The sequence below is a fragment of the Mirounga angustirostris genome, unplaced genomic scaffold (genome assembly GCF_029215605.1).
Source record: "Mirounga angustirostris isolate CCGP_5_RB_7025 unplaced genomic scaffold, mMirAng1.0.hap1 SCAF_3, whole genome shotgun sequence".
Taxonomy (NCBI): Eukaryota; Metazoa; Chordata; class Mammalia; order Carnivora; family Phocidae; genus Mirounga; species Mirounga angustirostris.
In genome coordinates, this window is record NW_026991711.1 from 71118490 (window position 1) to 71262668 (window position 144179).

The following is a 144179-nucleotide window of genomic DNA, read 5'->3' on the forward strand; positions in this document are numbered from 1 at the left end:
AGCAGCATGGAAAAGATGATTCGAAGAACAGCGGAATATCACATTTATTACGACACAGATGGGCAGAGCCAGACAATATTAGTCAGCTGCTTACTTGTCTATCTATTTGGTAAGGTGCCTGACATTCCACCACTAGCGTTTTATTCCTTTGGATTTTACGGTATCTTCTTTAGTCTCTAGACTGGGACAGGTTACATGGACTACACTGTGGGCATGAGAGAAAGAGACAGAACTCTAGTGCAATAGGGGTAGTTGTTGATGTTCTCTTTACTTACTGCCACCTAGAAACAACCCTACAGGTGAGAGAGAGCAAGAATGAGGTCCAAGAGTGCCTCCTCATATATCATATATGATAAGTGAGAAATTACGTTTTAATATTACCTATTATATACTCTGCATAGCATTGGGCCCATAGATATTCATAGTAAACATCTCTTGAATGCTGAGATTCACTATGCCTGAAAAAGGAGGCTAAGCCGTCAGACATGAGAACTTCATTTAATCCTTATATCTGTGAGGTACATATTGGCCTCTCCATTTTGCAAGACAAGTGAGATTTAGGGAGGTTAAGGAACAGGGCTAAGTCATACACACACACCCTTAACCTGCACAGTTGGGATGGACTCTAACTACAGAGCCTGAGATCTCTTGTCATTGTGCTTTATAGTTTTTCCAAAAATATGTACATACAAGGAAGAAGTGATCTGTGCTTTAAACTAATTCCTTAAGTACCCAAAGCAAGTTTTCTCAATGCGTTTTGGGTCTCATGAGCAAAAATCATCTCTTTCGCACCGCCTACCCCAAACAAAACTTCATTTTATTCCCTCATTTGTTTATTTATTCATTCAGCTGCTATTTTGTGTACATACTCAAACACTGTCCAGTCTCTGCAGAGAATACAAAGTTGAATAGTACCACTTGGCTAGAAGCTTGACGGGTGACTATACAATCCCAATTTGGACCTGAAACTTCTAGAAGAGAAGATTCCTGGCTTTGCTATCCCAGGTTTGTCACTTCCATCCCTAGTTCCTGCAGCCCAGCCTATCAGTTAGAATTCAGTTGGGTGACTAATTGAGGACAGTCTAAATAGTAGTGGCTTACACCAGATGGAACGTTATTTCTCTTTAAGTAAAAAACCAGAGTTAGACTTCAGGACCAGCATGGCAGCTCTTCTGGAATCCAGGCTCCTGTCTTCTTGTTTCACCAACCTTATTCTACACTTTCATGATCTAAGATATGCATTCCAGGTGATAGAGAGAAGAGAAACAGAAAAAGAGCATCCCTTCACCCTTTTTCTTTTTTTTTAAGATTTTATTTATTTATTTGACAGAGAGAGACACAGCGAGAGAGGGAACACAAGCAGGGGGAGTGGGAGAGGGAGAAGCAGGCTTCCCGCTGAGCAGAGAGCCCGATGCGGGGCTCGATCCCAGGACCCTGGGATCATGACCTGAGCCGAAGGCAGACGCTTTACGACTGAGCCACCCAGGCGCCCCATCCCTTCACCCTTTGGGGGGAGGCTTCTTCTTAATCTTATTGGGCAGAATTTAATCCCATGGCTGCACCTTGCTACAAAAGAGAATGGGAAATTTCATCTTTTTCCCATCAGGCTTCTGTTCCAAAAGAGAACATTGAGAGCATGCAACTCTTGATCTCCGGGTCATAAATTCAAGCCCCGTGTTGGGTATAGAGTTCACTTAAAAAATAATAATAAATAGGACAGGGTGCTAGAGTAGGCACCTAACAATCTGCCACCTGTTACACACTGTGCCTAAGGCACTGTCCCATCTAAGCACATTGCCTTCCGATGCAAAGGTAATAATCCACGCCCTCTGGTGATGGAAACAAAAGTCATTAACCTCGAAAGATATTATTCACATCACCAACTTTCTTTCAATTGTGTATATTGCAAAATTCCAATCTCATCTTTTGCACACTTGTTACTGTAAAATAAGAGTAAAATGGATGTCAGTGGACACAACTACTAAAACCTTTCATAGATATTAAGACAAAACCCTTGCAGAGGCAATAACAAAGTCATAAAACACGAAAAGCTATAAAATTAGAACATCTAAGTTTTTTATAAAAAATGAAACAAAACATTAAATTGGTCATATTGACCATGGTATTTTAAATTTCCAATTATCCTGCTAATTGCAATATCTTAGAATAGGACATGGAAAATGGGGAAGTAAATTAATGTTACCCAGAGAACCCTAATTTTTTTAGACCATAAGTTTGAAATAACTCCGTGTCTTTAGTTTTTACACATAAAAGGAAGAAACAGAGCACAGTGAAAAACACTAGCCTGTGTAATACAAAGACAAAGTCCATGGAAGCTTTGATGTTAATATATGACAGTTTTAAAACAGAAGGGGGAGGAGCCAGTTCAGACCTCACCTGCTACTGTTACTCAGTTGGGGATAATTAAACCACCACCAGGTTTCCCAAGCAGAGAAGAAAGGCATTTTCTCATGAGAAGAACGATGCTTCTCTAAATTCTGCTCAAATCATACTCTAAATACACTGAAAGAACGTCTCTTTAAATTGTGATTTATTGGGGCGTCTGGGTGGCTCAGTCCGTTAAGTGTCTGCCTTCAGCTCAGGTCGTGATCCCAGGGTCCTGGGATCGAGCCCGGCATGGGTCTGGGCTCCCTGCTCAGTGGAGAATGTTTTTCCCTCTCCTGCTGCCCCTCCCCCTGCTTGTTCTCTCTCTCTCTTTCTCTCTCTCTCTCTCTCTCTCTCAATCACTCTCTCTCAAATAATAAAATCTAAAAAAGAAAGGTAAATAAATTGTGATTTATTGAAGATTTTAACTGTTTGTAGCCCAAGCTTCATTTGCTTTTGCCCCAATGGTTAATGTCAGATTCCCGCCCAAAGCAAAATCCCCTTCTCTTGTCTCCAAATGTTTCTGAGACTTCATGTGCTCCCTGTGCTTATGGAAGAGCTTAGTTGAATTTCAAAAGGCAACTGTGGTGTTTGTTTTTTTCAGGCTCCCTGGTATCCTGACCCTCCTTTCTCCCAGTAGAATGCCACAGCTATAAGTCAGGGACTGGTGGTCATGTCCATGAGCACTGGGGCTCCCCCTGCACCCTGCTAGCTCTGCTGGTCACTCAAAGGCTCTCCAGCCTCTCACCTCACTGACACAAATCATAGATTCCTGGCCAGTACTACCTACAAAATTAGTAGAAAGCTACGGCATGACTGAAACCCAGCAATGGGATGAGCATACATGGGAGCTGTAATCTTGTGGCAGAGACTCTTGTCTCCCGGTATCCTTTTCCCCCTTTTTCTATAGTATCAGAATCCATAATTTTCACAGGACAAAATAAAAACCATACTTTCTAGCATCTTCTGCATCTATATGTAAGAGCACATGTCTGTGTTCTGGGCAAAGAGATATAAGTGAACATGCAAGAAAGGAATCATGCCCCCTTTTTTTTTACCCTTTTTCCTTTCTGTGGGTGAGAATATAAATGCAATGGCTGGAGCTCCAGCAACAATCTTGAGCCGTGAGATGACCTGGAGAATAGAAACTATATATGAAAAAACAACCAAACAAACAAAAGAAAGTTTAGGTTCTCCTGACACTATGAAGTAAGTCTATCTCAGAAGTAACTGTCTCTGGACTTGCAGAACATAAAAGAAAAGCACTCTATTTTGCTGAAGTCACTGTTACATGTTACTTGCAGCCAAATTTAATCCTAACTATATGCTACAAATAAGAGCTAGCCATACTCAAAATAGCGACTAGGTGGATTGGTTTTTCATCTTCTGAGCCCTCTATTATGATTTTTCTCCCAGAGTCCCCTGTTCTCTGATGCCTTCTGTCTGCCTCTGAATGCCCTCCAATGAAGTGCTCATACTCTGCAATTTTTCCAATCATTCTTTTTCTATCCAGATTTACCTATCCTACATCCCATTCTTTTGGGATCTGACTAGGTAATGTGATAATTAAACTTATACTAACTTATTCATGTGAAATAATGAGTGTTTTAATTCTAATACAGCATTCTAACAGGGGATTGGGTGACTAGACTGGAGGAATAACTAAACATGGATACCCTAGCAGGTAATTATGGTAGGTATTGTCAGGCAGGCAGGCTTTTTGACATTTGATATAAGAAATATGGTTCTGCAAACTGTCAGGCAGCTGCAAGTTTACACAGCATGTCAGATTCAATTAGGGTTCCCAGATACTTATCTCTACTTGCTCCTTATACTGCTTACCCATATAAAGAACCACACCAATGTTGTTCAAAACAAGATACATGGAGCCTAGGTACGATGCATTGTGGAAGTTAACAGTTGGAAAACTTCAAGTTTTCAGAAATGATATTCTTTTGATTTTCCTACCTTGGAAATTAGCAGTGTTTGAAAAACTCCCACATCCAACGCAACAAGGTGTGTTGGGAAGCCTCAGGCTCCTCCCATAATCTCCATCAGCTAGCACTCAACCACCCAATATAAGCATACAATCTAAGTGGAAACACGTGCCATGTGGAAACACCCCTTCTAGACAAATCCAGGCCTTCCAAGAAAACCATGACCCCCCCAACACCCTTCCATTTGGAGAAGACAGGGCTACCACAGATTGATGCAATATTGGTTTTTTTACTGCGTCAAACCATCAAAGCCAAATTTACTAATTACCTGCGACCCAGTAGTGATTTGCAGTTATTACGGTCCTTATATTCACCGGCTTTTCTCTAGCTTCTTATAACTCGAGCTAGCTCACCAGGAACTATATACTGAGGAAATGCAGGAGACCACCTGAGTCATCGAATGCTGACTGAGTAAACACCCACTCTTACTTAGTCTCCACTGGCCTCACTTCCACTAGAACTACAGTAATCTGAGCCCATGTCTTAGACCCCACAGCAACAGCTAATGACCAACATGTAATTGTAAACCAACTTCCTTGAAGATTGCAGTGAAACGTGAGGCCAGCCCTTGGAAAGGAGGGTAGCAAGTAACCTCCCGGTGACCTCTTATCTTTCCTTTCAGCACCCCTTATCTTGCAGCCGTCTTCCTTCTCCCCCTCTTTCATCCCGCTACTGTTTAGGCCAGTGGAGCCCCGGCCTGAAATGAGTTAAAAAAAATCTATCAAAATATCTTGTTACCCACAATAAAAAAAAAAATTGTTTTAGTTACCGTCGCCTCCTCTTATTTTCCATTTTAAGAAATGTCCCCGACTCTATAATTGCTGTTATTTTTTAGGCCCTTACTGCCAGGACCCCCAACCCAGAGTATCGCGCTAGACGCACACCTTTTGACTGACGGGCCCTCCCCTAGGCATTGTGGGGGCATAATGAGTCCTCTGGTCGCCTTGTGGGAGACAAGACAGAATGGATGAAACAATTAGAAAACAATGTCAATTAAAGATAATGAACAATGATGTCACGCTGTAAACGCATCCTTGGAACAATGTACATGTACATGCCTAAAAATAGAGCTCAGGTGAGTCAGGAACGAGGTGGGTGGAGAGGTGTCAGAACGGGAAAGGTCCAGTGAGGGCAATGTGAGCCATGCCAACTTCAGAGAGAGTTTGCAACACTGCTGAAGGCAATTGTTCTGGCCAGAACTTGATCCTGTGAAGGTCTTTGTGCATTTTCAGTTTTCTTTCCTTCTTTTTTTTTTTTTTTTCCAGTAAGTCTAAAGAGAATTTTCAGTTTTGAGGCACTTGGCAGTGGTTAAAAGGAAAAAGATTCTCATGTATGCCCCTTCTCGCTTCTCTACTCGAGGGAAAGCCACTCAGGTGACTGCATGGGAATGACCCTTCATTCTCTTTTGTACCCACCTGCGGGAGAGCTTGCTTTTCCTCTTCAGCGAAATCCTTTGGGATGTGAGGAAGGGAAGGAAAGAGAAACACTTCCACTAAAAAGCTATTAGAGGAAAGTCAGTGAAAATGAAATGAGGTTTTAGTCTTACTTCTAAGCCATATTATGCATATATGTTTAATTCTAATCTTTTTGTAAATGAGCGATAATTTGGATGCACTAAAGTAAATATTTAATTACCCATGAGTTCAACTTAATTTGTCCCTTTGCAAATGTAAAATTCTTGCCATTAGGAAGAAAAATCCAGTTTAAAGTAGATTTTGCTTCTAATTTTAGATTTAAATAACGGTTTCCTTTAAACATGGTTTAAATGATTGAATTCATCAGTTTATGACTCTGTGTTAAATGAGATAGAGAAAAAAATGCCTCGCACATTGGCTGACCGTGGTGTGTGGTGCTCAATAAATGTTTAATTTATTACTTTTTAACAAAACAGCATAAACTATACTCTGCAATAATACATATTTATTGGGTATTCCAAATTTCTCATTAACTCACCTTGTATTTTTCCATTTAGATGAGTTTAAAATGCACAATGGAAAATGTTTGAAAATGTTCATAGTTGTAGATTATACTGGACCCCTGAAACTATTAGCTCGAGATCGTGCCTTAGAACTAATTATTCCTTATACACTTTTGTAACCATGCTCTCTTAGCCAAGAACTCAAAGCTGCAACATATAATTATCTCACCCATCAAACAAGTCTTCATTGACTGACAAAACGATTTTGCTTCTCCAAAGTGGGGACATTTTTGTGGATATGCATGCGGTGGATGTCTGTGGGCCATTCATATTTAAAGAAACTGCTGTAGATCTGTGTAGTAGTTTAACAGCTATTACCTTTCAGACTTTCTTTAGTGAGTGGTTAGCATCTTTGGCCATTTGCCGGACATTGCCGGCTTTACCCAACAGAAGGACTCTTGGTATAAATGAAATGTAGGTAAACCAAACTACTTTAAATGCAATAGAGCTTTCAAACAAATCCTCTGGTTGCACCTTTGCAAAGTGAAGGATTCTCTTACAAACCCAATAATCACTTCCTAATGCATGGGTTTTTGCAAATGTGGAATTTAATCCATTAGATTTACTTAAAACAGGTAGACCCCTTCTTTATTTGCTACTCTGAGAGTTGGTCTTTTGGCTTAATTGTAATTTAAAGAATAAAAGAATCAAGACCACATAGCTCCAATCATGCTGTGGTTTTGGCAGGGTTGATTATTCATGTACAAAGAGTAGTAATTTGGTGTCAATGGAAGGGAACATAAGGTATAGAGGTGGGCTGGTGGGGCGAGGGGGGACTATGACACAGAACTGTAAGGTCAAGGTCCTGGCACAGCCAAAGTTTGAGTATCTTTGATTTTCTTTTTAAATTTATCAGGCTGTTTGGAAAAAATTACACCCTACAAAACAAACATGAACGCAAAACCCAATATTCCGCATAGCTGAAAAAGTGGAGATAAATCTACAGCTGATTCTGTTCATGGAGTAGTAGCAACAAGAGTGGATGAATCCAGCACAAAAAGACATGTAGGCAGAGCAAGGAAATATCTAAGTTGAATGTTGTGAAACAAAACCAGGGAGATGGAAAAGGACAAAATGAGTTGCAGAAGTATGTTTTTCTAACCTGGAGAATAGAAAACCAAAGAGCCAGACCTTCCACCTATTGTGCCCCTCACTCACATGCTTCTGTCTTCTGTTACTGCCCTGCAATCCTCAGGGGAGAAAAAGAATCTTGCTTTGTCCCGGCAAGACCTTCAAAGCAAACGTAGCCGTTTGTTTCAGAGCTCTTTCACCTTCACAAAATGCTGATACAGTTTCTACAAAGCAGAGGAAATCTGATGGTGGGAGTAGGGGCAGGTTTTGCAGAAAAAGAATTTTCCTTCCTGCAACCAAGATAGGATATATTTAAAGTAATCTCCTCTGGGATAAATACTGATTTGTTGGTGGCCTAGACCCTATATGCTTTAAGGATTCCTTTCTGGGACTCTCTGCCAAGCAATGTAGGAATTAGGAAAAAAAAAATCTTTTCCACCTAAATGCCCCTCTCTCTAGCTATCTAAATGTTTCTCAAGATTTTTCACTGAATGTTCTTCAAGGTGATGCATTTTCAAAAGGAAACCTCTAATTCTGACTGCTCAGCTCAATCAACCTCTTTGAACTTCCCTTTTGGGTTCTCTAAATCCTCAGTGTGCTTTACTGCTTGAAATTGAGCAAGAGGGCATTTCAGGGGATCAATCAAAGGTAATAGGAGGGTTCTGAGCTTTTATAGTTGAAAAGAATGCTGTTTTCAGAAATCGTGAATAGGAGCACTATTATGAGCATTTAATTATTCTATGAATATATTACAAACTCTTCCATTACTAGAATATAATAACTAAAAACTGCCTTATAATGAAATTTAAATGAATTTCATTCCATGAAATGAGACTTTAAAATCAGCCCGGCAAACAATGGCATTTTTTTTTTTCCTGTTGGCTCCTCAAAACTGTTGCTCTGTCAACACACAAGAGGAATGTTGTTCCTGTCATGTAAGCGTGCTATTAACATAACTTTCGTCAGAGCTCTGAGACCCTGGTTATGTAATATTTCCAAGGCAACTCCAACTACTGCATGGTTATTGTGAAATCCCTAAAAAAAAAAGAGAGAGGAAAAACTAAATAAAGTTTAATACACATTGAAAAGACAGACAGGTGGCATGAAGGATTTTTGGAGGAAGAAGCATCAATTACCCATGACATGAATGTATTTATTCTACTGTGTACATAGTCAAAATATAAATCTGCTAATTGCTAAGAGTTCAAAGGCCTGGCACCTAAGGATGTTAGACTGAGCTTGAAATAGCAAAAAGTAAGAAAATTAATGAACGTTTGAAATATAGTCAAAGTTCACTGTTTAAGAGTTCATTAGGCAATTTCCGGACCTTTTATTTTTCTTCCTGATTATGCCCGGAACTTAGGCCGTTGTTCCTTAGGATCTCCCCAAGATCCTGGGTTTGGCAAGAGAGAGGATATGAAAGTTCATATGCAGGTAACTGTTCCAGATCAGATAAAAATGTTAGAGGGAAATATAAATATAAAAATGTACATATGTGGTGACATGGCCTTATGACAGAACAATATGCAGTCTTTCACTATAGTATTTACAAAGAGTTATGATACTGACAAAGTGTTTATGGGAGTGAAAACAGGCAAGAGTCCAAATTTCATGAGTATAAGTCCAAACATTTACAAGAAATGGAGAAAACAAAACTGATGGAGGGGGAACAGGGGTAGAGGTGAGGCTTAGGGTGGTGGTGGAACTCGTTTTTCTGACTTTATGTCTTTTCAAATGTTTCTAGTAAGGATATATCACATTTGTGGGATACTTAACAAAGTTGTAAAGGACAAATTCATGTCTGTACCTTTTCTGGACTCAGTCATTCTTAATTAATCCTTTCGTCATTTTTGCAAAGGTTGGAGTTAAAGAAGGTCTTTAGGTACAGATACAAATAGAGATTCCAAAGGACCATTATAGGTATGACCCAGTTTCACAGACAGGGTGGATCAGAAGGCCTTAGGCAGGGTCCATCTAGATGCAGTACATGGTACTGTGTATATATCTGTTAAATGGCTGTCATGATTAATAAGGATTACCTTTTAATGGGTAAACAAAAGATGCTCTTTTTATTCCTTTAGGAAAAACCAGATGGCTTAGAGTCTAGTGAGCAACAGCTTCAAAGGGAATATAGGCAGAGAACAGAGGACGGTTCCAAAAGAGAGACTTGGTGTTTATTTCAATGGAAGCTGGGAATCAGAAGAGAAAACTCTTTTTTTGGGTCAGAGAAGTTTAAGTGGGAGCCCAGCCAAAACTGGGACTGGAATCGAGGGCCCAGCAGAAACCCTGCTTTGGTATTCAGGAAGAACAGCTCGGCCTAGTGTAGGACTGGACAAAGATCCTTTGCTGGAGTCAAGCAGAAGTCAGGATGACGGTGGATGAAGATGGACCTGACTTATGAGGCTGGACAGACTCTCCACATCACGGTTTCTGAGTCACCTGAACCAAACTAGGCTCTATTTTATTACCTAGAACCACCCACCCTTGGACAGATTGCACTCTTGTCAATTATCATCTGGAGGAAAGTTGTTTTCATCACTATGCTCACAAAACCTGACCTGCGTGCGTGGTGCTAGCATGAGGGTGACCTCCCCAGGAGAAAAGTACAGGGAGGCTGGTAGACTTTGAGCCAGAGGGAGGAGGAAGAACTTCAAGCTCTTCAGGAGATAAAAGCAAGGACACAGAGGTCTGTTACTGCATCATGCTCTTGGATTGTCCTGCCACGAGCAGCAACGCTAATTAAATTGACATTCCTTATAGCCACTTCTGTAGTTTGCTGGGGACATTCATATTTTGACATATGAGTTTGTCTCTGTAATACTATCACTGTCTTTTAAAATAATCCTTTTCCTTATATGACCACCTGCCATGGCTGTTAAAGGGGAGTCGTTTGGTCCTATAGACTATAGGTCTTATAGACTCTACCTTAAAACATACTATAGACTCTACCTTAAAACATACCCAGAATCCAACCCCCTGTCCTCCTCTGCTCCTTCCCACCTACGTAGTTCAAGTCATTACCTTATCTTACCCAGATGATGGTAAAAAAACAAAACAAAACAAAAAAAACACTCCAGATGTATGTCCCTGCTTCTTCTCATGCCCCTCTATAATCCTTTCTCTATATAGTAGTCAGAGTGATTTATATAAAACCTAAGCCAAGCGTTGACACTGTTCTGCTGAAATCCTCTGTGGTTTCCCTGTGCATTAACCTCAAGCCACACTCTTTGCTGGGTCTCTAAAAACCTGCATAAACTACTTGTGATGTCATCCTCTGCCATCTCTCCCACACTCTATCAAGCTCCACCTGTCTCCCTATTTCTTGGACTCACCAAGCCCCAAGCCTGTCCCCATCCCAGGGTCTTGCCATTTCCTGATACCTTTGCTTGGAAAACTCTTACCTCTCTCTCTCATTTTTTTAAATTTGCTTTTATCACAGATATATTTTTTTTAAGATTTTATTTTAAGTAATTTCTATACCAAATGTGGGGCTCAAATTCATACCCCAAGATCAAGAGTCCCACTCTCTACCAATTGAGCCAGCCAAGAACTGCCATCACAGATATTTTTTAAGACTAGGTTTTCAGATACAATTATCGTTCAGAAATACTATGTAAAATCATAACATTTTGCTATGTGACCACAGAACTTTGCAACCATGTCCAAGTCGGCCTGAGTGCACAGTAAGGTGGGCGGGGAGGGGGGCTCAGGGCTCTTCACTGGGGAAAAACACACCTGGCTGCTCCCCCGCCCCCCAAGAGGCCTCTATGGTGACATCTCCTTGGTAACTTTACCAAAACCCAGGTTCTGGACTTCAGTTTTCCCTCAATTCTTTACGTGGCTTTTCTTCTCGCCATCACAGATGTCCCTCCTCAGAGAGCGAGGCCTTCTCAGCCACCCAGTTTAAGTTAACCTCCTCCCATCACTTCCTGTCTCCCTGTCATTTTCTTCCTAGCACTTAACACAATCTGAGGTGGTCATACTTACTTAGTTACCGTATTCCTTTTCAAGGGTTGTCATAATAAACTATCACAGACAGGGTGGCTTACACAACAGAAAGGTCTTTCCAGGTTTATTGAAGTATCATTGGCATACAGCGCTGTAGAAGGTTAAGGATACGGCATAATGATTTGACTTACATATATATCACAGACTTATGTGGCCGTTTGGAGACGGCCGCCTTCCTCACGTGGTCACCACATGGTGGATGCATCCCTTCTGTCTTTCTGTGTGCCCTAATCTCCTCGTCTCACAAGGTCACCAGTCAGATGGCAATAGGGCCCCATGCTAACGGCTTCATGTTAAAGTAATCACCTCATTAAAGGCCCTATCGCCAAATCCAGTCACATTCTGAGGTACAGGTTAGGACATCAACATAGGAATTTTGAGAGGAACCCGATTCAGCCCTTAACAATGATTTATTTGCTTTTTCGCTTACCTGTTTACTTTTATCTCCCCTACTAGAGTTTCAACATTGCAAGGGCAGCAGTTTATCTTTCGTTCTCAGCTGCAGCCATGATGCTAACCCCATGTCATTTCATGCGAAGTGCTAAGTGTTTGTACTAAAGCAGTGAACAGTCAGTGGTTTTGCATAATTTTTTATTACCTTTCGCCCCTGTACCCCATTTTTCTGAAAGCTTTTTATCTCCTAAAATGCATTTGTTAAGTTTTTATTAATAGATTTTCCCATGAGATAATCAACGCCATCACGTTCCAGCCCAGACCCAAGAAATCTGACATTTGAGTCCCCCGAGCAGCCTTGTCAGTCATAAATACACAATTCCTATTAGCCTTTTTCAAGTGTTGAAAGTATCTCAAGGATTGCTCCCTCCTCTCTTCCTCATCACCATCTTGTCAGCTCCCTGGCATGAAGAAATCCAAGCCGGAAACCCAGTGGATTAACCCTTCTGGATTTTGCTGCTCTAAATTTCTCTGATTATGGGACAGTAGGTTACATCAATTGACCAAAACCTGAAAATGTCACCCTCTATCAGAACCATGTTTTCCCATGTCTATGGTAGTTAAAGTGAATTCCAGACCTTCTCCCAGTCAGCTTAGCTGAGGTAAAAACAAAGGCTGAAAGGAAATCATCCACTTAGCTTAAGAATCCATGGGGAATCATCCTATAAAAAATGATCCATTTCAAAAACGGTAGGTCCCAGGGGCGCCTGGGTGGCTCAGTTGGTTAAAGCGACTGCCTTCGGCTCAGGTCATGATCCTGGAGTCCCGGGATCGAGTCCCACATCAGGCTCCCAGCTCAGCAGGGAGTCTGCTTCTCCCTCTGACCCTCCTCCCTCTCATGCTCTCTGTCTCTCATTCTCTCTCTCTCAAATAAATAAATAAAATCTTTAAAAAAACAAACAAACAGTAGGTCCCTATTCTTTGAATGCTTTGTCATATCTCGCAGTCAGCAAAAAGTTTTTACAAGAATGAAAATAAACACACCCATGGTGCTATAAATAAAGGGCGAATCGGGAGCCAGCTCAAAGGCATACCAACCCACGAAAGCACGGGGGATCACCAGACAGCTGTGCGGAGAAGCACAGCACACCCCTGGCAATGGAGGTACCGATGGTTTATAAGGAAAGATTTTGATTTTATACTTAGCCTCACAAGAATCATCGCTACTGCACTTTGTTTGTAAACTTGAGACTTCACACATTTGATTGCCACAGGAACGAGGACAAAATAACACACACCCACGTAAAAAGAACACACACATACTCTCATATAATCGGAGTTTACATTTTTTGGGGAAAAAAAAAAAAACAACAACCTCCAGCAACAAAACTCTCTCAACAACAAAAACAAAAATGTGTTATTATAACTGTGATTTGGCATATTCCAAGGGAATAATTTTATTCAGAGTAAACTGGTCTCTTAATTTAGTGACCATACAATATAAGCCCCAAAGAACCACCGGATGAGGGGTAAAGCACATTCAGGCTTCCAACAGAATCATCCTTTGCTTTGTTCAATGTGCAGCCTGGAAGAAAACTTGAATTTGAAATTTGACAAAGACTTCTTTAGCATACTCTAAAAAAACGAGCTTTGGGCCACTTGCTTATGCATCCTAGCAGGATAGTGCTTACCAGAAAAAGAAGGGCAAAAAGTCACAAGATCTGTCCAGGCCTTCAAGCATTTTACAGTGTCAGCAGATGTGTTTAAGCTTGCCATCATTTTATTCTAATAAATGCTAGTGCTGTGATTCGGTTTTAAATAAACGGTGAATGTTTATTTTGATCCCATTTACTGCTTTATAATGCAGAGCTACCTGCAATCCTATTTGTAGAAACACCCTTCCAGGAATAAGACAAACCCGAGAGTAAATGTGATGGATAAATTATATCCTTATAAGAAAGGAAACTCAAAGTCCCTCATTTTATTAAGCCAGTAACTTATTTCCAGGTCCCTAAAGCTACTTATCCGTTTTTGCTGTTTATGGAAGAAAAGTCTATATGCATGAACTAAGGAGAGTGAAGCTTATGTTCTTCTAGGATTTTAGCTATGCTCGGCATTAGTGAGTTAGTGCAAACTGTCACACAGGACCTTTTCTAATTGTAACACACACAAACCACATCTAATTGTTAACGTCTAATTGTTACCTGCTCTTCTCCTTCATCCTGCTCAGAATGAAACAAACCTCCATATGAATCCCAGTGACCCTGACAAAGTTATCTAATTTCTGAGCTCTTTTCTTCATCTGTAAAAAATGGGCAGAGGGATGTGACTTTCCAGGGTTGTCATAAAGATTACAAAAGCTCAGGTTCTTAAAGTCCTAAACAATGCCTGACACACAGAGGTCATGTGGGGAGGGCTGGCGCCAGCAGTCTTTCTCCCGCTGCTCCCTTTTCTCTCGATTCTCCTCTTGTCTTTTCCTTCTCCTGTCCTTGCCTTCTGTATGCTTAAGACAGGCAGAGAAGTGGTAGTAGAATCCAGGAGAGTTTATGAGGGATTATTCCATATTCTTTGCCCATTCTGCTACTTGATTAAAGCCTCATGCAGTATGAAAAATTGCAAGTAAAAGAGCTTCACAAATTCATTCATGTCCATGACTTTGTAATTGGTATGAATCCCCTTGGGCAAGTTAACGAACAGCTCTGGCATAATTTACAGATTTAAGTGTTGAGAGCTAGGAGGAGACGGAGAGGGTCAAGGACACTTGGCCTGGTTCCTCAGGGGAGAAGCAGAACCACTAAAGAGGGTTGCCACCATCCTCTGCCTTCTGCCCAGGGCATTCTGTGCTTGTCGCTCCTGTGTTTCAGTTAACTCACTCTTCTGCAAACTTTATGTCTGGGGGTACAGCTCTGTTTCTTTTATTTTTCTTCTGTTTATATTTGACTTTTTAAAAAAGATTTATGTATTTATTTTAAAGAGAAAGGAGAGAGCGTAGGGGCAGAGAGAGAGGGAGACAAACAGACTCCCTTCTGAGTGCCCACGCCCCCCTCTACCTCCTCACCCCCAGATCTTAGGACCCTGAGATCACGACCTGAGCCGAAATCAGGAGTATCAAGAATCAGTCGCTTAACCAACTGAGCCACTGATGCCCCTATATTTGACTTTTTTATGTAGCACATAGAAGTATTTGGGGCAAAGTGTGCTCTGAGCTCCTTAGGATTTAGGGGAAAAATGACTTTGCTAAAAGATAATGAGTCATGGAGATTCTCAGTAATTAAAACTGCTGGGGTTCACTATTCAGATCTTCAGACTATCCTTGTGTACAATGTGAACATCTTTGTTCAAATTGCAGCAGTGTTCTGAAGTCCTCACAAAATAAAGTATTGTAGGGAAATCCCATGTTAGATTGTCTATCCGTAGGGTATAACCTTTTTCCTCAACCCTGAAGGTGATTTAAAACCCACGCATGTTTTAATTTTCAAGCTTTTTCGGAGTGTTTATGATTTCACTTCTGTTTAAAGATGGCAAGACACAAATTCCACTAAGTAGATTTATGAAATGCTCTTCTGGGGCTCTAACAAATGGACAAAATTACTGTGTTTCTCTTCCATGCGATCCTGATCTCACCGAAGTACTTCTATTCCTACTTTAATGTCACTTGGGGAGAAGATCAGGGATGGAAATGTGACAAAGGAAAAAATAACAGTGGGAAACATACAGAGAAACATTTCATGAAAAACCTACCCACAAAGGCAAAATAGAGAATTCATCTCCAAATCCCCATAGAATTTTGAAACAGTCAGAACTGGCCATACCCTAGAGCCAGAGGCAGCTTAGCTTGCAAGTCCGAAACATCTAATGCCCCACTGACACCTTTTTCTTTGCCTACCCAAGACAATCCAGTGACTCTTGTAAAGCAATATTTTCCCAACAGGGGGGATGCTAGACCTAAGAGATGCAGACCCCAGTTACCTAGACTTCCTAGTTTCTTTGGCTTCACAATCCAACTCATAGAGTTTATTGAGCAACTACTATGTGCCAGATTGTGACAGTATATCAGGTAAAGTTAGGAATTTAGATGTTTCTAATATTTCCTTTAAGTGAGGAATACCTGCCACCTTCTGCCCCCCAGAACTTCACTTGGCTGGTGGTCCCTTCTTTTCATTTAGTTGTCAGATCTTTTCTGAGAATGTCATCTTTTCTAAGGCCTCTGACCATCCAACCTAGAACTGCCCCCGGCCCCCTGCACCTGTCACTCTTCATTTCATTATTTCATTTTGTTTTTATTTTCTTTGAGCATTTATGACCACTTAAAATTATCTTGTATACTCATGTGTTTTACTTTTTGGGTATATTGGCTATCTCCCCAACTAAAATACAAGCCACATAAGAGCTGGGCCTTTTCTGTCCTGTCCACGTACTCACCAGGGGCCTGACACTAGTAGGAAAATGAGGGCAAAAGCAGAGTACAAACCTACTAAGGCAGTATCATTCAAGCGATGCCACTCGGACAAGGTGGTCCCCAGTGTCTTCCCTTTGCTCCTTCTGAGGCCGAAACTATGATTGAGGTTTGGGAAGTGCATGGACTAATTCTAGTGAGACACTGAGTTTCAGAGGATGAGCAGGAGTTAGCTGGGTGACGACAGGGGAAAGATATACCAAAGGAAGAGCTCACACAAGGGTGAGGACCCCTGAAAGAACTTTACAGATTCTCAGATTTACAAGTTTTTGGTGTTTTTTGTTTTTGTTTTTTTTTATTCATTTCAGACACAGAGATACAGAGAGAGAGAGCATGAGCAGGGGGAGAGGCAGAGGGAGAGGGAGAAGCGGGCTCCAGGCTGAGCCAGGAGCCCGATGTGGGGCTCTATCCTAGGACCCCGGGACCATGACCCGAGCCAAAGGCAGACGCTTAACCTACTGAGCCACCCAGGCGCCCCAGATTTACAAGTTTTTTGTGCAACTGTAACAGGCATTGAAGGGTGAAGACAAGTAAAAAATTAATGGGGGGAGAGTGAGGAAAATCAAGAAAGCAGAGGCCAGACACGGAGAGAGACAAGCGAGGGGATTTGGGATGTGATTGAAACATTTTTAAGCAAGGAAGCAAAAAATATAGTGGCAAAGACTAATCAGAGGCTCCTGAGTGAGTCAAACCTGGGTCCAAGCCCCAGTTGCACTGCTTACAGGCCATGTGACCTACTTACTGTCTGTGCCATCTCTAACTCGGAATAAGACTAGAACCCACCTCACACACCTGCTTTGAAGGTTAATGCATGCAAAGTTACTTTGCCTTGTGATAGGCATGTAAAAGTGTGCAATCACTTTACGCTTGGATGATGATTACTGGGGACAACAAAATTGTTTGTACATTTTAGAAAGAGCCCTCTGGAATCAGTGCAGACTAGATGTGATAAGCTTTCAGATCTCATGACCTGAAAAACAGTTCATTTGTTTGTTTCTTTAAAACTTTATTGAAGTATAGTTGGTGCACAACAAATTGCACATTTTAAGTATATTATTTGACAAAACACTTTAAGAGTATTTGGAGACCAAACAAGAAAGTTAATTTATAAAAAAATATGTAACAATGATGACCTACTTTTGACCATTTCAAAAGAAATTGTTTTAACGCCAAAGAAAAGTTAGTAGAATATTCTCTACAAACAAAGGGCAAATGTTTAAACTGGAATATATTACTTTATGGAAAAACTTACTGCATTATTTTCAACAGTTTCCCACAGATCAATGAAAACTTTATCCTGCATTGGTGTTTGCAACCTCTGACATTCAGACTTTATTAGAGGGTGTGAGCCTGGATGCAGGAAGGCAATCTGGGGGGCAGTTGGTCCCAGGAAGAACTTGTGAAGAAATGGACCAAGATTATGGGAATGGGCATGGAGACGGGGGTGACAGATTCGAGAAATACTTAGAGGACAGAATCAGTAGGAGTTGGATATTGGAGGTGAATGATAGAAAAAGTCAAGGATGGACTATGGGAAGGAGGTGTAACTCAGGAGGAGGAGGAGGTTTGGTGGAGAAGCATGTGATGCTTTTTGGTTTGTAACGTGTTAACTTGTGAGTTTCTGTGGGCTATCCTAGTAGCCAGGTCTAGCAGGCAGTAGGGATGCATGGATCTGGAGCCCAGGAGAGCAGTCAATACTTGAGAAACAAAGTTGGATGCCATCAGGTTCAGGGAGGTCTTTGAAACCACTGGAGTAAGGGTGTGCAGAAGGGGGAGGGAAGAGCAGGGTAAGAAGAACCAGTGGTATTTTCTTAAGCTCCCCTGACCCAGGGAATTTTAATAAGCAGTCAGGAGAGAAAAGCACCATAAAAAGAAGCAGGTGAGATATTAAACTTTGATAGGAACACCTCATATTTGTAGAGGGATTTAAAGTTTATAAAATTCTTCTGCATATATTGTCCTATTGAATTTTTGCAATCATACTCTGAGGTGAGAAGTACACCCACCCAGGTAAGGAAACAAAGACCAAAATCAGTATTTAAGGATCAGATATGGCAGAGAAATTGGGCAAGAAGATGGAGAAGGAGCAAAGTAGTAGTTGGAAAACCCGGGAAGGGTGGTATTGTTGCAAACTGCGTGTCAATTTTTAAAAGATAATGATAGTGAACGTTTCTAGAGTGCCTTTTTATCTCTCAGACATTGTGCTAAGTGCTTCACAAACGATTTCATCTGGCCCCGAGAACAACCCTCTGAAGAAGATACCATTATTAACCATATTTTACAGTTGAAATGCTCACATTTGGCTCAGATTAAGTAAACTTGTTCACAATTCTATGAGGGGTAGAGTTGAAATCCAGTCCCGCCAGGTCTGGCGCCAGACCCATCCAAGAGCGAGGGAGCAGCCAGTTATGTTAAGGACTCAGAGAACTGGTCAAGGATGACCAGGCCTGAAATGTGTCCAAGGTATTTGGCAGTTCAATATCTTAGCTCCAGAGTCTGGGGGAAGTGGGAAGGAAAGCAAAAAGAACAAATGCCACACTGATGTGGATAGGGTTGCCATATGTGGTCTTGAAAAATGTGTGTCACCTCCATTACAAGAAGTGTCACTCCTCTGGGGTTGTGACAGCCCCTTGCAGCAGCCCTGAGTGAGGGTTAGACAGAGTAGACAAGACATACCCCTGTATACTTTAGAGAAGCTGATGTTAAGGGAGAAACAAGAGACGGTAGGAGTTAGAAAGATTACTGAGCCTCTTTTTTGTTTTTTAAGATGGGAGAGATGTAAGCATATTACCACGGTAAAGAAGAGTTGCCTGGGATAGTCCCAGCCTCCCCGTAAAATTGTCAACCATGCCCCCTTTCCTCTAGCTTTTCCTGGTTAGGACAACATATTATATGGTCATCCTACGTAGCAGAAACTTGAGAGGGAGAAGCAGAAGAGAGAAGCGTTGCTTATTGGAACGAGGTTCTGGAGACAGAGGGAATGGCTCTGGGCAAGTAGGAGGCCATAGGAAGGAGGGCCATAGGGCCCCCCCGCCCTCCCCCAGCAGCAGGAGAGCGATGAGGTATGAGTAAGTGTGGATGCTAATGGGTCAGGGGCTGGATATAAATTTGTGAGATTTCTTGCTTGCCTTTTTTCTCTGTGAAGTGAGCGGCCAAGGGGTCACAGTTTAGTGTTCACATTCATGTTCAATTTGCTTTTCAGTCTGTTCGCTGTGAAGCCCATCTTTTCCCATAGGTATTTCCAATGGTCTCCATAACAAAAGGCAGACAGTGTGGATATATCCGAGCTGAGCATGAACCACTAGCTGAAAACACATGCCCTAAGAGAAGGCGATTTAGTCGTGCTACTATGGCCCATGAAAATGTTAGCACAGCAGCATAATACCGTGAGACAAATCTACACCATGAATGCTTAAAAGCATCTATCCTATTTCATTGTCATTACAACAGCAGCTTATTATTGAAAGCTTATTATGTGCTAGGAAGAGTTCTATTCTAAATCTATATTTTCATGTAATATTATAAATGTATGCACTTTTCTATTTTTTATGATTCCCCCATTTTTTAATTGATGAGAAAATCCAGTAACTCACCCAAGTTCACTCACCTCGTCAATGGCAGAACCAATATTTAAATTCAGGGCTCACACTCATAATATGTTACCTTCCCCCTGCTCTCTCTCATTATAATCTGTTGATTTACGTTCATTTCAGGTCTTCTCCTTTATCTGTGGCATTAACCAAAGGTTGGCATTATGATACAAATGACCACTGACTCCCCCCAAAAGAGATGAAACAGTAATCTGACGTGAAGCCTGCTGGCACGCAGGACTAGATCCCCTGTTAAAGAGGGAATCCGTTCCTTGATGGTTGCTAGCCCTTTGAGACGGTCAGGCCCTGGCTACTCTGCAAAGTCTGATCGGCATGCTGGAAGAAGCGTACGCTAACTGGATTAGTCAGTTTAGGAAACACGGTCGTGAAATCCAGCCATGTGGGCAGTTGCCCAAGAAGGCCTGACTTAAAAACTGAATCAGCGATGACAGAGGCCACTCTCTGGCTCCAGTCGTTCTCCAACTGTGGTGAGCTCCCTGTCAATGTGACGCGCGCTGGAAGCGTGCAAGAGCAAACATGAGGCTTTGGAGAAATGTCTTTGATTCGTTATTCTGCTCTCTTAAATATTAATATAATATGCAACATATTTGTTAATAGACAGTGTCACTGTCTCCCTTGGTGAATAGGAAAGCAATTTGAACAGTGTGGGATAATTATGGATCAATCACTCTAGTGCCCAAAATGACTAACGGTAGAGGTTACCGGGGTAAAAAAGGAATTGAATTTACAGTTCATGCCATAAGATTAGTGGTAAGGAGAGTTCTCTTGCCTACACTGATGGGAATATAATGTTGATTTAAGATTTTAGGTTTTTTTTCTTTTAAGATTTTATTTATTTATTTGAGAGAGCACAAGAGGGAGAGAGAGAGGGAGAAGCAACTCCTCACTGAACAGGGACTCCAATACTGGATTCCATCCCAGGACCCTGGGATCATGACCCTAGTCAAAGGAAGATGCTTAATGGACTGAGCCACCCAGACACCCTAGGATTTTTTTTAATTGGATGGAGTTTTACTACTTTTGTCATTAAAAATTTTTTTTTCGTTGAATAACCCTATGATGGTGGGCTGATTTGTATGACAATGAAAACGAAGAATAATGTTGTGCTTTTTGATACCAATTCAATAATACATCTTATACTTATTTGGTGTGTTTGTCATAACCTAACTCAAAATTATAAAACAATTCAACAATTACATAATGTCTCTAGGAACCATTTCATCTCTTTGTTTCTTGGAACATCTTGGAGGAAACTCATTCTTATGCATATTTGAAAATTATAGAGAAAATGTGGCTGCTTCTCAAGAGGGTTCTATTTCTTCATTTGTTAAAAAAGATGGAGATGATATCATCTCTAGGTCCCTTTCAGCTTTAGCACTGGATGCCTCAATCATGTGAGCAAAAGTAGGGTCAGGTCAGGAAGGAAGGCACTGTGGGACATCAGTAGGAGGCGAAACACAAGCACTACTTTTCTGGTGGCTTATGAATTCTTAGACTGCCCAATTCATATTGTTGTATGTTAGCAAGCAAGCAAGCAAGAAAGAGCTAGAAACATGCTACTGTTAGAAAATACAACTTTTGTTTTTTGTCAGAAGTGAACTCCAGCCTTCACACAGAAATTGTCTTCTTTTCTGTTGGCATATACTCTTAGTCATGGAGAGCAACTGAGCTAAGCCTTGAGTATCATTTCTGTGTGAATGAGACACACTTCCAGGTCTGAAGATAATATAAGGTCATCCCTCATTTAACAGAAATCACAGAGTAGGAAAAGAATTCTAAAAATTCATCTCTTCAGTGTAAGTACGGACAAGTTTTTTGGGGTGCTATAACTCACTGTTAGGCTCTGGGGGATACAAAGATGAGTACAACCCAGCTCTGGCCCTTCAGAAGTTGGTAGCTGGAGTAGATAGAGACCCATGGCACACACAGATGGAAAGGTGGATGTAGCCTATGAGATAAATAACCAAGCTGCCGATCTGTAGCAAAGCTTGGCGCCACCTCCTCCATCCCTGCTGCAGTGGCCCAGAGGCTGTGTTATGTCAGTACATTTTTGTAAATAAGAACATAACTTCAGAATTTTATCCATTGGTATTTGTTCTAAAATGACCCCTCAGGGTTGAGACAGGGAGTCTACAGTCCAGAAGCAAGCTCCCAAATGAGTGGTCTTCTGGGGAACTAACAGGTGAACCGGAAGTCCTGCCGCTGTCCTTGTGCTGCATCCCGCATCTCTCTCCCAGGTCCTGCGGGATGGAGAGGGTACCCATCGCATCCCACACCGGGGGCGGGTGGGGGGACGCCCAGCTGTGAGGCAGGCCTTCCGGGCTTAGACCCACACCCGCCGCAGACATCACTGCATTTGCTGCACTGTTTCTGCTTTCTTAAGGTCAGTCCCTCAAAAATGTTTATTTCTGGGCGCCTGGGTGGCTCAGTTGGTTAAGCGACTGCCTTCGGCTCAGGTCATGATCCTGGAGTCCCGGGATCGAGTCCCGCATCGGGCTCCCTGCTCGGCACGGAGTCTGCTTCTCCCTCTGACCTTCCTCCCTCTCATGCTCTCTGTCTCTCATTCTCTCTCTCAAATAAATAAATAAAATCTTTAAAAAAAAATGTTTATTTCTTAGGCACAAAAAAAAGATCGAAATCCTCAAAATGCAAAATGAACAACCACAAAGCACAGGGTTTTTTGTTTTTTTTGTTGTTGTTGTGTGTGTGTGTGTTTTAGCTTAATAAACTAGCATACATAGGCAGGGCCAGCTCCCCAATGTCTAAATATGATGGGTTTTCTATCTGGTTGGAGTGGGTGTGGGTGTGTGTGTGTGAAACTGTGTTTGCTATGCAATTTATAGTGTATTTTTGCTTTATTTGGAGCGTATCTTTTTAACTTGGAGTATCTTTCCTTGGAGTGGGGAGGAACTGATGAGGTTATCCAAGAGGGGCTCACAACTCTCCCTGCTACCATTGTGCACTGCGGCTGTGAAGGGAATATGTATGTATCAGAAACACGTAGATACAGCTATAGATACATGTAAGGGCTGGAGATGCTAACATGGTCAGTATTCTCATTCATAGGTAGCTTTCTGAGCAGGAAAAGAACTTGGCTCTGAAGTTCAAGAACGAGAGGAACGCTCACAGACTTTGACTCAGTAATAAGTTTCTGGACTCTCGCCTGAACAAGTAATTCAAAATGTGGAAAGATTTATATGCACAGAAACCAAACAATTGGGAGCAAATCTTTAAGTCCTCCAAAAAGAAAATGATTTCCTAAACTGTAGCACACTGATGCAACAGAATAGCATGGAGTATTTAAAAGTGAGGAATAGGAAGGTTAGGTAGCCATTTGTAAACATGCACATTTTTTTTATGTTTAAGAAATGAATTTTCATTTAATATTTACAAGAAAAATTTATGTTTACATAAATATATGAAGTCACATACACACACACAAAAAAAAACCTGGAAGGAAATACATAAAAAGTGAAAATAGTGGGGGGCCTGGGTGGCTCAGTCATTGAGCATCTGCCTTTGGTTCAGGTCATGGTCCCAGGGTCCTGGGATCAAGCCCCGTGTTGGGCTCCTTGCTCGGCAGGAAGCCTGCTTCTCCCTCTCCCACTCCCTGTGCTTGTGTTCCCTCTCTTGCTGTGTCTCTCTCTGTCAAATAAATAAAATCTTTTAAAAAAAATGTGAAAATAGTTTTTCTAATTTCCTATATTTCTATAATATTGATATTACTCTTTATTTTAGAAATAGTAGACAACCTGATGGTTTATGTAGAAAGTCATAAGGAATTAAAACAAATAAACAAACATGACTAGAACTAAAACGTAAGTTTAGCAAGGTCTCAGAATACAAGGTCAACATATAAAACACTAATTGTATTTCTACATATGGGCAGTAAATAATTGGGAAAAATTTTAATTCATTTCCAATAGTGTCTATAATAAATAAAATTCTCAAGAATAACTTTCATAAAAGACATGTAGAGTGTCTATGTTGAGAACTATCAAACATGACTGAGAGGAATTAAAGAAGACCTAAACAAATGGAGAGGAATATCACATTCATGGAGCAGAAACTCAATAGTGTTAAGATGTAACTTCTTCCCAAATTGACTTATAGAACCCATGGAACCTCAATACCAGCAGGCTGCTTTTTAAAAATAGAAATTGATAAGTCTACTCTGAAATTTATATGGAAATGCTAGGCATCTAGAATGCCAAAACAATCTTAGACGAGAAGAACAGATCTAGAGGACATACACTGCCTGACTTCAAGACTTGGATAGACAAAGAGATCAATGGATAGACCAATGCAGCCGAGTCCAGGAATGGACCTATTCTCATAGAGTCTGCTGATTTTAAGAAACGATGCCACATAAATTCAATGGAAAAAGAAAAGTCAATTCACCAAATGGTGCTGGAACAACTATAAAAATATATAATAATATAAATATAAGAGCTGAAACAAAGTAGAAAACAAGATAATTTCATGACCTAGAGGTAAGCAGGGAGACAGAATATTATTGAAGAAAAATACTGGTAACTAAGACTTCATCAAACTGAAACAATTATGCTTACCAAAAGATATTGTTAAGAAAATGAGAAGGCAACCTACAAACTGGGGAATATATTTGCAAAGCACTTAGCTCTAAAATACCTACAATGGAATAAAAGAAAGTGTCAAGAGGAAGACAAATACTGTATGATCTCACATATATGGAATCTTTAAAAAAAAAAAAAAAAGGCAGAGAGAAAATACATCCTGGACTGAAAGAATTTGTTTTTGTGGAACTTTGTTGGCAGGACAGGGAGTAGTCGAACAAGCACTGTTTAAGGAGTTGGTTCTGGTCTCCCATGAAACTAGTGCCTTCCTGATCTGTGAAATGAAGAGCTGGGGGTTGGACAAGCTCCAACAGCCCTTAAGAGTTTTTAAATTATGTGGATCCAAGTGGACACACAACAGGACAGTAACCCAAAACATACAGACAAAAGGCACCATTAGACTTTTTTCTCTATCTCTTACCGGACTCTGAGCAAAGGAGAGAAATGTCTTGGGAGAGAGTGACTTGGGCTATATCAGGAAGATGAGGTCAATGCTCTGGTTGCTAAATGAGTACAATGGGGTGGGCGTGGGGTGTGGGAGAGAGAAGTGTGAAAGATTATTCCTTAAACCACTATGGCTGTGGCCAAAGGCCACCTGGACAAATCACCGTATCTTCAGGTTATCAGTCCTATAAAGGAAACTTGATGGGGGAAAAGGAGGGAAGTTGGACTTGAAGGTTTTTAGCTTACATAGTGTCTCTACCGTGGTTGTACATGAGAATTATGTGGGGGAGCTTTGAAAAATACCAGGTCCAGGTCCAGCCCTGGAAAGTCTGTCTTAGTTGTGCTGGGGTAGGGCTCAGGCATCTGTCTTTTTAAATGGCTCCTTGTGACTCTTAAGAGGACCATATTAAGAATCTCTGGTTAGGGAAGTGTAGTGTTAAAAGGGCAGGCCATATTTGCAGTGGGGGGGGGGGGGGGGGCGGGGTGCTCCTGGGAGTAAAATTAAGTCAGCCAGAGTGTCCCATCTATTTCCTTGATTTACACAATTTAATTCTGTTCTTCAGATCCCAAACTCCTTCAGATCACAATTCTCAAACCAGAGGAACACATACATTCATTCTGCTCCGGAAAGAATAAAGACTAAAGTGGGGAAAGCCCATTACTAAATCAGTAAGCAAATTATCTCTACTTTGGGAGAAAAGACCTTGAACAGTTGTGGCAGGGAATTAACATTTCTTGAGACCCCTTCTATGTTGGGGGTCTTTATATGGGTATTAGGGGGCTTCCTGTAGATTTTCTCAAGAGAAAGAAATGTCTAATCTTACAAAATTAACCTTTGAAATGATTCTTCCACTGGAACTAAGGAGGACCAGGACAGCCTTGGGCAAAGTCGGACAGAGGTCGCAAAGGTTGTCTTCAATGCTCTTGCTTCCACTTTCGGCAATGCTGTTGGATCCGTACCCCCTTGCCCCCAACCCCTTTCCCCCAGGCATTGTTGCAGACCTTTCTCTGTCTCTTGTGGCATTATCCTAGTCCCAGATCTTTAATAACTGAGACTGGATGGAATAATGAGATAATCAACCCAAGTAATACTTGATTAAAGGTTACTGGTCTCACAGAAAGTAATACTTCTGTCTAGTTAAAATTCATGAGTTTCCTTGAGAAGGCCCTTAAGGAATGATCCTTAGATAGAAATCATTTCAGACCCCTTACATGGCAGATGGGGGAGATATAGTTTTACCGGCTTCATTGAGATACAATTTACATATCATAAAATTCACCCATTTTGCAAATAGCGGAGAGGCGGAAGCGACTCACATGTCCATCAATGGACGGATGGAAAAACAAAATACGGTACATACGTACAATGGAATATTTATTCAGTTTTGAAAAGGAAGGAAATTCTGACACATGCTATAACATGGATGAACCTTGAAGACATTATGTTAAACAAAATAAACCATTTACGAAAGGACAATTACTGTATGATTCTGCTTATATGAGGTACCAAGAGGAGCCAAATTAATAGAGACAAGAAGTAGAGTGGCTGGACAGAGGAGCAAGTGGGGAGTTGCTCAGTGGGGATGGAGCTTCAATTTTGCAAGATGAAGAGTTCTGTGCATGGATAGTGGTGATGGCCGTACCACAGAGGAAATGTATAGAGTGCCACTTAATTGTGTACCTAAAAAAGGTTAAGATGGTCAATATTATGTGTCTTTTACCATAATTATAAAATAAAAAAAATAAACTCACCAACTTAAAGTGTACAACTTAATGGTTTTCAGTATACACACAGAGTTGTGCAACCATCTCAATCATCTAATTTTAAAACATTTTCATCATCTGCCCCTCGTCCCCCCAAAACCTTCCGCATACCCATGAGCAATCACTTGGGGAAGATATTTTTAACACGCCATAGGTGTCACTCAACACTCATAGACTCTTAGAATACTCTTAGAACCTGAGAGATTTAGTCCTACCTCCTCAGATGAAAAAGTTGAGGGTTAGATAGGCAAAGTGTCCTGGCAAAGGTCACATGACAATTCATGACAGAGCCAGGTCTTTTGGTTTTCTGGGAAGTTCTTTGTCCTGCTACAAAAATGCTGTCCCTCCCTTTCTTTAAATTGGTGCTTATGGTAGATGAATAGTATCAGGAGATATTACTGCTCCCCGCTGAGGACAACGGGGCTCTTTCCTCAGCCTCCCTTTGCATCTGCCCGAGTTAGAAAACAGAGAGTAAAAACAGTATAGTGGAAAAACTCGAAACTGTGTTCAATAATGCTCCCTAATGCTTTAATTCTGTTAGGGAAGAGTTATAACGAGTTTTATAATGAGAATCATGTCTCAGCCTCTCTTAGAAGAATGATTGGAAACACAGGTAGGTGCAGTGATTTTACTTTTGAAGGATGTGCCTTTTGTAGCGGTGGCTGGGCTAACTGGCAACAAATAGCAATGTCATGTGTCAGCAATGCCAAGGTCTTGGGCTGGCTATGGTGGTCACGACGCCCCTTGCTGTCTGGCTTTTGGGAGAGTTGCAGAGGAAGTGGGAGCTGGAGTTTCTCTAAGTCCTGTCCTCTTCTGCTTCCAGTAGCATGTAGACCCAGCACAGGCTTGGCCAGGGCAGTCATTGGATAAAAGTTGGGGTTAGGGGAGTGGTAGATAACTAATTTTGTCAGTGAAAGCCTTCCAAATGTGTTCCAATATTCCTTCTGAACTCATTGGTCAATTCAAGCATTTTCAACTGCCCTTATTTCCAGGAGGGCTGGTGGGGAGGGCTCTATGGATGCTAACGATGGAGAATGAGCACCCAAGTACCAGAGGCCATGGAAAATCATGTTGTTGTAGATTTGGAAATTTCTAGACCAAGTCCTGAGCCTAATTGTGAGATATGGGCCTTTCTCTCTCTCTCTCTCTCTCTCTCTCTTTTCTTCTGTCCTCTTGTTTCTCTGTAAATTTGAGCTATCCTCCTCCTTCCTGGTTATCACCCTAACTCACTACAGGCTGATGTAGATCACTAGGAGTGCTTGGAATGTCTTCATCCAGGCTACTCAAGAGGCAAATACTCTAAACGTCCTGTGAGTTTCCATCCTAATGAGACAAACCTGACTGGAGAGACTGCTCTGGGGAATGACATAGGTTTCTAGACAATGAGTTCCCTGAGGACAGTGTCTGGATTATTCATTTTTAAGCTCCTGGTGCCTAGCAGAGTGCCTGGATCATGTGTTTGCTGAATGAATGAGTATTTCCTATCAGGTGATGCATTATTATTTACAAAGTGATTTATTTCCCATACATTAACTCATCCTTGCAACTGCTCCTACCTTACCCCTGGAAGGTAGGCAAGACTGTTTTACAGATGAGGTCACAAAGCTGTAGGTTGGTCTTCAGATTCTAAATCCGTTGGCATTCTCATACAGGTGTCTTATTGAGACTGCCCTAGCTAAAATATTCTGCCAAAGCCCTGAGAGATCTGAATATGGATTCAGATAGACATTGGTGGTTTCTGAATTTTGTTCCTAAATTTGGAATAGACATATTCTTCATCTAAGTCTAGTCTCACCCATAGGATGATTTTGTGCTATTTGCTAATCACTGTGGGTGTGTAGGTTTTTTATTACATTTTGAGTTAAATAGAATTTAGGGGCTAGCCTGGTAAACTGGTGAATCCCAGTGTAGTTTGTAGCAGCTATTTCCTGATATAGATTTGGCATGATATACTATTGTACCTAATACAGTTTTTGGTAATTTCAATCAACTAGATTGTAGCTTTATGGCCCTAGGTCTTCAAGAAACACATGTTCAAACATTCTCCCTGCTTAATGAGATCCTTGTTCCTGTTGAACTTCTACAACCTTATTGGAAATCAATGATTGCTTCTGATCTTCCAAATGTAATGTTGAAAAGACCTAGATGAAATCACTATATAAAGTGCTTTGAGATTGCAGGATGTGGAGAGCGTGCTGTCATTAAAATGAATGATTCTGCTTGGAGGTAAACCGTATTTTCAGTCTGTATGTGTATTGTGCATGAGGGAATTTCTCTGTCCAGAATTATTTTCTCCAAATAATTCGCACGCTCACAGCACTCCTGGTAGCGGGTATCACCTAACTCCTGGGCGGCAGGTTGGCTAAAGCGAGCAGTTCTTTCCTAGCAACTGTTGCTAAGAGGGGCGTGGCTAGGGAGTCCAGCGAGGACGCGTTAGGCCGCCCCCCCCCCACGGCGTAGACTACACTTCCCATGATGCTCGAGGGTGGTCTCCGTAGTGACGCACCGGGGGTTCGCGGAGGGGGAGGGGAGGCGGGGAGGCGGGGGCGGTGGCGGCGGCTGCGAGGAGGGGCAGTGTTCTCCCCATGTCCCCGACTTGCGCTCAGGAAGCAGCCGCCGCCGCCGCCGCCATGTTGGCTTGAGAGGCGATGACAGGAGGCGGCTGCGGCGTTTGGGACTGAAAAGTGGAGGAGGAGGAGAGACAAAGCTCCGAGAGGAAGCCATTCCCTGGCTGAGGAGAGGGAGGACCCGGCCTCTTCCGGGGACCAGCCGGAGTCGGCGTCGAAGGGGAGGGGAAGGTGGCGACGCGGGGAGGCGGAGGCAGGAGAGGAGCGCCGAGAAGCCGGAGACGATGCGCCCCGAGAGCCGCCGCTGCCCGGAGGCGCCCGCGGCCTGAGCCCCGAGGGGCCGTGGGGTCTCCCGCCCGGCCCGAGCGCCCCGCGCCCCCCGCTCGCCGCCCCGGCCTTTCGCTTCGGCTCCCAACTAGTTAAATGCCCTTGAGCGCGGGTTTCCGCGGCCCGGCCGCCAGCCCCGGCAGCGCGAGTTGAGCCGTTTGCCCCGCGCCGTCCGCCGGCGCCGGCCCCATCGCGGCCGCCACTCACTGCTCACGCGCCCATGTGTAGCCACATAGTTATCTGTGTACATCCACGCCGGGGCATTTTCCTCCTGCTTAATGAGGACTTGACTCGGGAGCAAGTGTGAATCACTGCCGGGCTGGGAAAGGAGGAAGGCGATTTAACCCCCTCCCACCCCGCTCCATGTCCGTGTGTCACTCGGCTCGGTCTACCTGGCGCGGCCGGTCCTGAGGCTGCTGCTGCCGCCGCTCTCGCTGACGACGACGGGGGCTGCTGCTGCTGCCATCCCGGGAGTTCTCTCCGGCTCGGGCCACACAGCTCCTGGGGATTGTCTCTTCGCTCGGAACCTCGGCCAGCTCGGCACTTTGGCTCTGAAATAACTTATCTTTTGGAAAGCACATCACGAACCAGTCAAGATCGTTAAGGCTGATTGCTGTACCTTGAAAACTTCTGCTCTTTTTTGTTTGTTGTTGTATTTTTTCCCCCCGGTAAATATCTGGGTGTGTATCGAACGGCAAGATGTCCAGTAATGTTCCGGCAGATATGGTAAGTGAAGGATAAGTTACGACATTCTTTGATTTAATTGTGGTTTCCAATCTTATTTAATCAGGATGCAGGCGTGGGGTGACGGTTTGCAGGGGACTGTTGAAAAGCCACGGTGCTGGGAGATTTGGAGAAGTTGGAGGTTCTGGTTCCCCCTCTTAGGAAGTACCGCTTTTAATATGGCTTTTCGCATTTGGTTGTGTTTTCTAAATCATTAAAGACAGTGGAGAAGTAGGGGAAATGTGGCAGTGTAGCTCGAAGTGGAGAAAATATCTCCCTCTTTGCCAGAAACGTTTGAACATTTGTATCTTAAAGCTTCTGAAAACGTCAATGACAGTAGGCAGAGCTGAGGACGGGTGTCCCTACTACATACAGAGGTAGACGGGGAAACCGGAATCTTGTTCTTCGATACTGACGAGATCATTAATGCAGTAGATACAAACTTGGTATTTTCAAGAGAAGGGACGTGTATGTCTTCAAGAAAAAGTCTACTAGAATTTGCCGTGAGCTTTTTGAAATGTCTGGGTGAACAACTGTGGCAACAGAAATATTAAGATGTTTTGGAATTTTCACAAATCTAGACTGACCGTATATTGGTACTACTTACGAATTTCCAGGACTTTTTGTACCAGACATTTAGTAGTACTACATCATTGGACTTTTAAAAGCTAATAAAACACAGTATTGAGCCTTGATCTTTGAATGTTGAGAATTTGAAACAAAAAGTACTCTTGTTTATTGATGCTTTTCTTCTGTTTCTAAAGGTTAATGTTTGTTAAAATGAGTCTGTTGACTAACAGGAATCCTGTAGGCTTAGAGTGCCGGGAGGTGGTGGGGTTTGTGTGAGTTGAAATTACACTTGGCAGTCCTAGGGACAAACATAATGCAATTAACAGGAAGATTAAAGATGTTGTTTATGAAAGAATTGAAGTTAACATAACATCAGGATTTGAGTGTTCGTGTATTCCAGTGAAAAAACAAAATTGAACTTTGCTGATTAAATTTTAAAATATCAGATGTTTCTGTAGGAGCGAACCTCACTTACAGGCTTAAAGACAAACCTAAATAGCTGCAAATGGCATATTTTGACCTTGGTTTAAAGACATTTTGCTTATGTTTGATTTGCCATTTGATGTACTATTTTAATGTATAGGAACCACAATATTCAGTCTGTTGTGTGGCCACACAGCAGTTTACACTCTCCTTCCTGAGTCTTAAAAAACTCTTGCATTGTTCCTTTAGTTTTCCTTTCCCTCCTGGTGTGCCCACGGGAGAATAGTCTCCTGCCCGTTTAAGGATAAGCTGGACATGGTTTCCTCTACCCTACTTTTGAAGTTGCCTGGAAAGGTGTCTGGACTGAGTTGGAAAATGCTATTTCCCCTGTCTGATGAGTATTTTTTTTGGGCTCATCGCTTCCAGCAAAGATTTGTTCTCTAAAGTCTCCCTTTTTTTATCGTCATGCACGGTGCAAGATATGTTCACTCTATTCTGTCATAGAAATTGTAACGAAATAGATTTGTGTCATTAAAACAGTGCCACTACTTTCTTTAGGCCCAGTGTTGAAGAAAAGCTGGAATGTGCGTAGCACCAGTTACAAATTGAAATGATTTGGGGAATACCATTTCCAAGTCAAAAGAAGGTTCGGCAGCTAATGTTAGGATCGGGGAAACGGGAAGTAGTGGCAAGGTTTTATTAAGAGGTGCAATTATAAAATATAACTATTTCTGTTTTAGACTGTATTTTAAGGCCTTGATTCGGCGGTGCTTTGAGATCCCTTGATTAAAGGTGATATGCAAGGGCAAAGCAGTATTATGTAATAAACATATAATGCCCTGATGATGCTGTTTCAGAGTATGTCTAATCTACAGCTCAGATTAGATTGTTCTCAGTATTTTTTATGTCTCATTTTCTAACTGCTCAACTTCTTGGAAGTCTTGAGGTTTTTTTCCCAATGTCACAACCTCTTAAACCTTCATTTGCTATTACTTATATTGCATTTTTGCTTTAAAAGTGCCTTTATTTGATAAGTGCCTACAATTCTCAACTTTTTGAAATTAACATGATAAATATGGTTAGAAGTTGTTGATTAAATGCTTTGTATTTGTTAAACTCTTAATATCAATAATTGACAGTTTGCATTTACATTCATGACTTAAAGTGAGAACAGTTTCACCACTTTGAATCTTGAACAACCTTAGCTTCCCTACCCGCCATCTCCTTCCACAAGCTGACATTTCTTTTGCAACATAACTTCTAATTGATTAGGATATGTACTCTCCGAATATGAATACATACATTTTTGCAAGGTGTAGTAAAATGTTTAAGTTTCTTAGTGGTGTCAGCTAGTCTGTGCTATGTAGAAACAAATGTTACCCTCTTTTACATGTTAATGGTGCTTGTCCTTGTATAGGAAAATCATACTTGGGAGATAAGGTGGGGCAGTGAAATTATAACCTCTGTCATTTTTTCATTAGAGATAATTCATTGTTGAGCTACAGTAATTGCTAGATCAGTTGATGTTTTTGGTAAAGTCTTCTTATGGCAATGATTGTGACTGACTTTAAAACCGATTTTTTAGCATCTTTTTTTGTTTTGTAAATATAACTCACATTTCAAATTTATTTCTAAACATTCAGTAAATTTCTGTGTTTACCATAAGGAGTCTCTTTTTTATAATCTGAATTTAGCAAGTTGATCTGTTTGGAGGGGGAGTGGCACCCCTAGTGAATGGATTTGCTGTACTCTTTAAAAAAATTTACAGTTGGTACTTTAGTAATTAACATTCTGTAAATATGTCCTATATATAAGTGTATTTACATAAAATATTGGTTTTCTTTTGCTAAAAGTGATTGAGTTTGAACTAAGAGATATACTGACATTCCAGTGTAATAACTTGTGAAAAAAAACCTAAAAATATCTGAACAGAATATCATTGTAATACATTGTATTTAAATGATTCATTTCCTTTTTTTTTTCCCCCAGCCCAAATCATAATTCATGATGGGGCAGTATTTATTGTTAATAATTGTAGGATGAATTATGTTAATGACTGTAGGTTTTCTGAAAGAAAATGTTTACTCTTTCTGTTAATCGTAAGGCCTAACTAAGGCTGGATAGATAAGGTGGTAATTTTGTTTTCTGGACTGGGAAAATTATCAAGAAATAAATTATTTATATGAGTATTATAGAAAACATTTGAGCTACTATTTAGAGCTTTGGACTAAAATTATATTTTATGATATCTATAAAATTGAAAGCCCTACCTAGGAAAGAAATTGACAGTGTGAGAAAAATAGCAAAGCAATTTTGGTATTTGAAACATTTTATCTTTTTAAGCTATTAATGTAGAAATTGTAATAGATATAATAATTTTTAGTCTGGGGTTAAAGAAGATAATGATAATTTGAGTTTTTTCAGTGCTTAATGATTATTTTTATTGTAATGTTAGATCTCTTTTATTTGTGGAGAAATATGGGAGCCCTCTGGTGGACAGGAAATTACTAAAACGAATTTCCTTTCAAAGTGAACTTTTATCACTTTTCCAAGTTAAAGTAAAATGACGGATGTAACGTATACCAGGGGAAGATGTCATGCTAGAAAAAGGTACAGACAAAAGAAAGTTTTTAACTCTGAAGAAAGAGTTTATTAAGATCTAGTGCCCCAAATGCTCTGTTTACTTACAGCTTCTTTTAATTTTTCTTTATTTTGCTGGAGCTCTTATTTCAAGTATAAGTGGGGAAGTTTTATGAAGCTAAAGGGTAGATAAGTACGTTTACATATATAAGTACGTGACAGTGAACAGTTTAATAAATAATATATCTCAAATGGCATGTTCTTCTAAATTGTTTTTACTTGAATATGTCTTACATTTGGTGTTCTGAATTAGACATTTTTCATTAAGAAAGCAAAAGACGGGGGCGCCTGGGTGGCTTAGTCGTTCAGTGTCTGCCTTCGGCTCAGGTCGTGATTCCAGGGTCCTGGGATCGAGCCCCGCATTAGGCTCCCTGCTCAGAGGGAAGCCTGCTTCTCCCTCTCCCCCTGCTGCTCCCCTTGTTTGTGCTCTCTATGTCAAATATATAAATAAAATCTTAAAAAAAAACATTTAAAATTAAAACAAACAAACAAACAAAAACAAAAAGACAATTTACCTCAGCTTTGAATGCCTTTTCCTATCTGGCTCTAAATCCTACTCCAGCTCATGTCCCTCTCCTGTGAAAACCGCTTTTAGTTCATTTCTAGCGCTCAAGTGTGAACCATTTTCTGTCAGTGTGTTTGAGATTCTTCTTATACAGTGTCAAATTTATATGGTTATGTGTCTTATATTACATCTCCCATGATTTTTAAAACACATTTAAAAGCCAGTGAGTGATTTTCTTGACTCATAGAGCACTATTCTATTACTTATAGAAAAGTAAATATTGTTCCATACTACTACTACTGATTAGGTTGTTAAATATGAAGTATATGATGTCTGCTTCTGTTACTACTTTGAATATGAAAAATGTATTTTTAATATTAAGGCTTGAAATTCTTTTAAATTGGTGATTGGTTAATGATGGCTCTTAATTTTCTTAATATGGAACAGTAAATATATTGTAGGAAACTGAAGTATATGCTTCTTAACTCTATTCTTTAAGAATTCCTCTCATTCTGGGGGAAAAACCTGAAAGTGACTGTAGAATTCATGGTAACTGGGATCCCTGAGGAATATCATTCTGAAACAGTAAATTTTCTGAATACATGAAGTTATTTTGGAAATACCCCAGTCTAACAAGTTGGACTACTGTCCTATTGAGTGTGATATACTGCACATAATTTAACTTCTTTTTGATGACCTAGAGCCATACTTTGAATAATATTGATTCAGTTCAATGTATGTTCTTCCTTGAGTACTTCTCTGTGTAAACATGTCATTATTCTATAAGCTACAACTTCAAACCCTGAGCACCTAATATAGATTGTGAAGCTTTATGCCCCTTCACTAGGTCAGTAATTTACAAAGTGACATGAGGCAAGTCAGTTGAGATGTGAGAATGAAAATATTAGAATTTCTATTTATTTATTTTATGCTCCAAAAAGTGGGAGCTTTTGTATTAATATATGGATTGGCTCTGAGGCTTTTCTAGGTCCACATTCAGATGGTTACAATGAGTGTGGTTTGCTGAGGGAACTTGTGGGCGTTCTGTAATGTGGAGGCCAACAACAGCACCTTGACTTTCTCAAAGTTTTTGTAGTTTTTCTGTTACAGTATATTATATAGTTACTTTAAAAAATGCTTTTTAAAAGAATCTGTGATACTTTGAATTGAGAAGGGGAGCAGAGGTTCACTGTCAGTATTTAAAAGAGTTGTTAAAAAAAAAAGGAGTTGTAGAACTCAAAGCTGAATTACACATTTTTATTTCTCAAAAGAGGAATATTATAGATGCTGATATTTTCCATGATGACAAGAAGCTATCAGTATTATGCTACCTAGCAGATATTTTTGAGAAAACAAACACTAAGTTGTCTCTACAAGGCAAAATTGAAATTTTAATCAATAAGTGAGAAAGTATCTGCTTTTCAGAAGAAACTAATGTTATGGAGAGAACATTTTGAAAACATGTTTAGACATTTCCAGTCCGTTGAAAAATCTTACAGAGAATTTCAGTGGACTTTGGACCCATTTGTTAGAAACCTAAAAACAACACATTCTACTGAGCTTGCAAAAATATCTGACAGCAGGAAAAATAAAATTTTCATAACGCTGACATCTGGTAACTGACTTTTAACAAACACTTGTGCAAAGTTGGTGATAGAATAGAAAAGTGATATGATTTAGTAAACCAGTAAGTGACATAGTCTTCCATAAAGATCTGTGCATCTTTGTGAACTAAGTTTTTCAGTTATGACTTAACAACATGTCTTAAAATGTCAAAATACATTGAACTTCACAAATTAGGAAAGCAAGATTTTAAAAAATAGACATATTGAATAACAGTGCTGTCACTTAAAATGTTAATAGTAATAGCATTTTTAGTGATTGCAAGATTAAAACAAATTAATATTTAACATAGTTAATAGTTAAAACTATTGTAATCTTTTAATTTGTGTTTTAGTATTTGTTTTACAGTACACGTAAAATATGATTTACAAATGAATATGCATATATTGGAGGTATATGCTCAAGTGTTTTATAGTTGGGATGTTCAGTCAAAAAAATTTAGGAGTGTTTGGGTGGCTCAATCAGTTAAGTGTCCCACTCTTGATTTCAGCTCAGGTCATGATCTCAGGGTTCTCAGGTCAAAACCGTGTGGAGCTCTCCACTCAGCCAGGTGTCTGCTTAAGAGTCTCTCTTTCCCTCTCACTCTCCCTTTGCTCTCCCACCCCCACATGTGTGCTTCTCTCTCTCTAAAATAAACAATTAAGTCTTAAAAAAAAATAATAAAAAAAATTTGAAAGTCACTGTATAAGACGACTTCAGATTTCTGAGCATTTTAAGTTCTTGTGCTTGATGCGTAGTTTCAATGTTTCCTGCTTTGTTGAACAGTTATAGTTTTCTGTGGTCAGTATGCCTACCTGTCCCTCGCTAGCAATTTACAGTTGCTAATTCTAATTTGCTGTGGGTGTGGAAACCAGATTTTTAAAGTTTATTGAAGTATGTTAAAATACCAAATGGTGTCCACATAGGATTTTCAGGAGTTGCCCTATAGTAAAGTGCATAATCTTTGTTTCATGGACTTCATCATGTCTGTTTTGGCTGCTTAGAGTTCTCTTTACTTGAAGGGCTTATTTTCTGGCTCTTAAGTGTGTTTTGCACAGATGGAGATTTTTGATAGTGAAGAACTAGGTAGATGATTTTAAAAATAAAATTACATGTATAGCTTTATTTTGAGTGCATAGGAGAGAGAAGGTAATATTTGTTGTGCACTTGTTATACCAAGCAGCTGCTTGGCATTTTACATGATAATACTTGATTTAATCCTCACAGTGACCCTGAATAAATATAGTTGGTATATAGGTAAAGAAGCTGCTACTACCTACCAGGAGGAGACCACCAGGAATGCATCTGTAGTGAAACAAATTAGGTCATTGACTTGCTCTAGCAAGGAAGAGCACATGCCTGAGGAACCATGCTTAGCCTCAGTAACAGGAAATGCGAGAAGTTTGGGGTAGGGTTTGGGTTATGCTGAATGATTCTAATGAGAAACCAGAAGTGAAGACTAGCTCTGGATTGTATACTACGGGCCATGAAGTGGAGGTGGGTTTAGTAATTGGATCTGTCAGTAGTCTTTGTTTAGGAGGCAGGAGAAATGAAGGGGACTGGGGTAGATGTTAGTCATTTTGGAACTCTGGTGTGGCTGTGGGAGAAATTTTGTTGCCTGTTGGTCTTCTGTTGGCCTTGTCTGTGTCTTAGAGACATCACAGTGTGATTATCAGCACAGCTGAGTTTTACTTTCTCACAGTCTAGGTTCAGAGAGGATAAGGAGGTCATAGAGCTAGTAAAAGGTAGAGCCAGGATAGGAATTTGGTAGTGATAAACATGCTAAGCCCTTTCCCCCTACCATACCTGAGCAAACATTGCTAAATCCCTGAGGCAGAATACCTTAGATTCCTTACCAACCCCTTGCTCCAGGCATTCACCACTGATTGGTCTGAGCTAGCATAGCAGAGATGACACCTGTTTTATATATCTTTGCAAAATACTATGTAACCTCTGGGTTGGAATGATTTTAATTAGCATGGATTATCTTATTAATTGCTAGAATTAAAGGGCGTTTTCTTTAAACTTGTTGGAACTTTGAGTCTTCTTATGTATATACAATATAATACAGTACAATAGAATTTTTCCTATAAACTTATCACTTGAATGTAGAAACTATTATTGCTTTATATATATAACACGGATTTTTAATGGATTCAGGGCTTTCAGAGTATTTTGTTTTTATTTTTATACTCTAGCTACTTATGTATGGTGCAGATTTTCTATTGATTGATTCAAATCCAGTAGCATTTTTTTATGGTCTAAATAAAATATATATGTGGGCAACTTTCTATGACTAGATTTTGAGAAGAAAATGTTCTTTCTGCTGATGAAAATGGTCTAAGTTAGGCATTATATCTTTTGTTTATGAACTTAAATTAAGATGGCAATTCATTGTGTCTAGACAAAATGTTCTCATGATATATGAGAATTTTTTACTTTTTCTTTACTTTCAGTTTTCTTTACTTTCATATAAAATTGGTGTCTTTGCCTTAGAAATATTCCTGCTTTTGTATGCTCCTTTTTTCATTTAGTTGTATATCATGAACAGCTATCCATACAAATAAGTATAGAACCATATTATAATTTTGAACTGATTCTGATAGATGTACATAAATTGTTTAGCTAATTCCATACCCATGGGCATTTAAAAGCTATTATAAATGACATAATGAATATTTAAAAACATATTTCTATGCTTTGCCTGATTTTTTTTTTTTAAGATTTATTTATTTGAGAGGAAGAGAGGGAGAGCGTTTGAGCTTGTGCCCAGCTGGGGGGGGGGGAGGGGCAGAGGGAGAGGGAGAGAATCCCAAGCAGACTCCCCACTGAGCATGGAGCCAGAGGAGCGGGCAGTTTTGGCAGTTCCACTGGATCTTGCAACCCTGAGATCATGACCTGAGCAAAAATCAAGAGTCCGACACTTAACCGACTAAGCCACCCAGGCACCCCTGTCTGATTATTTTCTTAGGATAAAATCTTAGGAATGTAGTTGCTCGGTGTTGGATATGTGTTAAAATTTGGGGATGATGTCGTATCAACTAAGTTTAAAGCATCCTTGAATTTCTGGATAACCTTAACTTGTTTTTTATGCGTTATCCTGTTAATATGCTATATTATATTTCATTTACAATGTTTGCATTTTTGTTCATGAAAAAGATTGACTAGTAAAGATTTAGTTATCAAGCTTATGATGTCTTCATAAAATGGGCTGGGAAATGTTTTTTATTCTTTGGAATAAAAGATTATGAAGATTAATTTTATTTCATCCATAAATGTTTGGAAGAATTCACTGGTGAAGCCATTTGAAGTTTTCGATTGCTGAAACTATTTCTTACATACATATATATAGGACTATTCACATTTTCTATTTTGTGTCAATTTTGACAAGTTTTGCTTTTCAAGAGATTTGTCCATTTTATCTAAATTTTCCAATTTGGTTTATAATTCTACACGCTATCTTTTTTATTCATTTATTTTGATGTTCATAGTATCTAGTGATACCTGCTTTTTAAATCTGCTTACTGGTAATTTGTGCTTCCTCTTTATCTTGATCAGTTTTCAGAGAGCCAATTTTCAGATTAAAAATATTCTTTATTTTCTAATTGGTTCTGCTTTTAGCTTTATTTATTTCCTTCTAGTTCTTTTTTTAAATTTAATTTGCTGTTCTTTTTCAAGTTTCTTGAGATGGATACTCAAATCATTAACTATCAGTCTTCTTTTTTTAATGTATGCATTTAAGTCTATGAAATTTCCCTGTAAATGCAACTTAGCTGGATCTCATAAGTTTGATATGTCCTATTTTTATTTATCACTCAATTCAAAATATTTTAGAATTTCCTTTGTGGTTTCTTCTTTGATCCATGGATTATCTAGAAATATATTACATAATATCTAAACATTTGGGGATTTTCTAGCTATATTTTTGTTGTTGATACCCACTTTAATACAACTGTGGTCTAGGATTATTCTGTGATTTTATTTGTGGGCAATTCATTGACACTTGCTTCCTAAAAGGTCAAGTTTTAGAAAATTTGAAAAAAACAAAAAAAAGAGAAAATTTGAGTGTGCTGTGCTTAATGTCACTTAAGTCAAACTTATTAATCATGTTCAAATCTGCTATATTGCTACTGACTTTTTTCTTATTTTCACTCAGTTGAGAGAAGTGTATTAAAATCTCCAAATGTGTTCTTTTAGTTCTCTCAAATTTTGCCTTATATATTTTGAGGCTAAGTTATTGGCTGCAAATAAATGTACAATTATATCTTCCTGTTGGATTGATCCTTTTATTGTCATTCTCTAGTAATCTTTGTTTTAAAGCTTATTTTTTTGGATGTAGTATACTTTTCTTTTGGCTTCTTTTTCCATCTTTTTTTCTTAAAACCTTTGTCCTTAGAGATGAAGATGAATCTCTTCAAGTATCATATAGTTGGGTTTTGTTTTTTACTAAACCTGATACTCTGTGTTGTTTTACATTTAATTGCTTTAGTACATTTTTGGGGTTTAGATTGGCCATTTTACAATTTGTTTTCTACTTGTACTGTCATTCCTTTATAACATCCCCCCTCATTTCTTGCTTTCTTTTGGATTAATCCAATTTTTTTCCCCCTCATATTTCCCCTCTTAGCTTATTTGTTATAAATTCTTTTATTATCTCCTTACGGGTAACCTTAAGATTACAATATACATCTTTGACTTGAGTCTGCCATAAGTTACTTCCTTTACCGCTTCCAGGAAAATGGAAAGGCCTTAAATACTTGAATCCCAGTTCTCTCTTTCATGTTATGTTTTATTTTAAACCTCCAAAGACATCAGTATTGTTGCTGTTGAGATAATAATAACAGTAGTAGTAGTAATAATAATAATGTTGTTATTAAAATCGCCCTTATTCATTTCGCTTTATCCTTACACTTACCCTTTCTGGAAGCCTTCATTTCTTACTCTTTCACTGCATTTACCTCTGGGTCATTTTTCTTTGATACAAGGAACTCCCTTTAGTATTACTTTTAGTGCAGGTCTTCTGGTCATAAATTCTGTCTTCATATGCCCTAAAAATGTATTTGTTTTACCTTCATATTTAAGGGGTCTCTTCTTTCCACACCTTCAAGTTATTTTATGACTTCTGGCTCCCACTGTTTCTGTTAAGTCAGCTTTTGGTTTTACTGTTGCTTCTTTGAAGTTAATGTGTTTTCCTTTGATGGTGTTTAAGATTTTATCTTTGTCTTTGGTTTTCAGCAATTTTACTGCTGTGTGCTTATATATGACTTTTATTGTAATTATTCTTTGTAAGGTTTGTAGAGCATCTTGAGTCTATGGCTTGTTATCTTTTGTTTCTTTGGGAATTTTCTTAGCTGATATTCTTTAAATACTGCTTCTATCCCGTTCTCTCCTTTCCTTCTGAGACTATAGTTATATGTATGTTAGGTCATTTCATAGTTTCTACTCCCACCCCACTGTGTATTAGTTTGGATATTTTTTTTTTACTGATTTCAGGTTCACTTACCATATCTTCTCTGTCCAGTGTCCAGTTATACCCAATTTTTGAGTTCTAAATTTCAGTTTTGTATTTTGTATTTCAGGCCCCAAATTTACAAAGGTTCAAGTTCTCACAACGTTTTCATCAATTTTCTTGAGTATCTTAATCATTGTAGTGTTCCTGTTTGATAACTCTGATACCTAGATTACCTGTGAGCCTATTTCTGTTGCCTGGTTTTCGATCATTTGATCCTTTTTTCTAGGACAACTGGTAGTGTTTTATTAAGATTGTGATGAAAAATTATAGAGAATCTGAATGTTGTTATCTTTCTCCAGGTAGGCTTTAATATTCTCTGGCAGGCAGTTAGAAAAACATTGGTCACTTTGATTCATCAGTGACTGATATGACATGAGGCTGAATTCTGGGCTATCAGGAAATTCAAATAGCCTCACTCCTAGTGCATAGCCCTTCTATGGTCTCATTTGAAAGTTTGGAGTAATTACCAAGATGCTTCTTTTTTGGCAAGCCTTGGCAATTTTAATTACAGTTGACCCTTGAATAATACAGGTTTGAGCTGCACAGGTCCACATACACATTTTTACAGTACAGTACTATAAATACATTTTTTTCTTCCTTGTGATTTTCTTAATAACATTTTCTTTTTTCTAGCTCACTTTATTGTTAGAATACATATATAATACAAATAACTTACAAATTATTGGTAAGGCTTCTGGTCAACAGTAGGCTATTAGTAAAGTTTTTGGGGAGTCAAAAGTTATATACAGATTTTTGACTGTACAGGGATCAGCACCCCTAAACCCCATGTTGTTCAAGGGTCACCTGTATTGTGAGGCTGATGAAAGCCCTGTTGGCTTTTTAGTCTCTTTGCAACATCTTTTTGCTGAGTTTTCCTGCATTTCAGTCCATGTTGTTTATGATTCAGCACATTTCTGGAGGGCAAAAACTGAGCAGAATGTTGGGCTCATTCTTTGAAATTCCTCTTTATCTGAGATCCTCAATTCCTGGCTACTTGGTAGTACAGAATTTCAATTTTTGTCTTCCCAGTCCAGTGAGACTGATACGAACTCCAGGATGCTGCTTTCCACTTGGCCTTTATGCCCTGTACTGGTAGTTGGCAAATAACTCAAGGGGAAAAAGTGGTGATATCAATGTGTTTTCCTTCTCTGTGGGCTCTTGGTTCCTAACGTCCTAGCTCTCTTGGTTGCTCTCTCTATGCCTTCAAATAGCTGGGTTTGTTTGTTTGTTTTGTATTTTACTCACTTTTATAGTTTTCAGAGGGAAATATGGTTGATACTGCTGTTCTCGCATAGCTTGAGTAATTGCTCTTTTTTTTTTGTAATTTTGGCTATACACTCACCACTTCTCTCTCTCTTTTATTCTACAAGTGGCTAAGAATAGCTACAATTAATTAAATACTTAACTATGTTACTTACCATGCCACCATCAGCCAAGCAATTGCTTAAGTCAGACATCTAGGAATCATCTTTGAATCCTCCCTTCCCCTCACCCCCAGATCTAGTCCATTACAAAATATATCTGGAATCCATCAACTCCTCTTCATCTCCATACCGCCACTCTGGTTCTGCAAGCATCATCTCTCTCTCCTGGAGTACTGCATTAGTCTTAGAGTTCATTTTTCCACTTCCATTCACATCCCCCTAAATACTTTTCCAAAAATAGCTTGAGTGATGTTTATAAGACATAAATTGCATTATCTTTCCCTCTGCAAAACAGAAAACTTAAAGCAGCTTTCCATTGAAGAATAAATTCCCATAGAATAAAGTCACGAAACCTTGCCATGGTCGTTCAGAGTCATCATCTGGCTCCTGCCTGTCCCTGAGATCTTCTCTCATTTGACTTATGAGGCTTCAGTAATACTGGATTCCTCTCAGAAGCCATAAGCTCTTTTCCACAGGTAGGCTGAGTCTTTGCACATTTCAGTCCCTGTGCTTAAAACAGTGCCCTCTGTATATGGCTAATGCCTTCTTATTTTTTCTGTCCCCAGAGATACTTCCTGACCATATCTAAAGTTGAATTCCCTTGCTCTCTTGGTTTATGCCTCTGGACTCATAGCTTCCTCCATAGAACTTGTCACACTTGTATTCATTTGTCTGTCTTTCCCAGTTTTCCCAGTAGACCATAGATAGAGTCTATGAGTAGTAGATATATATCTTTCATTTGTCACTATAGCTAGTATCTAGTATGGTGCCTTTTGTATAGTCAGTTCTTTGTGAATAGTTGTGGATTAAAGGAATAAATGACTGTTACAGGCACTGTACCAAGCTTATCACTTGAGAGATTTAATCTTCCAAGAAAACTCTCAGAACAAGCCTGTCAGGTAGGTAGGTTCTAGTTTTAGCTGTATTTAATTCATAAGGAAAGTGAGATTTAAGATGTTTGGTAATTTTCCTGAAGTATCAGCTAGGTGGGCTTTTTTGTGTTCTTGGATCGTTTTTTACTTCTCTAACTTTTGGACCATTATTACCTTGCTTATAGCATATCCTCTTCACTATGTCTTAAAGCTAATTGCTGTGATTATACAAATATTCAGGTATTTTTAACTTAAGCTTTTTGCCTTTGCTTAACATTTAATAATCGCCAAAATTAGAAAAGAAATTAGTAATTTATAATGGAAGTTGAGAAAATGTTAATAGGACTTAAATACTTGAAGTGGTGGATTTTCAGTGTGGCTATCAAGTATGGTGAGTGATTTTTCAAGCTATAAAATCTCTCACTTTATGATTGTAAATAGAAAGACTGTTACAATTAATTACATATATTTGAATATATTATATATTAAATACAACTTTAAAGAAAATATTTTGTCTTTTATACTTAAAGGACTATTCAGTTATACAGATTTTTTTAACACTCAAAATAATAATAAAATTTCCATGTTAGATATCATTTTATATCTATACTTATTAGTCTGATATAATAACCCTGCTCTTTTTATTTCCTTGCATTATTCATTCAGTTAATCAAGTATTTGTTGAGCATATGCTATATGCCAGGCACTGTTTTAGGCTTTGGTGTACAGTGTGAATGAAACAAAGTTCCTCCCCTAATGGAGCTTACATTTAGGTAGTAGGGAGACAGACATTAAACAAGTAAGTAATAAAAAGTAGAGTATAGAGTACAGTAGGTGTTGGTAAGTACTACAGAGAAAAATAAAGCAGGAAAGAGGGTTAGAGAACGCTAAGACAGTATGCTTGTGTTGGTCGGCTTTAAATATTGTGTTCAGGGAGAGGTCACTAGGATAATGACATTTTTATATGGATCTGAAGTAGATGGGGAACAAGCCATCCAGATATCTTAAGGATTCACATTCCAGGCTGTAGGAATACTGCCTCATTTTATTTCTTTGTTATTTTTTTGTTTGTCTCACTATTTCTTCTGCCGGTCCTTACCTTAAATTTTTGTTTCTCATGATTTTTGTTTTCTTTCCTTCTGTGTGAACTAAGTGATTATTACCTTCCCGCAATTTTTTTGCAACATTTATTGGACTCCATTGTGCCAGATAGATTCTGTCAATAGTTAGAGCCAAGCAGTTTTCTCTAGTGTCTCTCAAGTCAATTTCCTCTTCTTTATCTTCCGTTACCTTCAACTAGGTCTTCATCCAGACATTGGTCTCCTTTATCCACTGCTATCCACCTTTCTTCACCCAGGTTTGTCTTTTGAAAATACAGATCTCATCCTTTGACTATTCTTCTTAATAGTCTATCACTTAGATGGCTATCACTGACAGGCCAATCCAGGCCAAGCTCCCTAGGTGGTGGCATTAAGGCTCTTAGCAGTTGGCTTCGATCCATCCTCATGAATTGTGATGAACCGCCTGCTTGCCACACATCTTTCTGTTAACTTTTATGCTTCTCTCTTTTAACCTTGCGTGGGCTTCTCTTTCTGTATAGAATGCACTGTTCCTCTCCCTTCTTGCTCCATTTGTACCTGAGACTTGTTCTCAATTGCAGTGCTAATTCTTTGGTAATATCTTATAACTTTGTTAGGCACTCAGTCACCATAAGTATAGCACATGCTGGAGGCTCCAAACCAAGTGACAGTTGAGGCAAAGCTGCCTTCTAGGAGGGACTAGGGAAAATAGCCAGAGTGGCAGGATGGATTTTTTCCGTCAAGGGTTGGCAGCAGTGTAAAGTGCCAAGTCCAGAGAGATGGGGCTTAAATGCTTTTTAGGGCTTAGCATCTCTGGTTCTGAGTCCAGAGATTTCTAGGTCGTGGCGAGTCTCAGCATTTCTTGCTGTACCATCATTACACCAGATGAACAAGGCCAAGTCTATAGAAAAGCTAGGTAAAAGGATTGGAATCCTAGTTAATTGGGCTGGAATAAATCTTATTACCTCTACTCTAGTACTTATAAATATTTTTATCTGTTTCCTCCACTAGACAAGACAATCTGCTTTTTGAGGGCAGAGAGGAGCCTTATCTTACTCATCTTTCTATACTTCTCTACCTAGCACAGTGCCTATTATGTAGAGAATACTCAGTGAATGTTGACTTAGCACTGCAGCTTTGTCCAATAGAACTTTCTGCATTGATCAAAATGTTCTTATCTGTGCTGTCCAGTAAGGTAGCCGCTGGCTGCATGCATGTGGCTTTTGAGCACTTGCAAAGTGGCTAGTGTGACTGAAGAACTAAATTTTAAAATTTTATTTTAATTAACTTAAATGTAAATAGCTATGTGTGGCTAATGGGTACTGTATTGGGCATTGCAGTTATATACAGTTTACATAATTAATTCAGTGGGTTAAAAAGATCTCAGGTTTTTTTCCTTTTTTTTTTTTTCTTTTTTTTTGGCTTGTCTTCCAAATGGTCCCAAATTACTGAGCATTTGGTTTTACTATTTGTGATTTTTCTGTTCTCTCAGTGTCAGCATTCATTTTTTGCTATTACCATTATGCATACTGTCATCAGCCTTTCTTTTAGTTTTTTGGATTTTAGTCTAAGTGGCATAGAAAGACATGTAATCAGGCTTATAGCATTCTTTAAAAAGAGCAAATAGTGTAGGAACCTAGGAGTCATCTTTGACCTCTCTTTAACCCCAGTAAGAATGTGAAATTAGCCCCTAGGAAAGAAGAGCGGGCTAAAAATATAAATTAGTGTGCACATTCAATTGAAGGAAAAAATCCTATCAATATGACATACATGAATTCACCAGGGGGGAGGTGGGACAGCCCAAAAATACAATGCCTCTATTTAGAGATAGGAGAATTTAAAAAGTGAGAACAGGAACAGAGTTAAAGGAAGTTTTGTTTAAGTTTGATTATTATGAAAGCCATGCAAGGAAAAACTCAGAGAGGAACAGTGGTGGGCAACAGCAGGTATTGCAGGGAGGTGAAGAATAAGGACTAATTAAAGTCCATTTGGGGAAATGTATTGAAGGTTAAATGGATCTTAACTCATTGTCAAGTATTTCAATGTGGTTAAAACTGTATTTTCCTTGTAAGTCTTCCATATTGAAGTGCTAGGGATGGAAGGATTCAAAATGGTCACTCTTTTTGAAGTCATTACTATTTTTTAGTTTCTGTGTCCACATCTACCTTTTCTCAACCCTTTCTATCTGTCAAAATGTTTTGCTTTGCTACTATATAATCTGGACAGGCATTAATAGTACTTTTTGCTCTAAAATTGATTCTTTCCTAATCCTGTACAGGTGAATTTCTCTGTTACCTAATAGTAGGGCTGTTGTTTCAGTAGTGATCATTCAGTTCATGCTTTGACGCAGGGTTTACTAATAGATATTGTTTCTTGTTAAATTCTCCATACCCAGAGAAAGACAGTTTTGCTAAAAATTGGGGCATCTTGCCTCTTAGAGGTGCTGTCGGATTCCAGCTGATGTAGGAAGCAAGCAAATGGCTCTTTCATTTCCCAGAGTTTTGTCTACCTTACTCTTCTGTGACTTAGGACAGGCAACCAAGGGAAAAACAATGGGGAAAATATTTTTCCTAAATATCTTTATTCTGAAGTAGAGATGGATTCATTCTTAGGTTGTGCATAGTGCAGATGTAAGCTTATTGTATTTTTATTTTCAAATTATGCCAACACATGAGTAATTTTTGAAATCTTTGTTTCTGAATTAGAACCACTACCTATACAGCTGAAGTCTTCCTAGAATAGTTCAAGTAGCCATCCCTGTTGGATGCAAAGGAGAGCAGTCTGTCCTGAAATTGTAAAACCTTTTTGTTTCCCAAGTGACTTGAATAACTTATGTAAGTTACAGTTACCTGAGAAATGCACCAGAGGTAATTACAAGTACAAAAGGGAGATGTCTGAGAACAGGTACATCAGATAGTAAAATGGCAAGAAGAGTACTGCCTACCACTTCCATTCTGTTTGAAAACAGCACATATTTTAGCTAAAGAATGACTTTCCTAATTTGACCACCCTTGTTTTGTTAGTCTTAGCATCTATTTTTTTTAAATAAACTATTTAGAAGGAAAGGTAATCATAATTATGCATTATCAAGTAGGTTAATGAGCTTGTCCCTCAGCAATAAATGAATATAACATCTTACATAGTAAAATGAAATGGTATTTATCCTTTCTGTGATCTCTTTTTCTAGAATATTTATTTATTTATTTTAGAGAGAGAAAGTGTGTGCATGTACACATGGAGCAGAAGTAGAGGGACAGGCCTGGGGGGGGAGGGGGGAGAGAGAATCCCAAGCAGACTCCCTGCTGAGGGCACAGAGCACAACTCAGAGCCCAGTGTGGAGCTCAATCCCAGGACCCTGAGAATGTGACCTGAGCCGAAATCAAGAGTCTGACACTTAACTGAGCCACTCAGGCGCCCCCTTTCTGTGATCTCTTGATTTACCTGACCAGTGGTTTCTAGGTGTTATTTGGTTTGTCTTATTTTGCCATTTTTTGGACATAATCTATTTATTTTATGTATTTGCATTTATAAATCTGAATTTCATTGTTTTATTCTAATTTTATACCTGGTTAGAAAAGCAATAAAATTATCGTAAAAACTTGTAAAATAGAAAACATTTTAAACATTAACAAACATGTTAATTCTTTAACAAACAAAATTTTAAAGAAAATAATGCATTTATAAACCATTATTTAGTACAGATGCTTAATGTTTTTGCTTTCTACCCTCTAGACTTTTTGTGTGTGGGGTGTGTGTGTGTGCGTGTATACAGTTGATGATTCATTTTAGAATGTTCTGATTTAGGGAGGTCTTAAAGATAAATTTAACTATGTGTAGGCAGTTTACATTGACTCGTAAGAAAACCTTTCAGTCTTTGAGTTTGTCCAAAGAATAAGGTAAGCTTTTTAACACATCATATCTGTACCATTACTTTTTTTTTAAGATGCAGTCTTTCTGGGCATTCTATAGAGTCTAGTATAAATGTGCCCAGAAACATTTTGCTGATTTTAATTCAGTAATTTCCCTGAAGTCAAATCAAAGCAAAAATTCACCTAAACCAAAGTACTTTATTTTAGTAGAATCAAAAGGAGGAGGAGTTCGAGTTTATTTATATTTGAGATTTGCAGAAACGCTTTTGTAAGGCTTTCTGATCTCACCAAGGGACAAAGGGACTCACCTTTTTTTTTTTTTTTTTAAAGCTTTTACGCCCTCCAGTTAGTATTTTGCTTTATCCTATTTTTTTTTTTTTTTAAGATTTTATTTATTTATTTGACAGAGAGAGACACAGCGGGAGAGGGAACACAAACAGGGGGAGTGGGAGAAGGAGAAGCAGGCTTCCTGCGGAGCAGGGAGCCTGATGCGATGTGGGGCTCTATCCCAGGACCCTGGGATCATGACCTGAGCCGAAGGCAGTCGCTTAACGACTGAGCCACCCAGGCTCCCGCTTTATCCTATTTCTAGTTTGGAAATACATATACAGTATATGATGAGATCTATATACATCTTTATAGTACACAAGATTTTTTTTTAAAACAATCTTATACTTTGAATTTTGTTATAGTTTATTTACTCCCCACTTGTCAAAAATAAAGTGAAAACAAATTTCTAAAGGTATGATTTACAAAATTTATACATTGTGTTTACTTTTTAGAAATCAATTTGCATAAAGGTCATTGACTTACCGAGTTTAGTTCCTGCCAGTATATGAACTGCTTTGCTTGCCAGATATATTCATCCAAAGCAGTCTATTCCAGTGGTGGTATTGTTAATTATAGCAAGATCAATAACATCAGAACTGTTTCTCAATAGTCCTGAAGTGAGAGATTTCTACATCTTCTAATTGAAGTAACTTAACAAACGGCTTTAAAAAGACCAGTTGCAGTCACCTGGTGACTACTTATAAAATACTTTTGGTTACATCTAAATTCCTTAGCATGTTTGTTAATGATTCTGTTTTGGAAATTTATGTGCAATCAGGTAATCCAGATTATGTATTTCTTTATCACGTCAGTACAATACCATTAACCAAAAGCAAGTTTAAAGAAAGTTCAAGTTTTTATATGGCCTTGTACTAAAGAAATATTAAGCAAGTAAAATTGGCATAGTAAACCTTGCTATCTGTGGAATATATATTCAGTAAATAAAGGATACATTCAGTAATTAAAGAATGAACAAGGAAGATGGTAGAAAATTCAGCCAAAGAAGTTAACATGTTCTTTTGAAAAGGACAGGGTCTTCAAGTTCCAGGTGAAATTTAAGATCTGCAAAGTAGTAGTAGCACAATATTTATTTGAAAGGTTTTAAAGTTAGGCCTATCAATAAACTTTTGCAGAATGGCTTTCTAAGCAATTTGATTAGTTACCCAAAAACTGATTACTATGAAATGGCATAGTAGAGCTGTAAAGAGTAAACATAAACTCAGTCCTGATATGTGTACAGCTTTGCTATGTCACAAGGAAAGTATTTTCTTTTTCTCTGTGATGAGTTTAGTGTAGTAAATCAGATACGTAATCTACAAATAATAGGTTTAAAAAGCACACAGGCCTCAGATATATTGAAACATTGCTCAGATTTCAGTCTTTTGGAGGCTAAGTCAGTCAATAAGCCTTCTTGTCTGGTTTGTCTTATTTTCAATATGTAAGTACAATTTATTTCTTTATTTTTTTTTAAAGATTTTATTTATTTATTTGACAGAGAGATAGAGAGAGAGCACAAGTAGGCAGAGAAGCAGGCAGATGGAGAGGGAGAAGCAGGCTCCCCGCAGAGCAGGGAGCCTGATGCAGGACTTGATCCCAGGACCCTGGGATCATGACCTGAGCAGAAGGCAGCCGCTTAACTGACTGAGCCACCCAGGCGCCCATGTAAGTACAATTTAGATTAGCATGTATTGAGTGGCCAGGTGGGCACTGTTCTAAATGCATCACATGTTAATTCAATAAAATTTCCCTAACAGTGCCATGAGCTAGGTATTGCTGTTATCCTCATTTTAAAGATAAGGAAACTGAAACATGGAGAAATTAAGCAGTTTGCTTATATCTGGTGGAGTCAGGATTCAAACCCAGTGCTTCTTTTTCTAGAGCCTATTATGTGACAATGTAACATCTCTGGATTTCTGGGAAGTTGTGCTGTATTATTAAATACTACATATATTAGAAATGAAGCAGTTCATTTTATGTATGCATGTGGTAATATTACAGAACAATATGGCAACATTGATTCAACAAATAATAGCAAAAAAGCTAAAGGGTTGACTTTAATATTTTTAGTATACAATTAAATTTACAAAGCTAAAGGGCTAACTATTATCTTTAGCATGCAGTTTACTGTTTAGATCATGGTTGTAACCTAACATGTTGATTTGAGCAATGTCCATAGTTGATTTTTTAGATTGGAAGAACAAAAGTAGGGTGGAAGATAACTCAAGGGGGAAAAAAAAACCCTTTAATATAATGTTTTAAAATGTCTAATACCATTTCAAATATAGGAACCATGAATGTAAAATAAACTCCAGGATTGCAAGGAATCTGGGAGTAGCCTAAATCTAGAATTCATTTTATGTTACTATAAAAAGTCTGAGGACCTCTCAGTGAGATGCAACTCATCTCTGGTACCTCTTTTTTGCAGAGTCCCTACACTAACATTAGGGTCTTCATTAGGAAGCTTCTTTCCAGAAATAAATAAAATGCCATGTGTTAGAAGTATTATAAGTTAAGAGACATTGTTAGGCTTATCCAAACACCATAAATCATTCTATTAAGTTTAGTCATCAGATCTTTTATATTTCCAAAGTGGTTGATATTCATTCTTGCAGTTGTCTATAGAAAAATCTAGGGGGAGGGGGGAGGGGAAAGGGATCATTGTCCTTCCCTGTAATGGAAGTGTCTGGTCTTTTAATTAGCCTTTGACATTAATGAATGTTACTCATTCTTTTGAGGGGTTTGTATTCTTTCTAAATTGTTTCTCTCTAAATTGCTAATACAATTCTCTTTTAACTCTCTTTTTCCTTTTTTTTTTTAAATGGTATCTGTTCTGGTGGGAAGAAGAGCACATTTTACTTTAGAAAACTCATAAAAAAGAAATCTACTTAATTTGCAGTGCCCTAGTATTTTAATTTATTATTATAAGTAAGCGGTATTATTCAGGATTGGTTATCGAAAATGTAACTGCTTTATTATATCAGGTCTTCTAATTCTATGAATAGGTGGGTTAATTTTTTCCAAATTTGTAGTCCTATTAAAAATATCTCCTTAGTTTATGGACTTGGCAGAATCTTGTGTTCCCAGGTGGCTGTATTTCTTTTGAACTCTATAACCCTGTTTCTTTATTCCAGGACTTCTGGAATGGATACATACTGCAACAATATAGTTGGCCTTGCTTGGCCTTTCTCTTCAATCTTACAGTGACTGCACATTTTCTGTCCCAAAGCTAAGTGATCAGCCATACGGTTTGACGCAACTCGTTAAGACTGTAATATTGAGAGAAATGTAGAGAGTAGTATGATAAAACCACATGTATCCCATGTCCCAGCTTCAACAGTTAGCAACTCATGGTCAGTAATGTATTATCTGTAAACCTGCTCTACTTGCTCCTCCTGGATTATTTGGAAACAAATCCCAAATATTATGTGGGATATTTGATATATATATATATATATATATATATGAGATATAGGATAATGACTCTTTAAAAACTACCACAATACTCATCACAGCTTCAGAATTAGCAATAATTACCTAATATTACCAAACATTACAGATATAAAACATATAAAGACAAATTTTAATGCTACCTTTTAGCAATTTGAACTGAAAGCACTGAAAAATTAACATTTCAAAATGTGTTTAGCATTAAAGTGGTTTGTGTCTTATGAACACTGAGAAATAGAAAATACATAGGAAAGTTCTTTTTTAATCCCACTTTAGACACTATTCTTAGAGTTCTCAGTTTTTCTATCTTACATCAGAAAGAAGTAAAAAAAAGTATTTTAGACTTTGCTGTCAGAATATATACATTGGCCACTAATGTTATGCACATACAAACTTGTGACATATGTGTTTTGTAAAGTAGGATTTTTTTTTTAAGTAACAAACTTTTTGAAAGGCTAAAAAAACTGCCTCAATATTTAGAAATAGTTCTTGAACAGAGAAATTTCTTTCTGATGATTGATTGGCTTTAATTTGGGAAATCATTAGGTTGCTGTCTTCCTTTTTTATTGAGGAGGAAAAGAAAGAAAATAAATAGTATTTTTACCTCTGGTCAAGTGACCTAAATAGTTTGTTCTCTTTTTTCCTTTGCTCTCTAACAGATTAGTATTTATTTAAATAATTGATGTTAAGTGTCCCTGAATTCCTGTGGTTTGAAGGCTTTCCAGATACTATTAACTTTCTCTTCCTGACTGAAAAGGATGTGCATGATAGTATCTTTTTTACTTTTAGTCAGTCTAAATTTAGACTTCTTGATCATGAATTAAAAAGCCTGTGAATGTATGTGAAGTAGAGGTAAAATATGTCTGTATTCTTATTTCTTTGCTTTTTCTGCTTCTTAACTTCCTTTTTTCACTCCTGATGCAGCTAAGGGTGAATGGAGAGCTAAATATAAACGTTTGCAAACAGCTCAAGTTAGAAGTTGTTTTTTGTATAACTTTAAACTGAATAAAAGCAAGTGTTTAAAAAATTCTCTGCATCAAATTTAATTTGCAATTCTTGGCTTATAGAGAAAGCAGTTCTTTATGTCTGGTTGCCATTTACCAGGCTCCTGCTTTCCCATCTCTCAAAACCTTGACCCATTTCTGGACTGGAGTAGGGATTGGCCGCATATACATGTGAATTTAACAAAATTGATCTTCCATTGAGTAGAGATAATTTTTTTCTATGATTACTTTCTGCTTTTAGAGTTGAATCACTCATTGACATTTACAAAATTAAAAACCTTTAGAAACCTTGTCCTAATACATTTGAACTATTTTGTTTATGGCTTGCTCCTTCTTGTGCCTCCCTTGACCCTGTTCTCTCATTCCCATCACTGCTACTAGCCTTTTCATCATAACCCTGTATCTTCCACCCCCAAAAGTGGGCAAGGGACTAAAGCAATGACTAAAATATGAGAACAAGCCTAAAATGGCTTAAATCATATTTTTAAAAAGTCAGGGTTTCTGCTACCTCTACATGCCTGCCACACAGGAGGCAAAGTAAACAGGGACACTAAAATTTAATTATTACAATTTATATTTTCATTCTAAGCATTTAGTATACTACTGTAGTAACCAGTAGTCTTTCCTCATATTGACTTTCAAAATCTAAACTAGAAAATACTTTTGTTCCTTTATTCCAGAATGCATGCAGTATAGCAGACAGATTAAATTTATATTTTCACCTTCTACTCATGATTTTAAAGATGGAAATGGTTTAGCATTTGGCACTGTAGCTTGGAATTGAACAGTCCTCAGCACAAAATGTCCAGGGATAAAGAGGACACAGCATAGCAGCATTACCACAGGCTTTGTCTTGCTCCTGAGGATGTTGCATGCCGTCTACATAACTTGTGTTCCGTATCTTGAATCAAGAAATGATGCAACATAGGATAGATGATCCCTAATTTGCCTCGTGGTTATCTCTATAGCAATCTCTGCTACCTACAGCTTAGTCAAGACCAAGAAAAGAGCAGGAAAGGTCTCCAAATAGCAAAAAAATCACACCAGTTCTTGTAACCAAGTTGATAAAGTTTATTACTGGAAGATTTCAGAGTTCAACATTGATGGCATAGTTGCTCTCATTTTAGACACAGTTTAAAACTGATTATCTCAGCCCATAGCAAGAGATGCCCTCTCTAGGTAAGACAGCCATGCTGCACAACAGGCATCTTCTGTGAGAAAACTCCTTACTATTATTCATTGGTTCCAGCAGTAAATTCCCTAAATTCTGTGATTATATTCCGTAATCTAGTCAGTTTCTTCAGTACCACATTGCTTTAGCTGAGGGGAAGAAGGGACCTTATACAAAATAACATAATAACAGTAACATTAATACTATTAAGTAATACCAATAAAATTGTAGTATATTTACAGAGTGTTTTACAGTTTACAAAATGCTTTCATTCATACTGTCTTATTTAAAAATAGATTATTTCTTCTAAGTCTGACTGAAAAAAGAAATCCTAGAAAGTGGCAGAATTCCTAGCATAGCATCACTGCAAGTTTAGGAAAAATATCCCTGAACACCTACCTAAAGGCATCATTGTATGGTAAATATTTACAATGGCTATGCAGACTGATTATTTGATAGATATTGAAGGATGCTAAGCTTATCTGCATTAGAAATGTATAGATTATGCAACTGTTCACAATTTGAGTTGACTTCAGAAGATAAAGCTGAGATAGGAATGTATGGGTTCTTTTCTTCATTGCATTAAAGGATTTCTTCAGACATCTTCCACTGAGTGCTTTTCTGTCTGGATTGGAATCCATTTGATCAACCTGTGAATGATAAAGTCAGTTGTTTGGCCATGCATCGAACTCATCTTGTAACTTAGAGATAGATCTCAGTGTGGTTTGGGAAGCACAACTGAGAATTTCCACAATATCCCAGTAACGTTGCCTGAAATCTTTTTTTTTTTTTTTTTTTTTTGAGAGTGTGCATGCACACAAGGGGGTGGGAAGGGGCAGAGGGAGAGAGAGAATCTTAAGCAGACTCCACACCCAGCACGGAGCCCAAGATCTCAAGACCCTGAGCTCCTGACTTGAGCCGAAATGAAGAATTGGACATTAAACCAACTGAGCCACCCAGGTGCCCTGACCGGAATTTTTGTTTTATGGTTCTGGGTTGAGAAGATAGTTCATATTTGGGGCATTCAGAAGACTGAAAATAAAATGAGGATGTTTTTAGTTTTGCTATGGGTTATATATATATTCCTAGGCTTCTGGCCCTCTCATGTTTATTTGTTCAGGAAATTTCTAACTTGGTGATGTAATTTTAATGTTAATATCTTTTGATCCCTTTGATCCATGGCAGATTGATAATTCATGGCAATTTTGTGAGGTATGTGTATTTATAATTTTATAGCATTTCACACTTAGGATTTCAGAAGTTTGAGGCAGGTTTATTTGAAGAGGTATCCCATCGCATCTCTCCCCCTCTCTCCACCCCAATCCACTTCCCACTTGACTAACTCCTATTGGAGGTCTCAGTTTAGGAGTCTCTTTCTTTGGGGTACTGTTCTAGACCCTTTTAAGCCTGTGTTGGTGCTTTTTCTGTGTGCCTGATGACACAAGATTTCTGTTGTAATGTTGAGTCACATTTTAATTGCTACTTTTCTTGCCCAGAGTTAGGCCAACTTATGTGGATTGGGAACTAATAATATTCTTTAAATATTTGCTCAACATATATTTAATGGAAAAGGGTAAACTTTTTGTAACGTTTTTATATAGGAACAAATACCTTATTCATTTCTACTGGCTGAAGCAGATCAATTTTATAAAAATACTTAGATAAAACATTTCCCAAATTTTGGTAGTTTTAATTTATGATTTTTCTGAACCAGACAGCTTTCTAAAGGGCATTTAAAATTTGGAAAAATTCTCTATACTGTCCAATTGTGGAACTTGAGCTGATGCAGCCAAATATGCCAGTGTATTCCAGTGGTGCTTTAGTGTCCCCTACAGATCAGAATTCCCAGACAACAGCCTACCTGGGCCATGCTTTCATCAGACTCTGGCCTCTCCAGTGACAGCATGGGACACATGTATCTTAGAAAAGAGTGGGTATTCAGTAAATATTTGATGAATTGTTGAAAGAGTATTAGTTTTTCTTGCCATTACCCTGTGTAAATTTTGGCTTGGAATTTCAGAAGTAAAATTTTTATCATTGTTTCTCATTACATATTAGTGTATCTCTGTATATTAAATGATCTATCTATTCATGTGAAGAATAGAAAACTTTGAGCAGACTTTCAGGTTTTTATCAAGGGTTTCTTTTCTAAGATTAAGTTTTCTTTTTGGTAGAATAGAAATTTGTTTTCTTTTTTTTTTTTAAGATTTTATGTGAGAGCACACAAGTAGGAGAGAGGAGCAGGCTCCCCGCTGAGCAGGGAGCCCAATGCGCAGGACTCCATGCCCCAGGACGCTAGGATCATGACTTGAGCCTAAGGCAGACGCTAACCGGACTGAGCCACCCACGTGCCACAGAAATTTGTTTTCTTTGTAAGACAGGTGGGCCCAGTTTAGCTAAGGACTGAAGAGTAAAATATGTGAATATGTAAAGATTTTGTTGCTACATAATGACATTTGAAGTAATTAAATCAGTCCATATTTATTCATATTGGCTGTAAAATAAGTGATTTCACAAAACCTGTATCCAAATAACAATACGTAATTTTTTTCCCCTAAAGCTTCTAAGTTAGACCCCAAAACTCCTGTTTCCTCTTAGGTTGGATGAATTCCCATGAATAAATTTGAGGAGCCTGATTTGGATTCTTTCTTTTGTTACCGTAAACATGATTTCATTAGATAGGCAGAACAGTGTCACTAATATTCACTGATGACACCTTTTCCTCTAAGGATTTTCATCTTATTTCAAAAAGTGATTTTGGTTTTCCTTCTCCAAAATATATGAGAGTATTGTGGTCTGTTGATTAAAGTTGCTTTATTTTCACTGAAGTGAATGAACTATGCATAGTGAATTAGAAAATGAGAAATAGCATTTTGAGGCATTGAATACAATTTTTTAATATTTTCCTTAACTGAGTTTGCCTTTGCCTTGAATTGTTTTTAATGTTTATCCAGGCTTTGATTCTTACTCAAGGTTACTTCTTAGCTCATTACAACGAAAAAAGATGTGTGTCTTTCAAAAAGAAAAATAAAATCTGAGCAAAGAAAAAGTGAGGGAGAATACTAAGTAAGGCTAGGTAGAGTCATGTTCCTGTAGATTCTTTACAATTATTAAAGTTTGGCTGTTATTTGGCTCTGAGCTTTCTATGGGCAGAGCAAAAGTAGATACCTCATTTATAGTAAGATTAACGTTGTAAAGCAAAACTTTACCAGTTGCTTAGGAAAGGAAATTGTTTTTCCTGGCACTAAGTGTGAAATTTCTTACATAGGCCTTTATAAAAGAGACATCAAGTAATATGGTAAGTAGCTCTCTCCAAGTAAATATAATAGGGAGTATTGAATGTCATAAATCCTATTCACAATTTGGCTTAAAAATGATTATTTAAAGAGCAGCACTGTCAGTAAAAATACAATGCAACCAAATATATATAATTTTAAATTTTCTAGTAGCCACATTTAAAAAATAAAGGGGTAAAAATAATTTTAATAATGTTTTTAACCCAATATATAAAAATATTATCATTTCAACGGATAATTAAAATTATTAAAGGTACTTACATTTTCTTCATACCAAGTCTTTGAAGTCTATTTATAGCATATCTCAATTTAGATGTTAAATTTTCATCAGAAATAGCTCAGTCTGTATTTAGATTTCATAAAATTTACATTGATAATTATAACTGAGGTAATATAATATGGGATATATTAAATATTATTGAGAAATGCAGCTCCACAGTAGGAAAAAAAAGGTAGAGGTTATTACTGTAAAGCCTAAAACTGCTTCAGTGACACAGAAGCTACTTTAAAAAGTATTGAAAAACACTTTCTTCATTCTAAAATTTGCTTCTGTGTATAACATGGCCATTGCCTGAAAAGATGTATTGTCCTTGGCTTTGTCATCTTTGCTGACCCAGTGATACATGTGCATACTCATAATTCATTTTTTTTGTTTTGTGATCGGTAATGCTTTATTCAGTAGCTGTATGAAAGCTAAAGAACTCCTCACTTAGTATTTATAATGAAGCAAATATTTTGGTACAATTAAAAAAGGCATTAGACTGAGATCAGTAAATATATGGCACCCTTGCATTTTAGCTTTGTCCACCCCTGTGGTCCCCCAGCCCTACCCTTTGTCTATGACAGATGTGGGGTAATCAGTCACAACTCATGTTCTACTGAGCCCAGAGATGGCTTCAGAATCCTTAATGGAGCAGTTTTAGCATCTGGTATAAATCAGTAGGAATTGGCAAGAGTTATAAACCCCATTTTCTAGCCTGGCGTTAGATATTTTCTGGTTATTTTCTTTTCTAAAGTAGACTAATGTAAAGATTAGTATGTCAATCAATAACCATGAAAGAGGAAATAACTACCCACTGAGCAAAAGACTTTTTTTCCTTCATGACACAGTTTTACCTGATTGAATGACTTCCATGTAATTTACTAACATAGGATGCAAGATGCTACTTAAGATGCCCACCAGTTTATTCTAGAAGGGGATTTCTAATGTCCCTAGTTTTTTGTAAACCCTTAATAGTTTTAAAAAGTAGAATTGCTTGTTAGGAATTTATTTATAAATCGAGCCTGTGTATAATTTAATGTTCGATTAATTGCATGAAAATGGTATACAATGAGTATTTAAAACATGCTCTATCATTTCAACTTCTTGAAAGTTGTGAGGTTTCAACCATTCATACAATGCAAACTATGGCAGGACAAATATCTGGAAGTATAAGAGCAATGGAATTCATAAGATTTCTTTCAGTTGTACTGAAGGAGTGATTTTCTTTCTGAAATTAAAAGAGACTAATTTTTATGAAAAGATGCAAAGAATATGTAGTCATGTTTCTCAAAAAGAAGGCAGTATTTAAGGCCTTTTTCAAAGTAGAAATGGCCAGGATTTCATCCAAGAGGACACATGAGAATTTCTCAAGAGGGTGTCCAGCCTATAAATACAATTTTAAAAAGCTCCCCAGATGATTTTAAATCTCTACAGCCTGAGGGACTCCTGAGATTTGGAAACTTTAAAAATCTAGCTGGAAAATTAAAATTTGAGTTTGTTTTTCAGGTAGAATTTTAAGGTGAGAATTACTGTGGAAAGCTGCTGGGCCATTTAATTGTTGTCATGAAAAAGCAGACATATGCTTAGTTTGACATATATGTTTTACATAAATATTAGTGTTTCTGAGATCTTAAATATCTTTTAATCATTTGGTTGTTGTTTTTTTTAATTGTTTAGCTTAACTGAAATGGTCCTGTGCTTCTGAATCAGATGACAGTTTTTAATTCTGATGCTTGCAATACGAGATTATATGTAACCAAGTTGTTACGTGTGTACATACATATATTTGTGAGGCCAGATACGTTTTGTATGTCAGGTCAATGCAATGTAGAATGATTGAATATATCATAAACACTGTTTCCATAATCTTTGTTGTTTATAAAAGTATATCCATGCTCTGTAGAAATACAATTAATTTTGTGTATTGTTTTTTTTGTCCTGTGGCCTTGCTGATCTGGTTTACTAATTCTAGTAAATTTTTGGAAACTCCATAGAATTTTCTACATACAGGATCATGTTGTCTGTGAATAAAGACAGTTATACTTCTTCCCTTTCCAAAAAAAAAAAAAAAAAAGTATATCCATGCTCATTGTAGAAGTTTGAGAAAATGCAAAAAAGGATAAAGTAAAAATTCAAAATCACTCATTATCTTATCACAGATATCCGTAGTATGCAGGTATTCATAGTATCCCAGAAATATGAGCTATTACTATTTTACGTGTTTCCTTATTTGTCTCTCTGTCATGCTGTAAATACAGTTCCATGTTTTGCTTTTTAAAATTAGCATTTTGGAATGTTCATTTTTTTCAGGATACTAATATTCTTAAAAACACAATTATTGATCCTTATTTTCATAGGAAATATATATATATTGTCTAACATAGTGTTTGACACATTAATAAACATCAAACAAATATAAGTTCCCTTAGGGTTGGAAAGGTCTTACAGGTTATCTAGAGTCTGGTTCAGTATTCTAGCTAGTACATCAAACAAGTAGTTATTATATGGCCCTCTGCAAGCATACTTATCAGGAAGGGAAACTCATTTCTTCAAAGGCTAGCCTGCTTCTTTTATTTCTGGCTCTGATGATTTGCTTTCCTGAAATCCCCTCCCATTGGTCCCAGGAATGCCCTGAGAACTACCAAGAATTAATCCATATACATTCCTCGGTGACAGACGTTCAAGTCTGTATGAAGGTAGCTTTCATGTCTGCTTTCCCCTATTTTTGCATCTGTTTTTCCATCTTCTAACTTTTATTTTACTTATAAACATAATTTTTTAAAAATCAGAATAAAGTCAGTTAACCCAGTCTCCCTTTTTCCACAACAGATCTTTTCTTTTAAAGGTTTTAGTTATTCTTAGATAATTTTAATCATAACTTAATATTCTACTTGATCCCAATTCTGATAAGGTGTGGGGTTCCCCTTCTATTTTACTCTTCTTTCTTTGCAGAATACATATTTTTAAAAATCATAATTAACTTTTACTTTAAAAGATCTAAGTGCTTAATATCTATAGCTGTTTATTAGTTTTTACTTTTAAAGAATTAATTAAAACATACCAGAATTCAATTTTTAATACAAATTTTGCAAGTTCAGCATTTTCCTTTCTAGTACCAGATGAATCTGAAACAGTTCTAGCCTTTTCATTCATGGAAAGTTAAAAAAAGTGTTTTTAACTCTTTTTTTTCATCCTATATGGTAGTAACTCATAATAATAAACTAGTCACTGAATTTTTACATTCAAATTTTTAAAATAGTGCCGCCTAAACATATACAACGTAACCATCCAGTTCAGGCGGCATTTGGTCACAGGTTTAGGTTGATTTCTGACTGCTCATCTGTTATAATTTCTTTTTTTTTTTTTTAAAGATTTTATTTATTTATTTGACAGAGAGAGACACAGCGAGAGAGGGAACACAAGCAGGGGGAGTGGGACAGGGAGAAGCAGGCTTCCCGCGGAGCAGGGAGCCCTATGTGGGGCTCGATCCCAGAACCCCAGGATCATGACCTGAGCTGAAGGCAGACGCTTAAGGACTGAGCCACCCAGGCGCCCCATCATCTGTTATAATTTCTAACACATGCTCCTTACCCAGATAGCTAAATGCCAGTTAACTGTGGTCATAAGCTAAAGCAAAAAACTAAAAAGAAACTTAGTTTTATAACTAAAATATATCATAAAGCATAAAATATATCATATAATATATGATAATATTTTTTTGGTAGTGGTTCTTTGGTGTCTGCCGAGAGATTGGTGTGTGTGAGCTTTTTTCCCTCAGCCTGTCAGTGTGCTAATTGAAAGAACATTATTTATTTGAGTGAATGTGTGTCTGAAGGGCATTGTTGCTTCAGTAATTTGACAGACTGGCATGTATTATCATACCAAAAGATTGGCTTGACTTTTTCCATCCATATTTTCCTGTATTTTATAAATCTTTATGGCTGTATAATATTCCATCAGTTTGGTCTACCATATTTTTATCTTTTTCTTTCTTTTTTTTTTTTTTTTGGATGTATTAAACCCAGACTTTCCTTTTCATTTTTAAGGTTTTTTAGAGATAAAGATTTTTATGTCATATCTTTGTTTCTTCTGCTTCCTTTGTTTTTTAATGCCTTATATCAAATGCATTTATAGGAGTGGAATCGATGAGTAAAAGAGGAGGAACATTTTTTACAGATTAAGATATTAATCACCAAATGACTTTCCAGAAGGGTTTACACCGTCTGAACTCCTCTTTCTCCTAAAATTTTCCAACCATTGGCCATCAGAGCTCATTCATTCATTTGTCTAGGGTCAGAAGCGGAAATAAGCTGAAATTTAAACCTCTTCTCATTCATTAAATGAGGGTCAGAAGGGGAAATAAGAAGCTGAAATTTAAACCTGTCAGTCGTATTACTTTTTTGGTATCTCTTGACATATATATAGTAGAGGAAGATGTCAAAACTAGTATTTCAAAAGACATTATGAAATTGTTTGTGAAATTCAATGATTTATCTATTTGAACTGGCTGTAGGGTATTTGGAGAAGTAAAACCCTCCTATGATCATAAATATAAACATGACAAGGAATGACTACTCAGCAGTTGGATTTTGAAATAAACTCTTGAAACCTTTGGATATTAGTATAGTCATTCCTTCCCCTTCCCCCTCATCCCAGAATCATTTTAGGAAGTTTTATCCTCAATCCATTTATTCTGCCATTATATTAAATACTTTTACTCTTTGGACTTTTTCTTTCAGTATCCATAGTTATGGCAGACCTTGTCCTTTAAGATTTGGGCTTATTTTGAAAGCAAGCAAAAGTCATTCAAAACAAAGTCTGAAATAAAATGATGATAAACTGTATAATATTTCTCTAGGCTAAAAGAAAAAGCCAAACATGATAGGTAAAATAATAGGGCAAAATTTGTATACATATATGGAAAGGAGGTGATAAAGAACAAAAAAGAAGAGTAGTCCTTAACTGGGTCTGAAAATACTTCCAACATTTTGATTCTTCCCCCCTCCCCCCCCCCCACCAATGGCAGCAATTGTGTATATTCAATCTAAAGGGCGACTTGACACTCATCTGCATCTAAAAAGTTCTTTTTTTTTGTTTGTTACTCATAATTTTATGGTCTTTGTATATGGAAGCAGAGAAAATAAAATAGTGTAATTTATTGAGTTTAAATACCATTAAAACATTTTTACTTAACCATAGAATATCTTCAGTTAGTATTTTTTTTTCAGTTGGTCTATTTCAGATGATTTGAAATAGACTTTTTTGCTGTGTAGTTTAAGACATGAAGTTATTCCATTGCCCTGGATTTCTCCAAGAATGTGGTCTTGATGATTCAGCAAGTTAAAGTAGTTAGTCAAGTGTCCCTTAACCAAAGTGATACTGCCCCCCCCTCCCCCCCAGGAGACATTTGGCAATGTCTGGGGACTTTTTTTGTATTGCCATTACTTCTGGGAAGGCAAGGTACCACTGGCATCCATAGGGAGAGACTAGTGGTGATACTACACAGCCTTCAGTGCACAAAACAGCCCCTCACAACCAAGAATCGTCCATTCTAAAATGCCATTCATGCTGAGCTTAAGAAATCCTGGCTTAGCCTAACGTCTTGGGCTCAGAGGTAGTCAGAGCTGTGTTCAGTCTTCCACTTCACCTTGGCAAGGTGTTTAACCTCAGTTAAGCCTCAGTTTTCTCATCTGGAAAATAAAACTAGTATCTGTTTCATGTAATTGTAATTAGCATGGTTTCTGACATACGGTAAGCAGTCAGTAAATCTTATAATTGTTATTATGAGCACCACCAACAGTAATATCAGGCATGTCAAAAATTACTAAAATGGTAAAGTTTGATGAGTATTTAATGAGGATCGTATAGTTCCATTTCTTTGCTGAATTCCCTCATTTGAAAAGTAATTCATTTCTATATTCTCTGTAATCTGTGCTACATACTTAACAGTTTTTGTTTTCCATGTATTTTCTTACTATATGTGCTTCAGGCTGCCTTATTCAGATTTCAATTATCAGAATAATCATGGTTTAAAGACTGAAAAATTTATAGAATGATTGTAGATGTTCAGAGGACCCTAGTCTTTGGAGTAAGGATTGTTAGTAAGCATATGGACTGTAGCTGCTTCATTTTAGAGCAACCTCTTCAGTGGTTGCAATAGAGACTGCACTGGTGATCATGGTAATCGTGATATTTTTCTCTTCCTCCCTAATGGCCCCCTGATGATTTTTTTGACGCGCATTGGGGAAGATAATCAGCTGGTTCAGTAGCTGTACCATGCCTTCATTAAGGATCTTTAATAGTGCTACCAAAAATACCCACTCTGAAACACTGGCTAATGGTAAGAGGAAGTAGAATGAAGACAAAAGCAACAGATGGTATTGTGATTCTTGCCCTTGAGGAGTTTATAATCTAATTGAGGAGATACAACTTATTTTCATGTTTAATTAATATTCAAAGGATTTATAGGCCTTAAATGTATGTCAGACCTCACATATAAGGTAGGAAATAACTGAGCAAGGTTAGGAAAAGGATAAATCGAGGACTGCCATTTTTATTTGATCGAAGCTGCTTATTTCTTTTATATAAATATGAGACTAATAGCACTTTAAGGTCTTAGAATTTACAGTAAATGTTCATACTTATTTGATCTTTGCAATAGCCATAAAAGGTAAAGTAACAGTTCTTAAAGTGCTTCCCTAAAGCATGTAGGTAATGTATGTAATGTGAATTAAATTGTAAATTTGAACATATATTGGGGAATGTCTGTATGGTATTAGAAGAGTAATAGTTTGTCTCCAGCACTGCCCTAGCCAGTGGACATAAATGTGTCAGTAGACCTTAAAGAAGATTAGCAGTGTTCACCAGATAACTCTTTTTTTTTTTTTAAGATTTATTTATTTGAGAGAGAGCGCGTGCGTGAGCGTTAGTGTGCAAGTGGGGGAAGGGGCAGAAGGAGAGGGAGAGAATCTCAAGCAGACTACCTGCTGAACACAGAGCCCAAAGTGGGGCTCAATCCCATGACTCTGAGATCATAACCTGAGCCAAAACCAAGAGTCAGACACTTAACCGACTGATTGATTTCAAAACCCAAAACTGAAGTAAAGTTTAAAAAGAATTTTCTGTGTACAAAAACTACCCCTGTCACAGAAGCGACCTCTGAGGGTTCCAAAAGCAACTCAAATCTTTAGCCTTTTAGTACATGGCTTAATTTTTATCATCTAATTATTTCTATTAGGCCAGCTCTAACATGCCTCTTCCTTTGCAGTAGATGTTTTTTAAGCTTTATGTTCTGTTTTCTTTTCTGTTTTTTTCTATCATGAGAATTGAACAGCAGAACTAAGTTATTTTTGATGTCATTGAAAATAAAGACTTTAAAAACAAAACAAAACCCAAACACCTATCACTGCTACCACACTTTGAAAAAATGGTCCTCAGTATTAATTTTATAGCTAAATGGAAGCTTTGACTTGGTAGAGAGCTTGGAATTTTAGTTTAACTCGTCATTGACCCAATTATTTAGCTTGGGGCAATATTGGATAAGTTACAGTTGACCCTTGAACAACACAGGTTTGAACTGCATGAGTCCACTTATATGCAGATTTTAAAAAGTAAATATATTGAGGGGCGCCTGGGTGGCTCAGTTGGTTAAGTGTCTGCCTTTGGCTCAGGTCATGATTTCAGGGTCCTGGGATCAAGCTCTGCATGGGTCCAGGCTCCCTGCTCAGTGGCGAGTTTGCTTCTCCCTCTCCCTCTGCCCCTCCCCCTGCTTGCATGCTCTCTATCTCTAAAAATAAATAAAATCTTTTTTAGAAAAGTAAATATATCAGAAAACTTTTTGGAGATTTGTGACAGTTTGAAAAAAAACTTGCAGATGAACTGCATAGCCTAGAAATATAAAAAAAAAAAAAAAAGAAAAGAAATTACCTTTGCCATGAATACATAGAATATATATAGATACTATTCTGTTTTATCACTCACTATCAGAAAATATACAAAAATCTATTATAAAAAGTTAAAATTTATCAAAACTTATGCATACAAACACAGACCATATGTGGTGCCATTCACAGTTAAGAGAAATGTAAACAAACATAAAGATGCAGTATTAAATCATAACTGCATAAAATTAACTATAGTACATACTATGCTACTATAATCATTTTGTAGCTACCTCCTGTTTCACATTATCTTTCCATTTTTGATATCTAGTGTTAGTAATACATACAAATTCTACAGTGTTTTGTATCATGTAAGATAGTAGTGATGTAGGTACTGAGAGATAATTCATCTTATAAATAGATGACATAAACTTACAGTATTGATAAATATAATACAATACTGTAAATGTATTTTTTCTTATGATTTCCTTAATATTTTCTTTTCTATAACTTAATTGTAAGAATACAGTAATATATATAATATACAAAATATGTGTTAATTAACTGTCTGTGTTATTGGTAAGGCTCCTGGTCAACAGCAGGCTATTAGTAAAGTTTTGGGGGGAGTCAAAAGTTGTATGTGGATTTTTGACCATGTTGGGGTGAGGGGATTGGTGCCCATAACCCTTGTGTTGTTCAAGGATCACAACTGTATTTACTTAAAAGAAGTGCAATTTCAAGAGTACCAGTATGATTCCCAAGGAATTACATACTGTTTTTTAGATAGATTTGATTACTCTGAAATCAAGTCTCATGGCAAGGGAGAAAGAGGCATTGTTCCTAATTTGAGGCTTCGTATAGTGTGATCAGTCATGTGTCCACTGCTGTTCCACCTGGAGGGAAATTTCCCACTGGTCTGTTCACTTTCACTTGGGTTTAGAACAGGATTTTTATTTCACACTTGGGTCTCCACACAAGGTAGCCCAGGTATCCAGGATTGTTGACCTCAATTGTCCATGAGTTATGAGATCAACAAATACTCCATACTACACCCCTGATCTTTGAGTCAGCGATTTCTTTTCCCTCTCATTTGGGGACTCTGTGTCTTCATTTCTTTCTCTAGTTTGAATCCTCACTGAGCTTTCTCTACATTTTCCAGCCCTTCACCCCTGCCCCAGTCTTCTTGTCTTCATGGAAAAACTAGTCCAAAACAATCCCATATGCATAGCAATAAATCTTTCTGATTTGAATCTATGTTAGTAATTTGTTTGAATCTCTGTTTCTTGGGCTGAGGAGATGATGCTACCAAGATTTGTATCACCAAGAGCAGTCAGTGGTGGAGGGAGATTTACAGAAAATGAACAAATGAAAATATCAAGCTATAACCCTGCCTCCAGTAAATATAACATACAAGACAACACTAAGAATTGGAATCAGAAGTTAATTCGGTATATTTCTAGAGTGATTTATAGAAGTTGTGGCAATATTTGCCCTTACAGTTAACTTCCTAACAGATTTTTTTGTTTTTTGCTTTTAAAGCCAGAACAAGTCAGATTTATTTATTTAGGAAGCATATGTTTGGGAGGTGAATGGGGCAGGGCAGTCCAAGAGCTTCAGCTTACCCAGAGGCTTTGACTATATAGTGATCCTGAAGTAAATTCTTATATATGTATGTATGTGAGCAATTCAGTAAATAAATAACAATGAGGGAAGTAATAAAACCATTCAACTTCAGAAGAACCTGAAATATTAGATGAGTCATATGAAGTAAAACCATGTTGTACTCTAAAAAATTTGAATGCTCTGCAGGTTAAACTAACTAAAACTTTTTAATAGTTATAGGCAATTTAACATAGTGGCTAAAAGCAGGATTGGATTGAAACCCAGTTCTGGTACTTCTTAGCTGTTGGACCTTGGGCAGGTTCTTGAGTCTCTGCTTCAGTTTCCTCCTCTGTAAAACATGGGCATAATGATAGTAACTTTCCTATAGGGTTGCTATGAAGAGTAAACGGTAGAAATAGGTAAAACACCTAAAAGAGGAGCTTGCACATAGTAAGTTATATGTGGTTGCGACTATTAGAAGTGTTACTACTTTTCACTGCATATTAGGTATATCTTAGTCATATTATTATATAAAATAGACTCTTAGGAATTCTCTGGGAAACTGACAAGCCATATATAGACTTTTTTCTATAGAAATGTAATCTAGGTTACAAACAGTGGATTTACAAACGAAACCTTGGGACATAGAAGTTTATAAGTTAGAATTGGTTAGGATCCAAATTATTTAGAATTTGCTAAATTAAAGCCGTTAATAGTAGTTGTTCTCCCCGAAGGCATGAGGGTCCTGTATACATAAAAGCTTATGTATATGTGATCAAAATCATTAACTCCATTCATGAGCGAATAGCCTGAATACTTGAATGTGAAATGAATGTTTGCCGTGTTCAAAGTTTAAGAGTGCCAAGAAAAAATACTGGCTTCAATAGGTAGGTAAGAACTGTAACAGTAACTTTGGGTAGAATTGTACCTTTGTTATTTTGTAGGCCTGATGCATTTAGTTCTTCCCCAGAACTGCTGTCAGAAAACATAATCACGTGCATAAGGCAATTTCATGATCTTAGGAGCACATACTAAAGTGTGCCTGCTAATTTCTCTTGCTTTTGTAGGTCTTAAATATTTGTGGATTCACATAGTAGGCCTATGATAAGTGCCCAGTAAATATTTGTTGCATGGATGAGTTATCATACACAGGATTAAGCATGGGAGAAGGAGGCACAGAATACCCAGGAAGACCAGTTAGTAGATAACTAGTGATAATGGTCTAAACTAGAATGTTGACAGAGGGAATGGGGTTGAGGGATGGAGAAAGAATAGATGCAATAAACACTGCAGAAGAAAAATTAATAAAACCTTGTAACGAGCAGCTATGGAAAAAATAATTGTGACCAAAATAACATTTAAAATCATACCCACTAGCAGCCTCCCTTGTTGAGGCATCCATGTTCTTCATATCTTCTTCTAACTTTCAGATTCATTATCATATTCTCTACATTAACCTTTACCTGAATACTTACTTTTCACCTAACAAACAGAACTAAGCTAGGCCAGAAAAGGTCAACATACAAGTGGACATGTGTGTGTGTGTGAGAGAGAGAGAGAGAGATGGGGAATTGGGGGGGGGGGGGGCTGTTAATAGGGAGTGCCTCTTAGCATTGTTGAATTGCTTCTGCAGAAAATTGGGAAAAAATTATTTTATTATATTACCTAAGATAGCAGCTTTTATGCCATAGTCATACTTTATAAAACTTTGAAGATAAAGTAAGAACAGTACCTTAGGGATTGGTAATTATTCAAACATTAATGTCATCAATATTCTGAAAATAAAAGAAAATCTAGGGCGCCTGGGTGGCTCAGTTGGTTAAGCAACTGCCTTCGGCTCAGGTCATGATCCTGGAGTCCCTGGATCGAGTCCCGCATCGGGCTCCCTGCTCGGCAGGGAGTCTGCTTCTCTCTCTGACCCTCCCCCCTCTCATGTGCTCTATCTCATTCTCTCTCTCTCAAATAAATAAAAATCTTAAAAAAAAAAAAAAAGAAAATCTAATTTAGGAAATGAAAGTGATAGGAACACTGTCATTAGTTCTTATAATAAGAGGTCTAGAGACTCATTAAATATCTTTCCCAGACTTTATATCTGCTTTATGGTGTTACTCTGTGTTATTGTTGATATAAGTTAGCAACTTCTGAAATTTCTCACATATTCTTGCAGATGGTGTTTAATAGACACAAACATAAGCTATTTCACTGGTTTAAAAAAAAACCCCAAAACATTGCTCAGCATATAGTCCAAGTCCGAGGGTTGTCATACTTAACTGAATTGCATCAATTGAAGATTTCTATCTTCTGGTTTCTTCATAACCTTACACGAATCTTCTTTATCTCTCTCTGGACCTAAGTTTCTAAATTTGCAAAAAGTATAATGTGGTATTTTCAGCTCAGTGCCGGGGTCCTTTAGTTCTTGAATTATTTCTCTGGCAACGATGCTTCCTGCTCTTTTCTTGTCCATGTATTCAGATAATTATCTAATCTGCTCGTAACAATTTTTCCTGTTTATAAATATTTCTTCTTTTGCTGTTAGTCATTTACTTTTCCCCAGTTCACCTGACCTTTTCCTAAACTATTTCTTTGTGAACATTTCCCTTTTAGTTGTAATTTGTACTGCAGTTCTCTATCTCCCCTCTTTGAAACCATCTGCTGTCATTTGTTTTGCTTTCTGTATTGTAATACTAGATGTTTTGATGTTGCTGGCTTTATATTCTGTAACAACTTTTTATGAACATTCAGGGTTTTGTGTGTGTGTGTGTTTTATGAATGGTGTAATGCATTCACCTCCAATGACTAGCACTCAATGATTGTGTTAATTAACATTCTTAGATAGTATATCCTGCATAGATCTTATGCTATATTTTACTAATAATTGTATTTAATGTTATCTGCCTATGTGGATGCATTTATCACAGTTGCTTGTTTCATTCCCTGTTTGTTATGTAGAGCTCTGCTGCTGAATAATTCGTCAGCCTCATCCTAAGTAAACTGATACATTATTTATTAGAGTTTCAAAATTTAATAAATAATAATTAAAGCACACTTATATTCACGTAAGAATCCCTGAGTATTCCAGAGACATTAATTTATAAATGAGAACCTCCATATTAAGAGCACATGAGGTCATGGCTATCTGGGGCACCACTAAGTGACAGTATCACTAGTCACAGGTTGATGCAAATTGTCTGTGCAAGCTGAATAGGACTGCAAAGCACAGGCAGCCTGGAACAATTGTTTTCTTCATGGACAGACAAAATGTATTCTTCTTAAATAGGAGAGCTTGCTATCATTTTTGAATAATGAGTTGACTGACAAACATATTGTAAAGAATAGAATGATTTTTTAAATGTCTTTCTTTCTTTCCTTTTCAGGGCAACGGTTTTTCATTATCACTGTGGTCTGTTTCAGGGCTTATATTCCATAATAGTTGTGTATGGAAAATAGTGAGTCTATTATCACCTAACTGTAACAGTAAAAAATACTAAAATAAATTTTTTCTTGGTAATTATTGGTAGATCTGCTTCCTGGTTATAGTGTTACATGTACATTATCGAAATATTTTAAGAATATTGTCTGTCATCTGCCATATTCTGGTACATTATTCATTCATCTTCCAGCATATTAAGTACCTACTATTTTTCAGGCACAGTAAATCATATGAGGTTAACTATATGAATTAATTTAATATGCATTTTTTCTTCTTTTGATCTAAAATGAAGATTAAATTGGGAAACAAAAAACAGCCAAAGGCGCCTCATCTCCACAACTGTTCCTGTTGATATAAGTTAGCAACTTCTGAAAGAAGAGAACTATTAAGAAGTTCTAAGATTGATTTACCACCCTCAAAGACCATGATTTAATTGGGGAGTTAAGACATAAATATAATGTATCTTGCTACAATAAATGATATGATATATGTAGGATGACCTTATAATTTATTATGTAGGTTGAGATACTTTTGAGAATAAAAGGGAGCACTGTTCATTAGAATAGTAATACCACAAATGTAAATCAGAATTGTCCCAGGCAAACATGGATATACAGGACTGCTTCAGCACATGCCCATGATTGGATAGAAACTCTGAGTGAGAAAGGGGCAGTGGAGGCTAGAGTGGTCACATAGGCTTCAAAGGAGGCATTAGAACTGAATGAACAGAAGCAGGAATTCATTCTTGTGATTCTTGGCAGGATAGGATTTATAATGAATTTATCAATTTGGTTGGAATAGAAATTTAGGTAGGGAAATAGTAGTAATTGGATTGGACTGAGAAGTTTGGACTATGAACTATGCGATCTTAAGTTACTTAACCTCAGCATCCCTACTACAATACAGAGGTGATAGTACCTAGCCCCTAGGGTTGTGTAACAATTAACTGTATACTTCATGCAAAGTACTGTATACTACTTGTAAGTGATAGTAAATGTTAGCTACCTGTAGCACAATGACAAAATTTTAAACTGTCGAAATTGTCTGGCAATGTGCAAGATGGTTTGGGGGTGAGAGAGGCAGCAAAGAGAATTTTAAAGAATTTAGTAACCTAGTAAAGGGGAAGAAAAGAGCAGAGTAAAGACGATGCTGAGCCTTCAGACCTGAGTAACTGGGAGACCAAGAGAATTTAGCAGAAATAAATAAGTCAGGAGGGATACCTCTTACTTAGGAAGAAATAAGTTTAAGCAGATCGATTTTGAAGAGACAGCAGGCTATCCAATTAGAAATGGTCAGCTGGCAGTTGGAGAAATGAAATTGGTGCCCCATGGAGAATTAGTTTGGGAATGTCCCACATAGGTGGCAATCAAAGCCTCAGGGGTAGATGAGATCTCTGATAGAGTGTTGGGGAAAGAAAAGATTGATGAGGGAACCTTGGAAAGCCCATATTTGGAGTACAAGAGGCAAAAGAACAACTAAAGGAGAGGGTCAAAAGCAGGAATAGTAGTATTCCCCAAAGTATGTTTTACCAAAAACGAGATCTGTGGGTTGGGTAACAGGTAATATGGGAAAGAAAAGTTGGTTCTGTGGTTAAATACTGTAACTGTGTTAAAGTTAGATGAATTTGTTCACTAAAAGAATTATCTGGGTTTTTAATATGTTAACATACGTGGCAGATTTCCAAGACAGGAATATATGAAGCAGTGTTTTGCAAATTCACCTGACCGCTGAACTGTTTTCTCTCCCAGAATACTTCATGGAGGCTAGTGTTTCAGAAAATACATTTGGGGAATTACAGAAACCTAATGAGGAAAGACTTTCAAGAAGGAAGGAATAAACTGTGTCAGATGTTTACAGAGGGATTAAGGAAGATGAGAAATGAGAAGAAGCTATTTGATGTTTTTTATTAGATGGTCGTAAGTGACTTTCAAGAGTATGGTTCAGTAGTGTGGCTTCAGTAGGCAGATTTATAGGGAATTAAAGATCAGAGTTAGCGATGAGGAAGTGAAGGCACTGGGTTTGCATCATTCCACCTCTGTTAATTCAAATAAAAAGTGACTGATTGGAATAACTTGGTCATTACTGAATGCTTACATATCCTATGCATATTTTTTATCATACATAATAAAATTGTTATATTTCAAATAACATGCCCTTTTTGTATTAGAGCTGGAGGGGACTTTTAACAGTTATCTAGGACAGTCCCTCAGAGAACCATTAGTTTCACTTTTATAGGGCAAAGGCACACATTGAAATTATTTTGTTTTCTAGCCACAGCCATGGCATCAAGTCTGAGCCATTTTCCTCATTTAAAAAAAAAAAAAAAAGTTTATGAAAAAATAAGCCTTTTCAAATGTGTGTTTTTAAGATGCCCATCTTAATGTGAGTTTTAGTCTAACATTAAAGACCATCTCCGGGAATATCTTATCCTTTCATACAGCAGTGATGCAAATATTTAATTCACAGTTATACTGCAAAAAAATTAAGTCACTTTGACGTCCTCTAACAATAGATGTAAATAGGTTATTTTAATTACAACCATTTCAACATTTTTTATGGTAAAATATTATGCCATAAGACTGATTACTGATTTTTCATTACATGCAAATGAGGTTCCCCATCAACATATTATGCCCAACAAATTTGAAATTCAGTAAATAAACTTTTTCAGTGGCCTGCCTATGTTAGCCCCACTGCCTCCTGAGGCGGTTGAATGCTTTATAGCAAATTATAAGTACTGATTGATTATGTTTTGATCATCTTTGTATCTCCTACAGCATCTAGCCTAGTACCTTGTTTACCAGACTTTTGTGTGTTCAGTCGTTTGAAGTGTCATCTGAAAGTAGACTCACAGGTCCCTCTTCCCCTTAAAGATTCACAAAGTCATTTTGGCATATGAAAGATTCTGAGAACTTTTGCAGTGAAGAAACTTTGAATTTTTTTGTAAATATTTTTTGGCTTTTTGATTGTAGTAAAATATACATCATATTTACCATCTTCACCATTTTTATACTTTGTATAAAATGAAATACTTTATTATATCAGAATTACCAAGATGAGATTACTCTCCAACTGTTTTATTACACTTCAATACTTTAAAACATCAGAGGATCAAGATTAATTATTAATGGGAATTTATTTTTTTAACAAACCATCTTTGTTGGTTTGTAACAAACTAAGATCTTTGTGATCTTAAACGTTTTTAAATGTACAGTATACATTCATAATGCACAACCATCACCACCATCCCATTTCCAGAACTCTTTTCATTTGGCAAAACTGAAAATCTGTAATCATTAAACATCAACTCTCCATTTCCCTTCCTCCCGGCTCTTGGCAGACACCTTGTTTGAATTTTTTAACCTGGCATTTCCAAATTTATTTTACAGTATATAGGAACACTTTTTTTTTTTCCTCTCAACATTTATATTCCCTAGAAGTTCTGTCACTCAGAGAAATAGAATTAGTTTTCAGGTAGCATATAGCAGATTAAGGAGTATTTTGTCTCAAAAGTTGTGTGAATCCTAAGAGAAAAGCAAGCCCTTCTGGAGTGGCTATTTGAATAAAACATAAGTCCAGTATTTAGAAGGATGTAGGGAGAGGTTGGGAGAGTGTTTGGGGAGACACTGAAGTGTGCTAGAACAAACCCTGACTTCAGAGAGAAAACCTGGGCAGTGCTATTTTGCTTCGCCACTAACTAGCTAGCCACCCGGGGGCCTCTTTTCCCTTGTCTATACCCTGTCTGTGAACTGGATGAATTCTGAGACTCCCCCCAAGTCTTAAAGTCTTAAAAGTTGAATGTTTGAGGAAAATTGTAAAAGACATGAGATTTAAAGTAGTACCGAGAATTTGATAATAGCATAGAAGAAGTAGGAGGGAAAGAATCTGGGAATTGATACCCCCAGCAAAAGGGCAAGCACTCACCTCAAGGGGAATATGGTGCAAGGCTCAAATAATGGCAAGCCAAGACAAATATAAGAGATATAGACATCTAAAAGATTCATCCTGTGTTCTACCTGTTTTATCGGAGTAGCTAGGTGATTAGAGACAAGAAAAAGAACTATATAGTAGATACTAAAATAAGATGTGTGCTAAAACTACTCCAATGAGATACTACATGTAAGGAAAACTCCTGGTGCATAGTTGATATTCAATAAATATTAGTTTCCTTCCCCATGATTTCAGGCTTTTAGCCAAAAAACGTACACCATCCTATTTCTACTAATGGGAGATGGGCAGAGAAAAGAAAATTGTCATCCTCCTGAAATATGTGAACATAATATTATGAATATAGGAAAGGCTACTCTCTCCCTTCCCCAATGTTCTCTTTATTGCTTTGCCTTTGCCAGTTCCCTTTCTCCTATCTATAATTTAGTATCTTCAGTGCTTGGTTGACAAACAGTTGTACTGAACTGTTGTTCTTAATTAAGTGAGTCATAAGACCTGAAAGTCTTTCTCAAAACAAAGGTTTCCCTAGATACAGATCCAGTGTCCCAGAGAGACTACTTTGGTTTCATTCAAATTCGCTATTTAGTTGATAGTACGTATAGGAAATTAGACTACTACACTTGCATATTTGAAATCTGGTTAAAGCAGCTGGTTTGTATCTTACAGTCAAATTTTAAAGTGATATAGAACTGTAATTCAATTTCAGAACCAACATGTTTTCTAAGTTTATAGGATTTGGAACTTGAAAAATTATAATTTTAAGAATAATTTGCAAGGTTTCTCAAGAAAATATTATTGTTCAGTCTTCATATGGAATTTTAATTTTACAAAAGTCTCCCAAACTTATTTTAAACTATATGTGTGTTATAAAGTATTTAAAGAGAGAGCATTATATAGTTAGTATAAATGTGATCTACTATAACTAATGATGGTTATGATGACGATGATAGATAATTTGTGATAATAGCTAATGAGGCACTGACTGTGTGCCAGGCACCAAAGCCTTATAAATTTTGAGCTACATTATTTGATTCTCAACTGTATTTATAAGAACCCAATGGTTTCTTTGTTTCTTCACTGATGAGGAAAAAAAATCAATGTATATTTTCTAGAAAGCAAGTAGGCTAATTTAATATTGTTGTTAATTCATTTGTATAACTCAGCAGTTTCTTGTTTGTGTTCAGTGATCAAAAAATAATTTAATGAATAAATAGTTGACAGGTTTATATAATTTAAAAAGCATTAAATGTTGCTTTGGAATGTCATTCTCGATCTACATTTTAAGGTGAGTTAAATGTTCTGGAAATTCACATTCCAACTAAAATGAGATGTCATAAAAGCTTTACTTGGGAACTTAAAGTGGGGAACTGTCTAGCCTCCCCTTTGCCTATTATTCAGGGTAGGTAAGTGTTTTTACAAATAAAAAGGGATTCCACTGAGTTTTTACCTATAAAGATTTTATATTTCATGTATATTAGAATCAACATCATGCTGAGTACTAAAAAGAAAATAGAAAAAGATCCTGTAGTTTCAGTCCATTTAGCAAATCTCAGTGTACCATGGTTTATGACTCCATAATACAAGTAAATTCATAGACAAGAATTCAGGTATATTTTCTTAGAAGTTAAAAATCTGTTTCCATGGATGCCTCATATAACTTCTTCATAAATAGGATTGCTGCTTCATTCCAGTGGGGAATAGGAATGCTTTCTTGGCTTCTCTAATTCTATTTTGAAATTCTTTTTCTACTGTTTCTTCAAAATTTAGTTTCATTATTTCATCCAGGAGGATGAGGCTCAGGAGGATTTATTTATGCCATCCCATCTCAAATACATGTAAGCCAGAGTGTGTGTGGATTGGGGTTGAGAGTGTGGGGCACCAAGCATTCCACACACAAGAAACAACCTGTGTAGGGGCGCCTGGGTGGCTCAGATGGTTAAGCGTCTGCCTTTGGCTCAGGTCATGATCTCAGGGTCCTGGGATCGAGTCCCGCATCGGGCTTCCTGGTCCTTGGGAGCCTGCTTCTCCCTCTGCCTCTCTCTCTCTCTCTCTCTCTCTGTCTCTCATGAATAAATAAATAAAATCTTTAAAAAAAAAAAAAAAAGAACCTGTGTAAAGGCCTTAAGGCAGGTAAGAACTTGGCACTTTTGAGGAACTGAGAAAAGGTACCTGTGGTTGGACCATAGTGAGGGCAAGAGTGGTTGAGATGGTGATGGAGAACAATATGAAGACCACGGTAAGGAATTTGCTGGGACCACCTGGTTCACTTGACCCGAGTGGTGAACATCAAATACTGTGTTGGTGGCACACCCAGGTTCGGATCTCAGCTTACGCACTTGCTAAAGTCTCTAAATTCATTCCTACAACTCTGAAATAGGGGAGTAATACCTGCTTCAGAAATGGGCTAGGTGAGTAGTAACTAAGAGCAATACCGGAGATACAGTAAAGCCATACAGTAAATGGCAAGTGTTAGCATTTCTCCTTCTTTATTCGCTGTGCCATATAGACCCTACTCTGGAATGTCAGACTCACAGGTTTTCCTTTTGTTGTTTTAAAAACTCATTCAGCTAATATTTATGAGCACTTAAAATTTTATATCCTAGCTACCCCCTCCCCCATAATTATGTTTTTATGTCTCATAGCTTCAAGGTTACGAAATCCTCAAGGAATTTCATATTAAATCTTTTGTAATCCAGGCACCAAGCACAGTGTCTATTTCAGAAAATGTTTGAATAAATGAACAACTAAAAGAAAGTTTATGAAATATATGATTACCATATTTTAGCATTGCAATTGTTAGAATAATTTGTTTTAAATCAGTCCTATGTAAAAAAAATGAGCACATTTCTCCCTCATTCCATTTTTCTGTAATGTTTAGCAAAAATTGAAAATATGCCATTTAAAATCTGTAACTCTAGGAACAAGAAAACATGCTTATCGATTTTAAGATTTATACATATTGTCTTAAAATAAGTCACTGATAGACTTACATACTTTTTTCTAGATCAAACCTCTATTTTCATATGTTATTTTTTAAAAAGCATTATTCATCTTCAAATGCAAATAAGAATAAGACAGACATATAATACCATATAAATTTTTAGCAAGTTGAGTGCTAGTTTTTTAAAATATCTTCTTTGGAGAAATTTATAGATTCACATGCCCTTGTTGTAAGAAATAGTACAGAGAAATCCCGTGTACCCTTCACCTGGGTTTCCTATTGGTGACGTCATCTTATATAACTGTAGTACAGTCTCACAGCAGGAAATTGACAGTGATAAAATCCACAGACTTCATTCAGATTTCTCCAGTTTTTCATGCACTTGTTTGTGTGTGTATGCATTTAGTTCTGTGCCTTTTTATCACATATGCAGATTCATGTGACCATTCACCCCAGTAAGAGAACAGTTCCATCACAAGCATCCCTTGTGCTTCCCTTTTATAGATACAGCCACCCCTTCCCCTTCCCCTCTTCCTAAAACCTGGCTACCACTAACCTGTTCTCCATTCCATAGTTTTGTCATTTCAAGAATATTATATATTTGGAATCATATAGTATGTAACCTTTTGGGGTTGGCTTTATTTACTCTGTATGATCCCCTTGAGATAAACTGAGAGCTCTTAAAAAGTGACTTGCAAAGAAACTCTTAACATCTTTCCACTGGCCACTTGTGCTTGCCCTTTAGCAAAAAAGGCAGGAATGAGCATTTCAAAGGCAAAAAGATTCTTCACTTGAATGTCACTTGTTTTAATCTTAGGAGACTGAGAGGAGAAGTTGGGAATTCCGTTCCTTCCTTCCCCCCCCCCTTCTTTCTTTCCTTCCTTCCCCCCTTCTTTCCTTCCTTCTTTCCTTCCTTCCTTCCTTCCTTCCTTCCTTCCTTCCTTCCTTCCTTCCTCTCTCTCTTTCTCTTTTTTTAAGATTTTGTTTATTTGTGGGGCGCCTGGGTGGCTCAGTTGGTTAAGCGACTGCCTTCGGCTCAGGTCATGATCCTGGAGTCCCTGGATCGAGTCCCGCATCGGGCTCCCTGCTCAGCAGGGAGTCTGCTTCTCCCTCTGACCCTCCTCCCTCTCCTGCTCTTTGTCTCTCATTCTCTCTCTCAAATAAATAAATAAAATCTTAAAAAAAAAAAAAGATTTTATTTATTTGATAGAACACAAAAGCAGAGAGGGAGCAGAATTTCTTTTCTGACCAACCTGTTGATCTCTTGGTAAAAACAGCCATATTTCTTTTAAAGGGCATGGTCCATCTCCATACTTGTCTGTTTTATTTCCAGAGACCATTCCAATTAATTCCATCTTCCAGTCTCCCTTTTTACTTCCTCTTTTTTCACCCTGATGAGTTGAAAACAAATTGTTGTGTGAATTAAGTTCTAGATGAGATTTCTCCAAATTGTTATAATCTGACAAATAGAGATAACTTGAAATTACATGCATAGAAGAGTTCTTGTCATTTCCATTGGCCTTACAGGAAATGATTAAGGTTGCTACCTCACTAAGAGTCTTGTTAGGATTTGTTTTGCCTCAAAAGTAACTCTGAAATGTATCATTCATTTGGATAATCTGAACATCCCTTGGGAATTTTATTTATAATAGGAGCTCCATTTCATATCGAGTCATTTGGAGTCTTGATTAACAGTTTTATTTTTAGACAAGTATGTACCTGTAGTATATCACCTTTTAAGCTGTAAATAAGGGTTGTTTTTAATCCATTGTCAATGTGTCAAGAATTCTAGTACCCCACAAGCAAGAGTTCTCTTAAGGTATTTTATAGATTGACTTAGCATGGCTTCAAAGAAGTAAAAAGATCTTGCATTAATAAATATTTAAATAAATGGAACATAATCTTTTAAAGGAAACTAGCTCACATTTATAGGAATTGCCATACAATTACTGAGAGGAGGTATAATTGACATTATTTATCTGAATAAACTTGAGAAAGTTCTTACTATGATATAGGAGTAATTAACTACTGACCAATCTGTGTATCTAGTTGTTTATCTGGGTGATTGCTTTCAAAATTTTTTCTAAAGAAAGCATGGAAATTTAGTGTTTTCTTCCATTGGTGTTACAGCCCTAAGATACACTTGCCTATATATTGGGGCAGGTGTATACTTCTAGTCTAGGAGCAAGGTTGTCACACAGAGATAAACATAGGAACAAGTCCAGACTCATCCATTAATCTTCCATATCAATAACCCAGTCTTTAGCTTCATTTGAAAATTAAGTACAATCAGAATTAATTTTACCTTTGAAAATGCCTTACTAAATTATAGTATTTATATAAACTGTGGCATGTTACTGACAATGAAGATCCAGAGCCTGACAAATTAAGCACTGAGGTATTTACATGTTGGAACTATCCACATGTCCATACAACTACCAAAAAGGACCATTCGCATTCTTTTTTTTTTTTTTTAAGATTTATTTAATTTATTATTTTTAGGTGGGGGTAGAGGGAGAGCGAGAATCTCAAGTAGAGTCCCCACTGAGCATGGAGCCCGATGCAGAGCTCGATCTCACCACCCTGAAATCATGACCTGAGCTGAAATCGAGAGTCAGACCCTTAACCGACTGAGCCACCCAGGCGCCCCCACATTCCCATTCTACATACCACACTGGCCATTTGATAAAATGCCCAGAATGCTGAAGCCTTTATTTGAATCTTCGTGCTGACCTTTCCAGTCTGCATTTCCACTTGCATACTGAAACTAAAGAAACTGAAATACTAGTCAACAAATATTGAACACCTACTATATGCCAGCCATTGTACCAGGCACCAGAAGTGTTTCAGGCAATGTGTTACTTTACTCAGCAATTTAAGTTTGTGGGTTTATTGCTGTTATTTTTAATTTGGGACATAAACTTTCTTCCTGAAGTAGTCTTTAAATGTTATTGTCAGTTTTAGATAGTTTTAAATGTAATATTTGATGATTTCTTAGATTTATGTATTTATAGACTTAGAGTTTTCATATTTTCTTTTTTCCCTACCCGGAGGGGTGATTAGATTCGCAGTAGATTTTGAAATCTTACCTTGCATCTTGTTCTGATTTTGTAGCCCAGAGTTCTACCATGAGTTATAAGCTTTAATGTTTTCTGGGGCCAGGCAGGTATGATAAGTGTGTGAAGCAGGCCAGTGTGAATAAGTAGGGCTCAGTAGGGTCTGTGTCAAACTAAAAAGTTTATATCCCCCTGTAAACATTAAAAAAAAAAAAAAAAAGTTTTTAAACCTGTCAAACACAGCTAGAGGCCAAAAGTTTCCAACATTCTGAAAATTGAGATGCACATACATTCTTTAGACCATTGATTTTGAAATACAAAGGTGAACTATCAGTTTACTGGTGACAGTGGTATGTATTAGTTTTAAAATAAGAAATTCTGGGAACTTTGCTGCATGAACCCATTTATGGTATGGGGAGTCTATATTATTTAGTTTAATATATTGTGGACACCTTTGCACGTCAGATCATATAGATCTATTACCTCATGTTGTTTAATAACTACAGATTTCCTTAGTAAGGATATACCGTCATATATTTTTCCATTTCCATATTGATGGATAATAGGAAAGTCTGAAGTATGCTTTGGCATTGTCTTTGCAGATTCTAAGAATTAAGTCTTTTTTCCCCCTTTTTCTTTGTTATTTTTAAATATTATAATTTGAATAAAAGCCCAATAGAAATTAGTTTTAAACTTTAAAGATGATTCTGGAAAAAAGTAGATTCATATAATTTACATAACTCTTAGGAAGCTTGAATTTAATTATATTTTTTTCTCGTTAAACACATGTGGCTGAACCATTATGAGGGGCATAATTTCTTGGGCATTAATGACTGAAGGACCCTTAAACAATAGTATGAAGCCATTAAAAGATTCCATATAAATTCAAAGTATATAGTATATATTTATCAGTATTCACATATAAAGAGACAGCTGTAAATAGTGTATCTCTGAGAACTAAAATTCATATTGTAGAGATATTGCATTCCTTGCTTTAAGAATCACTCATTACTTATTTGTTATATGAAATAAATAAGTGGTGCTTTCTTAAAATTTAATCATTCTTATAAACTATTACTTGAATTTTGTTCAGATGGAACTTAAAAAGTTTCTGGACTGTATTACCTATTTACAGCAGTATGATTTTATCAGATCTCTTCCTGTATTACGTATGCTCTTTGGTCTAATTTCAGATTTCATTCTGGTTAAAAAAGGCAGCAAGAAATTTTTACTGGACATACAGAAAGAGCTTTTCACCTGGAATATAGATTTCTTTTTCTTTTATCCTCTAAAAATCTTTTTATGGAAATAAAATGCACATACAGTTAGAATTTAATTTCTAGTATGGTATCTAGTTCTACTCCATCTAATATGGGATCCGGTCACATCCCAGTAAATGAGGAATTCTTTGTGCTTAGCATTTTTGTAGAGGAGATATTTTATAACTTTGAGTACATTTTCAAAGTGCTGAGGCACTGGGAATGGCATTGGCCATGTTGGTGGTAGATAGTAAATGAGTGACCTGGTCTCTAAATGGTGCTGTGGTAGGCACCAATCTATTCATTGTGGACTTGGCCATCTTAAAGATGTTCTGGTATTTTTTTTTTAGAAGAAAAAAGTATTGGTAGCTGAAGAAGAGAGCTTGGCTAACCTGGGACCAGGCACAAGTCAAACTGGTACAATGATATTCTCTGTTCTTTATATATAAAGAAGCTAGGTTAGTCCCAGGACTCAGCTCTGGTCTAGACCCAACTTTTGGGAAGGTCTTATTTGCTCTCTTAACAGAGGCCTAGAAGTATAGAAAATCCCGCTTGCATTTCTGTAACTAATAGGGAAATGAGTGATGTCATGTTTTTTAAAAATAACATCAAGTTAATTATGGATAGAGAAAAAATTAAAAAGTGAACACTTAGAAATGTTTTACAAAAGGTATAAGTAAACATATTTACTTGAAATGTAAATTCATTGGACCTCAAAAATGTTAATTCCATTATTTACCTTAGGTTATCCCCTGAGGATGAATCTATGTCCTTTGTCACACACAGCTTCTCCTCTACCCTCCCAAAATAAATGATCCTGCATTTGGGTTTAACATAACAACTATTATTGATTCCTCCTTTAATCATTGTAAAGTTCTTTATTGTTTCTGGTTAATTTGTTTAGGTTTGAATAATTTTGTAGGATAAAGAGTTATACATAACAGTGTTTTCCCTTTATTTTTTCTAAGTAGATTATCAACTAAATTTTTCTTCTGTTTAGTGGTGTGACCTGCAGCGTCACCTCTTTTGTTAGTTTTTCAGTGGAAAAAAATGTATACTAAAGTAATAGCGATAATCTATAAAAAGTCCAACTCTGAACATTGTTGAAGTAGTTAAATACAAAAGCATAATGAATTTTGGTTTCCCTTTATTTATTAAGGCAAACATATATGCCCCCCCATATATGTTAAATAATGGAAATGAAATCATATGCCAAATTCTCATTCTTTAAAAAAAAGTCTTTACAGAATTTAAATAAATAAAAAAACAGAAAATAGCATTAGTAATAATTTAGAATGTGATTGAAATGAAAAGCCTAGGAGTAATTTTTTTACTTTCAAAATTTCAAGATTTATATTAAAAGAATCCTTGTCTTCTTTCAGATAAATTTGCGCCTCATCTTGGTAAGCGGGAAAACAAAAGAGTTCCTGTTTTCTCCTAATGATTCTGCTTCTGACATTGCAAAGCATGTGTATGACAATTGGCCAATGGGTGAGTGGTGTTTTTCTCTTGAGAATGAATAATGTTAATTCTTTATACCCTACCTTGTTTCACAAACATTTTGAAAATGTTTAAGATTTAAGAGAAAAACAAATAATTGAGAGATTAGTCTTCAGAGTTAAAGGGGAAGGAACACTATATCTGTCCCTGGATTTTGTTCTTCAGCTACCTCATTGCAAAATAGGGAAGGAGCCAGTATGCAAAATCTGTTTTTGCCTTAGAACCGTTTTAATGTAAATGAAAATTATTTTTTAAAAGAAAAACACAAAGTAGCTAACACATGCACACAACTTTCCTATCAGTAATCTGTTTATAACAAAGCACAAAGTAAAAGGAAAGAAAAACTATTTTTAACAAATTAAAATACATTCTCATTGGTCTCTCCTATCTATAATCTATTTAAAATTGAGTTTGACACAAAGTTAATTTCTAATTCATGTCACTTCATGTGTCCTCTGAACTACAAGAGCAAGAAGGTATAAAATCCATTTATGCATTGCATTTTCAAGCCAGTATCCATGACAAACAAAATTTGAGGGAGTAGGGGAGTGGTATTCCTTCCTTTCTCTGATTCTTTTCCATGTAATAAGACTTTGTCTTGCCATCCTAAAGTGAGTCTTTGGCTTGTGTTTTTCCTTTGAACTTTCTTTTTAGGGCATGTATTATAGTAATATGAATGTTTCAGCTGATTTAACATAATTTTACTAGCCAAAGCATTTTGGACTTTTAAAGGACAAGACTCATTTCACCAAAGAACACAGTGTATTCAAAATGAATCAATCAGATCAGTGTTTCTCAGCCTTAAGTAATATATGGAACTCCTTTAGAGGAAGAAAATTCTTGTAGATTCCCTAGTGCTGACTTAAATTATTTTTATTACAATGTTTTTTTTTTTAAAGATAGAAACATGAAACCCAACTAAGATGCTTTATCCTTATTAACTCATACACAACCATAAAACAGATCTAAAAAGAAAATGGAAATGTAACTCTAAAACCAGTAATGTTCAAATTAACAACATTAATGTGCCAGATGATATATTTTTGCTTAAACCAACTCACTGCTTGCACCATGAATATAGTACTGTTGAGTTTGGCGTGCCTATGCTCCTGCTTGCTATAAGAGGACCCAGTTATCTGCAGATTCACCACAAAACCTTCATTCACACAGTGTACCCAATTGTCATTTAGCCTTCACTTAGCAAGAATGCATTGTTTATGTATTTAGTCAACCACTGTTCTTTTCTTATTAGCCTCTTGACAATTAAAGAAGTACTGCTTGGTGCCAGTACAATCATAAACTGCATATGTGGGCAATAAATCCCAAGACTGTACTTGGTTATAAGGTGATTATTTGAATTATCTAGATAATCTCTTCCAGATTATCATTAAAATGAAAATATGATTTAAAAATTCTTGAGGAGGACTTCCAGAACCTAAGAACATGGCTCTGTTGTTCATGGGCTCAGGATTCATAGACATGCATTTAAGAAACACTGATTTGGACAAATACTTTCAAATGACTGGATCTTTCTTCCATTGATAATTAAGGGACTAGTCAATGTTAGTTCCTAAATCAGGGAGGGACTAAAGCGAAAGGTTGGAGGTAAGAAGGAATTTCAGAAAATTCCTTCAGAAAAAGCTAAAATAGACTAAACTTGGGGCTCTTAGAATATGGGATTATCCTCATAGCCAGGCATGACAGTACCCATCAGTAGGAAAAGCATTTTTTAAATACCTGTCTAATAGTGATGTTGTACTAAATACGATCTAGAAAATTACTTTTGTGATCTGGGGAGAAGAGGGTAAAGATCAGTTTTGACATGTATGGTATTGTAGAAAAGATTATACAACACAAAAAAGGGCAGTTCCTCTCAAAAATTTATTTTTGGGGGGCAGCATTATAACTTGTAAAAAAGGAAAAACTTTTACCTTCATAATTGTTTGATTTAGATATGAAAATTACTTTTAATTCCTTAAAAATCCTGATAAATAGTAACCGAAGGCAGGACTCGAGTGCAGGTGTTGGCCATAACTGGTGTCCCAAATGAAGGAACCAGCCCTCTACCAGCATTGGAAATTGATTGTATCTATCCCACATTACTTATTTTCACACGTAAGTTTTTGAGCCCAGCCTTTCTTTGCCACTTCTACCCAGCAATTTTAGACAATGCAGGGAATAAAAATAAATTTTTTATTTTATCTAAAGTATTTAAATTAACAATCTAGTCTACATTTTATCTCATAATAGGTCAGCAAATGTAAATATTTGTTGGTGCTAATAATGGAAGTATAGTAAATATTAAATCGGTAGAAGAAAACACTTGGTGCAGTATATTTTTGGAAAGAGTTTTTCTTGGTCTACTCTTAGGCAGTTTAATGGAATCTATAGTTAATAGGTGGAATAGCTCTTACCAGCTCAGAGGTCCAAAAAAATATCCACTAAATATATGTTACTAGTTGCTGAAATTTCTCCTTAAAGCATTGTTCTTCTATAGGTCTCTCTAAATTTCAGATCATCTTGAGAGTTTGGAAAGGTAGATAGCATATTAAACCCAGTGAAGTACATGGAAATCACAGTACTCTGTATAAAATAATGAAGTATGTAGCTTCAAGTTTTTGCATCTCAAAACAATACTTAAAAGATTTTTAGAATATTTTTTTTTCCAGTGAATTAGACACTGTCATTTGTCTTTATATGTATGGACACTTCCATCTTGACCAGAAATAGTCTATTAAACAGTAATTTTGGACCTTGAGAGCTTGTTTGGAGGTTCTAGCAGGGGAGCGCAGCTACTCGTATACCCTTGACCGAAGAACGGTCCTCTATCGGGGAAGGTCGTCCTCTTCGACAGAGCGCACAGCTTCGGGAGGGACGCACATGGAGTGGTGAGGGAGGAAGGGGACACCCGCCTAGCCAGCCAGATCAGCCGAATCAACCCTGGCGATCAATGGGGTGACAGATGTCGCAGCAATCACAAACTGAGGGTTCTAGAGGGGAGGGGGATGGTGGGATGGGTTAGCCTGGTGATGGGTCTTAAAGAGGGCACGTTCTGCATGGAGCACTGGGTGTTATGCACAAACAATGAATCATGGAACACTGCATCAAAAACTAATGATGTAATGTATGGTGATTAACATAACAATAAAAAATTTTAAAAACAGTAATTTTGGGAGCAATGAATTCATAGCAATCCATACTAAAGTGTTAGAGGTTTAGTTGATCTTTTTTCTAGAAGAAGAGGGACCTGGGAGCACTAGTGTCAGAAGGCAACAGAGGCGTGCAAGTGGGGGAGAAAGGACCCGCAGAAAAAGCACCAGGGGGCTAGAGAAGAAAGGACTCCATTTCATTTCTCTTGTCCCATTTCTCTTGTGCTGAGTCAGTGGGAGGCACGCTTTTATCAAATTCATATTCATCATTTTGAACACTCAAAAGGAAAAGTGCTCTACTTACCTCTTTTCTGTCACTTCTCTTTAGGATATTTTAAACTCATCCTTGTATTGACAGCTCCTGATAATAGGAGCTTCTTTAGGAAATAAACATATCATACAAGAATTCTTGAGAAAGATGATAATGGAATTCTTTTTTTTTTTTTTTAAAGATTTTATTTATTTATTTGACAGAGAGAGACACAGCGAGAGAGGGAACACAAGCAGGGGGAGTGGGAGAGGGAGAAGCAGGCTTCCCACAGAGCAGGGAGCCCGATGCGGGGCTCGATCCCAGGACCCTGGGATCATGACCTGAGCCGAAGGCAGACGCTTAACGACTGAGCCACCCAGGCGCCCCGATAATGGAATTCTTAAATCTTTGTCATAATCAGAGCTTAAATGATTGTATCTACCAGCTAGTGAAATCACTAACCTTGTACTCTATCACATTATCAGTGTCCTTAAATCATTATTTTAACAGAATAGTATTCCATATTTCACTATAACATAAGTTGTACACAAAATGAAATATTCTGCTACCCATCCTACTCACCAGTTATTTTATTTTCTTTATGTACTTTCCTATCACATTTGTGTAGTACCTTCTAATATATGTTATTTTCAAGTTTCTTCTTCTGAATATTTTGGGTAAAGTGAACTTAAAAGTTGTGTCTTCTATAATGTTTATCATTTGGCTTCAGAAGACAAAGTATAAATCAGTGTTATCCAAAAGTAAACATTGTTAATTTTTTTATTTTTAAAATTTGTGTTCTCCAGTTTTATTGAGGTATAATTTTTTTGTTATTCTCTGTATCAGTATATCAAAATCTTTGTTAAACTTATTGTCTCTAGCTTCAAATATATATTTTAACAGGTACAAATATTGGAACATTATAATATTCTCTGTTAATTGCTGGTAATAGTAATTAATTTTCAAATGACATTTTTCTTTACCTAGTATTAGATTTTTCCCAACTCATTCATCTTAATCTTTAAACTTCAGGACTATAAACAATGCAGTAATACCTTAATTCTGTCTTGAAATACACCTAACAAGTTCACTGCTTCTTTTCAGACTGGGAAGAAGAGCAGGTCAGCAGTCCAAATATTCTACGACTTATTTATCAAGGACGATTTCTGCATGGAAATGTCACATTAGGAGGTAATAGTCACCTTTGTAATGGGATTTAATGTCTGTCTCATGGCAGTGGCATTCATTTGTTTCAATGCTGTTGGCTGATTTTACAAAAATTATTTCAAACTCATGAATTCTGCCTGTTTTGGTAATTCCACTTCTTTACATTTTGCATTCTGTTAAATTTCATTTTAGCACTGTGGTAAGTGTTTACTCCCTTCTGAAATAAACCCTATCTCATTAGATGTAGGAATCCATACCTATTATTTTGTAAATGTAATTTTATTGTACTTCTGGATAATATAAATTCGATGTAATATTTTTAAGTTAAAGCCAGACACACAGAGTAGGCGAAGTTTATGATAATTGGTTTTCAGTTTGACTCTGTTATAATTGCCCATCGTGCAAGAACGAAGGTAAATGTTATGTTAGAGAGACCTTGTAGTGTGAGGATTAAAAGGGCAGATTTAGAACCCAGTTATCCTGGTTGTATCCTGGCTCCGCTGCTTCCTGCTGTATAATCTCGGGGAAGTTACTTAATTTTCCTCTGTGATAAAATGGGCTAACAATAGTGCCTACCTCCTAGGTTAAGAGGGTTAAATTATATATTCAAAGCACTTAGAACAAACACTTCTTTGGTATCACTGCTCTTTATATGTGATTGGAGAAATGTAGCTCAATAGTGCCCCCTTATGGGGTACATTCTCTACCATCAGCAGGGTTTGTTTTGTTTTTAGTACCTGCATTTCAAATATATTCTGATAATTAGATATTTATAGGCTTAAAATTAAGTGATCTACTTTAATATTTTTGTTTAAATATAGTCTTTTTTCTCTAAACCTAACAACAAAATTGATCAGTGTATCTGGGTGTTTGATAAAGGTTGAATAACATTCAACTATGTGGTTTTTTGGTCACAATTTTTCTTTTCAGTTTCCCTGTGTTCTTGAATGTGAATAATAAAGGAGACAGTACACAGGGTCATGGTAAACTATCTTCAAATACTTGAATGGCTAGTATGGAGAAAGGCGCAGGCTAGCTTTGCATGGCTTGAGACTTGCTCTGTATAACCTTGAATTAGACTTAGGACCAACAGCTGGGAATTAAAAGCAGACAGATTACTATTCAATACAAGAAAGAATTTATTTGAGCATGTCAAGCTGCCTAAAGAAAGAATAGACCACTGAGGAAAAAGAGTGAAATCCTTTTTATTGGTTACATACAAGCAGTAGGTACAGCCATGGGTGGGGTTCAGTCATTTTGTGGATGGCATTCTTTGCCACTCTTACGATTTTGTGGTTCCAGTTAAGTTTCAGGTTTAATTTTTTTGTTACCAAGTTTCTTAAAACGTAGCCCTGAATCCCCTTTTTTTGAGATCTAACTTTTTAGTTCCATAGAATTTCAGTCTACTAAAGAACAGGTGTGATAACAGTCTTACTAAGGATAAAGAAGATCAGTTACAAGTTTGACACTCAATACATTGCAGTTCATTCTTTCCCAAAATGTGGTGGAGACTGGCATTCAATCAGGAATCAACTGAGGTACTTATTCTGAAATGCAGATTTCTGTGTGCTGGCTAGTTGGAGGAGAGCTTTCACTGTCTCCCTCCCTCCCTCCCTCTCTCCCTCCTTCTGTTTCTTCCTCCCTCCCTCCCCTTCCCCTTTTCTTTTCCCCCTCCCTTTTTCCCCATCTCCCCATCTACTACTGAATTGAAATCCTGGGTGATTTTTATGTGAGGTTGAGAACTCCTGTTCTGGGGGCACCTGGGTGGCTCAGTCAGTAAAGCATCATCTGCCTTCTGCTCAGGTCATGATCCCAGGGTCCTGGGATCCAGCCCAGCATAGGGGTCCCTGCTCAGCAGGAAGTCTGCTTCTCCCCTCTCCCTCTGCCCCTCCCCCCCAACTCCTACTCTCTCTTGCTGTTTCTCTCTCTCTCTCAAATGAATAAATAAAATCTTTAAAAGAACTGTTCTAGATATTGTACAGAGTCATAATAGAAAGCAGAAGCCTCCACAGTGAAGGAAAGAGAAAGCCTTTTAAATTCTTGTATCCTTCTTCTTTTCCCTTCTTTGATACTGGTAGCATCCATATCTACTATTTCCAGTTAAAATTCAAATGGAGAAGGAAAATAATAATCCCTAGCTTCAAATGGTAAGCCACTCAGCATCTTTCCAGGCCTGTCCACACTTCTCTAAATGTACAGCTCCATTCACTTACCTGTTTTCTGAGATCTATCTTCCTTGCTTTCTCAAAATGATGGTGATGATGATGAGGGTAATATTTACTGCATGTTTTCTTTGTGCCAAGCCCTGGACAAGCACTTTCCTTGGATTGTTTCATTTAGTCAATACAGCTGTAAAGGGCAGGTGATAGAATTACTGTCTCTATTTGGGTAGAGGAAACTGAGGCCGGGGGAGCAGGTAAATGACTCGCTCATGCCTCATCTCACATTGGCAAGTAGTGGAGATGTGATTTTCAACCCGGATCCGGCTTACTGGAGTCCAGGAGATGATAGGAGAGTGATATGCAACCTTAAGTTCAGTCAGTCCTTCCCAGTACATTTAATGAAAAATTTTATAATACAAAGTTTTATTTGCATTTTAATGTTAAAACAGCCCAAGGAGATTATCCAGAAAAAGCCCTCCCCTTATTTCATCAGAGCATGTATTTACGGGCCATCATACTTCATTTGAACTTGAGAAGTTAAGAGAATAGACCAAATAATGGCTGGCCAACTTTAAGTAAGATGGAAACTCACCTTGATTACATGAAATATGAATGATATTGAAGATATTTAGGACTACATGTTAACCATCATCCTATGGAGCAAGATTTAAAGAGCAGGTAGCAGGATGATCATACTTGCTAAGTAATGATCTTAAGCCTGCCTTAAGTTTGTAGTTAGTGAAGAGAAAGTAGTTAAATCTCAACTATGGAAATAACTTTGTAAGTTAGATATACTGGCTGCTTCTAATTTTATACACAGAATAACAGAGATTCACCATGAAACTTAATGTCTATATTTGCTTAAGTGGTTCATGGATACATGGTGTGTGTTATATCATTCTATGTCTGAAATATTTCATAATAAAATTTTTTATTATGAATGAGAAAAGCCTTTTAAATTAAGACCTGATTAGAAAACAGTAATTATTAATAATGCCAAGATAGTGATTCTCTTGAAGTAACCTTTTAAAGAAAATTATTTTTTCATTGAATAATATAGGGTTGAGAATAAATATTTAAAATTAAGTTTGTTGTTTGTTCTTTTTCTACATTATAGTGGCCTGTTCAATGCAGTAATTTTATTAGGTGACTGCATATTAGACTGATAATTAGATTCAGAAACAAATATCTCTTAATCTAAACTTTTCCCTAATCTAGAAAAGGTATTCTCAAAAACTTTTTTTAGTTCCTTTTCTCCTCTGAAGGTTATCTCCAATGTTAATTAATTATCTATTTTCTCTTGTCCCCTTCCTTCAACGGTATGGTTATTGGTGTCAGACTAAGGGCCATAGCTGGGCAGAATAATTTCCTGACTTGTTTCTGTGATAATATTAACCTAATTTCATTTTGTAAGAGATGCTCTAACTGGTCAGAAATTCAGTCTGTTGAGGAGGTCCTACAAAAAGCAATTCTTTAAATGGTTTCAATTCTGATTAGTGATTTCAGTAGGTCAGTATATATGTAACAGACTATCTTCTGCTTTTCCCGTAGCATTAAAACTTCCTTTTGGCAAAACAACAGTGATGCATTTGGTGGCCAGAGAGACATTGCCAGAGCCCAATTCTCAAGGTAAGCCACAGCCTGCAGAGGCTTCTCACTCAAGCCACGGAGACAGGCACTCAAAAATGGTTCTGTGTTTTTGGACCTTCTGAGGGAAAGGAAGTTTTCATTGTTTATGAACAGAGCTTGTTAAGCAAATAACCAGACATCCTGGAAACGGGTTATAATTAAAACAGGCTATAATTATAATTATAGCTTTTTAATTTAAAAAATTGCAAACATTAAAAAAAAATTCTTATAATGTTTGGATGCCACACACCCCCCCCCCCCCCCGCATTTGAGGATTTTTATAAACCAGGCTTTTCTGCATTTTCTCCAGGTCAGAGGAATCGTGAAAAGACTGGCGAGAGTAATTGTTGTGTAATCCTGTAAACACTGTCTGCTAGGTGTGCTGTGATGTGGTCTTTGTCTTTCATGCTGCTGGGACAGAAGAGACCCAACATTGCTTCAGAAACCCTTAGGAAGAGTCTGCCTGTCAATCCATGGAACCGAATAATCTCGTGAACACTCTCATCTTCTCGCATCAGAGTAAAAAGAACCAAGAACATTTTTCACTATGATTTTTTTATTTCTAGTGTCTTTATGTTCAGAGTTTTAAAATATATTGGTTTTTGAATGCTGTCAATCTCGGGGGGCAGAGTTAAGTTCTCTTTCCTAGCGGAAGCCATTCTGCTACCACAGAAATTTTCATCACCAGAACTAACAAATCAAGTGTTCCAAATATAGTTTGCACTAAAAAAGATTGACATTATTTTCTTCATCAGCAGAATTTACAGCATGGTTTATGGCACCTAGAAATGCTCAGAAATACAATATTCCACACTGGAAAACACTCAGCAATTAATGAAGTTAATTAGTGGGCCAACTGGAGAGGGAAAAATGGAAAAGAAACTGAAATGTTGGGTGAATTATATCAGAGTCAGCCATGGGGGCTGCCCTGGCACAGAATACAAAACTGAGGGTGACTATTTTCACTGCAACAAACGAGAAAACAAAATGTGCCTGTTGTTTAAAGCACTCAGCGGAGAGCTGATGAAACAAATTTCTTTTCCTTTCACACACGCACTCCTCAGTCACGCGGTCACCGAGTGCTTGTCCACACAGCACAACAGGGGTGCGGGCGCGCTTCCTAGCCTTAACGTGGGAGGGTCAATTCCATACTCGTAGACTTGCATTGCCGCGCAGAGATAATAGAAAACCTCATTTACTCATCAGCTTCATGTATTTGAAGATCAGCAAATTGAATTTTTCCATAATTATTGCTCATCTCTAACTGTGTCCAGTGTCACACTCATTCATTAGAGTTCAGATGAATTCTTAAAATTTAAATAATTCTCCATAGTAACTAATTTTGTTTCTTTATGTAGTTTGCATTTGGTATTAGTGCTTGCAATTGTATTAAAATCAAAAGTTGACTTTTAAGGCATACTACATGAATAAGGATGCCATTCTTTTGTTTTGTACCAATAATTTAAAAATTGATATGCTAAAATAATTTGCACAGCACTAAAGCATGAGCTAGTTTCATCTAAACCTGTAAAAATATAAAAGATTTTATATTTTTTCACTGGGAAGAAATTCTTCCTGGATGAAATTACAAATATGTGTAGAATATATTTAATAAAAAACTTATAAAATACCTAACTATAGAACTTAAATATAGATTGGCGTGTAGTATATAGAACAGTATTCCATATAAATAACTTTAGCCTTTATAAAAATGAAGTTGCAGGCCGACATTATGTTCTGTACTTAAATAGTAAGTGTCCGTGGCCCTTAAAAACATTCAGTGTAAATGGTTTCAGATGGTCAGCTTTGTCTAAAGGTAATCAGGTTATTTTGTTCATTGTCAATGCTTTGATGAAGAGGCTTTATATGCAGTAGATCTACGAAAATATTGTTCATACTGATCAGAATTAAATTTGTATAGAGCAGAGTTTTAAACCGAATGTAAATAGCACTAAAGATTTTCTTTCTGCAACCTGTACTTACTCTTTCTGTAAACTAAAAAATATCATAGTGCATTTCAGTGGTAATTTTAAAGGTCTTGATTAAGTTGATTGTTGTTTAAGCACCATCTCATCCATGTTAAAATTTGTTTTCTACTTTTGTTTCTGAATCTTTAAGAAATTTGTTTAATATTCTATTGTTGGTTTCAGAGTATTCACCGTGTATCTTTGATATTTAACCTGGTTAATTTGTGCCCAGAGCAACACTGGACAGCATTATGCAGTCTCTGTCATCACTAAAATGTTGTATTCAGATGCTAAATATTTATATGCTTTGTTGACTAGCTCAAATGTGAATTCCTAGTGTTGACTAAAGAGGAATCTGATAGTTACTTAATTGGGCAATTAAGCCATTTATGGCTCTGTTCTTCTTTTGTAAAACAAACTACTGGTAATTATTTTTAATACCTATTTTAATTCTAATTACTGTCTTTCCAAAGTTAGACTATCAGTTAATTATGATTGAATTTTTATGATTGTTTAAAAAATAATTCTCTGTTGGTTTTCAATATATTTTTCTGTGTGTTCCCATGTTATAAATTTCCCTTTTACAAGACCTCAATTTAAAGTTTGCAAAATGGATAAACTGGTTCATTAGTAGAGAAGGAATTGTGTCACTTAATTCCTGATAACATTGTTGTGCAAAGTGGAAAAAAAAAGCAGTAAAATTATATACTGAAAACACCAAAAATTGAGATGCCTTAATAGTATATCCATGAAAATACTCAACTGTCCCTTTGAAAATAGTTCCTTGGACTGCCTGAGGTTAAAATATGATTAATCATATCCCAGGCTACTATTAAAGATCCCTCTGCCAAAAATAACAGCTCCCTTACCGAGAGGTAAAGGCTGCATAGATCCAGTAATGTAAATAAAGCCTGAATTGTGGGCCTGTGATCCTGCCCAGCACTTGGTGTCTAATTCACCTCTTTTACCTAAATTATCCTAGACTTTGTTAAGTGTTCTGAACAAGGCAAAGCTTTTCTTCTTTATTAAAATCTCAGCATGTCTCCTTGATCTGAATTATTTGCTTTCTGTTCCAAGATAGGTTGTATCTTAAATCCTGTCATGAAAAATAGGGTATCTAACATCGCCAGTCACATTAAATGAGGTTTTCTCATAACAAACATTTATCCTTAGTTTTATGTCATCTTGACCAATGTTGCAGTAATTTCTGTTAGCTGATTGTGGTAAACAATGTTTAATGTGAAAAGAAATTAAAACTTTCATCATCTGCTGTAGGATATTTTCTTCTTTTAAATGACTTCTATTTGTAATTTTGGTGTATTTCCCTGTTCTTTGTCTCTACTGCTTTTCTCTTTTATTCCCTTTAATTTATTTTATTACATTTTCCAGTAAAATCACACTGCACCAGCCTTTATTCTTTCATTTTAACAAAATCAAAGAGAAATGATCAATCAAAATTTAGCATGCCTTCACACCATCCTTACTGGTCATTGTCACGGGCATGTCTTCAGGTTTTTTCCATTACCATTTTGTAATACAGTCGCTTGTTAGCTGAACACTAAGTAGGTGAGAGGAGGGCTTGAGAGAAGAGTACATAACCTAGAATTATGGCTGGAAGAGAACTGCAGGCCTCTGGCTGCTGTCTAAGCATGGTCTCCCTGGCCTGGGGGCAGTGGGCTTCTTGGCTATGGCAGCAGGTGACCACTGTGCCCCCTCTCCCCCAGCCTTCTGGTGCGCTTTCTTCCCAAGACTGTAACACCCATGAAGCTCATTTACAGACTTGGGGGGCGGGGGGCATGGCTTCCGGAAGAGCTCACCAGCAAAATTAAGTGAGAAACATGTAATCCTTGGAGAGTCAAGTTTAAACCAGCACTAGAACATGAAAAACTTTCACTTATTTGGTGGTCTTTGACAATGATGTCAAATGTTCATCCTTTAATATTATTTTGTATGTTCGGCCTCTTTTTCAAAATCACAACTTTCAAGAAATACAGAATAGGGGCGCCTGGGTGGCTCAGTCAGTTGGGTGTCTGCCTTTGGCTCAGGGCATGGGCCCGGGGTCCTGGGATCGAGCACCACGTCGGGTTCCCTGCTCAGCCAGGAGCCTGCTTCTCCCTCTCCCCCTCCCCCGCTCGTGCTCTCTCTCTCTCTGTCTGAAATAAAATCTTTAAAAAAAAAAAAGAATACAGCGCAGACCTAGGCAATCAACAGCGTAGCAAAGGGAGTGTCAGTCTCCTATGATGCAGCCAGTGAGAGGTAAACACACGTTTCTTAAAGTAGCTTTGAAGTGATTTGTTTTCGAGTCGTGAGAATCTGCCTGGGTGTAAAGTATAGTTATTGCGTGTTCAAACATTATTCGTTATCTCATTTTTATTTTTTACATTTCTTGAGTCATATTTTGGTGTGAGAGAAGTCTACAGTGTATTAAGAGAAACTTTATTCAAATAACACAAGGAGGGGACAGAATCTGGAGGGGAGGAGGCGTGACTGACCCTAAGTGGTCCTGGAACCTTAAGGTTCCAACTGGTGCTGCTTTTAGACTGTCCAGACATTCCATATAACAATACAGTGCGGAGCAGGGGCTGGTTATTCAGTTCTCAGTTGTCTGATAATTTTCCCAGCAATCTGGAGCCTGGCTGTCTCAGCCACCCCACCCCCCCACATCTCAGTGTCCTCTGGGGGCGTCGCTTAATGACCGCCACTAATGTGCCACTTCCCCTCACATTTCTCGGAGGCACCTTTTAAACTCTGATCATTTTAACAGTCCATTTGACGGATATTCAGTCCTCGGATTTCAGAATACCATGAGAATCTCTGGACTTTGGAGTCCGGCCTGGCTTCAAGCTGATGACTTTGAACAAGTTATTTAATCTGTGGGCTTCAATTTCATGTATAGAATAAGAATCATACCTATTTTGTAGGCTCCTAAGGATTATTTAAAAATATTTAGAGCACTGTTTTGCCCCAAAACTTCTATGACAAACTGGCAAAACTGTTAAAAGTCTTTGTCAAAAATTAAGTGCTAGGCATCAACATGTACTTTAAACTTCACAAAAATAGCTTACAAAAACGTCAGAAAAGACATGGACGATTCTATGTTCAGAGACTTCTAAAACGACAAGAAGTGGGGAGATCTTAAAAATAAGCCTTACATTAGAGGAAATGTAGAGGACCCAGTAATTCACCGATGGGACATGGCTTCAGCTAGGGATGCCAGGTTCCAGAGCTTGGACAGTAAGCACAGGACTGGACGTATTAACACAAGGACATAACTCTGTCAAAACTTGCGATGGGATTTGTTGACCCAGAGGTAAAAGTACACATGGACATTGTCCAAAAGAGGTAGGTCTAGTAAGGGTGGGAAGCAGCACTATGTCAAGAAGACACATACGTGGAACTTCACAGACGTGAGCGGTGAAGGGGGTGCGGAGTGTCTGATGATGGGGAGCAGAGACAAAAGTAAGGGCCAATACTTGAGATTCGGGCAACCGATTTCGGATTCTGCCTCGAACCACCGAGGCCAGCTGGCTACTGTGCCCATGGAGCAGGACCTCCCTGGAGTTCTTACTCGCTGAGACACTCTGTTGGCTCTTGCCTTGCCGGTAATGCCATCACAGAGCTGTGCCCTCGTAGATTTCTGCGATGACCAAAGTAGGGAAGGCAGACAGTGCAGTGCTTCTCCAGCACACCCCCCTCTTGCTGGCTGGGCTCGGATGTTGTTTCGCTATTTGTGTCCCCCCCCCCCCACCCCCCCCGCAGTGTGGCTCAGGCAAGTGTGCCTTTCTCCCATCACCAGGGCTTAAAAAGCCACATTCCCTTTGGTGTGATGGGTTCGGGAGTGGGCATGGGACCAATCCCGGCAAATGAAACTTAAAGGGAACTCTGCTGATGGAGTTTCTGGGGAAAGTTCTCACGCTCAAGGTGACCTTACAAGAGACTTTTGCCTCTGGACATCATTCTGTCTGGATGTCCTGACTAAAGCCACTGTGGCCTGGAGGGCAAAGCGGGCACCCTGAGGTCACAGAGCAGAAAGAGAGAAAAACACCGGGCCTTTGGGGACATGGCAGAGCTGCGGGGTTTGCCCAATGTGGAGCCCACGCTCTAGACTTGAGAGGCCATCTCATACATTTATTGGGGTTTTGCCCCACTTCCACTCAAAGACATCCCTAATGATACATAGAAGGGAATGCTACAACCCATACTCCAACTTTATGAAATTAGCTTGCAAAAAGATGAGAAATTTGATGATTCTGTGTTCACATCTCTCAGAAATAAATCTCTGACTAGATAGTCGCAAATTATCCTGATGGTGAAGGAAAACCGGGACCTCTAAAGACACCATCATGGCCCCAGGCCAGCTCCCTAATCATAATTTTTTAAAAAGCACAAGCAGAAAATGAGAGTTTGGACATATAAATCAAAGATGGGGATAATAAGTGTCCCAACACCCCTGCACATCGTGTCAGAAAGGCTTGGAATGAGCTGGAGTTGACAGAAAATAAAAAGTACGTGTTTGCTGTGTTCGAAAAAAAAAAAGAACAAAGCAGGGATACACCACTGGTTGTCAACCCTGGCTGCACCTTAGAATCACCGAGGGAATTTTATATATATATATTTTTTATATATATATATTTTTAATATCGATGCCTGGGCCTCTCACGTCAGCCAAATCAAGGCTGCACACTTGTGGCTTGGAGGAGTCCCCTGAATTTCTGCCGGTGACCCAAAACAGGACCACTTAAATAGCAAGAATACAAGGGAGCGCAGTGGAGGGCTGGGAGTAAGTACAGTTCGAGTGGGCTTGGAAGCCCAGTGAGCTGGTGGAGGCAGGAATCAGGTGCCAGCTCCCGTGGTCTCAAGCCCCCAGAACCCAGACCACTCACATTTCCCGATTCTAGGGAACACAGGCTCGGCCGCTCCTGTCCTGTTGTCAGGAGTGGAGGGGGGCCCCAGACCCCCTCCCTCCTGCTGACCCTCGCACATGCTCACCCCCACAAGGAGGCCCAGACAGCCCTCTCGGTGTCCTCACCGCGATCCCCAATCCCCATGTGCCCCATTTCCTCTCCTCATTCCAGAAACCCTGTCAGGATCCAGCAGAAATCTGCCGTATTGTCACAACCTGGAAGTTCTCTTTCATTTTCGAACCTTCCCTTGAGGGTACTACCTCCCCTGCAGTCCTAGAAGTCCTGTGTTTTCGAAAGTGGCCATTGACTGAGTGCTCGCTTGGTGACAAGCACCATTCTAGGGTCCTGATGTGGGCTCATGTGACAGGTGACAGAGCAGGCCCAGAGAAGTGTAGTTTATTTTTTGAACATCGAAGTTCACTTTCTGAAGCAGAGACTATTCTTGAAAATATTCTTTGTTGTTCTCTTTTGTTTCTAAAATTAATATTTGCTCATTGTAGAACATCTCGTGACTACAGAAAAGTACGAGGAAAAAGAAACCAATCCAATCATCCAGAGCCAACTACTAGAGTATCTTGGTGAACTTCTTCTAGTCCTCCTTAGTATGTACACTTCATTAAAATAAAAACAACAGACTATGTGCCAAGTTTATATATTATTTTTCTTCTTTAACATAAGTGTATCCCCAGAATATTAAATCTTCTTTGAAAACACATTTGTTGGTAGCTATGTAATAATACTCCATTTTATAGGCATATCATTTTCATGTATGAGTTTAATGTATAATGTTAAAATTAAAATGGAATAGCACTCCGCCCTCACCAGAATGGCTAAAATTAAAAGGAATGACAATATCAAGTGTTGGCAAGGTTTTGAAGCAATGCTCATATATTCTTGGTGAGAATGTAATTTAGAACAACTGCTGTACAAAACTATTTTGTAGGAGCTACCGAAGCTAAAAATATGACCATCTTGTGACCTAGAAATGCTACTCCTGGATAAATACCCAACAGAAAAGAACGTGTTTGTCCCTAAAATACATGTACAAGAATCTTTACAGCCACTTGATTCATAAACAGGAAGCAGCCCAAGTGTCCATCAACAGTAGAATGGATTTTCAAATTATGGAATATTCCTACAAGGGAATATCACTAAGCAGCATAAAACAACAAACCACTGTTATGCTGCATGCAACATTATTAAAGGAAGAAGCCAGACATGAAGGAATACATACTGTATGAGCTCATTTAAATAAAGTTCACAAACAGGCAAAGCTAGTCTATGGTGACAGAGCCCGAATAATGTCACCCTTTGCTGGGAAGGGGTGCTATTAACTAGGAGAGAGAATGAGGGGGTCTTCAGCGGTGCTGAAAACGTTCTGTATCTTGAAATGGTTACAAGGGCACGCATACACAGGTAAAAATTAATCACGCTATTCACTTAAGGTTTATGTACCTGGCTGTATGTAATTTCCGGATATAAGTTAGACCTCCATAAAAACTAAGAAATATTTAACACACATGGACCTCACACCAGGAAACACACACACAGGGCACTAGGGATGTAGAGGCCACCTCTGAGCTTCCTGCACCTCACCCAGTCACCTAATTATGGACATGTAAGCAATTTCAAACATTTCGACACATAAACCAATACAAGAAATTACTAAGAGGGGCACCTGGGTGGCTCAGTCGGTTAAGCGTCCAGCTCTTGATTTCGGCTCAGGTTATGATCTTGGGGTTCTGGGGTTGAGCCCCTCGTCAGGCTCCATGCTGTGCTTGGAGTCTGCTTGAGATTCTCTCTCTCTCCCTCTCCTTCTGCCCCTCTCTCTCTCAAAAAATACATAAATAGATAAAAAGAAAGAATAAAGAAATTAGTAAGAAAATGTCAAATGCTTGACTATATGAAGAATGCAAATTTTAAAAATTTTCCCCATTTTATATTTGAAAAAATCCAAACCTACAGAAAAGTTGCAAAAACGGTCAGTGAAAACCCATATATCCTTCGTCAACATAACCATCATTTGTTACCATTTTGCCACATGTGCTTTCTCTCTATATAACCATAGAGAGAAATAGGTACATGGAATACAAAGAAACAAAGATTTGGGGGTGAGTCCTGAGTCCTTTGGAAGTGCAGATCTCGTGTCTCTTTACCCCGAAATCCTGTAGCACCTATTTTCTAAGAAATATTCGGGAAATTCCTTTCATATTCAGGAAATTTAACTGATTTAAAGTATATTACTTATAATACAGCCAATATTGAAATTTCCACAATTGTCCCAATAACACCCTTTAAGCTGTCCCCCGCCCCAATCTAGGGTCCACTCAAGTATCACATATCTCACTGGTCACATCACTTTAGTCTTCTTTCTCCCAGGGGAATCCCCTGTGGTTTTTGTCTTTCAGGACATTGATATTATTGAAGGGTCCAGGCTACTGGTGCAGCCTCTCGAGAGATTCTGGAGTCTTTTTACTCCTGTCTCCCTGTCCCCCTTGCCCCTGAGGGGCCATTCTGCCACCCCAGCTGTGAATCTCGTGCCATCAGGCAAGAGTATCTGCTCCTCTTTTCCTTGTAGTCCTCAACCTCACTGCAGGGAAAGACCTCTGCCCTCTGGAGGTGGAGAGAGCTGCTCAGAGGTCCTCAGTCTGCGCTCAGGGCTGTGTACTCAGGTCACGCATCACACTTAGGGGCCGGGACCCATGAGCACAGCTGCCTAGGAAAGCATATCTAAAAATAGGAAACAAATGGCCCTGAGTGCTATTATGGCCTTGAAATCTTATTTTGAGAACATCATATTCTAAAATTGAGTTAAGCAAAACTGGAGAAAAGTGAGAGGAAAGGAAAGCCATGGAATGTAAGGAGCCGAGCCTCTACGTGTTTTCTTTCCAGATCATTTCCCCATCGCTAGCTCCTGGCAGCAGGATGCAGAGCATCTGTGTTGTACGAACATACTGCAATTAAAAATCCATTCTACTGTTGGTGCACATTTGGGTTGCTTCTTGTTACGAATAACGAGGCCGTGAAGATTCTTGTATGTGTGTTTTAAGGACAAACACATTCTTCTAATGTTATTTCCCTATCTCACCCCCATGTTGGATCAGAAAATTGGGCACATGTATGACTTGGGAAGCTGTGTGTGATGGCTAATTTTATGTGTCGACTTGACTGGACTATGCGGTAACCAGATGTTGTGCTGGGTATTTCTGTGAGGATGGTTTTGGATAAGGTCAACATTTAGATCAGTAGACTGAGTCAAGCAGATTGCTGTCTGTGATATGGGTGAGCCTGATCCAATCAGTTGAAGGCCCGAATAGAACAAAAAGCTCCCCAGAGTGAGAGAGAATTCTTCCTGCCTCATGGCCTTCAAACTAGGACATCAGCTCTTTTCCTGCCTTCAGACTACAACTGAAACAGTACTTTCTGGGTTTCGAATCTGATCAGCTTCTCTGGGTCTCCAGCTTGCCAACTGCAGATCTTGGGAATTGCCAGCCTCCCTAATTGCATGAATCAGTTCCTTATAATAAATCCCTGTCTCTACATGTACATACATCCTATTGGTTGTGTCTCTGGAGAACTCCAACATACTATGCAACTGATAATTCTTAAAAATGTTAAAGACTCAGCAATGTGGGTGTAGGGCTGCTACCATAATAGCTCCCAGGGATATGACATCTTCAGAGATTCCTATCTCACTGTTTCTTTTATGTTTAGTTTTTTATTTTTGTTTTCCCCTTTCTCTAGCAGTTCTGAACTCTGATAGGTCTGCATATTCGAAAGTCTGGGATTCTTATCTTCTCGACATCAGTGGTCCAGCTGTGTTACTGATATATGCTGCAACCCTGGGCAATAAATCCCTTTTCTATATATAACTGAGTGTTGCCTGTGTCCTAAGCATTAGGTGAGCCACCAGGGATCCTGAGTGAAATGGAATGATTCCTGCTCTAAAGAAGCCAATAGTCAGTCTAGTGGAGGAAGATGACAAGCAGAACTTATATGTCCGCAATTATGGTACAACCTGAGAGGTATGAGGGTTATGCACAAGATATCACAAGAACACAATGGTAAATTCCCTATTTACCATTCCCAAATAGGGAAATCAGGGATGACTTCTGGGAGAAGATAATGTCCAAGTAGAATCTTTAAATGAGTAGGATTTGTACATCAGAGCTCAGTGTTCAACATTATTCACAGTACCCCAAAGGTGGAAACTATCCGGATGTCCATCAACAGATGAACGGAAAAGCAAAAGGTGGTATTTCTATTCAATGGAATACTATTCAGCCTTGAAAAGGAAGGACATTCTGACATCCGTGCTACAGCATGGATGAGCCTAGAAGGCTCCATTCCCAGTGAAGTAAGCAGACACAGAAGGACAAATACTGCACGAAGGACCTTGAATAGGCAAATACGTGGAGGTAAAAAGTAGAATAAAGGTTGCCAGGGGTTGAGTGGAGGGAGGAACAGGGAGTTAGTGCTTGGTGGGGACAGAAATTCAATTTGGGGAGATGAAAAGAGTCCTGGCAAGTGAAGGTGGTGATGGCGGCACAACGGTGTGAAGGCCCCTTAATATCACACTTAAAAATAGTTAAAAAGAAAAATTTCATGTTCATGTATATTTTGCCACAATAAAAAATAATAACAAAGGATTTTCAAAACGAGGAGTAAGCATAATCCAGGAAAAGGAACATGGTGGAGCGTCTGAGAGGGAGGGCGGAAGGGGGCCACAAGCAGAGCAAACAAAAATGAAGAGGCCACGAGAGTGGGCCACCTGGCCGGGAAATGATGAGTGGCTCAATATGCCTCGAGCAGGGAATGCATGACTCTGATGGAGGAATGAAGAAAGTGGAGGGTGCAAAGGTCTGCAGGGAGTGTGACATGAGGGACCTGGGAAGCCCTCCCAAGGACTTTGGACTTTTTATGAAGATGGTTGCACAATTTTAGGAAGATGGTTGCACAATTAAGGATCATCCACATTCATATCACCCAGAATGAACTCCAGTCATCATCTTGGCCTAACTCCCGCCAGCCTTTCTATTGTAATAAATTATAAATTATTGTTTTTGTTTTTAAAAAAATGCTTAATATCAGATCTCAGACCCATAAATACAGAGAACAAACCGATGGTTGCCAGAGGGGAAGAGGGATGGGCAAAATGGGTGAAGGGGAGTGGGAGGTAGAGGCTTCCAGTTATGGAGTGAATCAGTCCCGGGGACGAAGGGCACTGCACAGGGCATGCAGTCAAGGGCATTACAACAGCGTTGTTTGGTGACAGATGGGAGCCCCGCTTGTGGGGAGCACGGCAGAATGCACAGACTTGTCCAGTCACTATGTTTACACCCGAGAGTACCGTTATATGTCAACTACACTCAAATTTAAAGATTTTAAAAACAAACAAACAAAAAATGCTTTATTATGAAGAATCCAAACAGTCCTAATGCAGAGACGACCTCAAGCCCATCACTCATAAATAAGAATACGATCTGAGTATTTTATATGTATATAGTTGGTGGAGACGGTTAATGAGCAAAATCACTTTTACACACTTGGGATCGTATCATAGAAGCTGTCTTTAATTTTTAAGGTACTTATTTTTAGTTGCATTTGACAAAATAAACTGAAGTGAAGCTGGAAGAATTACTAAGGTCACATAAAAGTTTTTCAGCACCAGAGGGCTATTTCCCAAAGATCCCTGTAGGATTAAAGAAAGCAATTAGGGAGGAGAAAGAAAGAAGAGGCTGCGTTATTGTTTATTTCTGTAACTTTATGTATCAGTTTCAGAGAATGACTGATCGACTCCTTTCTCTAATAGATGAAAATGTTCATACTTCTTCCATTCAACCCCCTCTGAATTCGGTAGGTCATGTGATAATTTCAGTATTTTCCAGATTCCTAAGACATACACTGTACTCTATAATTACGTGTTCTCATAATTATTTAGTTTTGATAAAGGACTTGTTAGTCCTTTATCAGAGCTTCCTTACCCTTGATGGGTTTTGTTTGTTTTGAAACCATGATTTATGTATCAGTTGGTAAGGTCTTAATGTAAATTTTTTAAAAGAAGACTCATAATACTGTCTAAAGATGTCTGTTGCATTTACATTTGAATGGCATCTGGACAGGTTATAATGATCTTAGGTCACACTTTCTCTCAGAGCTTGGCAGACACTAATCCATCGTATAAGGCCTTGACGGCTATGAGGCATTCAGAGGTCCGTCGCATCCGTTTCTGTTATAGTTGATGGTGTTCTTCTGGACGCCTGGAGATTTCTTCATGTATGCCTACAGTTCAACAGCTTCTCCAGGGTGCACCTTGGAACAAAGCCTATAGTGTGAAAATCTCCAGGAACATGGAGTTTGCTTTTAATCTGCAGGATCAGTTCTGTCTGGGAAGTTTTTTTTGTAACTTTGAGTACATCTTCTGCTTCATTTGTCAATCCTGTATTTCAGGGACACCAATTATTCTTATGTTGGATTATCTTCATGTCTGCGCCACGTCTATTATCTTCCCTGTTTGCTTTAACATTGTGTCTTCTCCATTTGCATTTGCTGAGATTACCGCAAGTCTTCCTTCCGTGTCAGCATTTCAATTTACAGCTATGTCTGGTCCTTTGGTTTTTAAACGTAGACCTTAGTTCTCTAATTGTGATGCTCTGGAGTTTGGGGAAGGGGGCAGGAAACGGGGGTTGGGTGTAGGGGATCAAGGAAAGAAAGCTCAGCTGCAGCGGCGTGCAGTCCCTGTGGAGAAGCTCCACCCTGCCCTCTCTGCCAGCGTGTCGCTGAGTGTCTAGAGTCAGGGTTCCTCCACCTGGCTGGGGGTGCTGTACAATCCCACGTGGGGCTACCCTCAGGGTTCAGGCTGCTCTCTCAATTTAGATGTAGTCCTAGAATTCTCATTTCTGCTGCAGAATCAGCTCCACTGGTTACTTTCTCCTCTTTCTCTATCCTTCGAGCTCCTCAGTCTCCCCCTTGACTCTTTATAAAGTGCTCTTCCTATTTGCTTCTCAGGCTACTGGTTACAAAGAGGGGATAAGAGCAGCGCTGCCTGACTCATTGTTTTAAGTAGTTATTTGCTCACCTGCCTTTTGACAATCACTCACCATCTTTGACTTATCCTTCTCGTTCACTCATTAATCATATATTGGGCACCTACTACAAGCCAGGCGTTGGGGGACACACTGAAGAGTTCAAGGACAGGTGATATAGTCTCTGTGCACAGTTTAGGATTCATTTTGTTACCCATCTTGTCAGTCATCACATATTCTCAACTTGCTGTTAGTTACTATTCTCCTCCTCTCTCCCCCATTGCCCCCACTCTGTGCCCTCAATATCTTTGACTTTAGAATATTACAGCAACGATCTCCTGCAGAGTCCTTTTTACCTAAGACTTCTTGGAGACAAATCTAGTCTGGAGAATGTTTTTAGTTTTTAATTTTTTAATTTTTTTATTTTATTTAAGATTTTATTTATTTATTTGAGAGAGAGAGACACAGGGAGAGAGGGAACACAAGCAGGGGGAGTGGGAGAGGGAGAAGCAGGCTTCCCACCAAGCAGGGAGCCCGATGCGGGGCTCGATCCCAGGACCCTGAGATCACGACCTGAGCTGAAGGCAGACACTCAACGACTGAGCCACCCAGGCACCCCTGGAGAATATTTTTAGATAAGTCTTTTCAAAATCACTGGCTTCCTAAAATACAGATTTGAAAGGACACATGCATCCCAATGTTTGTAGCAGCATTAGCTACAATAGCCAAACCATGGAAAGAGCCCACTGTCCATCGATAAAGAAATCCATGGATAAAGAAGATGGGGTGTATAGACACACACACACACACACACACACTGGAATATTGGCCATCAAAAAGAATGAAATCTTGCCATTTGTAAAAACGTGGATAAAACTAGAGGGTATTATGCTAAGTGAAATAAGTCAGTCAGAGGAAGACAAATACCATATGATCTCATTTATATTGTGGAATTTAAGAAAGAAAACAGATGAACGTATGGGAACGGGGGAAACAAAAAAAGGAGAGAGGGAAACAAACCATAAGAGACTCTTAACGATAGAAAATAATTTGAGGGTTGATGGAGTTGGTGGGGGATGGGCTAGATGGGTGGTGGATATTTAAGAGGGCACTTGTTGTGATGAGCACTGGGTGTTCTAAGTAAGTGATGAATCACTGAATTCTACTCCAGAAACCAATATTGCACTATATGTTCAGTAACTAAAATTTAAATAAATAAAAAATAATAAAATTTTTTTAAAAATCACTGTCTTCCTGACTCCCCTTTGGCCAAGCACTCATCAGCGACTGCTTACTTGTGACCACATAAACCCAAGCTCCCAGGCACGGCTCTCTGTCCTGGGCCTCCAGGCCCTCCATTTGGAGTGAACACTGTGGACTGGCTTGTCCAACATCCATCCCAAACCCTCCTAGCGTTCCTCCATCAGCTGCACGAATGAAGGCTAAAACCACATTTTCCTGACTCCTGCACAGCTGGGTTCCAACTTTGATTTAGGTATTCCCTGTCGGAGGCACCTGGTGCATTTCCATGCAGAAGTGAGGTACGTGGAAAGAGAAGCAGGGCCCGGACATCCACCGTGTTGGCACGGATTGTGGCTGGGGGGGTGGGAAGGGGGGTTCTGGTTTGGAAGCAGTGACTGCCTGGTGTGTGGGCAGCGTCTTATTTGGCAGCTTTCTGATCCTGACAGAGGCCTCAGGTCTCCTGGAGCCGAGGGTCACAGCGAGGCTGAGGGAGTCCTTCTCGGAGGCTTGGCTTGGAAGCAACGTGCTTCTCCTTTCCACTCTGAGTAATGCGTGCTCCTGCATGCCCTCCGCTTACCCAGCTAGCCTGGGCGTCGGGTTCTGCAGTCATCACCTCTGAGCAATACCACTCAGCTCGACTTCTCCCTTCACCCCAGGCTGGCCTCCCCTCCGGCCCCAGGAGCACCCTATTTGCCCCTGCCCTGTGCCTGGGGGCTAACCGTCTCCCCGGGGCCTCCAATTCCAGATCCAGAGCTAGCCAGGTCTCCCCTGAAGCTTTTGCCCCCCTCCCCCCGCCACGCCGTGGTCCCCACTGGTCCTCTTCACTGGACAGGGGAGCACCGCACCGACAGAGCAGGTTGCGGTCTCGGCTCTTCTGTTCCAGTTGTGATCCCAGAAAAACTAGCCCTCACTTTCCTCTGCCAAACAGAGGCCGGACCGAGTGAGCAGAGCCCAAAGTTGTTAAGACTCTAAACCTCGCAGAAAAGCCACTTCCCAGGTCAAGAGAGCCAAGCTGCTCTTAAACACATTTCATTTCAAATTCTGTGGCATCTTGATTTCTGACACCTTTCCCCCAAGGCCGGCTGTGCACATGTGGGATTGTTTACTTGAATTGCTGGGAGGAAACCCCTGCTGCTGGCAGAGCCAGGCACCGAGTGACGAGGAGCAGACCTCTTTCTTAACAAGGCCATCTGTCCTCGGGGCGGTCGCTGTGTTCTGGACAAAGTGAGCAGCGTGCATGTGTCCAATTGCCCAGCTTGTCCGCCCAGCTCTGAAGGCCACAGGCCGGGCCTGGCCGCTGAGGGTCCCGGACAAGCTCTCAGTATGTGCTCCACAGGAGATGGCCGACCAGGCCCAGACGACAGGGCTCTGGCCCCCGCGATTCTGTGAAGGTCAGTGCTGAGGAGCGTCCCCGAGTGGGCCGGGGGTGACTGACCTGGAGAGCCACGAGGCCAGTATGACACCATCAACGGCCCTGCTGCTCTGATTCCCGGGCCACTGCAGAGGCTCTGTGATCACCGGAAGGACGGGCTCCCACAGAGGACTAACCTGGGAGCCTGGGGCACACATGTTCAGCAGGCCGTCCACGGGCACGGGAACCCCGCAAATGCGTAGCTGCTTTTATACCCATTTGCCCCAGCTGTCCTTCGATGGCTCTGCATCCAAGGTGGCATCCCATGACTCGAGCCCCCCACAGGAATGGCTTCCTAGAACTAGACTGGTGCAACGTGACGTAAACAGTGGCCAGTTGGAAAATGTTTATGACTGTTTATTTATACGTCTTTCTACGTGTACCCCAAAGCGGCTGCTTAAAATAAACAAAACACATAAGCAGATTGCCTTTGGGTCAGGGATGTATCCAGATTTGCCCCATTTTCATCTGCTTTGACCTTCCCAAGCACTGGTTCCTTCGTTTGCACGTTTGCGCGTGCACGTGCACACACACACACACACACATTCTGACTCTGGCCTGCCATCTCCGTGGCACCCTGCTTCCAGTGCTTGCCACCCACCTCCCCACACTGCCCCCACTCCCTGGTCACCTCCCACACCTGCACCCACTCTGTCTTGGCTCCCGCTATCCAAGAGACAGAGATCAGACAGTTCCTGAGCGGTGGGAGAGGTCGGACATAATTATATCGCTGCCATAATTACAAAAGATCGTTGAGTGAATTTCTCAGAAAGTCTCTTTTTTCTTGATGAATTGCTTTGACCTATTTATCAGATGAGAGCCCAGCAATCTGTTGGTTGGTTGCCTGGAAACTCTCAGCTCTGTTTTATACCCATTTACAGCAATGATCTCTAGCCTGCTTTTCTACTGTGTGTCTGCACGGCCGCCCGGCCTTGACATAACCGTGTCGCTAATGTGGACCAGGCGCAGGCCCCGCCGTCAGACAGATGTGGCTTTTGAATCCCCGGCCTACCACAAACGAGTCAAATGAATGTGGGCACGCAATTTAACTTCTCTAAACATCAGTTTCTCCATGTGAAAATAGAGATATAATACCTAGTCTCCTCCAAGTGGGTTTTATCTTTGTCAAGGTTCAATGAGCTAATATCTGCACAGAAACCCATACCTGGTACGTGCTCAAAAGACGTGAATTCCCTTTCTTTTCTCCTTTTTAAATGAACCCACCCTAGCTGTGTTTTGCTTACGGGTGGTTGGCCCATGGCTGCTGGGACGCCTGACTTCTAAGCAATAGAACATTCAGAACCTAGCTCTCAGGCGGACGGGGTGAGTGCATGAGCCACAAATGCAAACTGGGCCTCTATCTCAGTTCCCCAAAACTGCTACGGGGAAAAGGCAGCTCCCAAGTAAGAAATGTTGCTGTGGCTACAAAGCGTCGAGAATGGTCTCTGAGCTGATGAACAAGCGTGAGAGCCAGAAGGCCCCAGAGCCTTCTGAACACACGCTGTGCTCTTTGAAAATCTGTGCCTGCAAAGAAGTTTGCGCTGCTCAGTTTGAGGTGTAAAGCTCGTGTCTTCTCACCCGAAGTGGGGTAGGCATGACTTGAAGCGAATGACAACTTCAGCAGCGCTCAGACACAGACGTTTGATTCACCGGAGGTAGAACGAGGCGCTCTGGGCGGCGCCAGAGACGGGCCTTCTTCCTCTCACGCACGGGCCCATGTGGAGAGACAGCCACCAGGGGACAAGCCACTGAAGAGAATCACATTCGACAGATACTTAGAGGACGGAAAACCGCGTGTCCCAGGGATGCCTGCTGCCTGAAGACACTTTCCGTAGGGCTCTTTTTCCTTCTATTGATAATACACTGTATCAGTTTCCCAGAGCTGCCAGAAAGTACCACAGACTGGGTGCCTTACACACACAAGCTGATTGTCTCCCAGTTCTAGGGGCCAGAAGTCCAAGATCAAGGCATGGCTGGGCTGATTCCTTCTGAGGCAATGAGGGAGGATTTATTCCAAGCCTCCCTCCCAGCTTCTGGCCTTCGCTGCCCATCTTTGACGCTCCGGGGCTTGTAGAATCATCACCCCCAGGGCGGTCTTCACGGTCACGTGAGGCTCCCCCTGTCTGCACATCTGGGTCCAAATCTTCCCTTTTTATAAGGACACTGGTCATTCTGATCTAGGGGCCCCCTAAGTTGCATGTTAGTGAAGCTGAGGGGGACTGGAGTATCTGAGATTTTGTTTAGCAGGACATTTTTTTTTTTAATTTTTTAATTTTTAAAGATTTTATTTATTTATTTGACACAGAGAGAGAGAGATCACAAGTAGGCAGGCAGGCAGAGGGAGAGGGAGAAGCAGGGAGCTGAGCAAGGAGCCCGAAGCGGGACTCGATCCCAGGACTCTGGGGTCATGACCTGAGCGGAAGACAGACGCTTAAGGACTGAGCCACCCAGGTGCCCCACCGGACACATTTTTTTTTTTTAATTCTTATGTTAATCCCCATACATTACATCATTAGTTTTAGATGAAGTGTTCCATGATTCATTGTTTGTGCGTAACACCCAGTGCTCCATGCAGAATGTGCCCTCCTCAATACCCATCACCAGGCTAACCCATCCTCCAACCCCCCTCCCCTCTAGAACCCTCAGTTTGTTTCTCAGAGTCCATCGTCTCTCATCCACCGGACACATTTTTAAAGTCCTCTTTGGCGTATCTTTTGGCCTCTCTATAGTGTAAAACTACATTGTCGTCATCAAAGCCGATAGGCTGTGGAACACAGTCTGGTCTGGGATTTAAAATGAAAATACTGGAAGTTTCAAATAATCAGTCACAGTAAGAGTACAGTTTTGATTTAAATTGTTTAGGAAATGTCTTGAAGTAAGGCTGTAATTAGTGTTCAAATGTTCATGAGGAATTGCTGTCCTCGTGGGGTTTATTAAAACTGTGTGGCGTTTGATAGAAGCAGCCTGAATTCCCATAAAATAAATAAAATAAAATGAACATCCTGTGGTACGGGCTGAATGGTGTCCCCCCCCCAAATTCGTCCGTTGAAGTCCTCACCCCTAGGACTCCAGGATGTGACTGCAGACAGATAGGACCTTCAGAAAGGGGATTCAAGCGACCAGGCAGCCTATAGGGCGGGCCCTGGTCCCACAGGACTGGTGTTCTCATAAGAGGACATTAGCACATACAGGGGGAGCCCCAGGGATGAGCACCCACACAGAGAAAAGGCCACGGGAAGACAAAGGGAAGAAATGCCGCCAAGGAGAGAGGCCTCAGGAGAAACCAAGCCTCCTGCAACCCCAGCTTCCAGAACTGTGAGAAACCAAATCTGTTGTTCAAGCTTCGGGCTGTGCCATTTTGTTGGGGCAGTAGAAGCGAACTACCACAGCTGTCACTAGTTTAGGATCCTCAGGGTTCTTGTTTGCTTGTTTGCTTGCACTTGGTTTTGCTTGCTTCTTAACATCTGACTTCAAAATAATACACGAATCCCTCCCCTTTGTGCCCCACCGCCATTTCCTCTACCCGTGGAGCCCTTGTTACAGTTTGAAGTCTGTGAATGTATGCATCTAGAAGATTCTTTTTTATAAATCTTAGGGTATTATATATATTTTTCTGCACTTTTTTTTACTTAATTATATGTCTCTGAGATATTTTGTATTTTAACATTTATCCTTGTTGATATATTTTTACATTGTTTCCAGTGTTTGCTAGGAAAACCTTCATTTTAAAAAAGTAGCTCTTTGGATCTAGTTGGTAGTTTATATAGTCCGGTTTCTTTAAACTCGTAAGGGAACAGGAACAGTTTTATCAGCTCAAATAAACTGTCATGCCTTTGACAAATGCAAAAATAACCAAAGTCCTCCGTTTAAGAATTCAGCAGAGCCATATTCCTTAATGTCATGGTTTCAATGATAAAAGACAAAAAACCAAAACTCCCATAGAGCAATGCTACTTTTTTTCTTTTTTTTTTTTTAAGATTTTATTTATTTGACAGAGAGATACAGCGGGAGAGGGAACACAAGCAGCGGGAGTGGGAGAGGGAGAAGCAGGCTTCCCGCTGAGCAGGGAGCCCGATGTGGGGCTTGATCCCAGGACCCTGGGATCATGACCTGAGCCGGAGGCAGACGCTTAACGACTGAGCCACCCAGGCGCCCCATTGCTACTTTTTTTTCAACACGTACAATTTACACACAAACCCAAATTGATTTCAGGTTTACTGGTGCTTAATTCCCTAAAATGTCGATTGAGTGTTGCCAGGAAAGCCTGTGGGACTCCACCTCTTTAGGCTTTAGCTACAATCTTGGAAAGGTACAAGGCCTGATGACCATTTGCATTTTATTGTAACTTGGTGTGGAGCCAAATTGCTTTGCATTAAAATCAACTCCTAGGTTAAGAAAGGCTGGTATCATTTATTTCAGACATTGAGTGACGGCCCCTCTGATTTACCATTACCTTGAAGAGATTTAACTGTGTTTTACAACAGTTTCAGTGCATACTATTGTTTTATTCTATTTCCAAAGGGTTTTTACTTTAACGCGTCGTGAATGTTTTGTCAATTACTATTTGCACATTCTACCCATTCAATTGAGCAGCGACTAGCTTTTATTTGAAGCCTACAACAAAAGCCAACACAGGAATCTGAAAGAATGGGTGCCGATTCAAACACAGCTATGAGTTTTATTTAAAAATCAATTTGAGGCAAGCCGTGTACAGCATGTCCTAGAGCAAGTCGGTAGTAAGTTCCTACTAGGTTGTAGTTAGAATACACAACTTTAACTAAATATAGTGATCATTTAGATTTAATTATTTTAAGGGGCACCTGGGTGGCTCAGTTGGTTAAGCGACCACCTTCGGCTCAGGTCATGATCCTGGAGTCCAGGGATCGAGTCCCGCATCGGGCTCCCTGCTCGGCAGGGAGTCTGCTTCTCCCTCTGACCCTCCCCCCTCTCATGTGCTCTCTCTCATTCTCTCTCAAATAAATAAATAAAATCTTTAAAAAAAAAAAACGAAATCTTAAAAAAAAAAAAAAGAAGCCTAAGGTTTGTATTTTTATGTGTATGTCCTATCTGAGTATCCTTTGCTTATCTCAAGCTAACAAAGATTTTCTCTTACTTTAGTTTTCACATTTAGGTTTATGATCCAGTTCAAATTAATTTTTTGTATGATGTGAAGTAAGGGTAAAGGGTCTTTTTCTCCATATGGATATCAAACTGCTCCAGCACCGTATGTTAAAAAGATGATCCCTGGGCGCCTGGGTGGCTCAGTTGGTTAAGCGGCTGCCTTCGGCTCAGGTCATGATCCTGGAGTCCCGGGATCGAGTCCCGCATCGGGCTCCCTGCTCGGCGGGGGGTCTGCTTCTCCCTCTGACCCTTCCCCTCTCATGCTAGATTTAATTATTTTAAATAGAGTACCAATGAAAAGGTGACTTCTGTGGTGCTGAGCGCTGTAAGCAATGAAAGCTTTCATTTTCACTTGTCATGCGCGCTCCTGTATCAGAGATCTCTCCAAAGCACCACCATGTTCTCAGCAGATCGTGAATCTACCTCGAAGATGCAGTCAAAGACCGTTGAGTCAGGCGTCTGAAAACCTTCACCAGTGGCAGCAGCGACAGTAGTACTGTTACGGGTAAGAGCAGGAGGACTTACGACCCAAATTAATAACGGGAACATCTGCCATTAAAATTTTATGGGAATTTGAACTTGAGGAAAGCCTCCGTGGATGTTCCCAAATTTGAACTTGAGGAAAGCCTCCGTGGATGTTCCCATAGATGAGGTTCTCCTCCCTCCACCCAGTGGGTTAACCATCCTTGGAGGCAAGCGTGAGAAAGAGCAGAGCCTTCTCCATTTTATACTGGGCTAAGAGCAAGCTGCAGATGGGAGGGTGCCTCCTAATGGTAGCAGTTCCATTGTTGCGATCACTCTTCACCCTCGGCAGCCCCGGACTTGGCTCTGAAGTTCCATCACGGTTCTAGCACAACACCAAACCATTTTGACCCTTATTCCTTTTCTCTTAGATAGGCTGGGGCTGTGTTCTTGCAAAAGCACAATTTTTGGTGGTTCCTGCCATGAGCTAGGGAGGCAGAGCCGAAAACGCTTTGGTGTCAGACTAGCAGGGGTTCAGCTCCTGGTTCCTACACTCAGTAGCTGGGGGATCTTGGGGGAAACTACTTAACCCCTCTAAGCCCTAGCAGAGTCCCGATGCCACCACACCATAGGGTAATGCAGTGATTGAGACACCTGCCACATGTTGCATGATGGTCTAGCCTCTTCCTCTGAATGAAAAGCCACATGACCTCAGTTTGGATCAGACATACCACCCCGGTCAAGATCAGAGCAGGTGAGTTATGAATACCTTCATCAACTAACCTGATCAAGGTCAAACTTTCCAATCAGCGTGAAGCATCATTAAATAAACAGGGTGCCCGGTGGCTGGCCACTCTCCTCCTCTCACTTCTGTAGGGTGCTGCGGCCAGGCAAGAATAGTGATCGCAGAACTGAAACAAAACAACAATGTGGGCAACGTTGTCAATATCGCTTTAGATTTATAATCAAGTATTGGCATTAACACTGATAATTTTTAAAAGATTTTATTTATTTGAGAGAGAGAGCAAGCGAGTGCACAAGCAGGGGGAGGTGCAAAGGCAGAGGGAGAAACAGACTCCCTGCTGAGCAGAGAGCCTTACACAGTGCTCGATCCCAGAACCCCAAGGTCATGACCTGAGCTGAAGACAGACACTTAACCAACTGAGCCACCCAGGCACCCCGGCATTAGCACTGCTATTTTTATGACTGCAAAATTGATTTAAAAAATCAGTGAAAACAAATATTTTATATCATACACATCAGAGAAATTATAAACATATTACAAGTAGCAAGAAAAGCACTTATAATTATTGTTTTATTATTCAAACATTAAATTATTAGGCAACCTCAATGAACATTGAAGTGTTTGGAAAATAAGCAAAAACTGCATAAAAGGAAGAACTTTTAATTATCAATAATTGATCTTTCTTTTCAGATCTGAATCTTAAGAAACAAAATGGTCTAATGATGTCACTGTTGAATGGTGAACGTATTTTTGTTGAAATTTTTGTAGCTACTGGGAAAGCTCATTTTCAACTTACACTAGTCTAAGAAATTGTCAGAAGATAACTATGAACCAGATTCCATCTTCAAATAATCTTGTTCCCTGTTTGATAACTCCAAGGATTCTTTTGAAAATAACTTTTTGGGCTTTGGGGGGAGGATAGTAGTCAGCACCTGAAAGGTTTTGCTGACAGCAAAGTCATACTTTTATTCCCCCAAAGAGGATCTCAGTTTTATCTTTACCCTTATCCCTTTGTTTCCTGTAGAGAATCTAATTCAGTTTCCATATTGATTTCAAAGGTATTCCACATATATCCTACTTACTAGAAACTTTTGTAATTGGAGTAAGAGTCTTCCCATAGAAGAGGCGTCTGCTCTACTGTCTTCTACAGAAATGTAGATTTATTCTACTTGAAAATTAATCCAGCATAGAATTCTCTGAGTTTATCTTAAGACAACGCATGATCCCGTTTCCAGATTATTTAAATATTTTCCAAAAAAGCTCCACCAGCAAAAGTATCTATAGTTCAGTAGTCAAAACTAGAGCCCTCAGTGACATACTGTTAGTTATCATTGATGTAATTTTTATGCACTCATGCAAAAACCATTCCTTGAGCACATATGATCTGCCTGGTGTTCCGCTAGGCATTAAGGATAGTGACAGATGTAATTATTCCTGTCCTTGTGATGCTTATGGTCTAATGTGAGCTGTAATAAACAATTAAATGAACAAATAATTGCAAATGGTGATCTGTACGTGAAGGGAAACAACTGAGTGCTAGAGCAGAGAATAGGGTGATCAGCAAAAGTCTTTCTGAGGAGGTAACATTTTGGCTGAGTCACAACTCAAAAATGACAATGAACAGGCAATAGAGGAAAGTGGTCCAGGCAGAGGGAAAAGTGAGTGCAAAGGCCCTGGGGCAGGAAAGAGCTTTGTGCATTCTAAGAATTTAGGGATGGCCTGTGTGCTGGGACAGAGTGAGAGAGCAAGAAACAGGCATAGATGAGGTCATAAACTTAAGAGGAGATAAAAGAGGCAGCACCTGGGGATTTTGGAGATGATGTTGACCTTTATCTTTGGGGCAATGGACCATTACTGAAGGATTTTAAGTAGCGAAGTGACATAATTTGCCTTTCAAAGACTACTCCGTGGAAAACTGGTTGAAAGAGGCTAAAGAGGAAGTAGTGAGACCAGCTAGGAGGCCACGTGATTAACCCCAACAAACATGACAGTAGCTCTGACCCAGATGGTTGTGGTGGAGACCAGAGGGAGACAGGCTCATAGCAGATCTGTTTGAAGGACAGCCAACAGGACTTGCTATTAGGTTGGATAGAGAAGAACGGAAATGCGAGGGGTCAAGGATGGTCCCCAGTAACTCGAGGGGCATTAGTAATCAGGTGGACGATGGCGGATGCTTCATACTGAGGAGTGGGAGAGAGCCAGATGTGGACTGAGCAGGGTGCATCAAGGGTTCTGTAGGCCTGTCTTATCTATTAAGTTTGAGATGCCAAGGAGCCATCTACGTGGAAACGTCGGTAAATGAAATTACTTAAAGAGAAAGCCCAGGGAGAGACTGGAAGGGGATCCAGAACAAGCCTTGACAGAGTCCAACATCGAGGGAAGAAAAGGAGAGAAGCCAGCAGGAGAGAATGACGGATGGGTCAGTGCTGCAGGAGCAGAACAAGGACAGTGGGGTGTCCTCGATGCCAAGGGAATTGTGCTTCAGGAAGGAAGAGGCAGTCAAGTGTGTCTGATAGAGCAACATAAAGACCAGAGTCCGTTAGACTGGGCAACATGGAGGTTGTCAGTAACCGAGCCACACAGTTTCCGAGTAAAGGCAGGGATGAGGAGTGGCTGGAAACTCTCAGGCAGTGGGCTGGTGAGGAAGCGGGTACAGCCTGTGTAAACGGCTCTTGCGAAAGCTTGTCCTTTTTGCCAAGCAGGGGGGTCCAAGACAGGGCCCCATACCACGGGGCAAGAGGACATTTTCCCAGTTAACCACTCTCAAGCCCTCAGCCCAGACACCTCTCCCAAACAGCAAGAACCTCTTTCTCCAGCTTCATCACCAGCATCCTCATAACTGCACTGGTGAGGGTGGGCATGAGAAGGAACCACTCACTTTTGACCTCTAAGGCAGGCATCTCTTGTTTTTTGGCCCAGAAGTCTTCTCACCTCCTTTGGCTAAAATGCCCCAACCCTCCTTCCACACCATTTTCGCTTGGGCAAGCTCAAGTTGCGTTTCTATCACCCACAACCAGGAGACCCTGACTAACCCAGCCTTTCTTCCTACATGGCTCGGGGCCAGCTTTTCTTGGCTTTCTCACTCAGCCAGCGATGAGGTAGGACATGAAAAAGCCTACGAAACATCAGAGGGCAGGAAAATGAAGGAGAACTTGGAAGGATGCAGTTGTTCTCACATTTTTCTTTTTCAAATTGTATTTGGTTAAACTAACCACGTTATCAGAAATTGCCAATGGAGGAATATTATCTTTCAGAGCAACGCAGCGCCTTAGGAAGAGATCACATGGCTGTTACCACAATGGCAGGATGGCTTTACTTTGCCCGTGCCCTCCATGATGGCCTGGGGGAAAGGATGTGTACTGCAATTAAGAAAAGGGGTGGAAGGAATTTCATTAAGGGTACGATGCTAGAACATGAAGATTCCAGCTCTTACAGAACTGAAGAAAGGTAGAAATTGCATTTCAGGAACAAAAGGAAATAAATGAGATAAGATGAGGCAATTTTTTTTTTTTTTTAAAGATTTTATTCATTTGACAGAGAGAGAGACAGAGAGAGAGGGAACACAAGCAGGGGGAGTCGGAGAGGGAGAAGCAGGCTTCCCGCGGAGCAGGGAGCCCGATGCGGGGCTCAATCCCAGGACCCTGGGATCACGACCCGAACCGAAGGCAGATGCCCAATGACTGAGCCACCCAGGCACCCCAAGATGCCACAAATTTAACTGATGCTCATCACCAGCCAGTTAAACCCTCTTTGGCCGATCAGGCATCTTTTCTCTATTTGCAGCAAAGCTTCAAAGCTGCAGGCTGGCATCAGGCCACGAGAGTCACTCAAACCACAATGATGACATTTCCTGGAGTTCAGCATCCAACCCTCATCCCTCTCTCCCCTCATCGTCCCCTGTCCTGTCACCAAAACGAAGAAAGAGGGGCAAGGAGAATGTTTCGTCCCTTCCCCTTCAAAGCTCCCTGAGCCTCCCAGGAACGCAATATATCCCCCAACTTTCCCCAGATCTCCATGTCCCAACACTTCTAAGCCATGGGAGTCCAGGCAGACTCAGAAGAACATATGTCTTTTGCTCTAAAAGCCCTTGTGGAAAGTCCCCCCTATTCTGTGGGGGAGGAACAGTGTCTGCTTTGTTCATTGTCTGTTTCCAATGCCTAGTACAGTGCCCGCTCCAGGATCGGCAATAGTGTTTCCTTAATGAATAAACAGACGAATGAGTGAAGCTTTCCACGTGGATATATTCAAATGCTAAACACTTGGTCTCTATGTCCATGTTCTTCCATTGACCCCTAAAGAAGTTTCCCCTATTTGTTTTTGTATCTTTATTCCTGGGCAGCAAGAAAATCAAAACAGCGAAATGACTTTTTGCTGGATCATGAAGCATGAAAGTAAAAGCGTCAGAGCTTGACAGGTCTGTGAGGCTGATGACAGCTTTGATGGGTTGACTTCTCTTCCAGGGTCTGGTGTGCAATCTCCGCATCCCTCCCCACCTCTCCGTTTCTTTGACTCCCCCCTGCCCTGCACTCCCCCTGATCTCTGGGGCTCAGCTGTGAATTCAGCTGCCTAACGTATAGTTCATGAAGACTGAGCTCTTTTAGGATTATGTGAATTTTGGTAGAAGATTCCTGAACTCAAATAACAACTTCCAAAGGGTGGGAGCAGGTGATTTAGAAGGTCTTAACTGTCCCACCTCAAATTATTCCAAATAGGCCTCTATATATTCTGGCCATTTGTAAGGCCAGGTCTGCTCATTGTTCACTGTGATGGACCAAATTGGATTAGGATCCAGAGTTGCAAGATCATTTTTTTTTAAGATTTATTCACTTATTTTAAAGAGAGAGGAGAGAGAACATACATGAGCAGGAGGGCCAGAGGGAGAGAGAGAGAATCTCAAGCAGACTCCCTGCTGAGCACAGAGTCCAATGTGGGGCTTGATTCCAGAACCCTGAGATCATGACCTGAGTTGAAACCAAGGCTGGACTCCCAGCTGACCGTGCCACCCAGGCACCCTGCAAGATCATCTTTAACAAGTAACTACCATCCCTGCATCCATCCATTCATCGATCTATCTCATTCATTCATTCTTCATTCATTCACTGAAGACCAGTGGTGAGAAAGATAAGGCCATATCAGTTCTCTGGCAACTTACAGACTCAGGGAGAGAGATAGTAACCAAATAATCCAGCAACTGAAAGAAGCACCTCAGATAAAAGGAGGTTACACAGAAGAACCACAGAGGCTGGGTAGGTCTAGAGGTGCTTCCCAGAGGAAGGTCCTTGGTGGATGGAAGGAAGGCCCAATGGGAGAGGGAGCTCCTTGAAGGTAGAGAAAGCAGTCTGGAGTGATTGCCGTTCAATCCTCTAGGTGGACAATTAGCTGGAAAGGAAAGCAAAAGCCAGATCATTTAGGCTCTTTGGGACCATATTTAAGACCGTATTCTTTATCTTAAGTTCAATAAGAAGCTGTTGAAGAGTTTTAAGTGGGAGAAGAGCAGGGGCGTTATCCTGCCTTGAGACGTTTTCAAATATATTCATGTATTGCTATGCTTTTCTTCTTTTGCATTTCTAAATCAGCACATCTATTCCTGGGGAGAATTAAGACTGTGCTTTCCTGGATAGCAAAGACAAAGACAGTGTCAAGGTTCAGCCACTGACTTTCACTTCAGAGATGATAGTTATAAAAGTCAAAGCTTTGATTTGTAAGAGCAGAACTTTTAGTGAAGAGATTGGGGGAATAAAGTTCACTTAAATGAGTAGATAATAAACTGGACTCTCGGGGGGAGGAGGGAGGTGATGGGAAGCAGGAGTGCTGAGGCCAGAGGGCCTTCCTGGCCGGCAGAAACCACACAGAGGGAAGCATCAGCATGGAGACACTGCCCCAGGTCTGCCCCAGCAAGCATCAGAGAGGCAGGGGGGAACCTAGCAACAGCTGCAGGCTGTCTGTACCTGTCGGAGAGAGAGCGTGCTGTCTGAGGGTGGCCGGGGCTGAGGAGCTGTTTTTCTCAACGCCTGCACTTCACCCATCTTTGGCCCCACAGGAGTGATAATCACCTTTCAACTCACACAAACTGCCCCCCCCCCACCCCGGCTCAATGGCTCATGACACACGTCGGTCCCCTCCCCTGAGAGAGAACAATAAAACAGTGACCTAGATATAGTCAAATGGGGTACAGTGAAGCTGTGGTTGGGAAAGCCCCCTCATTATCTGTCCCGGGGTGAGAATAACAGAATCACTCAGATGGAGATAGTGGTGAAGCCCAGCCCTGTCATAAATGAGATTGGCCATTTTCAAAGGTTAACCTGGCTGCTGGGTGGAGAGCTGAATTCCAAGAGGCCAGAGCTGAATGCCTGTGTGACCAGACGGGAGCTTATTGCAGTGGCCCACGCAAAAAGTGGCCATAGCGTGGGCTACGACGGTTGCACTGGGGCTGGAGAGAAGTGACTGGATTCCAGAGATGTACCTGAGACAAAGAGACAGGACTTGAGGCAGCAGAGAAGGAAGTACAAGGTAACTGCATTCATTAGGTTCCTGCCACAATGGAACAACAGTCATGATGGTTTCCACTGGGATGTTGAATAACAAACAGCCCCCATTCTCGGTGGCCTACAGTAATCCTTAATTTTTCTTGTTAGAGGGCTGTAGATTGGTTGAGCATTTCTGCTTCAGGTCACAGTTGGTCCGTGTGTCTCTTATTCTAGGACCTACAATTACCTGGGGGTAAGTTTTTCCATGGCAGATGGCAGAAGGGCAAGAGGCCAAGCGAAGAAAACACACAAGTTTATTCCAAGCCTCTAGCTGGACAAGGCCTAGAAAGTGTCTACTCATATACCAACAGCCAAGTGACAAAGCACAGAGACAGGGGGGCAGGGAACTAAAGTGCCCCAGAGAAGCCATGGCAAGGATGAATTGTGAACAAACAATGCTATCCACCTTAAGAATCAAGGAGGGCTCCTAGGTTTCTGGCTTGCCCGGCTAGGTATGGTGCGGTGCCCTTTCCTGAGAAAGGAAACACAGGAAATGGAAAAGGCTTGGGAGAGACTATGTGCTCAGTCTTGGATATTTGGTTTGAGGTGTCTTTGGATACCAAAGTGGCAAGAGCTACAGAGAAGCCTGACCTGGAAGGATGCGTTTGGGAGACGATAGCAAAGACTGCCATCTACTTACCCCTTCTTCTTCAGTATTAGAACATCTAATTTTTAGCTGGCCACCATACATTTCCAAACCTCCCTGGAGCTGGGGTAGTAGCCTGGCTAAATTTTAACCAATGAAATAGAGGAAATGTCAAGTATGACTTTCATAAAGTATCCTAACAAGATAGGGTGTGTCCTTCCTCCTGCTTTATTTCTCGCTGCTGGCAGAAATGTGGTTGTGGTGGCTTAAACTCAAGACGCCATCTTGGAGCATGAGGTGAAAGTCCAATGTTGAGAATGGCAGGGCAACGAGACAGAAGGAGACTAGTTCCCTGAAAAGAAATGCACTTTAATAGTATTTTGAGTTACTGTCACCTCTAGTCAAACCCCATCCTAACAGTCACAAGAGTCATGGGAGCAAGGAAGTGCTGGAAACCACTGAATTTAATATCAAGTTTCCAAGAAGAGAGTATGGAATGAGAAGTGAGGAGAGCCTAGGACGGAGCTTCCTGTAGCTCCAACATGTCACCGCCAAGTAGAGGAGGGAACCACCCACGACAGAGACAGAAAGATGCAGGCTGAGAGACAGAAGAAAAGTGAGCCTGGGTTGTCATGGCCATGAAAGGATGAGAGTGTTTCGGGGAGGAAGTAGTCAAAAGTGGGAATCCAGCAGTAAGTCAATAGCAGAGGGTATGAACAAAGTTCAGAATATGACAAGGACACGAGGGCATTGTGGTCTTTGATCTGCAAGAGTATCCTCTGAAAGACTTAGGAATAAAATAAGACTCTATTTGGGCTATTAAAACATAATTCTAAAAAAAAAAAAAAAAAACCCAACACATAATTTTAAATATTCTTAAACCACTAACTGCCCAGAGTACTATTCAGGATATGTTAAGCTATCTTCCCATAGAAGATAAGCAGAAGTGATGGAAAAAACGGACGAGCCTCAACATGACTTTTTGTCCTGACACATCAGGTTTTCCTCTTCACTCCCCTCCTTTGCCCCTGCCTCTGCCTTCTGCAGGGCTTCTAACAAGCCTCCACCTGGCCTATCCCTTGTCCTGGGCCCACACTGCTTCTCATTTTATTCTCTTATGAAAGATATGAGAACTTCACTTTCTTGTTCAAAATCCTTCCAGGACTCTCCACTGACTATGTTGTAAAGTTTAAATTCCTTCATCAGGCACATTAGTCTTTCAAGATTCAACCCTGACTTTTCGCTCTCACCTCTCTTACACATGCTGCCTCGGCCACATCAGAATATGGGCTCTAGTCAACATCTAACTGCAGTCACATGGGAAAACTCCCAGGGAGCACCACTCATCTGTGACCAGTCAGAATGAGAAAACCTAAAACATTGCTGCTTTAAGACACTAAGTTTTTGGATGGTTTGCTCCACAGAAGTAGATAACCAGAACAGAAACGGGTACCAGGAGGGGGATGTTGACATTAAAAACTTGAACCAGATGACATTGGCTTTAGAACAGGCCATGGCCTCCAGAGTCTCAGGAAGATGGTTAGTGGGGCCCATAAGAACAGTGAGAAAATTACTTACAGTGAGAAAATCATTATTGGAAGCTAGAGAAAAGACCCAAGAGGTGCGGCGGGTAGAAAGTCAGCAAGGCTGTCACCTGCAGTAATGTGGAAAATAAAATTTATAACTAATGGATAGTGAAACTGGCTAAGGAGCTTTCAGGCAGGCTGTTGAAAGTGTCAACTGAATCCTCTTAGCCATGGGTGATAAGGGGCAGAGAGAAATGAGCAAAAAGAGGAAATTGGTAGGTTTCAGATATAATTTAGAGAAAATGAAGAGAATCCAGGACTTTCTAGGTTCAAAATTAAACTGCTTGACATTCCCATCCTCCCCAGAGAACAAGTTATTTACAAAGTAGGACGACCAACGATTCTCTCAAGGATATGGCTCTATTTTAAGACTTCAGAAATACTTAAGGGTGTGCCTCCTAGACCTCTCAGCTAGTCAAAAGATTTGTTAGAACGTTAACAGTGCCACACAGAATCCGAACTTTAAGCCCAAACCAGACAGGGTCCTGTCTCAAAAATATCTGTGAGTGTGGCTTTTGTAAACTCCACACGATTCCTAGGAAACCCACAATGTGTTTGTGAGTTCGAGCTGATGACTGCACCATCAGCCCGAACTAAGAGGGGCAGAGATGATTCAAAAATGAAAAAAGGCCTCTAGACCTTCACACTTATATGGGCAGGAAGCAGGCTAAGGAAGCTACTCAGTGGTGAACATGAGCCACTTCTTGTAGCAAAGAAAGGGTGATTCAGAGGACAGAACCATGGGAAGTAACTCCCCGAGGGCAGGACTGTGACCCAAGGTAGAAGAACAGGAGGCATATATCTAGCTGGATTTCCGAATTGCTACAGACCAGGGACTACTATATGCCTCCCATTCCCCTCTGCCTTTTTTGAGCAAGAGTGCCTCCTACAGGTATCTTTAACACCCCATGGTTGATTGGTGGTGGGGGGGGGGGGCCTAGGGGGCAGAGAGCCTGTCTTTAGTTCACAGGTATTCCTGTTGACAGGAAACTATTTGAGGAGCCCCAGCTGAGGAGAGAGCCGTTTGTGCCCATACTGTATTTAGATGACAAGATCCCAACCTTCCCATCCGATCCTCATGAGCTTTGGGAGCATTGCAAAAGGGTGTGAGTATTTTTGCATGTGGGAAGGATGTGAATTATTGTGTCCAGAGGGCAGATGGGATTTCCCAAAGACAGCCACAACAATATCTCCATCCCACAAATTCTTCTGCATTGGGAACTCGCCACTCCCTCATCAAGAGGTGAAGATTATGTCTCTCTGCCTGCTTCTACTCGGAAGGCCCTGTGTCAGCTTGACCGATAGAATATGGCAGAAATGGTGCTGTGCCTATTGTGGAAACGGTGCTTAACTGGCTTGGCAGCTTACACTTCCTCCTGCCCTTTAGAACACTCCCTCTTGAGATTCCTCGTCTGAACGCAGCCTCCATGCCATGAGGGGCCCAAGCTACACGGAGGGGCCACAGCCAACAACCCGCATCAACTGTCAGCCACATGAATGCGCCACCTTGGATGTCCAGCTCTAGCCGACCCCTCCAATGACTGCAGCCCCCGCCGACATCTGACTGAAACCATGTAAGGGACTCCAAGTGAGAGCTACTCACTGAGCCCAGTCAACCCCCGGAGCCAGGAGAGATAATAATAAATTGTTATTTTTACGTTACTAGATTTTGAAGTGGTTAGGTCCTTGATACTTGTTCATTGAATTTGCAACACAATTCACTGCAGCTCAGAATTTTTGAAGCAAGTAATAAAATCGAGAACAAATATTTATGCCACATGCCGACTTGCAAGCTTATCAGTTTTTTGGCTTTAGGTGAGAGATGACCCACCTGTAAATGGCTTAAATTAGGGGTTGGCAAACATTTTTGTAACAGGCTAGAGAGAAACTATTTTAGGCTTTGCCTCTGTCGCTACCAACTCTGCCATTGTAACAAAGGCGGCTGTAGTCGGTAAGTGAACGAAGAAGCATGGCCGCTGTCCGATAAGATTTTACTTATAAAAACAGGCAACAGGTGATTTGGCCCATGGGCCATAGTTCGCTGACTCCTGCCTTCAAAAATAGGGATGCATTATTTCGTAACAAGAATCGAGAGTGGTTAACTCAAATGGATCGACAATATAAGCATGAAAGTGGGTTCTCTCCACCTTTCTGCTCTGTCATCCTCAATTTTGTGGGTTTAGTTCTCAGGCTGGTCCCCTTACGAGCTCGTAAGGTGGCCACTACGAGTCCAGGCATCACATCTGAACACCCTCGTCCCCAGTGGGAAGAGAAGATGGTCTCTCGGCGTCCAGTTTAAGAACTACGAGAACTTTCCCAGAGATCCTCCAGCACACTTCCATACCTCATTGGCCAGAAGCGCATTTCACATCCATTGGTAAACCAGGAGCTACCATGGGCTTAACCTTAGACGATTCAGGCTTCATCCCATCGGAAGCTTTGCCCAATACGGGAACAAGGCGGGATTCCCTTAGCAAGGAGTCTAGCTACTGGGTGGGTGAGCAACAGTGGCTGCAGCCAGTCAGCAGGGGAGGTAGGGAAGGAAGAGAACAGGAAGGAAGAGGAGAAACAGCAGTTTGGGGCAGAACAGGATTAGAAGTCATACAAGGTTTCAAACAGAACAGAGGACGGAAGATGTAAGTACAGTAAGCCTCGGCCACACTGGAAAAGAAAAAATGAAGCAAAATGAAAAGATTCACTGCTTGGCATGCATCCAAAAAGGAAACCTGAGGTTTCCTGGGGTAGGCTGTAGCTGGGTGGAGTGAAGGACTTTGCCCATACGCAGCCCCCCTTCCTTGGCTAGGGAATGGTCACATTGAGCCTCAGGATGAACGAAGCCGGGGAAACACGCGGCGGACACAGAATACTACGTCTCCTGCTGTGTGCGGCCCAGTCAGCAGCCTGTGTGTCAGTAAAACATACGTCACACCACCCTGTGACTCTGGATGGGCCCGGCGGTGTCCCTGGGAGGCCCACGGCCCAGCAGCCTAGGCTCGCCCTGGGGACCTTCCTCCACTGTGGAAGGCCACACGGGGCTGGAACATCAGGCGCCAGCTGTCTGAGGAGGGACAGTCTCTGCTGAGCCTGGAGAAAAGTTTCCTTGTTTACTGAAGGGCAGGGAGGGGTGTGGGGTGTTTAATGCAAATGCCACCAAGCGGGAGCCTACAGATTGCAGGAGGCAAGAGGCACGGGGTTCTCCGTGAACTTCGGGCAGCCGGGCCCAGCCAAGGCCATGTAAACAAAGAGCTTCAGCCCTTCGGTGGAGGCCAACTGTGCAGTGCAGGCTGCCTGAGGTACACTCAAATCTCCGTGGAGATTCTCCTGGGCCCTCCCTCAGGGGACACCGCCCGCTCCCTCCTTTGGTCCTGACACCCTCACCCCTGGGTCCCACACATCGCCTTGGGCCCCTGCTTGTCTATGGCCCCCCGAACCTGGGACTTCCTTATTTGGACATCACCCAGAGATGCTGCCACCCCTGGCCCACCGAAGGCTGTCATCCATGTGTGTCCACCAGTGATGGCGGGTGGCCGAGAAGTCAGCTCTCCCAATGTCCTGGGTCCTTAACGCTGCGGACATTGTCTCTACCCTGCTCCTCTTTGCTGAGCTGTGGCCTCAGGCTTGCAGATGAACGAGGAGACTGTCAAGCTGAGAAATCCACGATGCTTGTTTTCCCTTTAGTTCTGGCCAGGTAGGAGCCTTGTGGACAGTGGTGGGCAAGAAACTTTTGGTAAAGTGGTGCCGTGGGCTTAACTCTTCACTTTTCCCAAGTTCCTTCACACGGGCCTCTGCCCGGCAGGGTGGCTTTCTAGTGGAATGTCACGCGTCCTCAGCCTTGGCCTGGGGTCCCTGGGACGGCACCTGTCACAAGGCTGTGTGTGTTTGGTCTGTCTCTCCCATACCATGAGCAGCTTTGTGAGGAGAGATGTGCATTCAGGATCATTCTGAACCCAGAGGCCGGTAAGCACATAATAGATGTTTGATGAACAGATCAATGTCAGTGATGTTTCTGTTTAACACACACACAACTTTCTTTCTTTCTTTTTTTTTAAGATTTTATTAATGTATTTGAGAGAGAGAACGAGCAGGGGGGAGAAGCAAAGACAGAGGAAGAAGCAGGCTCCCCACTGAGCAAGGAGCCCAATGTGGGACTCGATCCCAGGACCCTGGGATCATGATCTGAGCCGAAGGCAGATGCTTAACTGACTGAGCCACCCACGTATCCCCCCCACACACTTTTCAACCCCAGAATCAGGTGTGTTAGAGGATGCTGGTGCCTTTCTTCTTTAACCTAGCTAACTAACTTCCAAGCTCCTCTGCATAAAGCCAGGGAGCCGCCACCACCCCAGGAAAGCTTTGCACCGAGAGTCCTTGCCGGTGATTGCCTGATGATCTACCTCGCTGCCTCTGGGTCCGCTGCAGCCAGGGCTCACCTGGCCAGGACCACGCTGATGTGTGCTGTCCTGGGGCCGTGGTGTGACTTGAGGGAGATGCCAACACAGAGCCACCCCCTCCCCACTCTGGCATGGCCGCCCTCCTCCTACAGCACCCAGCAACTCAGGCAGAACCCGGGCCCCAGCAACCTGCAATTCACAGGAATCCTGGACCAGACCAGGTAAAGGTGGGAAGAGGAGGCAGGTGTGGTGGCCTGTCCTGGAGGGGAAAAGAGAGCTATTTGCATATCGTAATCCCTAGGCACTGCGAGGCACAGAGCTTGCCTTGTTGAGCGTAATACACCAGCTGTGATGTCACAATTTCACCCAGGTCATATTCCCACTTGACAGGGGGAAGTTGAGTCTGGGGGAAGTGAGGTAACTTGTCAAAAATCACACAGAGAAGAAGCGGGGTGGTCCAGGTCAGAGCCAGCCAACTTGCCCCAAGTCCAATTTCCTAATCACTGGAGCACACTGCTTGCAAAGAGTCAATCATCAACCGTTTCTGAACACTTCCCTCTGTGGACACAGTCTGGTGGAGGTAATGCCTCTCTCAGCAGGGGGCTGGAAACGTGTCCCAGATGGAGCAGGGATATCACTCAGGTTGGGGAGCCAGTATGGTAGACAGTGGGGCTCAGGCAGAAGGTTCCAGCCCTTTGAGCCTCAGAATGCCTTGCTCTGCGCTGCTCAGACCTCACCCTCCCGGAAGGGGCTGGGCTCCCTGGCAGTGTGAACCAGGGCCTTGTGATCCCCCCTCCCCCTTACTCTGTCATTGACGAGGGCAGCTGCGGGGCCACTTCATCTGGAAATGGTCCAGGCCAGTCACCGGGCTGTTGTTCTGGCCACATTCTTGTCCACCTGGAAGGACGGTGCTTGAGATGTCACGCAGTTCACAGAGGCCAGCCCGGGCATGGGGGGTCTCAGGGGCCTGATCTTTGCCACACCCCAGGTCATGAGGTAGGGGATGCCCAAGGCCATGGGCAGCCCCCTGCCCACATCTTTATGTCCCCCGGTGCCCTTCTTTGGGAGGAGAGTCTGACGGGAAATACAACCAGATGAGCCTCCCCTCCTGCATGCACCTCGTCCTCCTCATCCTCACATCCAGCCGGGTCTGAGACTCGCACCCCTGTGGCCTCCGTGGCCCAGCTGGGTGACTCAGTACCCATCCCTTTATGGCCCCAGCATCACACACAGTGCACACCTGGACTAGCCAAGCACCCTCGGCTTCCACACTCGCATCTTCATCTTTCTCGGGGTGTCTGTGACATAAACAGATCACAGGTGCTCAAAATGGTGCAGCTTTACACCTCACGTCGAGGCAGCCGTGGCCAAGTTCCCTAAGCATCTGCCGGCCTCCGTGTCTTCCTCTGAAAAACGGGGATGAAAACAGCAGCTTCTCTTCATAAGACTGTGGCAAAGACCAAATGACAGCGTGGAAGGCACTCTGCCCGCTGCCTGGCACCGGGGGACTGCCTGTCAGGGTCCCTACCGTGGAAGCATGCTCAGGGTGGTATGTGCGAGAAACAGCGGGGCTCCTCTCCTCGGCTGGCCTAGCATCTTGCTTAGAGTCTCTGTCCTCAGTGTCTCAGTCCGGGTGTCCCTGGCAAGGGTGACTCTCCTCCCTCCTTCTGCAGGGGCCGCCTTAGGAAAGTGGTATTTCTCAGAGTCTCTGCACACAGGGCTCTTCTCATCTTTGCGGCTTGAATAGTCACAGAAATTCGACTTCTGGTCCCAACCCGCATCTGTCCCCAGCCCGTGACCTTCAGGCTTAAGCAGAAAAGTTCAGCAGAGCCTTTCTACACAGCAATGCACACCCACCACGGCCTTTAACTGTGCCAACATCTGTCTCCGCCTCCCCATGCCCACCGCGTACAGGGACTGCGCTAGGCTGCCCGGAACGCGTAGTCAAACACAGCTTCCCTATCTCCCACCTTGAACATGATAGTAATTATCTTTCGGTGTGATGTGTGTTATTGGAATTTCTGACTCCGCACCCTACCATAAGTTCTGTAAGGATGGCATCTCATCATCTTTCTGTCCCCAGAGCTTAGGTACTCTGGAAATTATTGAATGAATGAGTTTGTAAGAGGAAGCAGAATGATATGGGGAAAGAGCACAAGCTATTTACTCAGATGATCTGAGCATCGGCTCGGCTGTGAACAACCTACGTGACATTGGGCAAGCCCGTTGGCTCAACTATAAAATGAGACTATGGTGCGTGTCAGTCTCCCAAAGCTATTGTGTGGAACAGATCAGATCCACGAAAGAGTTTTTCCTAAACCGTGAAGTCTGCAAAAATGTGCGTTATAGTCATGGTAAAAATCCAGAAACGACTCAGGTGTCCAGTGAGTGAATGGTCGCATGTCCCTACCGCAGGCACTACTCTGCGAGGAAGGGAGACGAACGCTTGATCCTCACCACCTGGGTGAATCCCATTCATTGCACTGATTTAACACTACTGACATGAGCAAACGAAGCAGAGTCGTGGTTGGCAGGGGTTAAGGAGTGAGTGAGGGCTGTGGAAAGACAAGACGGGGGACCCCTGTGGGGGTGAAGAGTTCTGTGTCTTGACGGCATCAGCGTCCATATTCTGGTTGTGATTTGGTTTTTTAGAATATCACTGGGGAAAACTGAGTCATCTCTCTGCATTATTTCTTGCAGCTGCATGTGAATCCATAATTATCTAAAAATTAAAACTTTAATTTAAAAATATGCATGATGGTTATCTAGTTGGATCCAAAGTTTATAAAATAGCAGCCGTGTTTGTTGATTGCTTGCATCTGTTTATCTGTTTAGCTCATTTACTTGTGCAATGCACCTATTGGCCTATTTTACAGAAAATGAAACTGGGTACTGGAAATATTAAGGCCATAAAATAGTACATCACATTGCTGTGGTTTGGAGACCTGAGTCACTGCACCCTGGGCCCCTCTGATAAGGACATATGGCACATTCAGGATTTGAACCAAGCAGGTCGTAATCCTCAAACCAATTCTAGGTATACTTAGTTAAGGGCAAGGATCACCAGCAATGAGAAGACTAATTCAAAGGTATTATTCAGGATTCCTTTGGAGGATGATGACAATGTTCTGGATTAGACAGTGGTTATGGTTGTACATATCTGAGAATGTACTAAAAACCATACACAGAATTGCACACATTAAAAAAGTAAATTTCATGGTATGTGAATTGTCTCTCAATTTTTAACATCTACACCCCCAACAAAAAAAGTTCTTATGGTCTGGAGGTAAAAAAGGTGACCTTTGGTGGTAGTGGCGGTGGTAAGAAAATCTCCAAGAAAGAATTAACTTATTAATTAAAGTGGGGACTATGACAAAGACATAGAAGGCATCTGAGGTCCTGCCTCTGGTGACAAGAAGAAAGGAGAAGGGGGGTACAAGAGGTCACAGAAGTGTGTTGACCTTGAGATGACAGCAGGGGACCTCTAGTAGACCATTAGGAGCCACATTTGGAAGAGAAGGCACAGAGGTTTGGGACCCAAAAGTAGACGAGATATCTCAAGAAGACAGGATCAAGATGGCAGAACACAGGAGGAGACAGGGTGGAAGGCATTAATCTCCAACAGAAAAATAGAGCTCAGCCCGCAAAATCTGCCATCTCTAACCACAATTGTTCTTTCCTCCTACAAAAGGCTAAACCAGATCCAGTGAGAGAACATGACTCAGAAGAGCAGAGCAAGAAAATCATGTTCCCTGGGGAAGGACATTGCCTGGTTGCCCTCATCTACCTTTGTCATTGGAAGGTTTCGGTTGTCCCCAGAAGAGACTCCAAGCACAGAGAAGGTGGCTTTGGTGTGGAAAGTTAATATTCCATTTTTATAAGGTAACATATTCTAAAACCCAGGTTTTTTCAAGCTTTCAAGTTAAACTTAACAAACTTATTATTTTACTTATAAATCTGTTTAAAGTCACATAACTGTTTACAAGAAGACTTCAGAACACAGTTAATTAAATTCTCTTGACCATTTTGGAGTACTTTTATAGCCTACATATGTTTAATTTTCTTTGAAAACACATCAGCTGTCCAATAAAACTTTTCCAAATATTTAAATAATGCTTGCAAAATGAATAAGTCAACCCTTATACATATGGTGAGAGTTAGCTTCTCTTAAACAGGGGCCACTGGCTGCCTTGCATGACCCCACAGAGCCTAGCAGCCTGGAGCAGCCTGTCATGAGCCACTTTTAGGAGAGGGTTAGGCCCAGAAAGGCAGCTGTTCCTCACAAAAAGCAGGAGAACTGACCTGGGGGACTGAGGATGTGGTACAAACCTGCCCACGGGAAAACTCTAAAGTCGTCTCTATAGTTGGTCCTATTTTAGGCCACACCTTGCATCAGGAGGACTGAGCAGAATGACCTTCTCGTACCTGATTCACATGTCAGATTTAGAGCATCATCCATCTCCTGCCCTTTGCCCACCATCCAGGACATAGTCAAGACTTCGGTCCTTGACTACCCAGGTCTCCAGGAATGGCCCCATCTCTGAATTTTGGTTTGCATACTCTCTCTCTTTCTCTCTCTCTCTCTCACTCTTTTTAAATATTCCAGATGTAAATATCCTGTCAACGAATTCACAAAGTTCTTAAAGTAATTCTTACCATTTTTTAAAGCCCCATAGTGCTTATCCACATGGAAGAAGCAGTACTCAACACACACTCATCAACTGATGGACACCATAATAACCCTCTGGTAGGGTATCTGTAATTCACTTTAAAACAGTTCAGTATAAACTGTATGACATCATACATTTGTTGGTTAGTTAGTTCAAGCTTCAATTCTAGAGAAGTCAGTTGCCATTTTTGGGAATTCACACTCCAGAAATATTGGATTGATACCCAACCATTGATACCCAAAGCTCCAATACCCAAATCTTGAGCAATAGCTAAGGCTTTATTAATATGTAGAGCAAATGTCTGAAAAGCATATTGATTAGCAAAATTAGTCACTAACAAATTAATATAATGAATATTAGAATGGACCTCATTGATACAAATAGAGGTGTTCAGAAATATGCGTTGGCAACAATATTTGAAGGACACACCCCCACCCTGAACAGAGGGTATAAGTCTAGTGGTATCTGTGGCCTGCACTGTTCAGGACAACATTCAAGCCTTGATCTGTGAACAGCCCTATGTCCAGCCATGGCTTTAGGAGCATTCCTGGGCCTAATGCTGACCGTGAAAGTGACGGAGCCTGCATGAGAATGCTGGTGTGGGGGGTGGGGGTGGGGGGTGGTCAGATGGGATGGGGGGTCAGAACTCCTAAAAATGGGGACATGGATACCTGCAAATTTAAAAAATATATTGGATGTACTATTTTATACCTTCTTGTTAATAAATGTGTGTGTGTGGTTTTTTTTTTTTAAATGAATGTGACTTCTTTTAATTACAAGCTGGGAGGAAGGTTGTGGGGAGTTCTAACTCTCTCCCATCAACATCTACCAAAAACGACCCTAAGAGCTGGGCCTGTGCATGGCCAACAGGCTGCCCTCTCTTGTTTCCAGGACCCCACTGGTGGGAGGGTCAGACCAATGAAGTGGGTTCTGTGTTCAGAAAAAAAGCTTGGTGGGAAAGAATTCCTATTGTTCCTCTTGAGTTTCCACAAGTTTCCACATATCTCTGAGGGAGCTGAGGTTTGGCCTTGCATTACGATCCCCTGTAAATCCAGTGGAACTCCACATGAACACAAATGCCTTTTGGGTCAAATTGCCTTCAAATGGCACTCATTACAGTGCTCCAGGAAACCAATTCTTGGGCACGGACTTCACAATGGATTTTCCTTTTTCCACATTCGAATCAGTAGTAAATAGCAAGAGTCCAGATCCTAGGAACATTTACCAAATACCTAATGTGCATAAGGCAATTGCATTTATGGTTTCTCATTTGTCTCTCAAAGAAGTCTTATGAGAGACTTTGTATTATCACCAGTTTGCATCCGAGGAAAGAGAGGACTGAACAAAGAAATCTTCTTTGCCACAATTTCTGAGTCTGATGCCCATTTGTCAACAAGCCTCCTCCCTCCCTGTCACTTCTGAGCAATGACATAGAATATGGATTTGTCTAGCAACCAGAGGACACCCATACGGCATTCCTTCAAACGTATAAATTTGGTCGGAGCCATGGGAGAGCGTTGGAAATCCAGTCCAGAGCGTTCTGTGTTCTTTGGGAGAACAGCTGGGAGGTCAGGAGGATGCCACCAGCGTGCGCAGATGGTTAAGGCACAATGGCAGCCACTCCGAGGACAACATGGAACCTCTCCCCCCGCCAGCTCGCTACTCGCACTTCAACCAATTACTCACACTTAATTTGATTGCTGGTCAGGGAGGTGATAAAAACTCTCGCACGCTTTATTCTGGATGAAATGTTGGACCAGAAGTCTGGGAGACTGTCCTCATGTCACAGCTCAGCTGATGGCTCCATCCTGGGTGCTCATCCCAGGCCAGCCTTGAATGCCCCAGCGGAGCAGCAAACATTTAGAGCGGTGCCCATAGCTGGGGCCCTGAGCACTCCTGCTGTCTCTGGCCCTCCTCACAGACAAGGCACCACCCACAGTGTCAGCAAATACAGGCCTTATGGTTCTAGGGCTGGGCATTTGGGATAGCCCCAAGACTGCATTAGGAAACAATGGCCATGACTATGGGTCTAGTCCAGGTAGTAAGGTGGATCAGGGAGTAGCTGAGGTCTTAAAGCCAGTTTATGAACATGGACCCAAGCTGAGTATTAGGCGTGAGAGGGTGAACAGTGTGTGCACGATTTTTAAAGCCTTCCCTTGAGGAGTCAGGGTGGCTTGGCTAACAGGACGCGTGGCCAATCCCTTCTGATTTGTTGCGAGAGTCAGCGTCCGCTTGCAATAGCTGCCCTTTCCCGTTGGAGCACAGGGATGCACGGTCAGCTCTGCCTGCAGAAATCACTTATTTGGAAGCTATTTATTAATAGGAATCTGCACTTGTATGGCTGAAGCGCATGTATCTGTTAAGACAAAAACCGTAAAGTCATTACTAATGGTGAGATGCTGGCAAGTTATTTACCTCTTTGGAGCCTCTGTGAAGCCCTGCTTGCAGGGGCTTGATTGGAGCAGATCAGTGCCTCTCGATTTTTAATGCACTTACAAATCACCTGGAGAGCTGGTTAAAGTGCAGATTCTGTTCCAGGAGGTCTGGGGGGCCCGAGAGTCTGCCTTTCTAACACGCTCCCAGGTGATGCTGTCGCTGCTTCCTGTCTGTGGAGCGCACATTGAGAGCCCGCGACCAGAACACCGTCCTATGCAGGGTCCTCACAAATGCCGCTCCCTCCCACAGGAAGGATCCCCACCTGCGGCACGGAGTAAATGTTCATTAAATAAAACAAATGGATTATATATATATATATACACATATATGAACTATAATGTGGTTTATGGTAATGTTGACGATTGATAAATGAGAGCTAGTTTTATTTAACCGATAGCGTTGGGACAGGTGCTGGTGATATTTGATTCTTCTCTTTTCCTTAGACCCTTGGGCCAGTGGCACCTCTGGTGACTTGGGTCAGGGTGAGACTGTGTTTCTCTGCCTTCAGACTTGACCAGGGGCTTTTCAGGCAGCCTGTATGCTGCATACAGAGTGCTCCATCTGGCTCCCAGGTAAAATGACTCCTCCCTGTGCTCCAGTCCCCTGGACTCTCTGGATCCTTCATACCTGGGTGCCAGGTGGAGCATTCTGCATACAACCCGTGGGGTGGCATGAAGAGCACTTGTTCGAAGCTAAGAATTCTGGGAGATAACGCGAAGCCATGCACTCTGCAGTCGATGACTCCCTGCATCAAATTCACCTAGATGCTCATTTAAAATGCCGATTCCTGGGCCTCACCTCAGACCCACCTAAATGAGGTTCCTGGGAGTAGACTGGAGTCCTTTGCATGCTGGATTTTGAGACTTGCTTCTCTGCCAGCAGCCGGGCCCGGGGCGGGGGTGCAGGGAGCATTTGTGTGAGTGTGAGAGCTGTGGGTGGCTCTCCTTGGAGCAAGGAATTCTGGAGCATCTTTATGGTTTCCCCAGGGACATGAACACCTACTCTGCAAGCACTCCACTGAGCCCAGCTAAGGAATCGGTTTCCTTCCCTGGTGATATGGTGATAAAACCTTTTTCTCCTTGGAATGCCATACCCATTTCATGGGAACCCCCTTCCTGGAGCTTTACGATGAAGCTAGAGAGGTTGGTGTTATCTTACACATGCAACACACCTTGAGAATATGGAGGAATCTGGACAAAGAGCACCCGAATAAGCAACAAAGTGGGGAACCTCGTGCTGACAAGAAAACCCCAGCTTGCCAGGCTTGAGGGATCAGGTGGAAAAATGCTAAGAGACCCCTCCACAGTGGCTTGCCTTTCCTAGAAGGTGTGTGGCCTGGCTGGCGAGGAACATCACACCAGGAAAGAAGTATTCCACTTGGTCTAGGCCAGATCTGCTGGCCGTGTGAGAGTCTGGGTGCTCTGAACAAACATTTAAGATGTTTTCCACACTCACACAAAATCGATGCCTTTTTTTCCCCTGATGAATGAATTTGGAGATTGTGCCAGAATCAGAAAAGTTTCTGTGGATTTTGCCTAGAATTTCAAGGGTCTGTAAATCCTACAGCTGGCTGGGAGCCTACTTTGATTATTTTTAATGCAGAAGAGGATGTATTTGAGCATCTGGCCCAGAAATCGACTAAATCTATCTATAGCATAATTGGTTCGGAAAGAGCTGAAAGACAAATTGAGGCTGGTGGATGTAAATAGGAGAACAGGTGGCAGAAGGGGAGCCAGATGAGTGAGCTCAGATGTAAAACACATACAAACAAAAGCTGCCCGAGAGACCAGAGGAGCATATTTGCATCTGGGCTCCAGAACCGGACTGGCATGAGGGACCTCCCTGGCTCAGAAGCATCCAGACCCAATGTCTGGCACCCAGGACAGAGCCTGCACCTGAAGAGCAGGACTCAAAGTCAGCTTCCGCCTGGGGCCACCCTGACCACATGGGGACAGGTGGTCCCACATTGGCCTTGTTACTGAATTCAGAACACAAACAAATCACAGACAATCATCCAGTTCCTTAGAAAAGTTAGGCTCAAGGCTGAGGCAGGGGTATGATCAGAGCCAAAGATGAGGGGAGATGACTTTTTAGTGACTTTATGTAATTGTCCCTTTTACGTGGTGACATTCAGAGGCAGCATGTGGCAGAGCGTCTTGCACGTGGTGGGCCAACAATGCATCTTCGAAGGCAGAGATACTTCTGTTCGGCGATAAAGAGATGCCCTCATTTGATAAAGCCTTGTGGCAACAGGGAGGGAATCGATAGTTAGAAACATCTATTGCCAAACTGTATCCCCTGCTCATTTGTCAGGAGTGACAGTAAGAGCGTATCATCCAACAGGCACAACTTCTAGCTCTACCCAACAGAGATGTATAATTAAAAAATAAGACCTTTTTCATTTGCTTACAAACCCCGAAAACCCTTTCCAAGGATCACGAAGAGCCTGGGAGGGAGGGTGGAAGTGAGAGGTGACGCTGAGCCAGGTGCACGGTTAATGGCACCATAAATAATGGCACTGCCCCTTTCAGAGCCGTGACCGTAATCCACCCCTCGAGGTCCTGCCAGCGCCCTTCTGATGGCCCGCGTTCACAACAGCCCCTTCATACTTGTCATAACACCATTGTTTTCTATAGCTGCCCCTTTTGCAGTTTCCACCCCACGCAGGCAAGTTTTCATGCTTCCAAAATGAAAAATAAAACTGCCAGTTCTCATCTCTTTAGGGGAAATTAGTCTTATTTCTCCCATAAATCATAAGCATGCTTCAGCTGTAAACAGCATTAGCAACTCTAAAGGTACATTAACGTTGGTTCCCAGGGAGATCTGAGGTTCTGGATGGATCTGGTAGTTTCGATTTAGGGAAGGGATGAAGGGGGGTTATTTCCCCACTCTCCCCTGAAGGCCGGGTGCCACACCTCTGCGGGGGATGGGGAGATTAGTGGTGGTCAGGGGCTGAGGGTGCTGGGGGGAAATGGGTGTGACTGCTAATGGGTAAGGGATTTCTTTTTGGGTTGAGGAAAATGTTCTCAAGCCCATCATGGTGATGGTTGTGAGGCTCTGGGAACATACTAAAACCACTGGATGGTATACTTTAAATGGGTGAATTGTATCATATACGAATTATATAGCTCAGTAAAGCTGCCATACTAAATGGAAAGTTAATAAAGAGTTAACCCACAGAAATGCTAGAAGGGAAGAACAAAGAAGCCTGTGCTCTTTCTGCCAGGGAGGACTCTGTCCTTAAAGGGCCTGTGCCTCCAGGAGAGAGGCCGAGTATTCATTCATTCTGAGAGGATGTGGTAACTCCTGTTGGCCTCTGGAGGGCCCCTTGCACACAACTCCTGCATTTTTATGAGGCTCCTAGGAACCAGAAAAGGAGTGCGAGGTTGCTGAGCATCAAGGTGTGTGGGTTGGCCTTTAAATGGTGGAAGGTGTCAGTGGGGGCCAGGGTCCTGAAGGCAGAGATGAGCAGGTACCTTAAGAGCCTAGTAACAATGGGTGGGCTGGAGGGAAGGTGGCAGAAGATTCTGACTTGCCCTTCTTCAGTCATGCCCCTTACCAGTGGGCTCCCATTGAGGAAGGGGGAGGGAAGAGTTACAGGTGATGGTGGAGGTAGGTATAGGGATAGGAGTTTTTCTCCCCAGAGGAATTAAGCCCATTATTTCCCATGTGGCACAGGGTCAGACTGGGATAGATCTGTCCACTTAGGTCAGGAACTCTAGGAAGCAAAGGACAACAATGAAGAATCCACTTGACAGGAGGACCCCTCAGCCCCAGGTCCTTTGAAAGAGATTGTGGGATCTAGAATTCACCCCATTCCCAATCCATCTACCAGAATTGAGATCCTCATTCAAGGGAAGGGAGTTGCACTTGAAACCTATAAGATGACTGAAATTTTACCTTATACACTTTTATATCCTCAACCCCTGGAACAGAGCCTGGCACTTAGCAGCGGCTGTTTGGAGGGATGGGTGGACGACGCACAAAAGGTTCGCATGAACAATAAAGGCTGCCGATGCAACCTGGTGTCAGTCTAAGGCCAGGGTGTTGGGTCGAGGCCTCCAACAGAGGGTGCTATATGCCTGAAAGAGCAAACCTGGGTCCAGCGCCAGAAGCCTGGTTGGCATGGACGGGTGATGGAGCTCTTGGCTCAGTGCAGACCCGAGGCAGAGATGCGGCATTGAGCACGGCAGCCGGTGAACTCAATGACCACACATGCGGGGCAGGGAGGAGACAGACCTGTTCTCCTGCCTGGGCTTTTCCTCAGCAGTAGGGAAGGAAAACCAATCCCTTGGGCGGAGGATAGGATCCACGTAGGTTTTGTTCATCAGTCAGTCCTCAAGTGTCCAGCGCGATGCCTGGTACAGAGAAGGAACACAGTACATATTTCTCCAGTGGACTGAATGAACACATGAGTCTGGGGAAACGGATCCCTGCTGGACCATATTATTCTCAGACTGGATCTAAATGCATATGCTCTTAGGCTACATCTCTAGCCTTCGCCTCGTCTGTCTCAGAAACCAGAGTTACACAAAAATTCCCCAAAGCCACCAGTGGGGTCCGTACCTGGGCTGGTTCTTCCCACTGGATAGAGCTGAGTGCTGACAAGACCACTGGTGAACCTAATTAGCTTTGCAAGGAAGGAAATTTCTGGGAGATCAATCCCTACTCGCCCACCCTCCCCACTCCTCAAACCATGGACAAAAACACAGGGTGGCCAGACCAAGAAGGAAGAGCACAGAAACTAGAGCAAAGCCCTCCCGCTGGGGCCACAACATCTTCAGGTGAGGGTGTCCATCTGACGTTTGCGAGTCTGAGATGTAGCTGTTGTGCCCAGAGGTGAATCCAGGAACAACCGAGGTGGGGCTGAGTATGTCAGCTAGGGAGCACCTCAGCATGTTATTCCTGTTAGTTTCCTAGGGATGCCTTCACAAATTGACACAAACTTGGTGGCTTAAAACAATGGAAATGTATCCTCTCACACTTCTGGAGGTCAAGCATCCAAAATAAAGGTGTCAGCAGGGCCAACACACCCTCTGAAGGCTCTCGAGGAAAATCCTTGTTCTCTTCTTCCAGCTTCTGGTGGCTGCCTGGCTCATGGCTGCACCACTCCATCTCTGCATCTATCTTCATGTGGTCCCCTCCCCTGTGTCTGTGTCTTGAACCTTCTCTGCTTTTCTTTTCTAAGGACATCGGTCATGGGCTTTATGACCCACCTGAAATTCAAGGTGATTTCATCTCAAGATCCTAACACCTAATTACATCAGCAAAGACACTTTTTCCAAATAAGGTCACACTGACAGGTTCTAGGAGTAAGGATTTGGGCAGATCTTTTGGGGTGCACAGTCGAACCAGCACCACACCAGTACACACCAGGGCCCTGGGCCTGTCATGCAGTGCCAGCCTCTGAAGGGGGCAGACTTTCTCAGGGAGAGCCAACCCATGGGACTGTCTGGGGGTGAACTGCTTTCAGCGAGGGGTCCCTCACTGTTGCATCTGGCCCTGACGTTAAACTGATGTTGCCACTGGATCCAAAAAAGCCCCTGTGAGGGCCTGGCTTGGCCCAGGATCTCTCCTTGGACTAAATGTTCAGCCTTGAGGATCATATCACCTAAGACACAGGACCTACTTTAACAAAAGGTGTGGGGAATTCTTTCCTCTGCAGTTAATTTCTCAGCAACTACTTAGAAAGAGGCTTCTAGAGAAAGCTGGGCGTGGAGTCCACAAGAAGCCAGGTTAAACCCGTTCATAAAACACACAATTTCCTCATCTTTTCCCCTAAGGGGGTCATAAAGAGAATTTGGCCTGGCTCTGCCAATCCTAGATTGTCCTTCTGCTTTGGCTCTCGGCCCTGACAGTGCAGCCCAGCACCTCAGGGATGACGATTCCTGCTTAGACAGGCCCCAGCTTGGGAGTAGCGGCCAGACACAGGGAGCAGCCCTGAGCGGACACGTGCTGGCTCTGAGGGCCTGGGACAGACACTGAAGGGGCACAGCCTTTACTTACAGGCCGTGGCTAAGTCCCTAGACTCCAGAATCAATCTGTATTTGAATCCTAGATCTGCCACTGATCAACAACTCTGTGATCCCGGGCCAATTCCTCAGCACCCCCCAAGCTTCATCTGGAGAATGGGGAATTGAGAACATTGTTAATTTTCCAGGTAGACTGCTCAATGTGTGCCTGGCTTTCAGTGTGTGTGCTCAGTAAGTGCCTGTTGTTATAGTTATTATTACTCAGAGGAAGGAAACTGGTCACACCCCTTTATCTGACCCCCCAAAGCTCAGGGCTAATGGATTGGAAAGAGAACCAGGAACCAGTGCCCTCCACCCCACGAATTCCTCCATTTTCTAGCCTAATTGCCATTACAAATGTTTTTTTCAAACATTCAGAGACACCGAGACGTTCTCTTCATGATCTAATTTATGTAAAACACAAGGTTGGCTCTAGACACAGGGAGCCAGAAAGAAGGAAGTTATTAGAAAATGCTCTGCCTTGTCTCCCGACCATTTGTCCTGGATATCTGGAAGAATTTCTATTGCCTTCTCAATCTGCAGCTCTCTCACTGTGCTCTCTGAACAGGAACTAATTTCTCTCCAACAAAAGAGCCCAGCGTGGCATGTGGAACATTTGACAGAAGGCCTGGCAAGTAGAACTCAGCTCTAGATTCTGTTAAAGAAAGGACCAAATGCCTCCCACATGCAGGGTCCCGACCACATAGCATAACAGGGCCCAAGACACACAGCATTTGGTCCTATGCCTGCTCCCTAAGTGAGAAGAAATCAGGATGAAACCTGCCTCTCCTCACTTCCTCACTTCCCACATAATCGTGAAGGAATTGACCTGGCCCACTCACCCCTCACTCACCACCCCCTAGTCATGCTGCTTTTCTTTCTTTTCCTCAAATGCCAAAGTTGTTCTCATCTCGGGGCCTTTGTATTGGTTGTGCCTCCTGCCAAATATATTCTTCCTGGGATCTTTGCAAGGCTGGCCCCACCACGTCATTTAGGTCTCAACTCAGATGTCAGGTGATGCCATCTAAACACCTCCCACCCCTCATTCGTAAGTCAAGTAGATTGCTTTATTTTCTTCTGTTGGGGAGCAAGATTTTTCTGTCCCTTTGAGGGTCCCTCCAGCAGGATTAAGTATCAAGTTGACATGAGACAGATTAACAGGAGAAAGTTGAATTTAATTTTGTACCTACAGGGAATCCCCACAGCCATGGGAATTCCAAAGTGAGGTATATATGTCATCCTGAACAAAGGAGAAGGGGGTAGGGCAGTTCAAAGGGAAGGAATGCAATTCACAGGGAGATGAAAAAAGAACAAATGTTTGGTCAACAAATGTTTGCTGGACCACCTAGAAACAATGGCACAAAAAGGACTTTGATCAAACAGGCCTTTCTAGGTTCCTCCCTGTCCACCATACCTAGTTCATGTACAATGTAGTTACCTGTGGAGCTAGCTCTCTCCCCGGAGCAAGTCCTCTGTCTAAATTCTTTTTAGGTACTTGTTGGGGAGGGTCCTGAATCTGCTGGGTTTTGATTGCTTTTTAACCCAACATAATCTTCACGTTAAAGTTGTCCATCTTAGGGCAGCCTGCCCTTGGCCCCTACACTTCACAGTGCTCTGTATTTTACGCTGTCTTTTTTTATATTTGCAAGTTGCTTTTCTCCTCCTCCATGGAGGGCAAGGATATACATCCTGGCAAGTGGTACGTACTATAAAGTTTCCGGAGTGCTGAGGGTAAAGAAGAGGGGGAATACGGGGATGATTTCATGGGTGTGGTAGTTTCTGAACAGTGAATATTGTCTGGAGAGCTGAAGAAGAACAGAACAGCTTTCCAAGTGAGGGCACCAGCAGAAACGAAGGCTCTGAGTCCAGGATGACGGTGAAAGTTTTGTAAGTACAGTGGGTTCACACTGAGGTTTAGCGAATGACATCCACTACTATTGTTCTAGCAACATCAAGTCTCCCCAGGGCCTGGATTGGAAGAATGAAAAGGAATGCACCCAGGAGGGTTTTGGTGGAGCCCCGGAAGCCAGGGGAGAGGCCAGGGAACAGTAGTAGCTGAGAGGCAGAGCACGAGACACAGGCCCCTGGGGTCCTCGCTGTGTGCTGAAGCAAGCCTGGGAGCAGGAAGTGAGTCATCAGAGGCCCCCAGGGCAAGGACAAGAGGCACCTCTGACGTGAGAGCCCACAGTCAAGCTACAAGCCCTGACTCTCACTGAGAGGGAGGCGTTCTTTAATAGCTATCTGCTGAGTGAATGGCGGGTGAGTCAATCAGAAAGGGTGGGAGAGGCGAAATCTTGGAGTGCTGATCCCTGGCTCATCTCATGGAGTGCATCTGTCTGTCTGCCAGGAGCCAAGGTTGCTGCAGCTCAGCAACAAGCTGCCCGTGGTTCTCTTGCTCTTTGTGGGATTAGGCTGAATGATTCACTCCCCACCTGTCTCTTAAGGAAACTGAGAGGATTAATCTTTCCAAAGCTCTTTGTAGACCCTTTGTATAGAATGTACCAAAGATTTCCGGAACAGTGATACTGTATTTTGGATTCTTGTGGCTATTTTCTTTTGGAAACCTTGGACGGCCTTATTGGTGATGGAGTGGGTTTTCTTACAGTATGGTTCCATTTCTGTTTCTTCACATCCAGAGACATATAAGGTGACCTGTGTCTTCAGGATCTTAATCAGGATCACTTACTCACTTACTGGATTGTAAGCCTTTTTTATTATTGAGTTGTAACAGTTCTTGCTATGTTCTAAATATAAATCCTTTGTCAGATACAGATATAGTAGAGATATATAGTATAGA

General features: G+C 40.4%; 1 protein-coding gene across 1 annotated transcript; it reads left to right on the forward strand.

Moving 5' to 3' along the window:
- The first annotated feature begins 29247 nt into the window (after positions 1–29247).
- On the forward strand, positions 29248–95539 carry UBL3 (ubiquitin like 3). Its single transcript, XM_064586263.1, has 5 exons — positions 29248–30322; positions 83824–83932; positions 88445–88531; positions 92221–92298; positions 92609–95539. Exons 1-5 carry the CDS (start codon positions 30296–30298, stop codon positions 92659–92661), a joined length of 354 nt encoding a protein of 117 aa, XP_064442333.1. The 5' UTR covers positions 29248–30295; the 3' UTR covers positions 92662–95539.
- The last annotated feature ends 48640 nt before the right edge of the window (positions 95540–144179 follow it).

Coding starts and splice junctions, on each gene's coding strand:
- UBL3 (XM_064586263.1), top strand. CDS start 30,296: ATGTCCAGTAATGTTCCGGCAGATATG. Junction 83,933..88,444: donor GTATGACAATTGGCCAATGG/GTGAGTGGTGTT, acceptor GCTTCTTTTCAG/ACTGGGAAGAAGAGCAGGTC. Junction 92,299..92,608: donor GCCAGAGCCCAATTCTCAAG/GTAAGCCACAGC, acceptor CATTTTCTCCAG/GTCAGAGGAATCGTGAAAAG.